The sequence below is a fragment of the Larus michahellis genome, chromosome 5 (assembly GCF_964199755.1).
Source record: "Larus michahellis chromosome 5, bLarMic1.1, whole genome shotgun sequence".
Taxonomy (NCBI): domain Eukaryota; kingdom Metazoa; phylum Chordata; class Aves; order Charadriiformes; family Laridae; genus Larus; species Larus michahellis.
This window is the reverse complement of record NC_133900.1, coordinates 44,637,795-44,772,828: the sequence shown is the minus strand read 5'-3', so window position 1 is coordinate 44,772,828 and position 135,034 is coordinate 44,637,795. Positions and strand designations below refer to the sequence as shown.

Genomic DNA, 135,034 nt, shown 5'->3' with positions numbered 1-135,034 from the left:
GGAGTTGCACAGAAGGGATGGCACAGACTATGCATAGGGTTGTTGGTGTCCATTGACTTTGAACCCTGATGAAGTAAATTAGTAAATATGATTTACCAAAACTTATAACAATAGTCAGCTTTCATCTTTCAAAGTTCCATTGACTTCAATTATAAAGTTATTTAACTAATATAGCTTATAAGAATACTTTTTTCTAGAGATATCCAGATGTAACATGTGGAGACAGAACATCTCTGTTTAATAAGCATATATAAACTGGAAGGTGACAGTCATGGCAGTTTGTTTTCGAAATGGAAATGATAATGACAACCTCACAGCTAAAAGCTGTAAAGATAAATTGCTATCTTTTGAAGATCCTGGAGAAAATGAAAGGGAGCTGGCGGAAGTCATTGCTGGGCCGCTCTCCATCATCTTTGAAAGATCCTGGAGAACAGGCGAGGTGCCTGAGGACTGGAGGAAAGCCAATGTCACTTCAGTCTTCAAAAAAGGCAAGAAGGAGGAGCCGGGGAACTACAGGATGGTCACCCTCACCTCCATCCCTGGGAAGATGATGGAACAGCTCGTTCTGGGCGTCCTCTCAAGGCATGTGGAGGAAAAGAAGGCTATCGGAAGTACTCAACATGGATTCACCAAGGGTAAATCATGTCTGATTAATCTCATAGCCTTCTATGATGGCATGACTGGATGGATAGATGAGGGGAGGGTGGTAGATGTGGTCTACCTTGACATAAGCAAGGCATTTGACATGGTCTCCCACAGCATCCTCATAGGGAAGCTTAGGAAGAGTGGGCTTGATGAATGGACAGTGGGGTGGATAGATAACTGGGTGAAAGATAGAGCTCAGAGGGTAGTGATTAGGGGCACAGAGTCTAGTTGGAGGTCAGTGATGAGTGGTGTTCGCCAGGGGTCAGTACTGGGTCCAGTCCTCTTCAATATATTCATCAATGACCTGGACGAGGGGATAGAGCGCACCTTCTGCAAGTTTGCTGATGACACAAAGCTGGGGGGGGTGGCTGACACACCAGAAGGCTGTGCCGCCATACGGAGAGACCTGGACAGGTTGGAGAGTTGGGCAGAGAGGAACCTTATGAAATTCAATAAGGGCAAGTGTAGGGTGCTGCACCTGGGGAGGAATAACCCCATGCACCAGTACAGGTTGGGGGCTGACCTGCTGGAGAGCAGCTCAGCTGAAAGAGACCTGGGAGTCCTAGTGGACAACAGGATGACCATGAGCCAGCAATGTGCCCTTGTGGCCAAAAAGGCCAATGGCATCCTGGACCAAGAAGAGTGTGGCCAGCGTGTCGAGGGAGGTCATCCTCCCCCTCTACTCTGCCTTGGTGAGGCCGCACCTGGAGTACTGTATCCAGTTCTGGGCTCCCCGGTTCAAGAAGGACAGGGAACTGCTAGAGAGGGTGCAGCAGAGAGCTACCAAGATGCTGAGGGGACTGGAACACCTCTCTTATGAAGAAAGGCTGAGGGATTTGGGTCTCTTCAGTCTGGAAAAAAGACGGCTGAGGGGGGATCTTATCAACACTTATAAATACTTAAAGGGTCAGGAGGGGGACCAGGATCTTTTCAGTGGTGCCCAGTGATAGGACAAGAGGTAATGGGCACAAACTGAGCATAGGAAGTTCCACCTAAACATGAGGAGGGGCTTCTTTACTTGGAGGGTGGCAGAGCACTGGCACAGGCTGCCCAGAGAGGTGGTGGAGTCTCCGTTTCTGGAGACATTCAAAACCTGCCTGGACGCGTTCCTGTGCAACCTGCTCTAGGTGACCCTGCTTTGGCAGGGGGGTTGGACTAGATGATCTCCAGAGGTCCCTTCCAACCCTATGATTCTATGGTTCTATGACTGCAGAGAATTTTCAAATACGTTTTCTCAGAGAGAGGAAATAGAGCAGTTATTGACAGTCAATGAGTTTAACAAAAAAGATTTCAGAAATACAGGTAAGAAGCTAATTCTCTTTTGTGTTCATCAAGCTTTCATATGTTTTGAGGAGCGTATTTTTATCAAAACTCTTTTTTTTAAAGTATTACAGAGCTTTTATTCTAAGTATTTCCTTATTATTAGAGCAGGCATAATTTTTCTTATACTTCACCATCATTCTACATGGATAGGTAACATTTTATGGCTTAGGAAATGTTTTTTTTAACAAAATACCTTAATTTTTCGTCAGTTATAAGTCAATTAAGAACTGATGCCTTTCATGTACAGAAGTGGGTCTTTGCACAAGGCTTTCAAGTTCCTAAATGTAACAGCTTTGAAAGCAGACTGCACATTTGTACAGGCTATTGCCTCACTGCTGAAGTGTCGTAGAGGATGCATATGGTTTGTATGATGTAGTATTTGTGAAAGAACAAGACAGAAGGAGCTTAACCTAGTTTATCCATTCCTGTCCTAAGTTCCTATGTGCTTTCGTTTTCTTTCTGCAGGCAAACTTCATTTTGTCATAATCCGATTTCTGAATGTTTGGCTTTGCAAGCTTAATGTTATTCTTGTATGTTGCATCATGGAGTAAAGGAGTACTTAAATATGCTTGCATAATCCTTGTGATTGTTTCCTAAGGCTTTCTAAACTTTCACTTTCAGAATTGCACAGATGTATGTTGAATGGACTAGTATTTCATCATATGATGTATGTGTATATGTTTACTTTAGTTCTTAGGTTTTACCTACTACACTGGCATCTGAGTTGCTGTTATTTAACACATTCAGACACACATTTCCTCAAAAATGTTGAACTGTAAGAAATTCAAGACTTCATGATATATCTTTTCAATCTGCTGTTTGTTTAGTGATGCGTAGTGATAATAAAGGATCAGTACTGGTCCTTTATTGAGCTTGCAGCCCTTATCTTTTTTGAGCATTTCTTACAGGGAGCAGAGGCCTAAAAGCAAGGTCACTCACACTAATGTGTGTACAACAATTATTTTGTTTCTCAGTTAATACACAGAAAATGGCACAGGGCAGAGGAATGGCAAAAGCTTATGAGGGAATCAATGTTCTAGGTATTATTATTATTAGACAGTTTAGTTAGCAAATGAGTGGTGAATATTATCCTTTTACAAAGGTTGTTTAATCTAAATATCATAATTTTGGATAGTAGCTGATATAGAGTGAAAATAAATAATTTTTTTCAAAAAATTTGAATAATACAATAGAAAAGACGATTTTATTTAGTCTAAGTATGTCAGGTAGTCAGCTGATTATCACTGCTGTTTTATGTGTTTGTTTATTAGCCAACTTGTACGTGTCATAACGTACATATGCATCCTTTACTCAGATCAAAGATTAAAGAGTTCTCAAAGCCTTAATATTGCTTTGTCCTTGGACATGTTTTCTTCACTGTATATGCGAATGTTTCATTACCACTGGGTTACTGCTGGTGGTATATGCACTGACTATGATCTTTTTTAGAAAATTATTTATATGAGAGAAAATGCAAAATGTAAATCAAATTTGTAAAGCAATGAACATGGAATTTATGGAAGACGTTTAGCATTTGTTAACTAAAATTTCACAAATACTTCATATGTAATTTGATTTATCAATAGAATTCAAAAGCAGAAAAAATTGTTGGAGAAAACCAGGAAAAGACGAGAGATGAAGAGGAAAAAAAAGATCAGAAACAACGGAAAAGCCTTTGCATTGACAACAAAATTAAACAGAATTTTAGGTCTGGAATAAATAAGTTAAAAGATTTCCTGGAAACATGTCAAAATAATTCTGCGAAATGTACTGCAGAAATGTCTGGTTTGAATGTCTGTTTTCAACTGTGGAAAGAACAATCCCTAGATAAAGGTAAGTGTACATATTTTTGTGGTTTCTTGGGAGGGGATAGCAGGAATTAACTGTATGAAGACTGGAGAAGAACATCCTAATAAACTTTGCCTATTATAATGGCACAGTGTTTTTATACTAACAGCAGAGTTTTGTGTGCAGCCCAGATCACTTCAAGGAAATTAGTTTGTGAGAGGCAGATTCTGTATTTGAGGAGTATTCTAGGCATTACACTAACTCATCAGTTTGGCATCATCTGAGTTTTGTAAGAAGTAGTTTTTCATAACAGGTATATTGCAGATTATGTTGGGCCAGCTGAGTAACAGAAGAGGAAAGAATGCTTTAAACCTGCTAAGGCACACAATAGACCTATATTGTGCTTTTTAAGGGAGTTTTTATTATGACAAGCTTGCATATCTTACTTCATTTCTGTTTCCACTAAATTCATAGCAGTGATGATGAACTTCTGTTCTTCACATGATGAACAATAAGGTGTACAAAGGTCCATGAGTGAGGTATTCCTCCACTGGGTGTAATGGCCTCTCTTCTGCCTAATATCTCCTTCCGCAGTGTCAGCCAGGGGCTCTGGTGCTGCATCAGGTGATGCATTGCTATTTTGTTGTTGTCCAGACCCACAACCCATTCAGTTTGGGACTGCTGACGCTGCTCAATTTGAGCTATTTTGGTGAGCCCACTGATACATTCTCCAGGAATGAAAGGAAATTATAAACAGCTTGCAGTAGCCTTTCTTGTACATACTAGCTTCTTATGGCAGCTTTTTGTTTGGTTTCCAAGCTGGATCACCTAACAAGTAAAGGTTAGCATATCATCAGTTAATGTAGAATAACTGGGAGAGTAACACCCAGCAATGAAGTGGTGACAAGAGTTAGGGGTGGGCTGACATCAGTAAGATGTAAGATTTCACCCAGATCAGCAGGTACCTCTAAGGTTTACAGAGCTGGAGGATACATTTTTGTTTCCAAGTATGTCTGTTGCATTTGCTGATTTCTGTATATGTTGGGACATCTGTGAGAATCACTGACTCCTGATTTTTGAAAGTTTCTTCCACTAAAGGAAAGATTCTTAAAAGCAAATGTATTGGATGTGACAATCATTACGGCTGGCTTTTTTTTCCCAAGACAGAAGTGTGTAAAGAGCTAAGAACGGCCATTGAAACAATGAAAAGAATCCATTTTCTACTGAATAAATAGCATGATTTACTGGAGACAAAAAATTATCAGAGGATTGCCAAATGCCTTAGATATTTTGGATTTGAGATTGTGGCAAACAGTCTGGATTGTCCACAGGTTATGTCTATAAAATAAGTAGAATTTTTCATTTTTCTATTTTTCCTATGTATGTCTGCTGCTGCATAGTTGGTACTGTTTTTTCTCAAAATATTAAGTTAAAGCAACAACAATATTAGCAGTGAAACCCCTGATAAAGATTTACTTACATTACAAAACCAAGAACTGTAAAGTTCAGAGAAGTATTATTTATAATTGCCCGTACTATCTGTTGTAAGCAAATAATGGAGTGGAAGTTAAGATTGTCTTTCCTGAATTTGAAAAGTGCAAAACCTCCACAGAAGGCCTCTATAATAGTATTTTAAATTTAACTCTATATTCTTTACAAGGAAAAAGGGAAGAACAAATTTTATTGTAGGGGACTGACTCCATAACATTTGAGTAACCCCTAGACCTGTGACATTCCTGCCATTTACAAATGATTGACTTCATATCAGATAGTGGTGCTTGAAACATTAAGAAGCACTTTCTCTGTGAAGCGTGTAGGCTTTTATAATCAATTTCTTTCTCAGTGTCCTCCAGCAGTTTTTTCTGATTTAAATGACTCTCCAGCAATCCCATTCACTTCCAATTTATGAGGTCAATAATGCATTCTCTAAATTACGCTTCTTTTTTTTTTCTGAAGAGCACATACCACCTTAGCAGATCAACTGTGATTTTCTTTACTCTTTTGCCTAATTAAAACTGCTCCAATCACTGAGGGGTAAAATTCTTTTTCTGCTAGTTGAAGTGATAAACAGGTATGATTTAAGGCAACCTCATCCGCTGTGCTTTTGTATCTTTTAAAACTTGTAATTGACAAACATTATTAATAAAGCTACATACATGGGATTATTATATGCTACGCAGTACTGTATCTTAATTGAGACGAGGTACCATGGTAATCAGCCACTTGGGGTCATAATAGGTTTGAGATGATCGATCATCTAATCTTATTATTAGGAGTTCCCATTCAGGGTGGAAGTTTGTCTTGTCTCTTTTCCCCTGTAAGGATGCAAATTTGAATGTAAATACATTTCAGATGTCCTAATGGTTTTTTGAATTGCTTTGAAAGTCAGTCTGAAGTTCCAAAAATTATACTACTTTTTAATTGATTTGCATTTTGTAGGCCTACCTACCTAAAGACTACAGGCCACTGTATCCATATTTGGGAAAAGTATGAAGCTTGTAAACTGAAACCCTTAACAGAATGTCAGATAATTACCAATATATTGGTATGTGCTTTATGTTGTTGCCACATCATGGTTTTTTATCCATTCAGTTTGTGCAACTGTTTTTTTAAACTTTGCTTAACTCTTTCTACACTGATGTCCACATCAGTGGACATTTCTCCAAATAAGTGGTTAGTTTTGTCAAACTGGGATGTATTTTGCATTTGGCACTTGTTTTTACCCACTTCGTCAAGATTTCATTTCTTTAAGAATTAAAGTCTGCCCAGAATATTTTCTGGGTCCTTTGATGCAACTGAAAAACGTACTAAGCTTCTACAGAATCCAGAGCGCAGTCAAACAGAGGTCTCCATGTTTTCTGTTGGTATGGGAGTAGCTCGATTTCAACTACAGCACATGGAAGAGAGGAAGATAGAGATCCCAGGGTTCAAAATTTTTATCCAGATACATGTCAGGGAATACCATACACTGAATTTTATTTAATATGCTTACATGTATGGGTGTGCACAGGAAGACATCGGTATTACAGGAAATAAATTCAATTCAAAGATGATCTTGAGATATTGTTACAAAATTACTCTGACATATATCTTTGAGCCAATAGTTATTTGAATAGGCTCAAGAAAGAAAAGAGTGAAGGTGACATCTACTTTCTCATTTCAGTATTGTTAATTTCAAACAAAGTGAATGAAGTCACAAGTATCATGAGATTGGATTAAAAATAATCAGATTGAAACAATCATTTTTTTTATTAACTCCATCATTTTCTTCTATTCAGAACTTTGGGATATATGTAGATTATGTTTTCAAGCATTTTCCACCAAAAATGAGAACCTAAAAACAAAATGGGGATTTCCAATCTCAAAAAAACCCTTCATTTTTTCTGGAACAAGAAAGCAAAAATATTCTAAAGCTTAGATACTGTGAGACATGATAAACTGATGAGGATTGATAGAAGGAACTAGGAGCTTTATTCACAGTATCATGCTTTAGTAATACTAAATATCAGAATGACATCAATTAAGGAAAGATTAATTTCCTTTAACAAGGAAAATTCTTTCCTTAAAGAAACAATTGGTGAAGAAAAGAAGAAAAATAAAGAGAAGAAAATATTGACCCTATATCAGTGAAATGTTATAATTGCGTGTGTGCACTTATGGATTTATCACAAAGTTTTCCTAACTTGCCAACCATTTGCTTCATTTTCAGCAAGAGATTATTGATATTGTAGATAGCAATAAGTCTGCAGGGATTGTTGCTGTTACTTAATCAGGGAAAACGTATGCAGCCTATTACTGCATGGGAAAAATCCTGAAGGAAAGTAATGAAGGGGTAGTTGTGTGTGTTGCTCCCAGGAATTTATGGCTTTACTACCTTGTGTAGATTAATACAAAGTAGTACAAGTTTTCTCCAAGCGATTTCATTCCTCTTGCACTAACATCCATACAGTTACACACCCAAACACACACATGTGGAAAAATACCTACACATATATGCATATACATGCAGGTGCACAGAAAAGCACAAAGTAAAATCATTCAGTGCATTATAAAAATGAATGAACACATATAATTGATTACAATATCATGTTAGGTTTGCTTGCATTCTAATTATCTTATTTGTAGTTTCCACTTACTTTTTCCAGAAGGATTTTTTTTGTCAGAATTTGCCTATCATGACAAATCCTGGGGGGGATATGTATAAAATAATAGAAATCTGTATTGGGATTGTATTAAAAAAGATGAGGGATTGAATCTGTGGGCTCTATCTAAAAAGCCGTTCAGCAACTTCTCAGACACTGCTGTGCTGCTAACTGTGCATGTTACAAGGAGCCAATGGATTTATCTAATCTCCAGCTGGTCAGGCACAAATTGGGTAAATGAGGAAACCTCTTAGGCCCATAGCAGGCCGTTTACATACTGTTCATCGTCTGCCACCCAATGGCCATTAAACAAATTGAAACGAAAAAAATGTGTTCCTTAGTGACATAAAATCATACCCTTTTACCAGTTCATTCTGTTCTTCTTGCTGTTTTGAAGAGTTTGCTAAGTTTGTATAGCTATATTACATCTGCTAGTAAATTAATACAAAGCATTGTAATTTTTTTTTTTTAGATGCTTACAGAAAGTAAAGAGATGCTGGCAACATGCTGAGAGAAAAGAAGAAATCTAGTTTTCTTTGACTTTGACTGACAAAACAGAAATCTTGACAGCTTTAAAAAAAAAAGAAAGCAGAAAGCAGAAAACTACCAAGACAGTACATAACATAGACAGCGTTAGACTGAGTAAGTAGGGGAAACTAAAATAGCTTTAATTCAAATACTAGTCTCTTTTAAAGTACATTCATATTTTTAAAATAGAGGCATCCAGGTTTAGGCACTTAATTCTTAGAATTGAATGGCATGTTTGTCTCAATCCTTAGTACCTACAATTACCTTTGATATAAATAGGTGGGAGGGAGACAGGGAGATCACTAAGCAATTAGTGTCATGGGCAGAACAGACCTGACTCGGGGAAATTAATTTACCGATAAAATCAGAGTGAAGTAAAGAGAAATAAACCCAAATCTTAAAACACCTTCCCCCCACCCCTCCCTTCTTCCCGGGCTCAACTTCGCTCCCAATTTTCTCTGCCTCCTCCCGCTGAGCAGTAGGGGGATGGGGAATGGGGGTTGCAGTTAGTTCATCATACATTGTTTCTGTGGCTCCTTCCTCCTCAAGGGAAAGACTCCTCACACTCTTCCCCTGCTCCAGCATGGGGTCCCTCACATGGGAGGCAGTCCTCCACAAACAACTTCAACATGAGAAGCAGTTCTTCACAAACTGCTCCTGCATGGGTCCCTTCCACAGGCTGCAGTCCTTCAGGAACAGAGTGCTCCAGTGTGTGTCCCCCATGGGGCCACAAGTCTTGCCAGCAAACCTGTTGCAGCGTGGGTTCCTCTCTCCTCACAGGTCCATGGGTCCACAGGTCCTGCCAGGAGCCTGCTCCAGCACAGGCTTCCCACAGGGTCACAGCTTCCCTTGGGCATCCACCTGCTCCGGCATGGGGTCCTCCATGAGCTGCTGGCGGACAGTGCCTCACCATGGTCTTCACTGGGCTGAAGGGGAATCTCTGCTCTGGTGCCTGGAGGACCTCCTCCCTGTCCTTCTTCACTGACCTTGGTGTCTGCAGGGTTGTTTGTCTCACATATTCTCACTCCAGCTGCAGGCTGTTGCACAGGTTTTTTTCCCCCTTCTTAAATATGTTCTCACTGAGGCACTACCATTGTTGCTGATGGGCTCAGTGGTGGGTCCATCTTGGAGCTGGCTGGTATTGGCTCTATCAGACATAGGGGAAGCTTCTAGCAGCTTCTCACAGAAGTCACCCCTGTAGCATCCCCCCACTACCAGTACTTCACTATGCAAACCCAGTACAATAGGAATGTAAGCATCTTTGCAAATATAGAGATTTCTGAAGAGTACCATCAGAGGCCCTGAGCCAAGTCAATCTAATGGTTTGCTGGGGCAAAAAAAGCCACCCTACTTTTGCTTCTCCTCTTTTCCACTCTTTTCTTTCTCCTGTCCCAGCTGTGTGAGCTACTCCATTTCTCACTGGCTCTGGTACTTATCTGGCTTCACAGAGAGTGAAATTATGAAGACAATGCAGGAGAGAAATAATCCAAAAAAGAAGTGAATAATTTTCTACCATCTTAGTGAGGTGAGTCAGCAGATAAGTGACTGAAACAAAGTCACAAAAGGGATCAGGTTGTGTGGTTGAGAATGAGCGATGGGTGGAAAAGGAGTGAAAGAGAAGAGCTGAAGGAGAGGTAGTATGAAAAGGAAATATTCCTGTCAGCTGCAATGAACTGTCAGCTCACGTCAAACTAACTTGTACTTCACTAAAAAATATTACTTCTTCCCACCACTCCTTACAGCATAAATAGACATTTCAACAACCAAATGAAAGCTGTCTGGAAACAAGGCATGCTTGAGGCCCATGTTTAAGGCAAGGCTAGGTAAAACATCTCACAGAGGACTGTGCTCCTTAAACCTCAGGACGTCTAATCCACTGCCTATGCTTTCTGTCTCCTTTCTCTCCCTGTGTGTCCTTCAGCCTGCTCTGACCTTTTCCAGCTACTGCTGCCTATGTAGTCTTTCAGTGGTGGTTTAGCCGGCATTAAGTGTAAGAAGCAGGGAAGCATCCTGGTGGAGACAGGCGAGTGGGAAAAAGTGCTGTTCTGTGTTATAATTCATGGAAGATTTTTTTCCCCCCATTCTTAAGGCCTATGTAGTTGAACGAAGATAGTTACTAAACCTCATAAATAGGAAAGAAAAAAAAAGAATACTTACAATGCAATGTTAAAACTTGCTGAAAAATCTCATCTTTTTGGTAACATTATGCCGCGTATGTAGAATGTTTGAGTGTGTTCATTGTCATTTGTAGCAGTTTGTGAAATTTACCTACAGTTTCATCACTAATGAATGATAATATAGCATAATTTAGACTTTGCTTAAATTTGTAGGATGAACAGAATCAGGGATAACCACAGACTACAGTGATATGGAGGGGGATAGTGGTTTTAATTGTGCCACAAATTGGGAAAGAAATGGGTTGGCAGTTGAGTTCATTAGTTTTGCCATATAGTGCTGAAACTGACATTTTTCCTATAGGTCACAGAGGCAGGATGAAATGTAGAAGTGGATGGCTAGAAAAAAATCAGGCATGGATAAATGGATCTGTAAATCACAAAACCCAAGATCATTTAAAGCCTTTATATTGAATGTTGTCACCTGATAAAAAGTGCATGAGAGGAGGAGGAGCTAAGGACTGTGTCCTGCTATAAACGCTAGAAGAATAAGTATCCCTTTGAAAAACCTTTTATACTTTACAATAACAGAAGGTAAAGTCCAGTCACTCCAGTAACAGCATTCAAACTCCATTTACACTTCACAACTCCAACCCTGATTCGTTATAAATTTTTAGCTAGTGGAACTGGCAAAACTTCATTATTTGAAACACTTTGAAATGAAAAAACTCAGCATACGTTTTTTACGCTTCCTTCCTTTAACAGCTGAGTATGCTTGTGTATGCCTATTCTGTGTAGTTTAAAACACAGTCTGAATAGGGGCACTGACTGGTTTACCTGTGCTTTTCTCTCGACCGACTGTTTTAAAAAGTTTATTTTAATTATGGTATGATGCATCTCACAGTAAAATACTCACATGGAGGGAAGTTGCATAACACAAGGTTCTCACATCTCTGACATCTTTTTACCAACTCGCATCACAAATGACCAGAGCTGAGGTAGCTGTCTGAGGGTCAGAAAAGCTGTGGAATGCACTGATTTAAAAATGTCTTCATGTGAGAGATATGATATCAGTACATCTAATAGAAGAAGTCTGACAAAGGAATAGTTTGATTCACTTAAACACTTCTTTATTTTCTTCTTCCACCTCACTCTCTTTCTTCTTTCTGTCTAGTCTATAATCCTGGGGTGCTGTCAAACAGTGCCACGATTTTCTCCACTTCATTGATCTTTCAGATTCTATCTACTATCCTGGAAGTACTAACATCCACAAGTTACACTAGGGTATCATTGATTCAATGTACCTTTACGTACCCGAGACCTTTCTGACAACACACTTCCCTTCAAGGCATAGTCCTGAATATTACTGAAATGACATTTTGCTAGGATAGGAAATGAAATAAAATTGTATTTTTGAACGCTTCTTTTCAGATGTCTGAATGTGCTCAACAGCATGGACTAGATGTGCTGGGAAATATGCTTTTCTGTAAGATTCCACAGACCAAAATAAGAAAACTTGTAAAGTCTGGTGTACTCCAGCTGAAAGGCCAGTTTCCGCTGAGTATCACATTAGTATTGAGGCTCATGCTGGTTTTTGACAAAGCTGATGACTAGGCAGATGCAAAAGCAAAGGTATATGATATTATTCCTCATTTTGAGAATGGATTCTGTATCTTGTAGCTAAATGTATTTTTAAAATCATAAATAAATGTGTTAAAACTATATGCTATTTTTGAAAAGCTGGAAAATATTCAGAAAACAGATAAAAAATAGCATTCCTAATACAATATATGATAAAAAATTGTTATATTTTTCTTTCTCTATTCTGTATTTTCTTTGTATTATTTACTTAAAGTGCTCACAGAGAGCTCTAATCAGGAGAAATATCTTCTGTTACTTGTTCAGAAGGATCGAGGGGAGAAGGCTAATGGTAAGAAAGAAAATATGAGTGGTCTCTACTGCATAAGAAATAGCTTAACCCTTCATCCATGGTTTGCGTCTCTTTTATGTTGGCAGACTAATGTTTCCTGCTGCAAATAGAAAATTAGAGGGAAAGAAGATACTCCTTCCCAATCTCTCACTTTATTTTTCTTTTCCCAGACACCACAAAATCATCACTGTATTACTAACAGCTAATTACTAGCAGATGATCTGTTTAGACATTTTAAAGATAGACTGTTTAAGTTATTTTTCTCTCAAAGGTTTTGTCACTGCTGAAGCATTCCTTTGTGTCCTTCAAACAACCAAAAGCCTTATAGATGTTGAAACTCTACTTTTTGTTTTCTGTGCATTTTTTTATGAAAGAGGTAAGTCTTTGTCATATTTCTTTTTTATAACCAAATGGATTATTTCTACATTTACACTCTTGTGGTCTCAAAATACTATCTGGGCACAAATTTCTATCCATGCAGGGTCAATTTCTTTTCAAATATGTTATGCCATTTAGCTTTTATCACTGCGTATCTAGCTCTACTGGTTGTTACTGCTTTTACTGTCCAAAAGTTTTCCAGTTGTGCTGTTCAGGCCCAAAATTTTCCATGTACTTCACTTTCCATGTACTTCAATCTCCATGTACTTCACTTGCATCAAAAATGCTGAATGGTGAATAGAGATTAAATATTTACTAATTAGCCCTTTGTTCCCTACTCACCCTTCTCTCTGCCCATGGGCTTTATTTGACATCTTTATCAAATAAGCTCAAGGTTAATATTGTATTTCCTTTTCAGGTCAGGAATTCCATATTATCAGCTAGACAGTAGAGTCTAATACCACCATCCTAACACCACCACTGTGTTTTAACAGTGTGTTAAAGATTATGATAAAAGAAAGCAAATAGAGGTGGACTACATGATAGTACATGATAGTTGGAAATCTGACAAAAAATATCCAAATTTACTTTATCACTGAGAGTGTCAGTGCGACAGCAGCCATATTCATAACTGTTGATTCAGAATATATTCTCAGATGTAAACCATATAAGTTGATCCCTTGAACGTATCTGAGTCCTTTGCAAGCATCTCTGAAAGAGTAAGTTTTTCTATAACAGCTAGAAGCCCTTGCAAAACTTTCACAAAATATAGACCACAACCTAAGACTTTTTCTTGTGTACTAAAAGGTTTTTCCTTTTAAAAATATTTATCTGGAAAGATAACTTATTTACACAGGAAAGTAATATTAGGAACACATTCATTGTGTTGTCTTTCTGCTTTCTTGAACACAACATCTAAAACCCAAGACAACTCCTAGCACTCAATCACCAGTGACAAAGGGACCGTAGTCCGAGATGTTCTCTTTCTAACATTGATTGGTAAGTTTCTGAAATGAGGAGTAAGGTCTTTCCTATGTAATCAATAAGAAACACAGAGCATAGTAGATGTACTCACATTTTTTAAAATACTCTTTTGCTAGATTTGCAAGCTGAGGAAGGTACCAAAATCACATCTTCAAGTGTAAACTCCAGAAATAGTATGAAGTAAAAAATAAATTGTCTGCAAAATCCTGAAGCTAAAGAGTGGATTTGCTTTAAATTCTCTGCTTCAAAACTACAATATACGTGGGTCTTAGCTTTATGTCAGCTTTGATTCTTGGAAGTTAATACACAGGTACTGGAACTTGCTTGAAAAGTAATTCAGCCTAAATTCAAATACTGTCAGGGACCTGAACATATTAGTTGGTGTTAATTGCCCTGACTAGCCTCACCTGGAGCCTTCCCCTATGCTCCCCCAGCCACGGGGCTCCATTTAAGATCTGTCCGGTGGCAGGTGGCTTGTCTTAGCTCTGGTCCTAAGTTGCTATGTGGAGTGCCTGTGTTGATCTTGGCTTATTACTTTGCGTGATAGTGACGGGACTGTTGGTGGGACTCTTTGCTGTCACTGCCCTGCCCACTCAGGTTCAGTGAGGCTCCATCCCTTAGCATAGTCCCTGTGCTGCTGGCTCGGCCATTGTCTGAGAGTGGTCCTGCTCCTTCTGCTCCCTAGTAGCTGCACTGGGGGAGGATTTGATTGTAGGATTTGATTGTCAGTTACAGGATTTGATTGTAGTGTTTCATGTTTTCTTCCAGCTGCTCAGAAATACAAATGTAAATTGTGTTTTTCTTTAGGTAATTCATAGCGATCTCCCAGAAGACATTGCTGCTGCATTAAATGAGTACAACAGGAAAACAGAGAAGAACTTTGGCCGGTTCCTATTGATTGCTTCTCGAACGGCTGATATGAAACAAGAATACTGGCTTCCCCTTTTATAAATTGGTAAGTATTCTATTTTTATAAGTAGACATACAGTATAACTTCAAAAAACCTGTTGTATGGATTGCAGGAAGATTTGGAGAACTGTTTGTATGTGGGAAAGCATAATCTTGTACAATATCAGGCTTGCAGTGCCCTTGTTCTCTTACCATGGTTGTTCTTTCTTAATTAAAACCTGTTTGCTTATTGTGTTCCCACCCAGTGCACCAATAAGCATTTCTCTGCTGTTCCTGTGTTTGCATAACTTCAACAATTTTCCTCTGTGATAATCATGAAACTGAAAGAAAGAGTAAGGCATGTTCAGTGTGGTTAGTCTGTGCACTTGATGCATGTGTAGTGTAGGAGTAATCAGAGATTTCAGTAGGCTGTTACAAATAATCTGTACTGAATTGGTACAATTATATTCTACCTATGGATAGAAATTAGCCCAAATCTTGGCGAACTTTCATTAGGACTTAAAGTGCCCATGTCTAACACTGAAACTAATTTAAAATTTTTTGCCCTGTATCTTGTGTTACCTAAGTTTTGCAGCTGGCCCATGCAGCCCAGGAGAGAGGCTAGGAAGCAAAACACAGAATTACAAAGCCCAATACTTAACATGTGTATGAGGCGTCCTAGCCAAATTGCACACACTCAATGTGGTTTTACACAGGGATCCTATACCCTTCAAGTATTTGGGTACAACACAATTTGACTAATAACTAGTTAATACATATACTACTTGATCGTAGTAAAACTTTGCAAAGAAGCTATATTTCTGTAGTGTCATCATTCATCAGTGTTCTTGCTGCTTGTCCATTGATCCAGATGTCCCTGGAATCAGTCTTGCTGTAGGACTTATCTGTGACATTAGATGCTGGGAGGGTTTCAAAGATGTGTTGGAAGGGCTAGCATGCTAGCATTACCTTGATTGTCCAGAATTATCTTTTATCCTTCATGGACAGCTCTAAAAAGCCAAGTCCCTATTTGCAGGGCTGGGCTTTCCTTGTGGAGCTTGCGATGAAGTGTCCTTTTGTTTGTTTTACTTAAAGGTGAAAAATATCAAAACCTCCAGTAAAATTCCACTACATCATTACATTGCAGTTTATAATGTAAACCAGTATGTATTAACAAAGCTAATATACTTTGATACTATAAAGACTGATTGATATAATAGTTAGGGAAGGAAATTTTCATAACAGTTGTGGGTACAGCCTTTTAAAATAGATGCTTCTAAAGAAGCAGAAAAATAATATTAGCTTAAAATAGTCCCTTTTCCCCCTAAAATTATTCTCAGTAATTGCTAAAAGGTGTGGATTCTTAAGAAACACCCATTTATCCTGAGACAAAGAGCATGTTTGTGAAATCTCACATCAGATTCATTTTAGCCAAAATTACAAGTGTGTAGAACCAAGACTCTGTATATAGAAAGTGAGGAAAGATTTACCAGAGTGTAAAAGGATCTCAATCATTAAAAAATTAGATGGAGAAGGTGGCTGAATGTTTGTTTACTAAAAAGTAAGTCTTCAAGACTTTCAGATGTTTTTCTGTAACCTCAAATTTATAGAGGCAGTGCTTAAATAACACTAGTATGAAGAAGATTTTTTTATGGTTTGGAGAATTGTGTAAATGTGGCTACACTTACATTTTATGTGATTTCTGTTTAGACTTCTCAGGTAATGAATTCACTAACTCAGAAGTGGCATCTTACTTAATGGGTTGTAATAATGTAAGAACAGCTATTTCACCTTTTGCATGCTTGTCTGGAAATTATGATAATTTCTTATGCAGCAATTATAAGCTCATGCAGAAACTGTCAATGCTGTAAGTGTGTAATTAAAAGGCTTACAAGGACACATTTTGTATCCATGATGGATATATTTCAGGAAATACACATGCAGTTCTCTAAATTGTGTTCTATTACTGGTCTTGAGGATATTAATGTGCTTGACAAACATGTAGGGAATCTAATTTCAAAACAGCCACATGAGAAAAGCATTCTTATTTTATGAAGAACAATTTTCTATTTAATGTCAAAGTCAACGTCTCTCCTTTTACAGCCACATGCAATTTAGTGATGATCAACAGACTTTTGTACCTGGAAAAGTTTGTTTTATGCCCTTAGATTTGATAGCAAATATCAGATTTACTTTCTAGGAAAATATTTGGTCTAACCAGTAGCAGGGCTGAGCATGTGTTCCCATCAGGTATACAAACAAACATATATACAACACATACATATAAACACAGCTGGCCACATAGATCAACCAAATCGGAGAAAAATTCATCACTCACTGGCTGATCTGGAAGAAGGCCCTTTAGCAGGAAATACATACCATGCAGATCCCACCAGTAGCTGGGCCTGTGAACTTGGTCTATCCTGTGGCTGGCTGTGGATCCTGGCTCTCCCCAGTTGTCTCCTGCTCTGGCACTCACATGCACATGGAAACAAGTCTCTCAGATGAGTCTGAGATGGTATGTTCTTGACATTATTTGGCCTGGACCCCCTGGTAGACAACTCCTCCAGGGGTCCCACCCTTGGAGACATGCATACCTGGCTCCCAGGCCACTTCACGTGCTTGCTGGCATGTCTGGCTTGATAGTCACTAGGGATTGCACATTGACTTACTCCTGTTTCTGGTTCCACGGATGCATGGACTCCCATGACCCATGGTTTGATGCCAGTTGCTGGCACTCGGACCTCCATACACACACATACGCACAGAACAGGTAGTCCCTCACCCAGGAAGGTGGTTAGAAATGGAGTTTAATGAACAGACAGGACAGCCTGTGCTGATTAGGTGCACATGCATTGCTAGGCAAACATTCTGCCCAGCAAGCTGTTTACATGCCACCTTATCCCCCTGTTTTCCCATGCTTGTTCACAACACAGCCCCCCCCCCCAAACTACCTTGATATCTCACTCCTCCAGAGCAAAACCAGTGTTGGGATCCTGTTCTAGTACATTGCTTACCACTGTGCTGGAAAACAGAGTAATTTGTCCATGCAGAATGGGCTGCAAAACCACTTCAGACATCTCATATGAAAGGGTAATTCATTATGAACAGATGCAGACCTCTACAGTCTGGGAGAGACTTGTTCCTTCTTCCTAGAAACTGAACAGAAATGTATCAAAATCTAGCTGGTGTTCAGAAGTAGAGGAGGAAATATTTGGATATGGGAGAGACCTCTATGATGATTGGTTTCAGGAAAAACTGACAAGATGAACATGACCAGAGTTTCACCATTTAGAAAGTTCAATGAGAAAATGCACAGTAAAAATACTAATAAAAACCATTAGGTAACTCTGAAGAGTTCCTAATTTAAAACTTTAGCTTGCTCAGAATAACTGTCTTAACACTAAGCAAAGAATTTTTCTTCTACATAAAAGTATGTGCACATTTAATCTATTCCTTTTATTTTCCAGTGTTTCTTTAAGTGACATCTGAGAAATGTGGTTAAAGTTCTGTGGCTGGTGTTAGACCAGACAAGCAGAGGGTTCCTTTATGCTTACTGCTGTTTGAAAAGTAATCAAAACATTACCAGATTTCTTATCACTACTTTTTGTACTTCATGTTGTTACAGTAAGGTTAATGAAATAAATTAAAATATCCATATACTTAGTTTAATATTTGGGTCAAAAACTTCTCCAATTTAGACATGTACTGGTCTTTCCATCCTCTCTATTGAATTTAGGGCTAGATTCCAAAACAAGTTGAGGCACAATTTATGCAAAATTTGAATTCATGCATTTATTTTAAAGGAGAGAGCTGAGCTTAGCTTAACTTAAGATAGGTGTCTCCTGACAGCTTCAAATAAGTGTTGGGGAATTTTTATTGTACCCCTTGAGGCGAATTAGATACACATTTGTTCTTAAGTATAGAGTGATTTAATGGTCAATGCATTGGATAGAGTCCTAGTGCTATAAGTGGTTCTACAGGGAGTCTGCAATGATATGGCATGAGCCGATTCCTTATGCACGCTTGCACACCAGTCATATTGTTACAAATCAATACTGTAGCACTTCTTGTTTTATCAACAAGGGAATTTGTTCTCCCTTATGTAGAGTCATTCCACCTTTGTTATTCCTGTTTCTATTGTTTAACCTGGTTCTGGAGAGAGGACCAGGTCATTCCTTGGTCTCCAATTACCGTTGCTGAGCAGTTACAATTTGAATTTCCCCTTCATAAGATGTCTCACGTTAAAATTTTTGCAGCTGTTTTTTCTATACTAGATGGTTACTGCCAACTGCTCGATGATTTTAAGCACTCTGGTTCATGCTTGAAAGAATGGATGTCTTGGATCCTGATCTCGAGCGTCTGTCTGTATCCCTTCCCTCTTCGCCTCATGCATTATGTAGAGAAATCTGAAAGAGTGTGGTGGGCTGACCTTGGCCAACTGCGAGATGCTCACCCAGCTCTTCTGTCACTCCCCTCCCTCAACAGGAAAGGGGAGAAAATAGTATGGAAAAGCTTGTGGGTCAACGCAAAGACAGGGAGACCAGACTCGACTTGGGGAAAAGTAATTTAACTTATTGCCAATTAAAATTGATTTTTGTAGTAAGAAAGAAAAAAAAACCCAAAACGTTTTAAACATCACCTTCTCCCCACCCTTCCCTTTCTCAGGTCAACTTCCTCCTTCATTCTTGACTCCTCTATCCCTCCCCATCCGCTGAGCAGTACAGGAGGGATGAGGGTTGTGGGGGTTAGTCAGGACATAACAGTTTTTCTTGACACTTTAACCCCTTCTCCAGTGTGAGTCCTCTACATGGGCTGCAGTCCTTCAGGATAAACCTGCTCCAATGTGGGCTTTTCACAGGCTGTGGTTCTTTCAGGGCATATCCACTTGCTCTAGCATAGGGCTGTCCGTGAGGGGACTTGGCCTTGGTGTTTAGACTAGTGTTTCTCACTTTTTTTTTTTTCCTTTTCTTTTCCCCCTTCCTCACTCCTTTGCATGAGTGCTGGTTTTGCTCTTTCTTAAATATGTTTTCATGTAGGTGGCACCAGCTTCTTCGGCAAAGTGTCATGTCTGATATGCCTTTTAGTCAGGTGAATAGCAAACCTAAAATATGCTTTTGTAATCCAAAATGCATCACCCAAAGGGATGGATAATTGAATCTAAAAGTCTGTCTTCAGGATCTAATTAAAACTTACATTAAAAGTCTGTTGAAGCATTGGGCTAAAGATCATCTCACATTTAACTCAAGGAAAGGAAATAAAGAATCATAGAACTATCTAGATTGGAAGGGACCTTTGAGATGATCTAGTCCAACCGTCAACCTAACTCTGACAAAAACCCATCACTAAACCATATCGCTAAACACTAATGTCTACCTGTCTTTTAAATACCTCTGAGGATGGTGACTCAACCACTTCCCTGGGCAGCCTGTTCCAATGCCTAATAACACTTTCAGTGTAAAATTTTTTCCTAATATCCAGTCTAAACCTCCCCTGGCACATCTCGAGGCTGTTTCCTCTTGTCCTATTGCCTGTTACGTGGGAGAAGAGACTGACTCCCACATGTCTACAATCTCCTTTCAGATAGTTGCAGAGAGCAATAAGGTCTCCCCTTTTCTCTAGGCTAAACAACCTCAGCTGCTCCTCATAAGACTTGTGCTCTAGACCCCTCACCAGCTTCATTGCCCTTCTTTGGACCCTTTCCAGCACCTCAGTGTCTTTTTTGTGGTGAGGGGCCCAAAACTGGGCACAGTACTTGAGGCGGGGCCTCACCAGTGCTGAGTACGGGGGACAATCACTTTCCTAGTGCTACTCACCATACTGTTCCTGATACAGGCCAGGGTGCTGTTGGCCTTCTTGGCTACCTGGGTGTACTGCTGGCACATATTCAGCTGGCTGTTGACCAACACCCCTGAGTCCTTTTCTGCCAGGCAGCTCTCCAGCCACTCTTCCCCAAGCCTGTAACACTGCATGGGGTTGTTGTGACCCAAGTGCAGGACCTGGCAGTTGGCCTTGTTGAACCTCATGCCATTGGCCTCGGCCCATCCATCCAGCCTGTCCATATCACTCTACAATGCCTTTCTACCCAAAGCAGGTCAACATTGACACTCCCACCCGAATTGGTGTCGCCTGCAAACTCACTGAGGGTGTACTCAATCCCCTTGTCCAGATCATTGATAAAGATATTAAAGAGAACTGGCCCCAACTCCGCTTGTGACCAGCCGCCAACTGGATTTAACTCCGTTCACCACCAAGAGTGGTGAGTTACAATTGGTTCCCACGTTGTTCCCTCCCAAAGAAAAAGAAAGCGTGCTGAGAGGAGGGAGCAGGGGCTTATCTTGGCTAGCTAAACAAAATGATTCTGATATGCTGGAGCACTGTGGGTGTGCTACTGTGCAGTAAAGGAGTTTCTGGAATCTTTGTATGGGTCTCAAAGGAAATGCAAGATGCGGAAGAGACCTCTGGTCTGTTTACCTGGAAAGTGTTATGTGTCAGCTGCCCACCAGGGAGGCTGTAGAAAAACTACCTGGATCCATGAGGAGACTACTTATGTGTGTAACCCCAGCGGTCTTCTGTCCTGCACAAGCATCTGATCTGAAGAGGAGCTGGGCTTTGCACTTCTCGCCAAGACAATCTGATATGTAAATTCTGGTTTCCTAAATATTGTTTGAACAGTACTTGGGTACATGGGTTCCCTTGTGAATCAAGGCTTTGCTATTTTAAATTAAGTGATAAGGGTCCAGTACTGTTCCTTCTAAAGGATTTGCTAGAAATGAAGTAGATCTCTTAGTTTATTTTTATATGGAATTTCCTACTTTAAGAAAGCAGGCTGGTATTCTTATAGATCATGGTGACTAAAGGACAGAAATAGGAATTATCGTTTTCTTCACTGGATATGCAACTTGTGTTAACAAGATTCTTAAGCAATGCAGGCTTAACGGCTCTTGGACCACTAGCTGAAGCCACCGTGACAGAAAAGCATAACTGAATGGAAGCAAGGAAATATTGATGGTGCCTTGCTGTGCCGCGTCCAGGGACGCAGTTTTGCCAGCACCTCGGAAACGAAAGCTGAACTAGCTGCGCCGGGGACGGAAACCGAAAGCTACTGGGATGGGCAGTGTCACCCGACCCCGCCGCCTCCCGTCGCCGGCGGCTTGAACACGGGATGGCGGCCAGGCCGGGCCGGGCGGTGAGGCGGGCAGCGGGGGCTGGTACTGTCCGGGCCGGGGCCTTGTTAAAAGTTGTGGTTAGGGTTGTCTTTAGGGTGGGGTCTGGGCCTGAGACTGGGATTGGAGTTAGGGCTGGGGTTGGATTTAGGTCTGGGGCGGGGGGCTGGGGTTGGATTTAGGCATGGTGCTTGGAGCTGGGATTGGGGTTTGCATTAGGGATGCAGTTGGTTTAGGGCTGGACAGCATGCAGGGGAGCATCTGTGACTGCAGGCATCAAGGTGTTGTCCTAGATCTGGGTTCTTCACCCGGTGTGCAAGGCAGTAACACACAGAGCAGAGGTATTTTCAAGTTTATTCCATTAATGCACAGAAATGGGGAGCTCTTTCCAAGGGAGCACACCTTAGTTTCAAAAATTTCCCTTTTTATACACTGATTATTACATAACAACTAATAATACATAGTCATTGTTACTCTCTTTAACGATTGGTCACGGTTTCTTCACTTCCTATGTAAATTAGTGCGCAGACTCTGTCTTTTTCCTCCATTGTTCTCTTTTAAGTATGTGGTATCATTTGGGTAGGTGGTCAATGAGTCGGTGGTCATGCTCTCCCCCTGTCGAAATGATACACAAAAGGTGACTTTATGTAGCTGTATCTATATAAATAGCTTACGTTTTATGAAAATAGGTATTAAAGTTCCACTGTAAAGTTATGTTAAGCACACCACTGCAATATAGCTCACTATGGGTACAGCATTTTACAAGTAGATAATAAAAATGTATTTTTTTTTCTGCAACTTCATTCTCTAGGAGTTTAACACCAGGTGAAAATCGAAAAGAAAATTGCAGCTGAGTTTTGAGTTTGTGAAATCTGAAGTGGAGGTTGCACTTCAGTTTCTTTTGTTGTTTTTTTAAGAGAGGTTTTAAGAAAACAGGTAAGTAATACTCCTCTTTAGTAAACTTTAAGAAAGACAAAAGCTGATCTTTTCCTTATAGTTCATAAAAATATTTATTGATTTTAAAATGGAAAAAAATGTCTCACAGGGATGTTTACAAAATGCTTTCTGTTTTTTCTTAAAGTTTTATTCTAGTGTGATGAAGTAGGTAATTTAATGGTTGAAGCCTGGCAGCATGCCATACTGAAAATAATCTCTTGATTACTTTTTTTGGATGCCAGAATCAAGATCTATGATGTATTCTGCGGATTATTTCAAGAAAGTAATTCGTAATGATGCAAATGAGAATGCTAGTTATGATGACAAGGACAGTGAGTGTAGCGACAGTGAGAAAATACGCTTCATTCCAACAAAGGAAGACGAAGAGAGTGAGAGTACAAGTGACAGTGATGAGGAGGATGAGACCAGTGACAGAGTGGAAGCAGCTGTTATGAAGATGCTTAAAGAAGAGGAAGGCAGAAGAAAAGAAGCTGAAGACCCAGATTACCGTAATGCTTATAGTATCTCAAGCACTGGAGAAGTGACACAGCAGGCATCACAAACTGAAGACAAGGATTTCAGAGTTCTCAAGCACGAATGTGATTCCCAAAGCCCTGGTGAGGAGCTGTTATTAGCTTATGCTCGTGTCTGTGGCTTTTATTGCAGTGTTTTACCTTTTGGCTGTTTGTAATTAATTGATAAGTTATGGTTATGTGGTTCCATCAATAACCATGTATGTGGTTATTTTAGAAATAAGAAAACATCTTGAATTTCTGAAGAAGTTGAGGCTACACAGTTGGGCATCCCTATCAAGAGCTCAGTAAGTACAGAGGGGTTCATGGAAAGAAATGTAATAAATGGTAATGAAAATAGTTTCTTTGAACTAAGTAGACATCACAGTGTAGTACCCCTTAGAGAAAGAAGCTATGTGCTTGTCACCTAGGTTTGTGGAAAACCAGGAGACCTAAGGCATGCTTAGGATTTCACGCTTCCTCCAACCACATGAAGGAAGATTCCTAATATAATAGAAGGTCTGCCCAAAGAGTAGGGATTGTCTGCATGTTTTAGGAACCGATCTACAGTTTTAACTATTGCTATTTATTTTTCTTTCAAGTTCTCTGTCATGCTTTTCTTTAGCATGTTTCCTCACATATTTTAACACTACTACTTTTACAGCATTTAAAACAGTTTTCCTGCAAAATTTACTTTTTCATATATACCTTCTGTGGTTTTGCACATCAGTTCTCATCAGTTCTGCAGCTCCAGATTCTGATTCCTTTCCCTGCTTGATACAGAAAAGGTTTAGCAATACTATCATTCACATTGACAGTGAAGTGTCTTCTCTGCATTCTGGACCTGACATGCTAAAGAGATTAGTATTAATAGAAGGCAGACAATTTAAGTCTGTAAGTCAGAAGTTTACATAGTTTTTGTTCATGGAAGGCTACTCATTGCAACAGATAACATACTGGACCTGTAAACCAGGGGCTGTTGATCCAAGCCGGAAAGGAAAGCTATGTCTTCCCAGGTGTGTATCTGAGGTGAGGTGTTATCAGGCGTTTTTGACAGCCTTGAAGAAAACAAGCATGTTCTTACCATTAGAGTATGGATGTTCTCATAATATGCATTAGTATTGTAATATGTAATAGTGTAGTATGTAACAGACAAACATGAAAGCAGAGAGACTTTCCTAGAAGGGCTTGCCTCTCTTTCATCTGGACCTGCAAACGTACTTCTGACTCCTTGGTCTCTCCTGGGTAAAACATCACGTCCCTGGACTTTCATGGATTCTTAAAGAGTTGGAGAACACAGTCAATTCCTAGGATGTATTAAAAACTACTGAGGGTGCTGTCTGTTTATACTTGCCATCTTCAGTGAAGACGATTTATTTCAAGTTTGACCTAAGACATTAATGCAAATTTCGTCAACTGTCATGGTTTTCTAAAATGGGAAGGGGATGATGAAGTCTTTTAATTCTTTGGTCTCATAAAGGAATGTATAGTGATTGGATTCCTCTTGCTGTTAGGGTATGTTTCTTGCCATAGACATTCCTTGGATGAGGGAGGTAGTTACTATTGTCGTGATAGTTGTTGATAACCCACTTTTTTTTAGCTGGAAACTCAGGCAGAAACACTCTCAAAATATATTTTGTGGTTATCTCCTGTAGGGTATTCCTTATAGAACAGATAATGTTTTCTGCATAAGCAGACGTGGACAAGAGATGCCACGTAAGTCACAGAAGCCTCAGATGCTACAAAAGTTCCTGGAGTTGTAAAGGAGACAATTGCTAATATATTCAATAACTGAAAGGATTGTAAGCTATTTGGGACTAACATTAGATCCAATAAAGATGGTTTGCTATTGGTTCAATTTATACATTTAATGTTTAGTTGATTTAATTAATGAAAGCATTTATTTTAAAATGTGTTAGTATGAAATTTCTTCTGTCCCATGTCCTCAGCTTTTCTTGGAGTAATGCTATGTGCATGCTATTTCCTTTTCTTTCAGGTACGTCAGTCTGTTAAAAGACTTCGTTGAGTCTGAATTCTTTGTGATAGATGGGGATTCCTTACTACTTATGTTTTTAGATTCGAAAACACAATATCTAAACTTCTTCTACCAAATTGAATGCTTCCTGCAGAATTTCACTGAAAAAGGAGCAAAATATGTCATTGTTTTCTTCAAGGTACTGAACAAGTAACATTTGTTTGCTGTTTAAACACTGCACTCCTTCAAAACCAACTGCCTGATTCTAATCAGGATTAGGAGGCTGTTCATTGTGTCAACAAATGTAACTGAATAATTTCATTGTTTTTATTTCCCATAGGATGCAGAACAGATGTATCTTCCATATCCTCATTTTCTTTTCTTGCGTACTGCCTTAATAGAACACCTGAGGCATAACACAGGCACAACTGTTCATACAGAATTTTCCAATTGTTTATCATCCAAATGGGAGAATTTCCTGAAGAAAAATTATCCTTACTTCATCATCATATCTGACATAGGACTGACCTCTCTCCAAACAGACTATTTATCTATTTTAATTGCTCATTCATTGGCAAAGAAAATCAACGTTGTGCTTGCTTCAGGACAGGAGTATGATATTCTTAGAGTTTACGGATATCATGTTCAGAGTGTGTATAAACACAGAGTATTTTTTCAAAAGGTAAGTTACACAACTTCGTTCTTGGTTTGCAATAACTGTGTTAGTTCTACTTTGCAGATTTAATTAAAATATCTCAATATGAGTATTATATATTACATGTTAAAATTATAAAGCACTGATACATGGCTCATTTTATGTTTCTTTGATCTACTGGTCTTGAAATCCTTAACAGGCAAACATTGTGCTTGGTGGCAAATTCCTGCCTTGTTCTTTATAGTCTCATTTCATGTCCTTGTTAAGGATCCCACTTAAGATATGGAAGTTTCAAATACAGCCTTTCCTATATCTTCACCATCACATGTCTTAGTTGACTTATAATAAGCCAGACAAGCTAGGATTTAGGCCAGGGATGTGATTTTTAAAGGAGTTTTATTTGGAATAGATGTTTCTTGGAGGCTGAGGATTGTAATGTATCTGAATGGTTTCTGTCTGTGGCTGGTAGTCCCTGATGCATTGTATCTGTTGACTTTTGTATGTAACTTTGACTTCTGCACTTCTTAGCATCAAGATGATCTGCAATATGCCTGTGAAAACCTAGTCAGGTACAAAGAACCGTTGATATGTCTATATGAACATCTCAAGCTGAGCCTGAAAAGCATACAAAAAGAGGTAATTGGACCTCTTAGATCATTTTTCTCTTTTTCTCCTCAGGTTGACTGACTTCTTCCATTCCTTTACCTGAAATTCTTTCCTAGCCAGAACTGAAGGACTCTCTTCCTTATCCTGAAGTGACACCCTGAGTCTGAGGTGGTCTCCTCTGTGCCCTTCTTCACAGCAGCTTGAAGCTGTTTCTTTCTTCAAAGTTCACTAAAGCAGGATGGTTCAGCTGAAACCTGATGAGTGGGATGCCACTTAAGGGATGTTCCCATCTTGGCGACTGCCTTTATCTTGTAGAAGATTGAAACCAGCCCATTCAGGACAAAACACTATCTATCTGTGGCATAAATCCGCCCTTAGCCACCTGGGGGGCTGTGGCTACTACGCTCTGGGTGCACTGTGGCCATTGCCTCACCCCCACGGCAGCAGCTGGCTCCTGAGGGGAGGGTGTGGAAGGGTACATTCACCAGTGGCAGGCAAGAGTCGGTGTTGCTGCCAGCAGCAGCCTCGTCTGTAGAGACATTTCAACATCTAAACTGCTCTGTGGCAGCTACCAAGGCTTGCACACTCTGTTAACTATGAAAGTATTCACAATCTGGGAATTTTTTTTTTAGGAGCTGGATTACTGTTACAAGGTCTGCACTTGCATGATTAAAGCGATGGATTCATTAATCTAGTTTTAAAATACTTTAACCTTAAAAATTTGGTATTTTTATGTATATATTATACCTTTAGTGCCTAATGTACCCCTGCCCTTTTCCTGAGCGTTATGTTACACTGCAGTTGTGTGACTACTGCTTCTGAAGAGAACAGCAGTGAGGCTTCCTTGGACTTCAGTGGGAATGATACTGGTCTAGCAAGCTGATTTTTTTCAGGGTTTTTTTTTTCAGTCCAGAAAAAAATAGTGTTACTTAGAAAGCATTTTAAAGTCACTAGAAACACAGCTGCCTGGCTACTGCTAATATTTTGGTTTATTATGATTATATTCTCTGAGGCAAGTTCAATAATTAGATACCCCAGGAGCAGAAAAACATCAGGACGCCATGAGGGTGGCGGCTGCTGCCTCAGGGCTCAGGCCGTGGGGGCTCCTCTGGAGGTGGCAGGGCAGGGTCTGGTAGCCAGGGCCTGTCCCACTGCCCCAGCCAGGAGCAGGGCAGCCAAGGGGGTCAGGACATCAGGCTCCTCCCTGGGAACAGGCGGAGGCCAGAGCAGGTTGCTAGCCAGCTGAGCTGCAGGGAGCTGGAGACTGGCCCTGCTGCAGCACCGCTGTTGGTACCCTCAGGAACATGACAAAAAAAAGCTATTTTTACTAACGATAATGCCCACTTTTCCTTCTGTCGTTTTCATATCCTTTTTTTCCCCTCTCTGAAGCTCTGTAAAGGATAAGACTTTTCCTTTTTTGTAATTTTTATTGTAATGGTCATTTGTGCTATTCATAATGTTATGACTACAGGTTCACCAGACTGTGTGTCTGTTGAGACAGCTGTGGCCTGAAGGATCTGACATTCAGCGTGTGGTCTGTGTTCTTGCTTGTGCTGTGGGATTAAAAATATACAGCAACATGTTGAAAAATTCAAATACTTCCATGGGAGCAAAGACAAAGCAATCAGCAAGAGTAAGGATTTTTTTAATATCTTTTTGGCATAGTAATCATAGAATCATAGAATCATAGAATTGTTGAGGTTGGAAGGGACCTTTAAGATCATCGAGTCCAACCTTTAGCCTACCCTGACAAGAGCCACTTCTAAACCATGTCCCTCGGTGCCCCATCTACCCTTTTTTTAAACACCTCCAGAGATGGTGAATCCACCACCTCCCTGGGCAGCCTATTCCAATGTTTAATAACCCTTTCAGTGAAAAAATGTCTCCTAATATCTAATCTAAACCTCCCCTGACGTAACTTGAACCCGTTTCCCCTCGTCCTATCACTTGTCACCAGGGAGAAGAGGTCAGCCCCCATCTCTCTACAACCTCCTTTCAGGTAGTTGTAGAGGGTGATAAGGTCTCCCCTCAGCCTCCTCTTCTCCAGGCTAAACAACCCCAGCTCCCTCAGTCGTTCCTCATAAGGTTTGTCCTCCAGGCCCCTCACCAGCTTTGTAGCCCTTCTCTGGACACGCTCCAACACCTCAATGTCCCTCCTGTAGCGAGGGGCCCAAAACTGAACGCAGTACTCGAGGTGGGGCCTCACCAGTGCCGAGTACAGGGGGATGATCACTTCCCTAGTCCACCTCAGCACACTATTCCTGATACAGGCTAGGATGCTGTTGGCCTTCTTGGCCACCTGGGCACACTGCTGGCTCATATTCAGCCGGCTGTCAACCAACACTCCCAAGTCCTTTTCTGTCGAGCCGCTTTCAAGCCATTCTGCCCCAGTCCTGTAGCACTGCATGGGGTTGTTGTGTCCCAAGTGCAGGACCCGGCATTTGGCCTTGTTGAACCTCATACCATTGGTCACAGCCCATCGGTCCAGCCTGTCCAGATCCCTCTGCAGAGCCAACCTACCCTCAAGCAGATCAACACGCCCGCCCAGTTTATTGTCATCTGCGAACTTACTGAGGGTGCATTCAATCCCTTCATCCAGATCATTGATAAAGATATTAAAGAGAACCGGCCCCAGCACCGAACCCTGGGGGACACCACTTGTGACTGCACACCAACTGGATTTAACTCCATTTACCACCACTCTCTGGGCACGGCCATCCAGCCAGTTTTTTACCCAGCGAAGAGTACACCTGTCCAGGCCATGAGCAGCCAGTTTCTCCAGGAGAATGCTGTGGGAAACAGTGTCAAAAGCTTTGCAAAAATCCAAGTAGATAACATCCACAGCTTTTCCCTCATCCACTAAGTGGGTCACCTTATCATAGAAGGATATTAGGTTTGATAGGCATGACCTGCCCTTCACAAACCCATGCTGACTGGGCCTGATCACCCTGTTCTCCTGCATGTGCCGTGTAATGGCACTGAGGAGGATCTGTTCCATGACCTTCCCAGGCACCGAGGTCAGACTGACTGGCCTGTAGTTCCCCGGATCCTCCTTCCGGCCCTTCTTGTGGATGGGTGTCACATTTGCTAACCTCCAGTCAGCTGGGACCTCCCCGGTTGTCCAGGACTGCTCATAAATGATACCAAGTGGCCTGGCGAGCACCTCCGCCAGCTCTTTCAATACCCTTGGGTGGATCCCATCCGGCCCCATAGATTTGTGCACCTCCAGGTGCTGAAGCAGGTCCCTCACCATTTCCCTTTGGATTAGAGGGGCTTCATTCTGCTCCCCATCCCTGTCTTCTAGTTCAGGGGTCTGGGTGCTCAGGGAACAACTGGTCCTACTGCTGAAGACTGAGGCAAAGACTTCATTAAGTACCTCAGCCTTTTCCTCATCCTTGGTCACTATGTTGCCGGCCCCATCTACTAGAGGACAGAGATAATCCTTAGTCCTCTTCCTATTGCTAATATATTTATAGAAGCTTTTTTTGTTGTCCTTGACAACAGAAGCCAGGTTTAGCTCCAGCTGGGCTTTAGCCCTCCTGATTTTTTCCCTACATAGCTTAACTACCTCTTTGTAGTCGTCTTGAGTGGCCTGCCCTTCCTTCCAGAGGCCATAGATCCTCTTTTTTTCCCTAAGTTGTAACACTAGCTCCCTGTTTAGCCAGGCCGGCCTTTTTCCCCGACGGCTTGTCTTCTGGCACATGGGGACAGCCTGCTCCTGCGCCTTTAAGACTTCCTTCTTGAAAATCATCCAGGCTTCCTGGGCTCCTTTGCCCTGGAGGACTGCCTCCCAGGGGACTTTGTCAACCAGGCTCCTGAAAAGCCCAAAGTCCGCCCTCTGGAAGTCCAAGGTAGCAGTTCTGCTGACCCCTCTCCTTGCTTCTCGCAGAATCGAAAACTCTATCATTTCATGGTCACTGTTCCCAAGACAGCCTCCAACCTTCACATCCCCCACAAGACCTTCCCTATTTACAAACAACAGATCCAGCAGGGCACCTTCCCTAGTTGGCTCTCTCACTAGCTGTGTCAGGAAGTTATCCCCAGCACATTCCAGGAACCTTCTAGACTGTTCCCTCCCTGCTGTATTGTATTCCCAGCAGATGTCCGGCAGATTGAAGTCCCCCACGAGGACAAGAGCTCGTGATCTTGAGACTTCTCCCAGCCGTTTATAGAATATTTCATCTGCCTCCTCATCCTGATTGGGCGGTCTATAACAGACTCCTACTACGATATCCGCCTTGTTAGCCCTGCCCCTGATTCTTACCCATAAACACTCAACCCCATTATCACCATCATTAAGTTCAAAGCATTCGTAACACTCCTTAACATACAGGGCCACACCCCCGCCTCTCCTTGCTTGCCTATCCTTCCTGAAGAGCCTATAGGCATCCATGGCAGCACTATAGCTATGTGAGTCATCCCACCACGTTTCTGTGATGGCGACTACATCATAGTTTCCCTGCTGCACGATGGCCTCCAGCTCGTCCTGCTTATTCCCCATGCTGTGTGCATTAGTGTAGATGCACTTCAGTTGGGTTAATTGTCCTGCCACTTTCTTGGGGGGACAGGCCCTGATTTGCACCTGGTCATTCTCGGACACTACTGTAGCTACCAAATTATCACTACTCCTTGTGTCTATGCTGCCACACAATTCACTATCCCCCACCATCGCTGAGGCAGGCTGCAAGACCCTGCTATCACTTATACCCATGAGCACTGCTATGTTGCTCCCAGGCACCACTTTTGTGATCCTGGTTTCGTCCCCATCCCCCATCAAACCTAGTTTAGAGCCTTATGGATAAGCCCTGCTAATTCTTGTCCCAGTCTCTTTCTTCCCCTTCGGGTTAGGCTTCCCCCGCCTGATGCCAGCATGCCTGGTTTCCTGTAGATCAGCCCATGTTCAAAAAAGCCAAGGTCCTGCCGGACGCACCAGTTGCGGAGCCAGGAGTTAATTTGCTGGCTCCTCCTATTTATCCCCTCGTTTACCCCTGCAAATGATGGGATAGAGGAGAACACTATTTGTGCTCCCGTGCTAACTGTGCTAACAGGAGAGATGGCTGTCCTTCTAGATCCCAAGCTGAAGAGAGGCCCAGGTGTTTCCTTTGTGACTGCACTCTGTAAGTGGACTGGTTCAGATAGTTGCTGTGGACGCAGCTTTTCCAAAGGAGTATGGTCTCATTGTGCTCTCTGTGGCAGTGGCTATTCCTGGGGAAAATTTTACCTTAGGAGCAATTACTTCTATAGGAAGTTTTACCTTAGAAGGTAGTTGCGCTCATGATTTTTCTTTTCTTAATGTTCAATAGCATACTAGCTTTTACAGAAGAATACGCTTTTCCTCAAGCAAGCAAGACATTTCAGAAAAAAAGGTCTCTCGGTAGGTGCAGTCATGACATCATTTTTGTGACCATATTACAAGCCTTATATTTTCATCAAGTTAACACAGGTGCAATATATCAATAATATTTTATGAGACACATATTCAGTGGACTACAGGTTAGCTATTAATGGTTAGCACGGCTGTATTTCCGTACAGACTTTTTGCTGTGCAGTTGAGAAAAGATCATAGGCCTATATCTAGATATTAATTTTTCTTCTTAAAATAATAACGTTTCTAGCCAGACAATCATTTTCAAGTTTTGTCTTGATTTTTATAGTCATACTCTTTTCAGAAAAGATTTCTTTTTTAAGTTATAACCGATCTGCACCTACCAGTGCTAAAAGGATGTTCATTTTGAAGTAAGCGTATTCACAAGTAATTACAATGCACAGATTGTTTAATAGATCAGAACTATTAGCTGCTTTAACAAAGCGCAAACCACGGAATTAAGTAGAAGTGAGCACAATTGTTTTGCTGAGGGATGTGGTCAACTTTTTACCTGTCATTTCTCAGCAGGGAAGAAGTAAACCCCTATCTCCAGAAGAAGCAGCTGACCTCTGTAGAATGCAGTGTCTTACAGTCGCTTTTCTTCTTCATATGCCTCTTTCACAGAGAGCTCAGATCAGGATCATGAAATCCTACTGGACTAAGCAAGTTTTACCATTAATAAAAATGGTATGTGTAGCACTGTCTTCCTGTGTCATGAGGTGCAATTTGCATTTCAGTTTCCATTTTCCTTTATATACTACTTTAGTCATCTGATGAGATCAAAGAATGTAATGTACCTGCTGGAGACAAACCTTACCTGGTTCAGGAATCTTGTGAGCCATGAATCAGTGGGGCTAGAAGATTTGGGGCAATATCTCTATACTTCACCTCTTGTTAGACATATCCAGTTAGCCAGCATTAGTGTTAGGGTACTGGGCTAGATGGATCTTTTGGTCTTATCCAGTATGGGAAGTTTGATGGCAGGCCTTTTTATTGTTTAAAGTTGGTTATTATAGTGAAGGAGAATAGTGAATGCAGTTTCCGGCTCACAGAGAAGTCAAGTAACAGTGTGTTGTTTTTCATGTCAATAAAACCTGTGGTAGTTGACCTGCTTTGGAGATGCTTTAATCCACGTGAAAAGGTGCTCTGTAAGAATTAATTGTTTCCTTTATTTTAACAGCAACAGCTGTGTACGCATTTTTCTCTGACACAGCTAAGTGATACAAATGGTTGGAAATTGGATTTAACTTACCTGCCTGACTTAAATGATGATTCACTGCTCAGAAATATTGCACATTACTATGAGGTCGAATATACTAGAGGTATTTATCTTTGAACAGTTTGCTTTCTTACATTTCTAACTTTATTAAGCCACAAAATGAGAATGAAACTGCTTGCACAAGCAGAAATGAGCACAGTTTTCTAATTACCCATATAATAATACATACATTTTATGGAATAATAGGAAAACTTTTTTTCTATAGCCAAAGATAGAAAATTGCATGCAAAAGTGTCTTTCACCAGTACTCATTCAGAATACGTTACCATGTCATGTCTTTGATGTGCCACCTGTACTTAGGCAAAGGAAGAGTGATATAGAGCTCTGTGTCACTGTTATTGGGTATCCTCAACCATTTGGGTTTTAGCCAGTTTTCTATCAATTTCATTTTGTTTTGATGCAATACAGTCAGAATGGGAACTAGATTTGATTCCTAATGTCACTGAGTCATTGGATAATATTTTTAATTTCAGATGAGATTGATTCAGACAAAATCATATGTTGTCTTATAAATACATGAATTTGGATCCGGAACTTTAAGAACACCATCAGATGTGTGAAGATTCACAAAAAAGTTACAAAAGCTGACAGAGCAAGAAAGTACAGAAAAAGATTTGTAGCAAATGTTTTTTCAGAGTAATTCTGTTTACCAGAAATCCTCTGCCATGAGTCTGTCTGACAGTAAACCAGAATGCTTTCTTTATGAATCTAGTCACAAGATGTCCTGTATGTACCTCAGTAAAGGAAGTATAGAGGAATTTTCAAAGGAAATATAAATTAGGAATATGAAACATATATTTTTTATAATTATACCTATTACTGGGCACTAAAAAGAAAATTCTCAATTCAAGATCCTACCCTGCAGGAGGTGAAGGTGAGAGCAACTTTTCTTCAGCTGTGGAGCTTGCAGGCTTCCACAAGCAGTCTAAATCTGGTGTTCTTTTGAAAATACATCTTTTTAGTACAATTAGTTATTTATACCCTAGACTATGAAAAACTATGAATGTACAACATTCTGTCCTAATTTGTTCTAATGACCAAAGACCTTGGATAGGACTGAAGTCTTTGTGCCTGATGCTGCGTAGGTGCATAGGTAGATTAGGTAGATTCTGTTTGAGGAAACTTTTAATTTTAATGTTCTTTTTTTTTTTTCTTTCTTTCTTCCCTCCCTGCGCAGGGTTAGAGTTCAAAAAGGAATTGGGGAAAGAAATAGAGAATGAATACCAGTGTTTATGGGACACTGTAACAAAATTGGCTGTGAAATACAGTTTTGGAGATGCCTTCCCAATACGAAAGACTTGCCAACTATTTCTTGAACAGGAACAGACATTATTTAGAGGTACTGACAACTCCACAAATTAGAGAGTTGGAAGCATGATCTTCGTTACTATCACTAAAAGTTCTAGGAGTGGTGATCTGATATGCTGATCACAAATCTAATCCATGCTTTATGGATTCTCCCCTCCTTCCCATCAACCCACTACGAAAACTTGAAGTTGATGCCAAATAAGTCTGACCAGGCCTCATGGGTGAAATTCTGACTCCACTGTAGACAGCACTAGTATTGTTATTGACTTGAGTAGGAATTGGGTTTGGTTCCATGATTGCTAGCCCAAATTGCTTGTCTGTGTTGTAAAAAACATTATGATTATTGTAATACAAATAATAGTAAAAAGCATAATAATTACTCATAATTAATGATTATGTCACAGGAGGACTGTCTCTGAAGAACGTCTTTGTATATGTTGACAACAGGGTTATACAGGTATTGGGCATGGGAGCAGCAAATTAAGTGAAATATAGGATTGTTGCCCAAATAGTAGAGTCCGGCCATCACTGTAGCTCGCGTTGCAGTCCTTGGAGGTAGTAGAACTATGGCTTGCCTATAAGTGTCTTAAATTACACCATCATCCTGTTTAGTAGCCCATAATTGGGGAATTGCATAGTTGGCTCAGAGATTATTGGTTTTCTTACCTCACTTACAAGACCTGTTCTAAATATCTGAAAGGAGTAGGTAGACATTTTTGCCTGATATCTGACATTTCTTAAGAACCAGTTTTGTTACAGCCTGCGAATGCTTGTTTTAAACCGAATAAATTGTATAAGTCTTTAGAAGAGACAGTTGGTAAAAAATTCAGTAAAGGCTGCAATATAATTCTGCTTAAGTTTGTGAGTGTTCTTCAGCTGGTTTCAAAGATGTTCAAGTGGGCAAAGTGGGCTCTAGTGGGCAAAAAAAGACAGTTCCTTTGTTATCTGTCTGATACTAAGGCATCTTCTGGCACAGTATTTGTGTTACCTATATCTGTATCTCCTTTGGAGACCTTGAAGACTGAAGTTGTGGCTAGACTTCAAACACAGGAAGGATACACAATGTTACATGTCATCTTTAGTCATCTAATGTAAGTGCAGTTGAAAGTGCATGTTTATGGAATCAGTGCAGGAAAGTAGATGCCTGTGAGATGGGATGGGTTGTAGCATTCAAAAAGTTAGCGTAGCGAAAATGGATTTTGAGAATATCTACGCAGAAGCAATAATGATGTCTGCTTTATTCTTCTCATGCTTGAGAAGAAACAGAGAAAGGGGAACTTGTGAACTGCTGCTTACTTTTAGCAAATTTTACTTTATAGAATTTCATTTATAATGTAACATGACAGAATTTTCAAGTATGATATACAATTATATATATTCTTAATTAAACAATATTAATTATTTTTTGCACTGTAAAGACTATGCAGCAGAAATTCCTAACATTGGACTTATCTCAGTGAAATCTGATCTTGTTGAAGATTATGCTGGAGATGTTTTGAAAGACCTACCTGTTTTAGAAAGGTACATTTATGAGTTTTATTCTAACATAATGAAATAACATTATATGGGCTTATTTTCTACTCCCTTGCACTTTACATCCATATTGTGCTCAATTTTTACATATGTAGAAGTCCTTTTGCTGTGACTGGGTAAAATTTCACATTTACATGTACTGGTGTAAATATTAACAGAAAGTTCAGAACAAGAATGGATAAGAGTCAACCTATCCATATTTTCTGATACTGTTATTTGTTTGCATTGTAGTACTTGATTATTATTCTACATTCTATAACTGTTTTTCTAAATGTAAAATTTTTATTTGAAAGGCCTTATCCTAAATTGCAAAGCTCAGGTTGATTTCAGGAAAAGAAAAACATTCAGTAAAAATATTGAAAAAAAAGTAAGAAGAGATTATCCTTTACATTTGCTCTGCTACTTTTTGAAGTGAGTTCTGTGCTGCTCAACGAGTAATTTTTAGCAAGTGTATAAGTTATGTAGTTACATTGCATTCTGTGATTAATCTGTAGGAAAACAAGTGAAAAAATGGGGTTTTACTTTGTTTGTTAGTAATTCTTTCTGAAAAATTGAGGCTATCTTAGCACACTATATTTGGAGTAGAATTAAACCCTACATTGGTTTTCTGCCACAGTAAAATTGTGATTTGATAAATACTAATTTTTTTGAATGTTTTGAATGTTTCATTAGAGATGCTGGAAAACAATTTCTGCTCTGTTTAATGTTTGTATATTTCAGCAATGATCCTGCAATTACTTCACTTACTAGATACAGGGAATTTGATGAGCTTCATCACTGGCATTCTGGCAGGCCTTTGGCTGAGGAGTATGTGCGAGTACGGTGTAATACTGATGGTAAGAAAAACTAACACAGAGCCCACATGTCTGTATTGGCTAGAACAGTATTGTAAACGTTATGGTTTTGGAGAAGGACTTCTCATTTCAGAAAATATTTGCAGCTCTGTAAAAACTTGTGAAACTAGAGCTACTGCAATAGCTAAATTATACGTAAATTGGTGTTCCTGTGCATAACGTATATGCATTGTGTGTAATCTTAAATAGTTCTACTGAGTATAACAGAATGAGCACTTGTGGTCAGATGTTCATGATACATTCCCTTTTGCTTGTGAAATGCTTCACATATTTATATAAGCAAACTGTATGTACATGTGCAGTTCAATGTTTAAATATATAGTTTGGATAATGCTTGGTAAGCACACCCATACATATGCAGATGTTTGCACAGTATACGCATAGCCAATCTTACCTTTTGAGAACAGAATTAAAATAAGAAGTAAAAGAGGTTGTTGTGGTTTAATGCCAGCTGGCAACTAAGGACCACACAGCTGCTTGCTCACTCTCCCCTACCCTGGTGGGATGGGGGAGGAAATCAGAGTGAAAGTAAGAAAACTCATCAGCTGAGATAAAGGCAGTTTAATAGGTAAAGCAAAAGCTGTGCACACAAAGCAAAATGAGGAATTCACTTGCGACCCATCACCAGGCAGGTGTTTAGAGCCCTCTCTAGGTAAGCAGGGCTCCATCATGTGTAACAGTTACTTGGGAAGACAAATGCCATCAATTGCCATCACAGTCTACTTGCTGGTGGGGCGATGTGAGAAGCAGAAAAGGCCTTGATGCTGTGTAAGCACTGCTCAGCAATAACTAAACACCCCTGTGCTATCAACACTGTTTTAATCACAAATCCAAAACATAGTACCATGCAAGCTACTATGAAGACATTTAACTCTATCCCACTAAAACCAGCACAGAAGTAAACAAAAGTTGTTTGTATCATAATTCTTGATGTTATGCATTATAGTTTCCTGTAATTTTTTTGAGTTTAAAAACAGACCATGGACTTAGTTTTGATCTTAGATTTGCATATTTACATGAAATTAAGTATACGAGGCTCTGTGTATCAGCAAGTACACAAAATTTTCTCACAAAGATGTTCCCATCATCTATTGCATCACACAGTGAATTGAACTGTGAAAAACCTACCAGGAGTTGAGAAATCATGGATTACTGTTGGTACTTCCAGTGTTGCTTATGGTTTTCGGTCAGTGACTTAGAAGTGTTGTTTCCTGAGTGGGTACTTTCACTACTTGACCTATGAAACCATGCTTCCATATGCTCATCTTTTTGACTGGATGATTTTTTGCATTCTTCTGTGCACTATGATTTCAACAGAAAGTTTGGACAGCATAACCTGCAGAACAGTAGCTAGAGCACCTTCCATAATTTTGGCGTTGGAAAGTTTATGTCCACTCCAGTTGAGGAGAGGGCCTTCTCTCTCCTGTGCCTTGCATGAATACTCTTAATGCCAACATGTGTCATCTCAGTCTTTCTTGTGAAATTCTGAAATGGGTCTTCACACACGGAAACTGACTCATCGTTTTGATTTTAGGGCAGAGAGAAATACTTAGGCTCGAGTGTGGAAGTAACTATGTGCTCAGTTCAATATCTTCCAATGGCTAGCATAAATGTTCTTCCAGCAGCTTTATTTATTTATGTTCTGGTGACAGACTCTTGTTTTCATGGGGAAGGGATCTCTTTCTGATCATCTGAATTGCCTTCAGAAGACACCTTCCTATTTTCACGGACTGTGTGAGAAGCCTAGGCATTTTGCTCAATTATAATTTCTTTCTAGGCATCCTGCTTGTTAAGTTTTCCACTATTGTTAATGTGTGCCTAAAGTAGTTTGAATTTGAGTCTATTGCCTATCTCTCAGATAATTCAAAGTACTTTTGGATTTCAGTGAATCTTAGTAGCCAGCTTATTTCAAAATGTGATTTTGCCCTTACGTCAATGAGGAATTTTAAGGAAATTTATCCATTACCCCTGTGTCCTTTCTTGGAAATAGATTAGCCTGGAATTCTATCAGAATGTTTTTTAATCAATTATATCTGTTTGCAGCAAAATACAAAGATCCAGAAGAAAGAAGACAAATACAAAATTTACAGAATTTTCAAAATTTTTACGGAAGCACTTTGGAAAAGTTCACTTCAAAAGTTGTTGTACATCAAGAGGATGTGTCAGGGAATGCTAGTACTGCTGTTAAAAAGACACAAAAAAAGCATGTGAGTATATTCGAATTGCTCTTTCCAAATCTTTTTCCTATTATCCAGGCAAGGATTTTTACTATATGAGTCCTACAGTTCTCAGTTGAAGAAATTTGAATTGCCTTTGTTCTTAAAATTTAATCAGCAAATTGGCAAAAGTATTTTTGTTCCTAGTTAGGAATACTAATGAGTGATAATATTTTAACAGGCACAAATAAATTTAAAAAAAAACCAAACAACTCTGTAAAGGCTGATAGGTTTTGGCTTATGGCCAGTATTATAATGTGAGGTGAAGGAAACTTTGAGTTCCTGGGAACTCAGAATTAAATTCAGGAGTTCCTGAATTTATTTTTCCTTTAAGAAACCATTGAGAAATACTGGAAAAAACATTATTCAGTTATTTATTTCCCTGCACTATTTGGAAACATTGTCTGTGAAAGATCCTGTAGATGTTGCAATTAATGCTAACTATGTGAACATTGTCAGACACCACAGGGTATGTAGCATGTACTTGCATACTCAAAAATACTGAGCAATAGTAATTTGAGTAATATTTTATAATAAACTGTACTATGGATTACAGATTATGGCCTGTTGAATTACTTGTAAAAGTCTGTATATAAAATAACTTTGTTAACTTCAAGTAAGGTTGAAATCTTAATTTTATTTAATCTATTGAAAAGCATCTCAATATGACCAGAATTACTATTACCCATGTATAAAATAAAAGCTTAAAATTTAACTTTCAGACATCTGCTATTTTACTTTTCCACCCTTGTGCTTTTTTATTCTACTTGTGAAGCTTTGTACTGATTTAAAATGAAGCTTAGGGAAGCTCTTTTGAGCAACATATATTGGGATTCAGAAATTATACCTCCTTCAAAATGATGTGCGATTTTAGACAGTTCCCAAACCACAATGTATCAAACAGATAAATTGAAAATTATAATGTACCTGCTGTGATTGAGTTTATGGATCAGCTTTTTTTAGATAATTCTTGCACACAGTGATGGTTAGTTCTAAATATCTTCATTTTATTGGATAGAAAAGTAAAGCGGAAACAATTGTAGAGGAAAACAACAAACGACTAAAAGCTAAAGAAGAAAAGAAAGAACAGGAGCAATGGAAAGCCTTGTATATACCAATTGAAAAGGAAATAAAAGCAAATCTGACTGTTGGAATAAATAAATTGGAGAAGTTTCTCAAGACCCTTAAAAGTAAATCTGTGAAGTTCAACGTAGAAATGGCAGGACTGTCTGTCTGTTTAGAAGTGTGGAAGAAACACTGCAGAGAGCAAGGTATGATAGCCAAATTCATGTTCAGTATTCAACTTCCACTCCTGTTAACCAAGAGAGTGAGTAACTTTTGACATTCTCAGCTGGAATAAAGATGTGAAAATATAGCCCTGTTTCAGGAGCATGCAATGTGATTTTAAGTCCCCTTTTGCAGGGGGACTTAACAGGCTCTGGTCCCCTTTTGCAATTTCAAGATCCTTTGAGTCAGCCATAAAGTGTCCAATGAAATTAGATTGTAGCTATTTTCCTGTTTTGCTTTGCCAAACTTGCATATGTAAATATTTTATTTTGTTGTATATATCTTTAATGATTATGTATCATACACAGTAAAATACATCTGTATTGCAGTGGATTGTTTAATTAGCTGAGGTGGTCAGCTCACAGTCTGAATGTTGACCATTTGCACAGAAATCTGTGCTACCATAGTTAGCGGCCTCCTGTTTCAGTAGAATTAACTTGTTCAGTCCATACTCTCAGTCAGGAGGGTCCAAACACACACTGCTCTAAACGTGTTGAGGAGAGTTGTCAACATTGGAGTGAAATATGTTGCCAATAAGATTAATAAATATGTGGGTCTGTGAAATAGGGGAGCTCTGTTATTGCATAGATGTTGGAAGTATGAATTCCTTTTATAGCTGAGCCTGCAGAAGCAGATAGAATTATTTGGGTGCTTGGTCTTCAGTGTCACTCCTTGTAGAGGTCACAGGAGTGTGGGTTGCCTTTGTCTAGTCGTCTTTAAATAAAATTAATTTTTAAATTGTCATAAATGTGGTTGGATGGATAAGGTCTGTTCTAAAAATACCTAATATCAGAAGACTCCCAGTGATACAAATGGCTCTCGGATAACTGTGGGCTTTTTTTTTTTGAAGGTAACAAATCTAAAGATTTAAGCAAAGCTGTTGAAGTCATGAGGAGAATTCATATCCTCCTTGAAAAATATCAAGATCTCTTGGAGAAACCACATCTACAAAAGCTGACCAGATATCTAAGCCTTCTTGGATTTGAGAATTTGGCATGCTGTCTGTCTGGCCAGGTAACTTCATAGACTGTAATGATTCTACAGTAACTGAATCTGCAGCTGAATACCAACAGTGTTTTCTTAAGCATTAAATAATGTGTAGAAGATCTATATTGGACTTATTTTATTTTGTATTGTACCATAAGATTTGGAACTACCTATTCTTGCTTCAGATATTAATCGTTAGTTACACAGATACATTTCTCTACTTGACGTGAGAGACAGCTGGCACAATAGGCCACTTCCCCTTCAGTAAACAGAGCTTTATATGGCTGCATACCCTTTGAAACATGCATCATGATCAATTTGCTCTAGTTATGTCTGCTTGAGGCCTTAGACACCTCTGAGAGGTATCTGCTGTTCAACTCATCACATTAGCTGAACCCTGCATGTTAAAAATAGCTGTTAAAAGCTATGTGATGAGCACCTGCTCTCTAACAGGCCTAAATGTGCTACTTTAGAAAACAAAATCTTTGAGACTGAAGAGGTGGATGAAAACTATTCTGTTTGCTGTTATGGTATTACTTATCACCTCTGAAGGAAACAGTTTCAGGTGCTGAGTTGCTTCTCCTTGGTACCACAGCTGAGACCACCAGTAGCTACACTAAATTTGGCTCTGACGTAATTTCTCTAAGGATTGACCTTATGCTTTTCTGCATGTTAGCAATCTGCCCACTGGCTGATTTAATGTTAAGAGCATTTTGATACCTTTGCGTGTAGATGGGATGATATTACGGAGAGAGAATGCTAAAATGGCTCTGGGGCAGAAGAGGGAGGATATATCTCACAGCCTGCTGAAGGTGGAGTCAATAGCAAAAGGAAGGAAGATTACAGCAAAATGTAAAACCAGTATCAGTCACTTCAGTGTCTCATTTTTCAGGCACAGCAGAGTTAGTATTTTTTTGAAGCTTATTTCTGGAAATTATTTATCATCCTTCCTTGAGGATCAAGACATAGAGGTGAGGGAGGAAGTGATGGTTTTGTACGAAATTTTCTTCCCTTGAAGAATGGGAATTATCTGTCTCTCCTTCCTATGTGAATCCAACTGGTTTATGATGATTGTTTGCTTCTGGCTACATAGTTATTGTAAGAGTGTTTGGTGACCCAAATAGAGTATGTTACATTTTAGGAAGCAGAATTGTAGGATCCGAGGATCTCAAAAGGTCTGTTGTAAAGGTTTGTGGTGATACAAGGGATATGTTCGCAAATTTAATGTCTTGCTTAGAAGGGCTCTAGATCAGTCAGTGCATTTTGGACCTGCTTTTCCAGCTGCTTGTTTCTGATTATTACTTTTGCAAAGTCAGGGGAATTTTAGGAATAACTACAATTTTCAGGAATAACTGAAGATACTTCTTTCAAGAAGTTGAAGTTGTGAAATCTCCATCCTTGGACATGGTAAAAACTCAGCTGAACACAGCCCTGAGTGACCTGATCTAATTGCACCTGCTTCTAGCAGCGAGTTGGATTAATTGACATCCAGACATCCCTGACAACCTAAATTATTATGTGATTTTCTGATCTTCTGATGTGGGTTGTCACATCTAATGCTTTTCTATACAGTGCTCAGGATCAGATGTTGTAACCAGATGTGTCCATGAACACAGAATTTGGTATATCTTAGGATATACAGGCATTGTTTAAAATTACAATGCTTTACTGAATTTGGGATCGCACTCGGTCTTTATATTGAATTTTCTTTTGCAACTGTGATTCATTGCACAAGCAGTAGGGCAGGCAGAAGAAAAGAGACATAAATATAGGATGAGAAGGCTCTGGCAGGCAGTAGCTTGAAGAGACTGAGCTTTGCCTGCTACCCAGTTTTGTTAGGTCTTCTGGTAGCAAAAGTACTACCACCACTGGCTATGGAAGACATATTATTTTTAGAACATAGTCTCCTTTGAAGAGATAAAAGCTTAACCCTAACATAAGGCTATATGGTATAGATATCTGCAAGAAATTATTTAAAAATCACCTGCGCTTTTATGTTTCTCAAAGTTTGCAGAGTTCCACAGAGCAAAACATGTCACTTTCTTAATCTCTTGCTAGCTTTCAAACCAAGCTGAATTTTCATTTGACCTTATAGACAGGAGAAAGTAGCGATCACAATGTAAGCACCTGTGCTGTCGAAGTGGGTCCAGCTCGCTTTCAGCTACAATATATGGATTATTACTTGCTCAGAGAAGAGAGGAATGATCCAGATCCCCGAGTGCAACATTTCATACCAGACACATGGCAGGTAATGAGACACAAGCCTTTTGCAAGTGAATGGAAATGGTCTTTGATTTTGTTTTTTTTTTTTTTTTTCATTTAAAAATACATATTATTATACTATTTGTCAAAAATAGTGCTGTTTAACAAATTTAATTATTTAACAAGTTTAACAAATTCAATTATTTAACAAGTTTAACAAATTCAGTAGATCATTTTGGACTGTAATCCATGTTCTTTCCACACGGAGAGCTTTTCTACAGAGAGCTTGTCCCAAGGAATTCAACGCAAGAAATGCCTAATCAGTGGGATTGCACTGCTTATTACCATATTTGATGGTGGTAATGCCCCATTTGGATAATCTCTGACTGTTCATCCTCTGCTCATTTGTCCCTAAAGAGTTACCCATAGTAGCAGCTGAGAAATAACTTTTCTGTCTAAACTCAGGTTAATTTTTTTTTATTATTGCACTGGGGAGGCCAGCTGAACTTGCTGCTTTGCGTGTCTGTATCTGCAAAACAGTCACTTGCTTGAAAAGCAACTTGGAACTTGGCACATGCGCTGATGGAGAAAGATAGTGCTAGTACTATTTCTGTTTCCTCTTCTGTACCCCTTCCCCCATCCTTTCACCGACCTATGTAAGGTGAGAGACCGTGGAGGCAAGATAATAATAGGGAAGAAAACAGATTAATAAACACCGTAAGCTAGGAGCAGAAGAGAGATTTGGACAGTATCGATGTAATTTGTTCAAGGCCGGGTTGGATGGGGCTTTGAGTAACCTAGTCTAGTGGGAGGTGTCCCTGCCCGTGGCAGGGGAGTTGGAGAACTAGATGATCTTTAAGGTCTCTTCCAACTGTAACCATTCTATGATTTTAACTATTATAATGCAAGAAAAAAATACTGCCTTGCATGAAGTAATTAAGTTTTTGGAACTAAATTATACACTGCTGAGTTAACTGGTTTTATTTTTTAATTTGAAAATGTCCAGGTTTGTACTCAGAATGTGCTGGTAGCAATGTCTTAGACCAACTAATTGAAATAGACAAGTTATAATTTGTAATTCCATTTTTTCCCACTAACAGTTTAAGAGAAAAGAGTATAGTCATAAAATGACTACATTAACTCTAATTTTCTGTAGTCTAAAATCTGTGTATAAATTTTACATGCAGAAATAGGAGATGTTGTTACAGGAAGAGCTGGTTTACTCAATAAAAACGTAACAAGACATTTTGAATAAGTAATTGTTTTTCTTTTAGCGAGAACTTTTTGATGCTGTAGATAATAATGAGTCTGCAGTGGTTGTTGCACCCAGTTCATCAGGAAAAACATATGCATCATACTATTGCATGGAAAAAGTTCTGAAAACAAGCAATGATGGAGTGGTTGTGTATGTTGCTCCTACAAAGGTAAGGCTGCATCCTACTACATATTCTGTATGTATGAATATGGTATTTCTCAGTGTGATTCTGAAACTGTTTGGAGTACTTGTTACACAAATTTAGTTGATATTTGTATTTTTTATTAGAAATGGAATCTTTTCATTCTGTTTTATGTTGACATTTATTAGAAACAGAATGTTTACAAAAAATCTTCAAAATATTTAGGCTTGTGTAGAGTTTGTCTAATATCTGTATACCTAATTTAAGGTCAGAAACACTAATATATACAAAAGTCCTGTAAGTAGCATGTTAAGTAAATGGTGAGAGTACCAAAAGCCTACCAACATGGTAAAAGTAATATTAGAACAGAAAAATAACCAAGCAAGCCATCTTTTTCTAATTGAATTTGCTGTTTGATGCTTCAAGAGAAAATTTAGGAAATTGTAGGCAGTGGGATATTTTTCTAATGAGAGTTCTGTCCTAATAGTTAAAAACTGACTGAAGTGCTGAGGGACAATGTTTTGACTTCTTCCAAAAATTATTTTAATGTTCAGTAATACAATTTTTTGATATTGAATTACATGTGCTGTTATTCAATAACAGTCTCTATGGATTGTTTTCTGTAAGTAAAATCAATATTTTTTTTTGTTATACTCAGGTTGGGCCTCAAAATAATCTTTTCATTTGAATGTCAGTCTGGATACAGAAATCTATTTTATACCTGCAGCCCCAGGACTTTGAGATCATTAAAGTGATTGTGGTTCCACTAGTATGTGACCTATTTTTAACTGCTTTGAAAATAATTAAAATACAAAACTTATAACATATAACTCACTTTACACAACACTAAATTTCTTTGAAAGCATTTGAATATTATTGAAAATCAAGTACCATATCTTTTTAAAGTTAACATTGTTGACAGTCTAGACTTAATAGTCCATAACATAGTTCATTATAGTCTAGTACATTAATATCAGTGACAAAATTGAATGCTTTTATATGTGCCTTTAGACATACAATATCTAGTTTTGTTAATGACCTGCTTTATTTAAGGCCCTTGTAAACCAAGTGGTGGGAACTATATGCAGTCGATTCACCAAGGAACTTCCGTATGGATTGGCAGTGTGTGGAGTCTTCACACGAGATTATCGCAGTGACATCATGAATTCTCAGGTATATTTTTATGGGTATTTTAACACATAATAATAAGGACTTCTGTATTCCATCTGGTTTCTGAAAATGTTAATTCTAATCATAACAATTGTGCTGTTATTAAATACAAAGTTCAGGAAAAACCTAAGCATACGTGTACTGCTTACCAGAAACTTTCAGTCTATGGCATACAACCTTACCTGTTCATCCTTAGGGGACATGCAGCTGATTACTTGCTCTCGTTAAAAGAAAAGACATTAAAATCCTTTGGTTGCCAGCATACAGCAGATGCCTCACAGAAGTCCAGATAGAATACATCAGTAGCTCTTCTCTTGTCTGCTGATGTAGTCACTCCATCGTAGAAGGCCACTAGTTGGTCTCTCTTGTAGTAGGGAGCCCAGAACTGGACAGAGGAGTCCAGGTGTGGCCTCATCAGTGCTGAGTGGAGGGCAAAGATCTCCTGCCTTGATTTGCTGGCAACACTCCTCCTAATGCAGCACAGGATACCAATAGCCTGCTTTGCCACAAGGGCACATTGCTGCCTTCTGTTCATCTTGTTATCCACTGGGACCCTCAGGTCCTTTTCTGCAGAGCTGCTTCCCAGCTGGATGGCCACCGGCGTACACTGGTTCATGGTGGTGTTCCTCCCCAGGTGTAGGACTTTGCACATCTCCCTGTTGAACTTCATGAGGTTCATACCAGCCCATTTCTCCACCCTGTCTAGGTCTCTCTGGATGGCAGTATGATCCTCTGGTATATCAGCCACACCTCCCAGTTTGGTGTCATCAGCAAACCTGTTCCGGGTATACTTTTCCCCATCATCCAGGTCATTAATGAAGATGTTAAACAGGATTAGACCCACTATTGACCCCTGGGGTACACTGCTAGTTACTGGCCTCCAGCTAGACTTTGTACCATTAATCACCAACCTCTGGGCCAAGTCTTCCAACCAGTTTTCAGTCCACCTCACTATCTGCTCATCTGGCCCATGCTTTAGCAGCTTGTCTGTAAGGATCTTATAGGAGACGTTGTTGAAAGCCTTACTGAAGACAATCTCCATTGCTACCAAGCCAGTCATTTCATCATAAAAGTTGGTTGAAGTTGGTCAAACTTTGGGGAATTTCAGGGAATTTATGCTGAATACTCCTGATGATTTTCTTGTTCTCCATGTGCTGGGAAATGATTTCCAGGAAGAGTTGCTCCATCACCTTCCCAGGGATCGAGGTGAGGCTGACCAGTCTGTAGTTTCCTGTGTCCTCTTTCTTGCCCTTCTTGAAGATAACAGTGACAAATCATTAATTCATTCATGCTTACCTTGAAATCAAATACATATATATTTATAATATATGTGGTTTTTATATATATATATATAACCGTCCACTGTAGGTAAAGATCAAGTATGAGACCATCTAAGGATCCTGAACGTATACAAGTCCATAGGACCTGCTGAGATCCATACACGAGTCCTGAGGGAACAGGTGGATGAAGTTACTAAGCCACTTTCCATTATATTTGAAAAGTGACAATCTGGTGAAGTTCCCACTGACTGAAAAAGGGGAAACGTAACCCCCATTTTCAAAAAGAGGACAAAGGAAGACCCAGGGAACTACAGGCCAGTCAGTCTCACCTCTGTGCCCAGCAAGATCATGGAGCAGATCCTCTTGGGAACTCAGCTAAGATACATGGAAAATAAGGAGGTGATCAGTGACAGTCAACTTCACCAAGGGAAAGTCATGACTGACAAATTTGGTGACCTTCTATGGCGGGGTTACAGTGTTGGTGGATAAGGGTAGAGCAACTACCTGGACTTATGCAAAGCATTTGACACTGTCCCACACGACATCCTGGTCTCTAAATTGGAGAGACATGGATTTTATGGATGGACCACTTGGTGGATAAGGAACTGGATGGATAGGTCGCACTCAAAGGGTTTGCGGTCAGTGGCTTGATGTCCAAGTGGAAACCAGTGGTGAGTGGTGTTCCTCAGGGGCTGGTACTGGGACCGGTGCTGTTTAACATCTTTGTTGAAGACACAGATGTTGGGATTGAGTGCACCCTCAGCAAGTTTGCTGGTGACACCAAGCTGTGTGGCACGATCAACACGCTGGAGGGAAGGCATGCCATCCAGAGGGACCTGGACAGGCTTCAGAGGTAGGCCTGTGTGAACCTCATGAAATTCAACCAGGCCAAGTGCAAGGTCCTGCACCTGGGTCAGGGCTATCCCAAGTACCAATACAGGCTGGGCGGAGAATGGCTTGAGAACAGCCCTGAGGAGAAGGACTTGGGAGTGTTGGTGGATGAGAAGCTCAACATGAGCCAGCAATGTGCACTTGCAGCCCAGAAGGCCAACCGTATCCTGGGCTGCATCAAAAGAAGTGTGGCTAGCAGGTTGAGGGAGGTGATTCTCCCCCTCTACTCTTCTCTGGTGAGATCCCACCTGGAATACTGTGTCTAGCTTTGGAGTCCTCAGCACAAGAAGGACATGGACCTGTTGGAGTGGGTCCAGCGGAGGGTCATGAAGAGAATCAGAGGGCCGGAGCACCTCTGCTATGAAGACAGGCTGAGAGAGTTGGGGTTGTTCAGCCCGGAGAAGAGAAAGCTCTGGGGAGACCTTATAGCCGCCTTTCATCTGAAGGGGGCCTACGAGGAAGCTGGAGAGGGAGTTTTTACAAGGGCATGTAGTGATAGGACAAGGGGTAATGGCTTCAAACTGGAAGAGGCTAGATTTATATTAGATATCAGGAAGGAATTTTTCACTCTGAGGGTGGTGAGGCACTGGAGCAGGTTGCCCGGGGAAGTTGTAGATGCCCCATCCCTGGAAGTGTTCAAGACCAGTATGGATGGGGCTTTGAGCAACCTGGTCTCGTGGTAGATCTCTCTGTTAGTAGCAGTGTGGTTGGAACTAGGTGACCTTTAAGGTCCCTTCTAACCTAAACCATTCTATGATATTTTTAAATGCTTTTTAAATATAGAATGTACTTGTAGTTGATTAGTCAGTTTACTTGAAAATAATGCCTTACAAACCTTTCTTCTTAGATACTAGTGACCGTGCCTCAGTGTTTAGAAATCTTGATGCTGTCTCCTCGTTGCCAGAAATGGACCAAACGGATACAATATGTTATATTTGATGAGGTAGGCATCTTTTAATAGTAACCAATTTAACAAATATACAGAAAATCTTGAGGAAAAATGCTGGTGACTCAATTTTTCATTACATACTATTGCTAGTAAAAAAACCAAACAACTTTCAGAAATATTATTTCATACTTAACTTGTTTTTCCCTGTGCATTTATAGTTTTTATGTACTCCAGTGAAAGAACTTAAAAACACTGTTAGTCCTCAAGAGGACATACAATTCAGTCAAAGCTACCAGGAGCTTCTCTATTTCTCTCAAGCCAGTTAATTGAAAAACTTAAAGTCACCACTGTAGTCTGAGTGGCACAAATAGAGCATTCCAGTCTGGGATCAGTCTGACGTTTCACATCGTATGGTATTTGTCAGTCTTTCTAGGGAAACAGTGATTAATCTTGCTAAATTTAAAATTCCTACTGTATTCTTTCTTGTATATAGTATTAATTACTGACGATGCCAGTGAGTATACCTATAGTACAGTGAATGTAGTATTGAAATTTAAACTAATTTTCTATCCAGTGAAGTCTGGAGAGGGATTTACTGGGCGTTTGATTTGAATCTCATCATCATTTGTTACAACATAAGAATTACTCAGTACTGATCTTACCAAACTTTTGATTTTTGCAAAACACAAAACAATTCCTGTGTGCTTTGATAAGGAACACTTATTTTCTTTTAATCCATTTTGAAAAATATAGGTCCATTGTCTTGGCGGTGAAATTGGAGCAGAGATTTGGGAGCATCTTCTGGTAACAATTCGGTGTCCGTTTTTGGCGCTCTCTGCTACTGTCAGCAACCCAGAACACCTAACTGAGTATGTGTGGAATTTTCTTGCTCACAAGAGCATATTTAAATTGAATACGAGCTGTTTTAGATAGAGTGGTCAATTACTATTGGGAAGCAACAGATTTGGAGTTATATTGATATATATGTTATGCTACCCTTACTCCCCCAGTTGACACAAAACAATACTGTAGCTCTTAACTCTGTAACAGGCACTACTGTTCTTTCAGACCCTGTAACTGAGCCGTGCAGAGGAATTTAAGAGGCTTTTACATCTGTTTGAATTGCCAAAGCCTGATAAGCACATTTGTCCATCATCATTCAGAGAAGACACCTGCACTATATTTATGTATATAATGGTGCTATTTCTCATTTTTTATTGACACCCTGGGATAAGCTGGAGAAAATTGGACTAAAGATGGTGAGAGGGGGACTGAAAATTCTATAGGAGAAAATGAGCAGATTGTAGTAATTCATCTATTACAGCTGTAGCAATTTTCTTAAAATACTTTTACAAATCTTATTTGTGTTCTTGCACTGTAGGTGGTTACAATCTGTGAAAAGGTATTGGCAACATGCTGAGAATAGAATAGAAAGAAGCTCTGCAAACTCTGAAAAGAACTTTACAAGAAAATGTAAAGTGAAATCTAAACTACAAGAACAAAAGAAATCATATCGTGTTAGACTAGGTGTGTATCAGAATATTTTGTAACTAAGAAATAAATTTCAGTGTTATTTCTGCAAAAACTTTAATGATGATATGTGAACTTAAGCGTATTTTGTTTTGGTTTTCTTTTAAATAAAAACAAATCTTGCAGGATTAAGCACTTGCTTTTTAAAACAACCAAGTGCATCGTGACAGCATTTTTTTTATCTTCACAGTCTTGTATGAAGAAAGATACAATGATTTGGAAAATTATGTGTGTTCTCTGAAGGGCAGTGATTTTATCATTGAACTTTGTCATCCATGTGCTGCATTAACAGTCAATCACGTAAGCATAATACTGGTGTCAACATTGTTTAGCAACTGTTATGTTTAGGCAAGATGGATTTAATCAAAATGATTCTTTTATTTTGCTTAAACTCCTTGCAGATTGAGAACTATGGTATTCCTTCATATCTTTCTCTGTCTCCATGAGAGAGCATTCAGCTTTATGACACAATGGTGAAAGTCTGGCAAGAGTGGCCAAGGGCACAGGTGTGTATACACAGCTATGGGTAAAATATATCAAAATAAATAGATAACAAAGTACTGCAATGTTTCATATTAATGTTATTTTCCAGGAGCTAGATCCTGAGGAGTTTGTCTCTTTCAAGAATAAAGTGGTAATAAAAAGGTCAGATGTGAGGAAATATGAACAGGAACTAAAGAAAGAACTAAGCAAATGGATTGTGCTTGGCCAAAGACAGAAGGTAACAGTTGTTACAGGGTGCTTTCTTAAGACTGTGTACAGCTTTAAAATAATAATAATTATATGTAATAATATAATTATGGGAGCTTCTCCTCCTGTAATTATTATTTATTAGGTTTAACTACTGCTGTACTTGAAAGATAAGCACTAATATTTATGGCATTTCCATAAGCATTTTTGAGGTGATGTTTTCACAAGCTTCTCTGGGAATCAGACTTCTGATACTGCTGCGAGATTTCAGTTCCCGATTCCTTTAGGTACCTCCTACAATTAGTGAGAATATTGTACCGTTGCTCTGCTTTTTTTTGTCTACCTCGTTTTTGCTGCTCTTTTGAAACCTCCTGTGTAACCACAGACAGTATGTATGTTTCCATGTAAAAGACAAATTAAAGCAATGAGCGGAAAATCAGGTCCTTGATTGGAGGCCACCTATTCCTATATCATAAAAAGGAATATGAGGAGGTGGTGAATCAATAACAAGGATAAAATAAAGAATATTTGGGAAAGAAGTATTTCTTGAAATATGACACTTAGATGTGAAAGTGTATCATAATCAGTATGTTAGTGATGCTTTATTATTTGAACGGTGATGGTAGCCTTGAATGCTACAAAAAATTGTGTTTTGAGCTCTTACCCAAGTCAGTTGATAACTTGCAGACCCTTTAGCCTATGTAGCTACTGCAGTTCTGAATGATTTAAAATAAATGAGCTGATAGAAGTTGACACAGGAAAATGGAGTCTTCATATTTATTAGCCTCTGGCCAGAAGTTTTTATCATTCACGTCTCCACAATACTACTACTTTGGTCAGGTGAATAAGCTATTGGAGCACCTTAAGCCACAACCTGTGGATTGCTCGGAAAAGAAAAAGTGGAAGCGTTTTGCAAGCTTTGTTGATAAATTACATGAGATGGATAAGTTGCCTGCCATATTTTTTATGTAAGTATTTACATTCCATGTATTATATATGTATTGCCTATATTCAGAAAAATGGCTTTTAGAAATAAGCATTGATATGGTTTGGCAAATGCCATTTATATGGTATTTGTTACCTTTGCTATAAAAGAAACAAAGTAAAGGCCTACGAGCTCTATCAACTCATGCATCTTTATGGCACTAAAGGTTTAGCTGAAATAAAACTGGGAGCATTTAATTACTCTGTGGGAAGGGTAGAATCCATGCATGATGTCTGAGAAAATGACAAGAAACTGAATCACATTGAAATGAGAGTCAGATTCTCAGTTGCTTTGCCACAGTGTAGTCAGTAAAACTTGTGGAAAGTATATGCACTTTATTTAGAGGTGCAAATGTAGAGGCAGATTTGCTAGGGAAAAGGTTGGAATGAGGTGTGTGCTATTAACGTGTGCATTTGTCACATCGTGACAGTTCCACTGCATAGCCTCTAACAGTCTCATCTTACATATAGTGACATGCATCAATCAACCTGTTTTGCATATATGTGACATGTAATTACATAACATCAAACATGCACAACTTTGAGCCTACTGACAATACTGTTCTTGTCAGTGATATTGCTAGTAAAGTAGGCATGTACCTCAATGCTGGATTTTATATTAAAAAGAAGCTCCTTATCAGTAAAGAGTTGTCTAGTGCATATTCTCACTGTAATAATTCATAGTAACAATCATGTAAAAATGAAAAGTTTTCTCATCTCAGTATGTAGCCTTGCCCTTCCTTACATTGGACGCTGGTATTTAGGGGTAGAATGCTCACTGCCGTTTCAGTTCTCACATGCTTGATGCTGATAAAAAGGCATTACTGAAAGAACTCTAGAAAGGAAGAAGCAAAAAGTGAATATACATACTGATGGCACATCTCAAATTACTCTAGTTGCTGGTAAATTATTTCTTTTTCTGTTTATTAGTGATGGTCTAGTTGTAAATTAATCTTATGGCTGATTTCAAGCTGAAACCAACAGTTTTCAAAAGGAGTCTTAGATATTTGTAATTCCCTCAAATACGGAATAATTTCAGGGCTGCTGTTTGAACTGCAGTATCATATTGGGGCACTCAATAGAAAGTTCCAAGGTGCTTCTCCTTAGGGGAGATGGATAAGTGCCTTCCTCTCATCTACCCTGGAATGGTGGGTCCTTAGAAATTCTGTGTGACTTACAGCTCTGACAAGAGACTGTGAGTAGAGTATGAATATCCTAGACAATTGACAAATGATCATGGTGAGACAAGAACACATTCCAGACCAGTGAACATGGAGGCAGAACTTAGTGGTATCAAGTTGGGGGACGAGGTACAAAAATCTGTTATCTAAGTGTCTTTTAAGGCACAGAAGTAGTGTAACAGTGCTTGATAGACCTCCCCAGTGTTCTTTGTAGTCAGATAAGGGACGAGAGTCAGAGAGAATTAAAAAAATAAAAATCTCTCTAGTTAAATGTCCCAGTCCTGAGAAATGGTGATGAAGGGGATGAGTAGTCTTTACAAGTAGTAGACAGCGACTTGGAGTAATGGATTGATATTTATGCTTCATTGGTGCTGGTGAGCTTTTTCTCCCTAAGCCATTGTTGATGAATGAGATTGCAAAGCAGTCATCCTGTATGGTGTTGGGTTAGCATGGAATTAATGGAGACTCCTGAGAGAGCAGGTATTAGAGCTGAGGAGCCAAATTGCTATCGCAGCCATTGGTGGTAGGGAAAAAGCAGTACTTAGCCTGCTTTGCTTTTTTTAGAGCCACCAAGGAGAACAACAGTCTGGCACCATCCTTTATGGCTGAATAAACTCAGTGATAGAGAGAAATTAGATCATTCATTCTGAGCTTCAAAGAGGGAAAAAACCCAGTAAATTGCAAATGACCGTTATTGAGCTCTGTCATCCGTGAAGATTTGAAAAGCTTAAGTTAAGGAGAGGTTACCTCCTAGCCTTAAAATCTGTATTTAGTCTTTCTGGATAAAAGGATAAAGTCCTTCAGTTTTTGCTCCTTTTCTTGCTGACTGGCAGATTTGAATGCCTTGTGACTATTCTAATGGACTAGGATGCAACCTTACCCATGTGTTGCCAACACCTTGTGTGGTATTAGTTAACAGGATCTGCCTGCTGCAAAAAGAATAAAAAAAATACTTTTTGAGAGTGAAGCTGGAGAAGTCTTCATCCCAGTTAAACTCCAAACAGCCCAATACTGAAAAAGCTATGAGGAAGAACAGCTATATAGAAGACCAAGAAAGACAGGCACTGTTTCTTAACTGGGTAGTTGAGAAGAATTAAAATGACTTAAGCTACAATTTGCTTTATCTGTATGTCCAAGTGTCCAGCTTAGGGAAAAGTAAAGTTGAGCATACTTTCTATAGATAACTTATTGGCAGAACCATTCTGCATTTTACCACTCAGTTTTGGAATAAGAGCAGTTTGAAAGTGACACATGGACTGTGAATTGGAGATGGAATAGGGATATGCTTCTAATGATTAGATTCTAACTATTAGCAGATGATAGGCCTCACTGAATATTATTGTAACAGCATTACATATAAATAAAAACTCTATTAGAGTTCACCAAACTGATGTATATTATATACTCTTTACTCTAAGATTTAACGTGGATTCAGTGGAATGTGCAGCCAAGAATGTATTTCTCAGTTTGCTGAAAAAACAAAAAAGTGAACAACACCCTAGCACTGAGAAGGAAGAAGAACATTTAAGGGATGAACTAAGAAAAGTGAATAAACAGCTAACAAAATTGAACCCTCAGTAAGTATTATAACTATATATTATTAAAACACTTACATATTATGACAGAGCATAATTTTGTGACAACTTATTTCTGGGGAATGTACCTTACAGCAGCACATTCATCCAGCTTGCAGTACAGCAGTTCCTGCTCCTTTTTGTGGCAGATATCAATCAGTAGTACCTAGTGCATAGTCGAGCAGCAGGAAGATACCAGTGTTGCTGATGCTGTGTAAGGTGCATGCACTACAACATAAGAATCAAAGAGAGAGAGCTGAGTATATGTGATTGGTCATTTTGGAATAATTTGCTACTGAGATACGAAGATGTCAGAACAGCTCTTTCTCCAGACAGTAATGCATCTGTTAAAAATGGTGTAGGATCTGATCCTTGTGCTGGGTCAGCCACTGTGGGAGAATATTTTCATAGTTTGTCCTCACCATGGCTGGTTACAGTGGTGGATCTCTGAAGTACGGGTTCACCTGGCTGGTGAGATGTGCTTTGAATATTTGTCAGCCTTTTGCTTGGATTTCCTCCTTAACCTTGAATTTTCTTGATTTTGTGATAGGGTATGGATTTTTATAAGGCATTTGGCAATGAAATATGGCTACAGTTATCAGGGTAGTCAGGAACATAAAGTATCATGGTTTTGTCCTCTTAATCATGGCAATTTAAAGTGCATTCTTTGGACACAATTTCATGAAAGAATGAACTTGGCTGACTTTAATAGTAGTAAGTGAGAACTTGAAAATCCAGTAGGAATTTAGACACATATTTAGACATTGAAGCAGCTTGAAAATCTGCCTCTAAATAGTTTTCCCTCTCCCCTATTCTTCAAATCCTGTCCTAAATCCTTATGGTCCATGTCATTATTGGCCGTAAATCCATCACATTTCATGTTTAATTCTTCTGCTGTGCAATCTTGTTAGCTTACTAATTTGCTCAGTGAGGTACTTACAGTTGCTGTCTTCATCTTCTTTTGATTTTGTATATCACCATAATTTCTCCTCTCTACTTCAGCCAAAATTACTTGCTGTTTTGCATACAAACTGTGATAAAAGAGAAGCTGTTAGGATTATCAGTAAGTCAACGTTAACAGATCTACCTACATGTTTGAGCCTACAATTTAAAAGGGAATGAGTCTGCATCTTTCAGTACCCAAAGAATATTTTAAAATCAAGAAATGAATGTTAATTACAGAAATAATATTTTTAATTACATATTGTACACAGGGATATCAAAAAGTTGAGCCCCAGTGAAATGGACAACATGATATTTCTTTTGACTACAAAACAACAGTTAGAAAACAGACTTAAAAAGCTAACTGCTATCCCTTCTGCATGTGCTTACACTGATCCTAAAGCAGTGGATGAAGATGTAAGTAATTCACTGATTATAACAGGGTTTTGGTTTTCTATGTCAAAAATGCATGAATTTGTGCATAAATATGCAGGAAGCATATAGTGTGTCATGCAGTTGTACTTAACAGTACACATCATTGACTTCATGAAACATTCTGAGTATTTCCATTTAAATTTGATTCCAGGTATCAGTCTTAGATAACTTTATGTCGTGGTTTAGCCTCAGATGGCAACAAAGAACCACGTGCCGCTCGCACGTGCCTTCCTAACACAGGAAGGATCGTAAGAAAAGGCAAGACTCTTGGGTTGGGACAAAAGCAGTTTAACAGAACAGCAAAGGGAACAGGCAAACAACAACAACACGGACAGGGGAATATACAAACGCGATTACGGGACCGCCGCTCCCCGCCGCTCGCCGACCGGCCGGACCCGGGACGCCCCAGCCCGCTTTTAAGCAGCAAGTTCCTGCCCCCTCCCCCGGCAGCTCAGGGTGGGCGTGGCTCACATGGCATGGAATACCAGGAAAAGTTAACCCTATCCCCACCGGAACCAGGACACTTTATTTTTAAGATGTATGGACAATTTTAATTCTGCTAAATAAAAAGGTGTTGACTTGTCCTTGTGATAGGAGTCCTGGGATTTATACTGCAGTTAATTCATTTCCATGAACTATCAGCAATACAATTCTGTTACTGGTCAATTCAGATCTTGGGCTACTATTTTTCTGACTGAATCATCAGTATAGGCTATATGGCTCTTCTGTGTACTTATAAAAACATTTTTAAGTAAGTGCTTCATATCTTGTAAAAATACTAAATAATAAAATATTTTAGGCTCTAAAAGTTCTATTCCTCACCAAGCAAAATTTTTCACACTCTTCGATGTGTTTATACCCCCTGAGGAAAGACAAGATGAGAAAAGCACTGAAAATCTGCAGGTGTTCATCAGCATACATATTCATGTATGTATTTGTATACAAATAATTAAGGAAGAATTTATGAAAGAGATTTATATAATTTGGTTTCCAGCAGTGAAACTGGGCCAGTCAAGATTCAGGAGATTCCCTCTGTTCTAAACTTCCTGAAACACGACTGTGGTTTATGTAGCTGTCTCCTCATGGCTGTTTTGTTTTTTTTTTAATTAAAAAAGTAATTGTGATACATGGCTCTTTATTCAGAGCAAAAGTGCTCAAAATTTTGATGAATTTTCTTGATAATCCTTTCTACTTATTGTGATATGTCTTGAAAGAGAGGAAAATTCTGTGTATTGGGACCAAACTTGAAAATTCTCATGATTCCTTATCCTGGGAACTTGGCATCCCAATGGCATTTTTGGACTGCCAGCATGGAAGGAATGTTTCTTCCAGAGTTGCACATAGGTAAAGGCAGTGAAGAAGTAGCTTGGACATTGAAACAGATGGCATTTGGCTGTAGTGTGAAGTTCAGAAAATACTGAAAAAGCTCATTTCAGTGCAATTTATGAGTTTGCGAAAGGGAAGCTTCTAACTATGTAGGGAGATGAAGTGGTGGTACCAAGCAAGGATGATAAACAAGAGCAAAAGATTATCAGCTTCACGTAGCTGCTTAGGAATTTGTTCTCCGATAGTGGAATGTAGTATATGGTCATGAGGCCATGCTTGAAGTAGGAAAGGCATGAATATGTAAGCTTGTCATGTCTGGTTCCATCGAGCTGTATGGTATGACAATTGGTATCTGTTGAAAAGGTGAAAAAACTTGATAGTATATAAAAGTGTACTGAAAAGCCTGATTTGTTGTCATACTCAAGCTACTGATGGTACACATCCAATTATATACTTCAGGCTTCAGGTTCACTGCAGATCATAAACAGCTATATTTGTCTGTAGTGCTTGGAATTTTATCAGATAAGACTTTTTTTTTCATTAACAACACCTGGTTGTGGTTAATCCTTGACATTTATTTTTATTTGTAGACTTTGAGGAAGATTTTTCATCAACTTAATTTTGAGAAAAGAGGCTATCTGCAGCAAATGATGGCATTGAAGGGCATTGGGTATCATCATGGGTCTATGGCTACCAAGGAAAGACAAGCAGTGGAAATGCTTTTCAGGCTGGGATATATCAAGGTTGGTAAATTGGGATCAGTTCTCTTTTTAAATTTTAATTTCTCCATATATTTAATTAAAAAATATAGTGTGCCTTTCACCAGTGGTAAAATACATTGCATTGACTTTGTCATGCTAATTTAAAAAATGTTGACATGAAGGTTTACAAACAAATAAAATTAACTTAGTGAACTGATAGCTGTAAAACTTTACTTCTAACTGAGAGTTTCTATCCTTCAGATTAGCTTATCACAGAATCATAGAATCATTTAGGCTGCAAAAGACTGTTAAGATAATCAAGTCCAACTGTAAACCTAACACTGTGAAGTCCACCACTAAACCATGTCACTAAGCACCACATCTAAATGTCTTTTAAATACCTCCAGGGATGGTGACTCAACCATTTCCCTGGGCAGCCTGTTCCAATGCTTGATAACCTTTTCAGTGAAGAAATTTTTCCTAATACCCAATCTAAATCTCCCCTGGCGAAACTTGAGGCCATTTCCTCTTCTCCTATTGCCTGTTACTTGGGAGAAGAGACTGACCTCCACATCTCTGCAACCTCTTTTCAGGTAGTTCTAGAGAGCGATAGGGTCTCCCCTCAGCCTCCTTTTCTCCAGGCTGAACAACCCCAGCTCCCTCAGCTGCTCCTTATCAGACTTATTCTCTAGATCCTTCACCAGCTTTTTTGCCCTTTTCTGAACACACTCCAGCACCCCAATGTCTTTCTTTTAGTGAGGGGTGCAAAACTGAACACAGTATTTGAGGTGCGGCCTCACCAGTGCTGAGTGCAGGGGCGATGATCACTTCCCTAGTCTTGCTGTCCACATGATTCTGATACAAGCCAGGATCCTATTAGCCTTCTTGGCAACCTGGGCACACTGCTGGCTCATATTCAGCCAGCTGTTGACCAACACCCCCAGGTTCTTTTCTGCTAGGCAGCTCTCCAGCCACTCTTCCCCAAGCTTGTAATGCTGCATGGAGTTGTTGTGACCCAAGTGCAGGACCTGGCACTTGGCCTTGTTGAACCTCATACCATTGGCCTCAGCCCACTGATCCAGCCTGTCCAGATCCCTCTGTAGAGCCTTCCTACCCTCAAGCAGATCAACGCTCCCACCCAACTTGGTGTTGTCTGCAAACTTACTGAGGGTGCACTCAATCCCCTCACCCACATTGTTCATAAAGATATTAAACAGAACTGGCCCCAATACTGAGCCCTGGGGAACATCACTTGTGACCAGCCATCAACTGGATTTAACTCCATTCACGAAAACTCTTTGGGCCCAGCCATCCACCCAGGATTTTTTACCCAGCGAAGCGTACGCCCATCCAAACCATGAGCAGCCAGTTTCTCCAGGAGAATGCTGTGGGAAACGGTCAAGGGCTTTACTGAAGTCTAGATAGACAACATTCACAGCCTTTCTCTCATCCACTAAGCGGTTCACCTTGTCATAGAAGGAGACATCAAGTTAGTTAAGCAGGACCCGTGTTTCATAAACCCATGCTGACTGGGCTTGATCATCTGGCTATCCTGTACATGCCATGTGATAGTGCTCAAGATGATCTGCTCCATAACCGGCCTGTACTTCCCCAGATCCTCCTTCCAGCCCTTCTTGTAGATGGGTGTCACGTTTGCTAACTTCCAGTCAACTGGGATGTCCCTGGTTAGCCAAGACTGCTGATAAATGATGGGAAGTGGTGTGGTGAGCACATCCTCCAGCTGCCTCAGTACCCTTGTGTGGATCCCATCCAGCCCCATTGACTTGTGTGTGTCTGAGCGGTGTAGTGGGTCACTAGCCATTTCCTCTTGGATTATGGGGGCTGCTCCCCCATCCCTATTGTACAGCTCAGGGGTCTGAGTACCCAGAGAACTACTGGCCTTACTGTTAAAGACTGAGGTAAAGAAGGCATAAAGTACCTCAGTGTTTTCCCCAGCCTTTGTCACTCTGTTTCCCCTTAGCCCTCCTTTTGTTGTTAATGTATTTACAGAAACATTTTTTATTGTCTTTTACTGCAGCAGCCAAATCAATGTTTTTTTGTTAAATGAACTCTATAGTATTATGATATTTTTTACTGTCTTCATGGAATATTTCAATTTGTGTTCAATTTCAATATTATTTCAATTTGTGTTCCACAAAAGATGTGGTATAAACTTTCAGGATACAAAAGTTTAATATGCATATGTAATAGCTATATGAACTACACTAAAGAGTGAAATTCATGTATGTTCATAGCTCTGTTAAATTCATCAGATTAAAGTTTAGCTGTATGAAAAATGATAGTAACATTCCTGTTGGTATAAGTTGGGTATTACAGGTGGTTTTTTTAAACTGGATATTGCCATTTCTAATAGATACATTCACGTTTGATATTTTATAGGTAGTCACAGCTACTTCAACATTTGGTCTGGGAATCAACATGCCATGTAAATCTGTTGTCTTTGCTGAAGATTCTGTCTTTTTAGACACCCTACATTACAAGCAGGTATGGAAATAGAACACCTACTTCTTACTACAAGAACAGTACACATGTAGCTGTCATCACACACAAAATCAGAAAAATGTCTTTTCTTTTACGTATACTTCTGGGTATGTTCTGAGTTCTAGTTGTTCGTTTTGGTGACAATAATAGTTTTAGCTAGGGTGATTTTTACCAGTGTTTCAGAACTGCCAGCCCACAAATAATGTATGTAGTCAAAAGACCTGTTTCAGCAATGAAAGTATTACAATTGCTCAGTAGATTAAAGGCCATATAGGCCAGATACAGCTTTTGGTATCACCTGGCAGGTAGCTTTGAAGTGTCAGAGTGCGAATGAATCTGTGCAGTAGCCGGACCTATGTGCATCTCCCATCTGCTGCACATAAATGATATGACTCCAGCTTTGTCACATCATCTGGTACAAGAGCTAAGTCCTTACAATGGACCTGACCAAGGACATGATCCAAGCAAGGGAATACACCCTTAGGCACCTTCCCTCTACTTCTTGTTCACATTCTCTGCTCTTCATTCATACTGAGACTACCTCTGCCCCAAATCTACCCAGAAATAATTCAGAGCTAAATGTGAATTGAAAATAAAGCTGATGTATGGGTATAAATTAAGTTAAAACTTACCTTGAAAAATATATAAATGTTTAAAAGACATGTGAGAGAATGTAAGTATCCTGGCCAGTGTTTAGGTCTTCTATCAACTTTGGAAGTTCATATTTTAAAAAGTAAATAAACCCACCACATTTGCAAACCAGATATATTTGAGGTACAACATATTTTGCACACATTATTTTAATAATTCTTCATAAATGCTTTATTAAGACTGTATACATGGTACCAGTGTATACAACTTAAGTATATTTTACTTAAAATTTAATAATTTTATTATTTTAATAATATAATTATTCAATCTTTTATTCTTAGTTGTCAGGACGAGCTGGAAGACGGGGACAAGATATGATTGGAAATGTGTTCTTCTATGATATCCCACTGCCCAAAATTGAAAGGCTTATCAAATCCAATGTACCTCAGTTGAAAGGCCAGTTTCCTCTGAATGTTACCTTAATATTGAGACTCATGCTGTTGGTTGCAAAGGCTGATGACAAAGCAGATGCCAGAGCAAAGGTTTAATATCTTTTTTATTAATAGCAATTTAATTAAATTATAATGTCTTTTTAACAGGAGCAGAAATTCATGCACTTCAGAAGTAAGCAGTCTGCCTCCAAATGAAATTGTGTACTGCTTCTAGTACCTGTGCCATCTTCTCCACAGTATTGTGCTGTCCATTTTCATGCATTTATTCTTTGCAATAAATATTATCATCAGAAATAATGCTACTATCAGGAAGGTATTTTTACTGAATCTTATTCCATGCAGTATTTCCATTAACTTGGAGAATCAGAAAGTCTTCCAATATTTAAAATTTCAGCTTTATTTGAGGAAAAGATGTGAACATATGTTTCCATAGGGAAGAGGGGAGCTATGAAATGCTATCTCAATTAAAACAATGAGAAAATTCTATTACTCACTTGTTTAAATACGTATACTAACTCTCTGGAATCAAATAATTCTTATTGTTGCCATTTAATGCAGTGATTTACATAAACAACCATGATTACAAATTGGTCAGAGATGTCCTCTTGTAATTATTAAGGAACGCTTACCTCCAGATGATCTGTTTTTTACATCCACTCCAGCATATAGACACTTATTTTCAAGGACTCACTGAACGAATTCAGACATATCTTCTTAAGATAACAAAATAAATCGGTAAAATTCCGTGTTGAGTACTAAAATATTAAAATGGTATTAAAGTGTAAGGAGTAATTTCAAAAAATTCCTGGTTTTAGTTTAATTATATTTAAATCCTTGTCATGTAGATCTCTATACGAATTTAATGTGATTAACTTTAAAAACCTCAGCATAAATTTAGAAAATGCACACACGTCTGACAGAGGATGGAGTTTTTCACAAGCATTTCCAGGAGTTAGGCATTCAATTTAAATAAAAATACAACATAATCCCCACCCAGTATTTTTACCCTGAGTTTCTTAGTTTGTGTTTATTTTTTTTTCTGTTTGTTTGACCAGGCATTGTCAGTGTTGAAGCACTCACTGATGTCATTCAGAAAAGAAAGATATGCTGAAATATTAAAAATTTATTTTATATTTTCCTTGCAATTTCTTATCAAAGAGGTAGGTTTTAACTTGCTCTCATAAAGGGTAGTCCTTAAATCCACAGTTTCTCATTTGTTTGTGTTAGTATGCTTTCATTTAAAGAACCATGTATTTTTACATTCCATAGCAACAGGCTATTTCTTCCTGTTAGAAAGAAATTTAATGAAACAAGATAAAATCAGAGTGCTATAAGTAATTTCAAAATTAACCTCAAACTTATGTTATGGAATAGATTCAATAGGGAAAATCTTATGTTATGGTTTATGTGATTACAAATTGATTAGCAAAGGAAGAGTTGTGCATCTATATTGTATATGAAGATGCATGCATGTGAAATGATAGCTGTTTAAAACATACTAAGGTTGACATGATTTACAAAATGCTGGGAGAAATTATATCTCTAACAAAAACTTAGGAAGTAGGTCTTGGGGAAGACTGAAAATTAGTGGTGTATATATCCATAGTAATAGTTTCAATTTGATGGGTACCATTTTGGAAAACTTTTCTTCATTACTCCATTTTGGTTTACAGCCCAGAACTACAGGCAGTAAGAGGCACCAGTAATCTGAGCCCAAATTTCCCTGTCCTGTTCCCAGAAGGAGCCCTAACCAACATTCCTGCCTCCTCAGCTGGGTGACCCTTGTATGTTAGACTAGGAGTCTGGTATTCCCATTGAAGGGAAGAATCTAGTCAGTGTACAAGAGAGATTAGTAACATTTCCAAAAAGTTACTGTTAGCATAAGAACTGGACAAAACCTGGTCCACGTACCCTGTCTCCAATAATTTTTCCAGGGAACTGTATTAAAAAAAAAAGAAAAAAAAAAGGCAAGCATATGATGATGATTCTCAGGATACTCCCTACTTTCTTCCAGGACGTGATCCAGAGTGATCTCTGACAGGAGAGGTGTCCTGGCATTTATAGCCTTTCATGGAGTTTTATTCCATGAGTTTGACTTGTTTTTTGGAAACCATGTAAGCTTCTAGCACCCAAATATCTTGCAGCAACATATTTGACAGATCACTGCTTGCTGTGCTTTTATCCCATCAAACATTTGAGTTAATGTGGTTTTTTTTTAATGGAAGTTGCATCAAATTTTACTTTGATCTAAATGATCTAAATTAGCACTAAAACTATGAGGTCAAGATCTATGCTTTGCACAGGGAGATGAAGATATCATGGAAATACTCAAATAGTTGGTGGCTTGTTTTTCAGTAAGGACAAATTTTTGCCTTTTATTGGAAACTGAATGGTCTCAATAAATACCTATGCATTAGGTTGAATGACTATTGTTCTGAATGCAACTGTTTTATATTTATGTCATATCCAGGTTCATCTTTCACAACTAAGCTTTTTTTGCTTTTAAATTAAACAGGGCTACTTGGATCAAGAAGGTAACCCCATAGGATTTGCTGGACTTGTGACACATTTGTACTATCACGAACCTTCAAATTTTGTTTTAGCGAGCTTTCTTGTGAAAGGTTTATTCCACAAATTGTGCCAGCCAATTAAAGGTAAATAATGCTCCATGCATCTTAATTACAGTCTATGGCAGGCTCTGTAGTCCCAATGGTTCTGAAATTTTCTGGGTGCCTCCTTGCTGCTGCCACCTTTTGCTTGCCTGACCTTCATTCTCATATGCTTGGCCTCTGCCTCTACATTGTGTGTATATGCTTATATTTCTGTCTGAGAAAGCCAAGGAACAGATATGGCAATGCTAGTGTCATGAACCTGAATTTGCTGTTTGCGAAACATTCTGACAAAGTAGAAGAGTGCTATACAAACTAAAAATAATAATTCTGACTCCAGAGCAAGATTTGAATGCCATGTAACAAATAAGATAGATGACCACTCTGAATATCAACAAATTAAAAAAACTAAGGTCTACTAATGTCTCATTACATGAGTAAAATCCATTCTGTGCACTGAGATATGCTGCAATATGTGAATGTGTAAGCATATGGTATTAATTTGTATGTATTAGTTGCTTAATTATCTACCAGAGGTTTTTTATGAGTTGATCTTTATCCAACATGGTTTTGCATAATCTCTGTCATGACAATGGCAGCTGGGAAGGAAACTCCTGACTAGCAGTTGTTTATTTTAAGCAAAAAAAAATCTATTTTTTTTTACACTTTCATATTTAACCCAAGTACTTTCTGTTTTGACATAGGCTCAACTGTTTTTTCAGAAGAAGTCCTGGAAAAGCTAGTCCTCATTCTAGCAAACCTATTTGGGAGAAAGCATCTTCCAGCTTGCTCAATGAAATATAAACAAACGTCTTGCCAGTCAAAGGTAGAGAAAGCATTGTTCTTTACGCTAACTTATGTTGTGTACCGCTTCAATGAATTTGTTTCCTTCTGTCAGTTAGACTAGCGTCTTTATGGATGTACAGTAGCCTGGTGGGCCAGCATGTAGCTGCGCACCCAGCCCACGGGTTGAAACAAAACCAGGGAGATTGCTTACTGGTTATGATCATTGGCAAAACAGCCTCAACTTGGGAAAAATTAAAGTAATTTTTTGCCAATTAAAATAGATTTTGGTAGTGAGAAACAAAAAATAAAAATTTCAACACCACCTCCCCCTGCCTCCCCTTCCCCAGCCTCAACTTTACTCCTTCATTCCCGACTCCTTTACCTGCCCCTCCATCCCAAGTGGTGCAGGGCTGCTGAGAAATTAGTTGTTGTGATCGATTCTTAACAGCTTGCTCTGCCGCTCCTTCCGCTTTACACATCACCCCGGCTCCAGTGTGAGGCCTCTCCATGGACTGCAGTCCTTCAGGATTAACCTGCTCCAGTGTGGGCTCTCCGTGGGCTGTAGGTCTTTCAGGAAACATGCAGCTGCTGTGGTGCGGGGTCCTTGACAGGCTGTAGTGTGGATATCAGCTCCAGCACGGTTGTCCCCACTGAGAGGGCTACAGAGAATTCTCTCCTCCACTGTGGTCTCTGCTACAGGCTGCTGGGGAATCTCTGGTTCATCACCCAGAGCACCTCCTTCCCTTCCTCTCTTATCCTGGTATGAGCACTGCTGCTTCTTACTCTGCCTGTGTGATGTTTTTGCCCTTTTTTAAATAAGTTTTCACAGAGGTGCTGGACCTGCGTCTGATGGGCTCAGCTCTGTCCTGTGGTGGGGACGTTGGAGCTGGCTGTGTCTGTCACAGGGCAGCCCTTGGCTGCTTCTCATAGCAGAGAGCACTGAACTGTGTACACCCGCAACTCCTCTCTGCCAACACCTTGCCTCCTACATGCAATACAAGTAGCTAGAATGAATGAAAAAAGTACTTACTGGATTAAAATAAAGAAGCCTTGATTTAACCAAAGAAGCAGCAGTTGACTGTCAGGTTAAATGAAAAGTACCAGACTATTCAAGTATGTTTTAGTGATGACAGATATTTATACAGTTACTGTCATGATATTACAAAATGTAAAAGTATAAATGACACAGCATTTCTTTATACAATACAACTCAAGTATCTCTTCCCCGAATGGCAATTCACTTTCTTCTCCTTTGACAGACTTTTGTCTCTGTCTGAGGAGCTGTAGCTTTTTGTGACACATACCTAGAAGGACACCAGCATGCTCTGTGGTACATTACATGGTAGGTGTAGGACTTTTTCCAAAAATAGGACAATATTTGTAGGATGAGCATTAACATTAGTTACGCACAAAGTTAACCCACCATGGGTACAGGCAGAAAGTGAAATATTTATAATGTGCTCCTGTTGGTTCTTCTATGCAAATCCTTAAAATTTTGGAGGACACAGCTATGGCTGGAACAACAAAGGAAACTTACTCCAGATGAAGATACTTATGTGGCCAGTTTCCAGCAAGCATTCCAAGAGGAATAATGTTATTTATGTCTGAAAAGTGGCTGGTCATGTAGGAGAGATTACAGGACTGCTGTGGCTAATGGCAGCAAAGGATCAGTCTGTCGTGTTGGTAAGGAACCTGTTGAACACTAAGTTATGCAAAACAACATCTGGGAAAGGCAGCCTTTCAAAAGTCCATTTTTAGCTAGCTGAAACATCTTTAATAGAGCTGTTTGCCATGTAATCTGTGACTAAAAATCTATGAATTTTATACTTACTGTTAATCTTCCATAACTTTTTTTTGCATGAAATTCATGCTCATCTTTAAGATCCGTTAATTCTAGATGGTCAGGCAGCCTGACAAGTTGGGTAAAGTTTGCGGCTGTACTCTTTCCTTCTTTCTACTAATATGCTGCGTGTGTACTAATACTTTATGTATATGCCAATGTAGAACTGATACTTTTGGAGAAATTACCTGAATTAAGCAATAAAGTGTATGTTATTTCAGGTCTTTCTAGAAGATCTGCCAAAAGACTTTGCGGATGCTGTAAATGAGTACAACACCAAAGTAGAGAAAAATTTTGCTCATTTTCTTCTGACAATTGCCAAGCTGGCAGATATGGAACAAGAATACAGACTTCCACTGTCAAAGACAGGTAGGAGGTGAAAAATAATGCATATTTATAATTTGTGAAATTGATTTTATTAGGAAAGTTAGTTTAATTCTTACTTTGTAAAGAAAAATGGTGACTTCAGACATGCTAATAAAAAAATACAATTTCATGCTAATAAAGAGATACAATTTTGTACAGGAAAAGGATAATTTTATTTGCTATTCTTTTGTTATTTTGTAGAGGAAATAAAAATCAAAGGGACTCTTTTATAAAAGAAAAAAATACATTAAGTGTAATTATTGAATTAAAGCCTTTTTATCTAATCATCAATGCATTTGTACATCCTCGAATACTTCAATTGCTTTCAGAATCTTACAAAAATTAGATTTTCAACATCTGAACAGCCTTAAGATTGAAGTGAAAGAAAAACATTGTACCATTTGTTAAATCAACTAAGTTACTTATGCCAATAAACGATGGCCAATAACCAAAGCAATATGAAAAGGCATGACTATAAAATTACCAAGCAACATGGACTGGGTGAAAAATATTTAACTACTCAACAATCTCATGTTACTTTGTGGAAGAGAGATATAAAAGCAATGTAATATACCACTATCCCATTGCCTAGCTCCTCTTAAAGTAACGTGCCCTCAAAAATACTATTTGTGCATTGAGGAAGCTCTTTAATTATAGCAGATAACTGTATTTATTTATCCTTTCTTCCAACACTGGTACGGTGATTATTTTTTTTTGTTTAGTTTCTGCTGTGTACAAATAAAAAAAAAAAAACAAAAACACAAATCACCTTAGAAGCTACCATATCTTATCATTTGCTTTGAGTTTCAAGTCATAAAGATCATAAAGTTTTGTATAAAATGGATGTGAACTTAATACAGTTGTGAGGGACTGGGGGAAATAAGCAGGTAAGGTGAATGCAAAACAAGATTGAATACTACGTGTGGCTTGAGATGGTAAATAGCAGTTTTCCATTTCAAGTACAGAGCACTGGAAAGTGCTACATAATGGTATAACATTATCAACACTACAGTGAAATCCTATTTTTTCATGTTCAATTTAAGATTGCTTATTTTAACAATGGAGGGACCCCACAGCTTGATATGTTACCTGACAAATGTAGGAAATTAAGAGCTGTAAATTACAAAATGGTGGAATTCCAAATTAGAAGAGCAAAGCATGGGCTGCCTTGCATTTTCAGGATACATATTCCTTTATATATATATTACTGTTACTAATGCTACTTTTACCCAGGATGTGAGCTGTGGAAATTTAATTTCCTATTTTACTTGAATGGTAAAGTTTCTTGATTAAATAAAAGGTGTAATATGGTTGCATTCTTCCCCTTTTGCTGAAGCTGTTTCACTTTGAAAGAAACACTTTCCCAGAGATTTACACAAAAAGAAATACAAGATCAAACCATGTCCAGTTCAAGAGTTGGTAGAGACTTTTCTAGTTACTTACCATAACTTGGGGCAAGGCTGCAAAAAAAATATGTCAAACTGCTCAGATTTTTTTTATGAAGGCCATAAACAGTGTTAACTACAGCATACTTACAATAACACAAAGCAGAAGAGGTTGCAACATAAGGGTTGAAAGTATCGTTGATAATGTCAAAGAAAGAATAAGCTTCTATTTAGAAAAGGAAAATTATAAGTACTAATATATTTAGAAATAACTAGACAGGTCTTCTACAGGCAGTGACTGAAGTTACAGGCAGACCATAAGCCAACTGAAATGCCATGCTGTTGTAAAAACAGAAATTCATACTGGGTTGCATAAAGCAGAGCGCTTGTATGTGATAACCTTCACATACTTAAACCCTAACAGGGCTCCAGTTACAATATTCATTCTTTAGAGCTCCACTCTTCAAGAAAAATGTTGGCTGGGAGTCCAGAGAAGAGCAATAAAGATTATTAGGTGTCTAGCTATTAAGACCTGTAAGTACAAGTTGAAAAAACCTGTTTTTCTTCAGTGTAGGACAGAATAAAAGATGGAGGTAAAATAAGTGTTCTAATAGTAACACTCCCTTTGGTTTTGGCACAACTTCATGCTGTTAGCAATTTTGGCCACAGCTGAGTCAAGGAGAAAGGCTTAAATTGCGAAGGGGGGATTGAGATGTAATTATTCTCATCACTAGAAAGCTCTTTCTTATATACTATAAATAATTGTATAGACGTTCTTAAGAACAAAAGAAACAAACGTGTATCAAGAAGGATTTAAATTTAGAAGACTAACTCCATTTCCTGTCACTATCTACTGAACTGAAAATTTCTTGCTTTTGAAATAGGTTGCTGAAAGGGAGCTTGTGCCTGCATACCTTATGTTGTATTTGAAACTTCTTTCCTAGATTTTACATCTAAGAATTGGCATGGCTCTGAACTAGCATCTTATTTGATGGACAACACCAAAAGCATATCTGCCATCTCACCTTTTGCATGCTTATCTGGAGTGGTTGATAACGATCTATTTCATGGGGAGATAATTAATAAAGTAAGTTTGGTTTTTTTTTATGGGGGGCAGAATTTTATTACATTTCAATAAAAATAATCTTTTATTACACTTTGCTTGCATCTCTGTAATGATGACACTGCGCTCAAGTGTCACTCTGTCGGAGAAACAATTTGAATGGTCTCAGAAAACAAAATTAAATCAGCACCAAGTAGCACCACATTATCACAGTGCAAGAAACACAGAATAGATGGATTTAGGAAAAAAAATCTGTAAATAGTTTGCTTTCTTGCAAGGCCTCTTTGCCTCCTGACTCTGAGACAAGTAAATGACTCTAAAATTTCAGATTCAGACCATATTCACGGTTTGTTTTCTCCATGTAAGGAGTTAATTTATTTTGAAAATCAATGACAGTAGTCTCAAGGATCCTAGAAAAAGGATGCATTATTGCATTGATCAGCTGCTTCTCAACTAGGATTTCAGTGATCATATTAGTTAGCATATGAATTAGCTTAATTGTAATATACATCACCATGTTGACTGTCGACTTGCCTTTTCCTGCAGTATTCTACATGGGCTTTGTAGGAATGTTAGGGAATTATCACACGCCTCATAGTTCTGTAGTAGGAAAAATGGAATTCCAGGAACTGGGGATTTGAAATTCACCCTCACCCTTAAAATGTTCCACACTTAAGGTTGATTAATACATTCAAAGCATCAGTGAGAGAGTCTGAATACATGATCTATGCATATGGAAAAATCCCCATCTAAAACTCAAAGAGAAATCCAGTGGCCAAAACCACGACACCTAGTCAAACTTAAACTACTCAGAACGTCCCAAAGCTGCACTGGCAGTGTAAGTCACTTTACTAACAAACTCTCTCTTGTGTTTACAGCCCGTATGTACTTGTGCAGATTTTTGGTTTGGTCCGGGATTAGAAGTGTGGAAATTTCCAGGTGTGGGTCTAGAGGTGTAGGTTTGAAAAAACAGGCATATACACAAAACTACAATAGCTATTCAGCAGATTGTTCTATTTTTTTTTAGGCTGTTTTACGTTCTCTTGGAATTAATGTCACAAACTGTCCCCTGTTTTATTTGAACAAGTATGATAATCAAGGAAGAAAGAGGCCACTCAATGCATATGCACTGGACTTTTATAAGAATGGTTCCTTGACTGATAACTGGTATGGACTACCATTTAAAATATGCGGCATTGCTTACAATATGGTACATAAGGATATATTTTTGTTTTTAAAGCCTTCTCCCTCCAGAACTTAGGGATGGAATAGCTGTTTAATATGATTAGATTAATTGAATGTTTTAATGAGAATAAAACAGATACTATAGTGAAGTCCAATGGCAACAGCTGTAAAGTATTTGCTGGGTATTCCAACCTGTACCATAAATGGGAAGTCTTGACTTCAGTGACACAGGTTATTTTGACCAAACAGTGGCATGATCTCAAACTACCTCTCATTGCTTGCAGCATCCAAAACATAAACTCTTTTCTGTTACAGGAAGGCTGTTGTCATAGAAAACTGACTTCTACAGTAGCAAAGCAAAATTTGCCAGTAATTCAGTATTTGTGTCAGTATTGCTTCAATGCTTCCTGTTCTCCTAATCTTTTCTAAGCATTTAGCTACTTGTCCTGATAATTCAATCATACTCTTCAAAGGAAAAAAACCCACCAGCTACCAAAAACTCTGTGCCCAAGCTGGTCGACCGCCATATCTCATCATATTTTCATGCTTAAACCTGTGGTACATGCGGTCTTCCTTTCTTCTTTCCTCCTGGGTCACTTAGGCTCTTGCTTTTCCAAAACTGGAGTTTTAATCTTTTCTTGCACACTCTTGTGCCTGTTTCTTCTAACACTGATCACAGATTCCTCCTTTAATCTGTTTCTGTTATTTGACCAAGCTTTTGTCATCTGTATGCTGCTATGTTACCATCTCCTAGAGGACCGCATAGGGCTTCCTCAATTCAGGGACATTCCTGATTTTGTTCATTGTGAAAAAATCTTGATTAAATAAAAAAACACCCACTTCTGAAGAGCCTGTCAAGCTCTTACACTTGATAGAGCTCCAAATCTGTCTTTGAGACGCTTTCACCTTCCAAATTAAGCAATTTATAAACTGCATCAATCTCCTGTTCCTTCTTCTCAGAAGCTAAGTATGAGATTTTCTTTCTTTTGCTCTTACCATTTACAGCCCTGTTGTCCTCTTCAGTCTTTTAGAGATGTGCCTGCTGAATGTGATGTCTTGTTATTTTCATCATTATCACTTTCACCTTTGAATCTCACTGGCCTTCTGTAACCTTGTTCATTAAATCAGTCCCTTTATAAAAACTTCTAGCTTGCAGTTATAAATGAAGGTATTCACATACTTGTTTTATTCCCAACGTCAGCTCAAAAAAGCTCAACCCCAAGATCCATCTCCCAACTACTCTATCAAGTATCTTTATTTTGCCTTCATGCTCATAGCCAGTAACTTACTTATGAGTAAGAAAATACCACCTCTGCTCCCTGAGGGTGCTGTTGGGAATATATAATCTTATCTGCTTTTTTGTAAGCTCTTCAAAGAAGATTCTAATAAGAACAGTTAGAATGCACATTCCGTGCACTGTTGTAGTTACAATAGCAGAGTTTGGCACTAATACCACATTATCAAGAGATGAGGAAATACACTGATTATAGAATCACATTCTTTGATTCTATCAAGCTGGTCTAGGGAAAGATGTCCCTGCTCCGGGCAAGGGGGTTGGACTAGGTAATTCTTAAAGGTCCCTTCCAGCCCAAACCATTCTATAATTCTATTATTTTCAACACAATACTGATTTTTTTTTTCCTAATGTAGTATTCTTAATTTCTAGGATCTCAGCTTATTAAGTTGTTTTTCAGTAATCAGTGGTCCTTTTTGCAAAATGTAGGGTCTTTATCATCTGTAGAAGGCTTACGTTATCTCCTAGTCAATTTAGCCAGCAGTTTCATCTGAAGCATAGCATTCCAGTTTAGCTTGTGACAAGTTAGTTATGCAAACAGTTGAAACCATGTTCCCAAGATAATAGTAATAAATTATCTTATCTTTCCAAACATTACTCATGAGTCTTTTCTATGTTTAGTGTAATTATAGAACCATGGGCCTCTATAGCATAATTAATTATTTAAAGTTTATAGATATTCTGTAGTAATCCTAATGAACTAGTACGTGAGTGTTTGTGGCCGTGCAAGATGCTCTCTGCATCCTTACCCAACTTAAATAGTAGGGTTTATTAAAGGTGAAACAGTATGTTATAGTGCATATCGACTTAAATGTTTTCTTTCTTTAGGTTAAATGAAAGAGATGCTTACTACGCACTCAAGGATTTTTCACTCCTCATTAAGTCTATTGGGTATGATATGCTTGTGCTTTTTAATATACAATACATATTTCACCTCGAAAGCAACTTAAAATGAAACAATTTTTTTGTTGTTGTTTCTTTTTTTTCAAAAAAACCCAGAACATCACTGAGTGAACTGTGTGATAATCCAAATGATAACGTTCTACTGGCATTTCGGCAACTGGGTGCAATCTATGAAGAGAAACTGAAGTCTGTTACCTGAAGGAAAAAAAAGAAAGCAGCAGTACATACTCCTTTTACCACAGAGATTAGCTGCCTTTTAAGTTAGGAAGTGACTAGGTCTGAGTTTCATAATAAAGCTTTAGTAATATCCAATATTAGTAATACAAAGCTTACTTTAGAAAATTAACCTTTACACACTGAAATTTTAGCAGATCCAATATCAGCAAAATGATTGTTTGTAATAGATTACAAAACTAGGTAATCACACTTATCTTGTAATTGCATGTTTTATTTTTTTTTAGGCAGTGGTATGTATGTTAAGACAGCTCTCAGAAATATACTGAACAAATGTCACAGTTCTGACACCTGGTGAGATTAGCGTCTCAGTGGGACAGCATTGGAAACTTTCAGCCCATTTGTGAAGGATGTTCAGCAATTATTTTGGCAATTATAATCAAATAAATAGGTCTAATTATTTTCCAAGGTTTCTATTAAGTTATGAAGTAGTACCTTCATGAACTGTTATAAAAGCTTTTAAACTGGTCTGCAATTTTAGTCAACAAACTTTTAAGTATAAAGAGGGGTTTGTATCAGTACAATGAAGTTTGATTAATAAAATGTTCCAACCCTATGGAGAATTGCTTCATTTTTCATTTCTTGAATCCTTAAGAGTCAGAAAGATCCAGGACACCTCTAGCATACTTGTCAAAAAGTCCCTCGCAAGACAAATTACTGAGTTTAGTAAAATAGGTTTCCCAAACTATTTTCTTGGTATTTTTGCTGGAAAAGAGTTTTCAGCAGTATTTTCATACTATTCCTGAAAACTCTTCAGTTTACCGCTACATTTTAGTCTATTTGTAGTCTGAAAAAATATACACACACATACTAAAGTTTAGATAGGAAAATCAGGCTTTGACGACAGTCCTCATTGCCACATACAATTTTATAACGATGACCAAGATAGTGATGGAAGTTATTCTCTATTGGTAATAACAAAATGTGCATTGAGGACCATTCAGAATCCCATTTCTCTGAATAAGCTCTGGTGTTCATCAAACCATCACTGATAAAGTCTTTGACTTGAAATCTCTTCAAGCAGCGTTAAACTGCATGCAATGTATTGCTGAGAGATATTGGAGGGGGGAAACCTTTATGTAGTCAGGTAGTGCTGCTGAGCTACCATCAACTGACTTAAACTCTTTTCTCCTTCCAGCTTTTTAACGTGTGAAACAAAATTATAACAGAAATGGAACATAGTGGTAGAAAAGACTGCTTTAACTCTGCTTGGACAATAAAATTTACTCAAATTATTCTTTACTGCCTGCAAGTTGTGCCATATGTAGATAAATCTTGCACAACTGTTCCTCAGCTAGGGTAGAAGTGACCTTATTTAGACCTTTCCATGTTCATGTTTTGTGATGCAAACGGAGTAATCTTTTTAGCTAAGACACAATTAATTGACCAAGGCATAAAATCAGAAATTGGTCTTGTTGTGTTCTCAGTTATTTGATGAGTAAGCATGAAATCCTGGGTGAAAACCAAACTGATTAGGTCTATCACAGGGTACTTCAGGTATGCTGAAGACTATAACGTCTCTTAAAGCGTTAGTAACAGCAGGCAACATTTCACTTTTAATACTGTATATAAAAAGCACCTCACTCCTGTTATAGCTTTTAGTAATGACTCTGTAGTGAAAGATCAACAAGTGATTAAGTCAAAACGACCAAGGAATCAACTTGAGAAAGTATCAGAAAAATCAATAATTCCACTGATTTAACATCTGTGTGGACTTAATTTTAGTGTGACCAGTTGTAAATAAAACATCTGGCTTTACATTTATCTTCTCTGTAAAACCTTAATGCTGAGCTGTAATGCACTTAGACAACAACTTGCCATGCTTGAAAAGCAGTCCTAGGACTGTACTGAACCCATATGCCAACTATTTCTGCTTTTAAAAATAGTGCATCATAGTCTATTTGCTTCATGATTTTATAATGGTGTCTTTTTGCTAAAAGACAAAAAGCATGTCATTTAAAGTTTAACTTTATCAAACTCTTCTGAAACACTGTAATAGAAATGAACAGAAGGTATGTTGAAAATAAGCATTTTTAAGAAACTCAGTAGGGTTTCTGAATAACCCTAGCTCATTAGGATTTTTTTTTTTCAGTCACTGTAGCAGAAAACAAGCATTTTCTACAACCTACTGGCAACAAATTTTATAGATTCCTTATCTGTCTCTCTAAAATTGTTCTATTTGTCTCGTTTTCATTATAGTGAGATCAACCTCCATCCATGACACTTTCTGCCATTTTCATGCTCAGCCTTTGTCTTCCAGTAACTTAACTTAATACCTTTTTAACACTTTCCCCCTACACAGGCAGAACATGAAAAGAGTATCTAGAGATAAAAGCAGAACAATTCTTAAATCTTACTGTATTTCAGTTTCCTCTGAAGATGAACATAAAGAAGTATAAAACTAACAATAAAGAGATTTTTCACCACCTTCTTTACAGTAATGCAGATGCAAAGGGAACATTACTAAGTTTTATAAGTTCTAGAAACTATTTTTCAGCACATTTAATAGAAGAATGCACTGCCACAGAAAAACTGAGGCCAAGAATTTAACGCAAACCAAATTAAAGTTACATCAATGTTTCCTAAACCAAGAATAGTATTTCTAAGTATTCTGTCACAGTAAGTATATTGGTAAGCCCTGCAGAGATTTAAATTTAAGTAATATTTCTCTTATGAAGTTACAAAGATAATTTGGATTTTTTTTAAGACTACTATGTAGTTGCCAGTGAAAAATTCTGAAGGGACATTAAACATTCTGATCTAATACTTGCCAGTTGACATGTCTAACTAATGCAGGATTAGTTTATTTAAAATCTGGCACCAGCTCTTGCTGGAAAGTGAATGCTAAAGGAAATAGTGCTTTAATCTGAAATAGTACTACCATCTGCCTATTCTAATAGCTAAAGCACAATTATCTCTTAGCTGCAAAAAAATGGTTAATACATTAGAAAAGATGGTATTTTTATCCTCACTTTGTATCATATTTCACAGACTAAGAATTCAGTGAGTTCTGGATCATTAATACTTGCAGTAGGAAGTGCTGTTTTCCTTTTTTCCTATTGTTACACGAATTCTAAAAGGAGACTTCTGTATTTTAAAAGCTAGATTCTCCTAATGCTTTCATCAAAACAGCAAGTTATTATCTGTCCGTGGTTTCCCAAACTGGTGCCAAAAGGAACTGAGAATAATTGCGATGGTTACTTTTCATAAAGGCAGCATTTCCTTTCTGCAGTGTATAACAAGAACATTGATGTGGTGTCTTAATTTCAAAAGCATAAGAGAAATTATTGAAATCACACTAGAAGTTGCACGTTCAATACAAATCAAATACATCACAGAAAAAGAAAACAACCAAAGGGAGATGCGCAAAACAGTTTTCAGTAATGCCGTCCAACATCCTTTATTTTCCCCATGGCTCTGCTCCCTCCCTGCCCTTCCCTAGGAGAAGGCTGTTGCCTGTGCTCTCCTTACTGATTTAACCCTGGTGCAAGTGCTGCTGTACCGAAACAGCAACATACTGCTTCCTCTTGCTGAGGCTTCACTGGACCTGCTTTCTGGGACACCTCAGTCCCCCACCACCCACACGTACCCCAGGGGCATTTCTGGGAAGGTCTGCATTCTTAAAGATACAGCATATATAGTCATACTTAAGTCTTTAACAGGACAAAACATTTTTTGGTTGTTTCTTCAATTTGGGTTTGTACTACAAAAATCACTTTAGGACATTGTACTTGCTGATAAGCAATTGTGTTTCTAACAGAGATAGCTAATTGGCAAGAATCAGGGAGAACAACAGCTATAAAATCACAAGTATCCCCACTTTTTAATGTGTTAAGTAGCATTTATTCAATTCCAGCTTATTTAAGTATAAGTTATCTTCCATTTCACTGTCTCTTCATGTCTCTGATTTTCTTCTAGTAGATACTTTGTCTTCAGCAACAGAAAAATATTCTGATGCGCTGCTGGTGTCAGTAGAGGTGGATGTTTGACTTAGCTCCTCAGTGTCAGAGTCGCTGTCACTTGGCATTCCTCCTGCCTCATTTAGCGTAAGCACAGAACCTCCTGAAGATGGATCATCGCATGTGCCAGGCACAGAACAAGTTGCATTCTGAAACAGTACAGACTCAGGTGCATCTTCCCTCTGAGGACAGTTGTTTTCAGACATAGTTTCACTTTCTTCATCTTTTACCTTTGTTTCTTCTTGTGTTGTTGCTGTAATAGTAAGTTGAGTGGAAGATGCATTCTCGCATTTAACAGGAACCACAAATGGACATAAAGGCTGACTGCAAGAAGAATTACTATCCACAAGTATTTCTGCACTTTCAGTTTTCTTAGGTGAGTTCATGGGAAGCAGAAAACCTTCACATTTTGGATGACTACGGCTAGAAGCAGGCTCTGCACACTCTGAAGATACAGGCTTCCCTACATTTAGAGGTGTTTTGTCAGGAGATTTCAGCATCTCTTTTTCCATTTTTTCAGTACCATTTCCAGACAAAAACGCAGAGGAAGTCTGTGAGTCAGAGGTATTTCTGACAATACTTCCAAATGAAAATACTGGTGAAGGCCACTGAAAACAGTTACTTCTGAAGGAAAATACACAATTACTGGGGAGAAGGGGGCACTCGGAGACATCACTCGCCCCAGCTGCAGCGTTGGTTTCTGAAGTACTGCAAGCTACAGTCGTGATGGATTCTGAGGCATTAGCTTTTTGTTCCCCTGAGACAGATGGCTTCTGTGTACCACATTCTGCAGCTTCCTTTGCACAAAGTGTTTTTTCTCTCATGTGAGATGATGTATTTTTGTCAGATGGCTTCTCAGATTGGCTAAAAAGTGAGGATAACGGTAAAACCTTAGACGAATTGCTGACTCCCAATCCTGTAAAACAATCTCTCTCTGAATTGCCAAAGGGAAACAAAAAATCTGGCTTCTCACTTTTTGCTGAGTCTAAATTAGGACTGGTTGAAGCATCAGAAACTGTGGTTTTGGTTACAGGACTGTGTTTTCTAAATTTGCTTTCATCCTCATTATCGGTTTTATCTGCACGATCACATTTTCCCAGATAAAATTGAGGGAAAACATATTTCCTGTCTTTCTTTTTTAAGGAAAATGTACCTGCTTCTTTAATAAATCTTGGTAACGAGTTGTTACATGCGCCAAAAGCAAAAGGTGAAGCAGAAAGCATCTCTGCAGAAGCATCTATAAATTCTGAATTTGAAACAGTAACAGCTACTGATGCTGCTGGTTTTAGGCCAGATGAAGTGCTAGAGTTTGTGTCCACTTTGTTGGAAACAGTAACTGCTGATGCCTGCATTGGCAATTTTTCTTTAACTGCTAAGTCTTTAGAGTTTTCTGATAAGGCTGGAGTGGTTATTTCCTGGGAACTTCTCTCATGAAAGAATTTTAAGTCACCATTTTTTTCAGAAAAGTTTGTATTTGTGGATGGGATGCTGTGATTACTGGTTCCAGAAAAGCTTCTCTCAAAGCCATCTGCTCTTTGCAGGGTTCCCGTTTTAACTTTATCTGTGCTATTTGCTTTGGTAGGTGAAGATACAAAAGGAGTTCCTGAAGACCTATCCTTCAAAGCCTCAGCAGTTACAAATTTATACTTTCTATTTGCAAGTAAAGTTTGTGTCTTGCACTCATTGGTGAGCTTCTGATGTTCCATATAGTATTTGTAACGCAACTCCTACAATTACAGCAAAAAATCCTGTTAAGTAAATTGGCATTTGTGGATTCAGAGGTTACAAAACTCACATACAGTCCTAACACTGAAGAAAAGTTTTTGTATATTCTATAGCATTTATGATGTGTTTTTCTATTGCTGCTAGAAGGCAACAGAGCACAAGTCATTATGGAAAGAGTTCTTTAAAAACAATTGAACAAGATACACAAGGAACCCTGACGACAAAATAGGTTTTCAAATAGGAGACTATAGAAAACTGTATTTAAGCAGAAATAGCTAAAAATACTAGCTTAGACATGAAGGGACAAATCCTCAAGTTGTCATGAAAAATAACCATCTGAAACCAATTTAAGTGTTGGGTTTGGGTTTTTTTTTTTAATTATTTTTTTTTTTTAAACTAGATACAATAACTATGTAACTTACATTCTCAGTGGGAATAGAAAACAGACGTTCTCCAAAATAATACAGGCAAAGAGAAATAATTCTATATCTAAAGGACATCGGCAACATTTTCATTTAATCATCTGCCATTGTTATTCTTAGAACATACATTATGTGATTCACTGCCAGCCAGGCTTCACTAACCATAACTAGAATCATTCTGTACAGAACAATACTCATCCACCCACACTGAACTACTATTAAGTGAAAAAATCTAGTTGTATAACTAGACTATTGGAAATGAAACAAAAAAGAGACTGGATTCAGTTTCGTGTCAAATTATCACGAGTTTAGGTAGTCTTAGAAGAGTGAATTCTATTATCTTCAGAAAACAGAATACAGGCAGATGACTTCCTCTTCAAACAGGCAACAGAAGCTCATTTGGATTAGAAAGCTACAGATTTGACTCAAAAAGTCACATCAAAACATAAAAATAAATATTAGAAGTTAGCAGTAAGATTAAGGTCCAGCTTTCTGAAGAAAAAAGAAAAGAGTAAAATCCTGACAGCTTTTAATAACCTAGTCAGATTTACGTTCTAGAATCAGAAGGGTACCTTTCCATTAAGAAAACTGAAAAAAAGATTATAAAAGCTATTTAGAAAGTTGTGTCATAACAAATAGTAACTTAGCCATACTTACAACAGATGTTCAATCATACCTCATGACTCATGTTTTGAAATGCTGACATTTCTGATATTGACATTAAGCGAGTACAGATCCTGCTACCGTCTGCTAGTGCTTCCTCCTGTCCTGCAACAGGCTGAAAAATGTTTTGCAGCAGATGTTATAGCTCATTTTGGTAAGCAAAATAAACAAAATAGTACAGTGCTCTTACCCCACAGTCAATAACTTACAAGAAATGTGTTGGGTATATTCTTCTGCTCCTGCCATTGCTTTATGTTATTTTTAAGTAGAGTATTTTTTGTCAAGTTCTCATTTCCTCCAGAAGGTAGATCTATTAGAAAGAACACAAAAATACCGATGGCGAGCATATGAAGTATGGGAAATACTGAACAGTTCCTGTGCATCTAAAGAGATTCCAATAAAGAACAAAAGTATATTGGCCTAAGTGAGACCTTAGTACTTGTCAAAACTTCAGGGCCTGCATAAGAAGTTTTCTAAATGCCTGGAGATGCTTGCCCTGACACAAAACATAGTATTTCCTCCGGTGGGGTAAAAGCGTTTAATCAGAGCGTAGTTAATGTTCGTATTGCACTACAACAAATGCCCGTCTAGGTCAGCAACACACTTCCAACAATGGTGATACTGGTTGCACAGAAAAATTATAATGACGCTTCCTCCAGCTTCCAAAAATACAGCCGAGGGACCTTCTAGAGAAAGCACATTGACAAAATGCATTTAAAAGCCCTCAATGAATTTATCATCCCTCAATTTGCTCAGTTGCCTTCTGAACACTTGCATACTTTTGCCATGCAGATTGTTTATTAGCAATTAGTTCCACAAGTTGCAAGTTCTTAGAGTGACTTCCCAAACCTTGTCCTATAATAAGTCCCTCTTCCCTACCTTTAACAATGCCTACACTAATGGGCATTAACTTCAAAGCCAAGATTTCATTAACCACAGGTTTGATGTCCATCTTCTTTTGAGTATATTCTGGCGGTTTTTCATAGCTGGATGCTATATTCATCAGGTCAAGCTGAGTTTTCATTCTGGAAAAGGAAAAAAAACCCAAACTTAAACACTTTTCTTAAGGTTCACATGCCAGTAACAAAATTACACCTGCCTAATACAAAAAAATTATTTTAAAAAGAAATCACTAAGAGGGAGAAGAAATCAGAAAAAGTAAGTCTTCAATAAAATGTCAAGTTTCCTAGATTTTTTTTTTTCTTAAAACTTACTACTTAACAATTCATTTGAATTAGGTTTCATACACAATGTATATTGCAAGAAGTAGTGCCTGTAGTTCAGCAAAAAGATTAAAAAAAATCCCACTTTTCTTAGTGTACTATACCTGCATCTAAATTATACCCTTTCTTCAGAGGGCATTGCTAATGTTGGTCTGAGCCACAACATTTTAGAGAACTCCATTTCCAATATTCTTTCTTAAACTGTGCTATAGAAGCGATAAGAAATGTAATTAACAATCTTTAGAAAGAATTATACAGGGTATGTGCACAGCAAACACAAAAATGAAGACACTGCAAAATGTCCATATACGCTTTTAGTCTTAAAGATTTCTGTAAAAGCTCCAGGCATGCTTCAGTGTTCCTGAGTTCACGTAAGATAGCTAAAAATAGCCAATCACCGTGTATTAATGAATTCTTATACTCCATTTTTGTCAGGGAGACAATTCAAAAGATTGATTATCTTTAATCCCAGATAGCAGATCACTAAAATTCTTGACCCATTTCCTAAAATTTGGAATACAGAGCATCCAAAAATCTGAAAGCATTATATCTTAACTACTAAATACTATTTTTATTTTAAGTTGCTGAATCTGACCATATCCAAAGTAACTATTTTCTTCGCTTTTAATCTTAGAATTACACTACAGAACTAAAAAAAAAAAAAGAAAAAAATTAAATATACCTTGTATTCAAGCCACAGGCCACCTATAAATAAAATAAAAATTCGTAAGATATGAATGAGTTTTCCTACAACTCTCAAAAGAAGGAGATTATTGCTTTACCAAAATACTTCAGACTGTCTTCCTGTTACAGAACTATAGGAAATAAACTTGTTAACACTCAAAAAAAAAGGAAAGAAAAAAATAAGAGCAGCCAAATGTAAAGAAAAAAAAAAGTATGTCTGGGACAATGACTTATCTTGTAATATTTTGTGTTAAAGACAAAAAGAACTCCTTTAGAGCCAAATGAAGGCATTCAAATCATGACCCATATGATTATTCATTTTAGATGCTCAGATATTTGTAAACATTCAAATGAAAGACTGTTTTGTATTTTTTGGTGAGAGAAGCCTCTGCTACCTGCTCTGAAGATGCTATTACACCGAGATTAAAAAAAGAAGAAAGCTATCTTTTAGTTTTAAAAATCTGTCAAATAACGTCAGTATGAAGTGCACTGCACTGTAGTAAAAGGATACTTCCCAAAGAACAAGTAGTGAAAAGTAAAAAAACCTGACTGGATTATAGACTTGCTGCTTCCCTGTAAAAACCTGGTGACCTCACCGTACTGAATCTCAAAACAACAACAAAACCCCACCTCACTGAAATGAGTTGTATACTGTTATGTGGGGGAGGCAGGAAGGTACTAAGTTTAAAGCATACTAATCACTGGAGTCAGAATGTTTCTTCCAGAAGTGAGAGTCACTTTTACTTTGGATAATGGGTTGCTACCAGAAACTTAGTCAAACTCCAAGAGAGCTTCTCATTTATCTGAAGGCAGCAAAAAGACCCACTGTAGAAAACAGCAATATGCTGTGGTTTCTTAGGAAAGCATTAGCCTTTCGGTTAAAGATGTCACAAAATTCAGTAGTTATTTAAGTACTTTGCCCTATATCTACCATCTGCCTAAATTCCATACAATTGCAGCCACAGCATTAAACATAAACGAGATGAAACACTAACCTAGGTAACAGTGAAGATTAAGCTGGGTTACTCTAGCATTTATCTCTGAATTGGAAACGCTGTTTTTCCTCTGCAGTTCCCTTAAACACTATGAGGAAGACTTCTATGTAGCACAGCATGTGTCACAAGTACCTAAGCTCTCTTTGAGTACACTGATTTATCTCCGTTGCACACCTCGGTGCAAAGCTTACAGCAGGTTTCAGAATCAGTATTATCACCTTAGCTCAGGTATCCCAATATGGTACTCCAGGGTGCAGCACAGAGAAGTTATCAGTTCGGGGTCCAGTCTTTCCTCAAAAAGCATTTTTAATGTCTTACAAGCTTAAAAATGCAATGGAAGTGCTTAATACACAAAACATATGAAAATAAACATGAAAAAACAAATAAATGTGAGACAATTTTGAAGGCAGTAAAAGACTCCCTACCCAGCACCAAGGCAGCTTACTTTCACAGCTGGTAGCATAATATAGCAAGTGTTACAGCAACAGCTGTACAGTCAATATTAATTTAATCAGTTTTCAGTGAAGAAAATAAGTGTCTACTGAATTCACTAAATACCAATAATAAGCTGCAAAGAAAGCTTTTCAAGCTTTTCTAAAATGAAAAACACTGTTATAAACAAAAGTATTAAGTGTTAAATAATTTTAGTCTCTATTTTTTGTTTGTTGACTGATACAGTCATTATCATAATCATAATCTACAATATAGCAGGCTCTACATGACATTTGAGGTTCATTATGCGATAACAGAAAGGCCATCACCTCCAGGAAACGCTGAGGATCACACTCATGGACAAGCTTTTCACAATCCTTCAAAAAATTCTCAATGGTCTTCTTGTGAGTTTCCTTCATTTTTTTCCAAATCTGAAATTCTTTCTCTTTTTTACTCCTTTGATTTTCAACATCTTCTAGCAATTGCCGTTTCTTCATTTCCAGAGTTTTGAAGATTTCTCCAAATTCCAGTGCAATTATCTCCGCATCATTGTTCAGTGCCATCTAGAAGCACAAGAACATAAAACCAGATGAAAATGCAGTAGCAACGTCTACATGGAGTCACATCCCTAACTAAGCTCAGAGCACATCTATGCCACAAGAAGCACCAGTATGCTCCATGTTGTGATTAACCTATCATAGGAAGAGAAACAGACATGTGTATACTTATGTACATATATAAAAATAATATCCAGCATCTGTAACTCACATCCGTATCATTAGGTTGACTTGAGATTTCATTCATCAGCTTCTCATTTATTATTCTAATTTTTTTCAGACTGCTGAAGAAAGTTACCTGCAAGGCAATTGAAACACTTATTATGACTTTATCCACTCCATAAAATAAATACGTTTCAGTAGTTCTCTAGAATCACATCATGGAATGTTCTGTACAACACATTAAACAAAGGTTGTGACTGAAAACATCACTTAGTAACATTTAATGCTTTCCTGGATCAGTACACAAACTTCCTTTTGTTATTTCTCTCTCTCAAAGTAATGTTTTTAGGCTCATCTACAATGCATGTTGCTAGAATGGCTACAGGGTTACTTTATAGTTAAAGCATTGTTTCCCTCGGCACTTTTTTTAACCTCTCCCCTCTCACACACATCTATCACAATACAAGATTTAATGCTGTTATTCCAGTTTGACAAGCAACTGTGTGATATTCACCCTTTCTTTTTTAATGCCTCAGACTGATCAAATAGAAAGCTGTCCATAACTGAGTCAATTCAGTTTGATTTTAAATTCAGATTATCACTGAGCGATAAACTCAGTGAGGAAAACACTGAGTGTTTTCCTCCTTTACCTCACCACAGTATCACTAAGTTTTACATAAAGCCGAGTACAAAGAATGTTTTCCCCTGGTTTCCTGAGTGACACGCAATAGGTGATGGGAGAGGCAGGAGGGAAATCAGTGCAAAACCAACTTTTGGCTGAAAGAACAGCCAGTGCTGTACTTAAACTTTTACACCTATAGTCTTCATCACTGCCCTGCAGTTTCTTCAATTACTACACAGCAGAACTGCTGTATGACATGCCACCCTGCACCCAATTTGCATAGGGCATGAAAAGCTCATTCTACCTAAACGGTAGCTATTTTGGCAAAAATTACAACTACTATGACTACAACCAGCCGACCAACCATCAGGCCAGGCCGTTGCTTTCTTCACGCAAATAGGAATGCATTTTGGTTTTACATTTATTAAATTATTACTTACCTAAACCATCTATTTCTCAATATGTAATTATCTATGACCTAAATTTTGTATGCCAGCTCAGAAAGCCTATAAACAAGGGATCTCTGGGGGGGTGGGGTTGTGTGTTAGTAGCACTAGTATCTTCCTGAACTTGGAAAAACTGGATTCAGATGCGTAATACACTCTTAGCATCAGTGTGTTTTTTCATCAGAGACTGCAAGTCTATATTGAAAAACAACCAAGTAACCAACCCCTCAAACTCTTCAGGTGCTTTGGTAAAGTGGGTAGAGATCTGTTGATGCTGTAACATCGCCTGGTGCCCTGTATGTGGTGTATGAAGCCTGACGGCAGGGGGGGAAAGGTGCACTCCGGGAGCCCACAAACTAACCCTGAGTCCTGCTTCAAAGCAGGGCACTCCCTCGCTCCCTCTCTGAGGAAGAGCACCACGGGCCCGGCGGGACGCCCTGCGGGCCAGCCCGACCTCCCAGCCGGAGCCCTGGGGCTGGAGGGGAAGGGCCGCGCTTACTTTTTCCTCCTGGTACACGGTGTCGATGAGGTTGACGGAGTGGAAGATGCCCTGGTGCTCCTCAGAGACGCACTGCCCGCAGCCCGCCTGGCGGCACATCCGGCAGTAGAGCTGCACCGGCCGGCTCGGATGCTTCTGGCAGGTTCCCCCGAGCGCCAGCGGGGAGAGCAGGCCGGGCCCCGGCCCCTGCTCTGCCTCCCCGGCCTTGGCGGCCCCTGCCGCGCCAGACCGGTAGAGCTTGACCACCTCCGCCAGGGTGGTGTTGACAGGCAGCGCGGCGGCGCCGCCGCGGGGCAGCGGGCACAACTTCCTGCACAGTGGGCACGACACCCGGGCGCCGGCCGCGCCGCCGCCAGCGCCCGGCCCCGGCCCCCCACGGGAGAGACGGGCCTGCCCCTGGCCTCGCTGCTGCTGCTGCAGGCGGGCGGCCGAGGCGGAGGCCAGGCACTCCAGCACGCAGGCCCGGCAGAAGTTGTGCGAGCAGAGGGGCAGCGTCACCGGCTCCTCGAAGAGGGACAGGCACACGGCGCACGTCAGGCTGGCCTCCATCTGCGACAGACAGGTGGGCGGCCGAGGACGCCCCTCCGGCTGCCCCGGGCCCGGCTCGCCGGCAGACCGGCTGGGCGCCGCCGGATCCTCTCGTTGCCCTGGGCCCGGCTGGCAGGCGGGCCGGCTGGGCGCCCCCGGCTCGTCCCGCTGCCCCGCTGCCTCCAGCTCGGCAGCACCGAGACCGGGCCGCGGCGACGAAGCCGAAGACCCCGGCGAGCCCCGAACTGTCTGGAAGGGGAACGGGGGAACGGGGCAGCGGGTGGTGGGCGGGGCAAGGAGAGACCGCCGTGGCGATTGGGGAAGGGGCGAGATTGACACCGCCGGCCTCCAGTCAGAGCAGAGGGGGACGTGCGGCGCGGCCACGGGGGCGGGGCGCGGAGCCGTGCGGGTGTGATGCCGTTGGCGTGGGGCGGGGCGGAGGGTGGTGGGACCCGCCCCCTGCCCGGCACGTTGTGGGGGGTTACGCCCCGGGACGCCTGCTGGGCCCTAGCGCCGCCGCCGCCATTTTGTGGCGGGCTCTCCACAGAATTCCCGCCCTGCGTGTGGTGAGGCGGCCTCGGGACCTCGTTCTGTGGGAAGCACCGGGTGAACAAGGCGTTTGCGGCTGAGAGAGGTGTCCTTATTCCTGGCTGCAACTATACGGAGTTTAAGCGAAGTAACTCCACGGTGCTGAGGTACGGCTGTTATTAGCTACCTCTAACTACAGTTACAAAATCATTATATGATTTAAGTTTAGGATTTTGCTCATGCCGACAGATTGGGATAGTGCTCATCTCATTCTCACTTTTGTTCTAAGCTTATTTTTCCTCCCAGAGCCATTCCTTCCAAAGTTCTGGCTTAATAATTACATCATCCACCTGAAATATTTTGAAATGTGTCAAACTGAAGAGGGAGTCACCTGAGATTTTAAGTTTATTGTAAATCAATAGATTTGTAACATAGCCAGTGTTTGCAAAAAAGCAAGGTACACTGAAAGTAACGTTCTCACAGGCTGAGGCAAGGGACAGGTGCAAACAGCATAAAAGCAACTATGTATTCGTATGTTTTTATAGTAGTGCTTTATTCAGTCATACTGAGCTATACTTGCAAAAAGTACCTATTTAAAAAAAAACCATCAAACGTCTGTGTCAAGTTGGAAACCTTGTAGCTGCAGGAGAAAAACGAAGGGCAGTTATTTTAGTGAACGTTACCACGTTTCCCCTTAGTTGCGCCCGTTTACGTGAGAGACCCAGAGGAGGCACAAAGGCAGGGGCTGGAGGCTCATCGGTAGGCTGCACTGCATAGGCTCGGGGTATTTAAAAGCACTGTCACATTTTCCCACGGGATGATGGCTCAGGGCCGGGCTCTGCCTCTTTTCTTCCTTGTGGTCTGAGTTGTTGTCACCAGGTGTTATCAGGCTGTGTTTGCTGGTACTCTGAGGAGCGCTGCATCCTTCGGCATCATTTGGAGGTGCAGTGTTGCCTACTGCTACCACCTGGGGCATCCTGGAAATACCTCGGTGCTCTGAAGGTCAATATTCAATTAGTGATTAAAATGAGAGAGGTGCAAATGGAATTTCAGAGTTTAATCCTCTGGAACTTCTCTGCTCAAAGCTATGTACTGCTTCGTCTTCCAGGAGTTTGCAGTGCATGGCATAAATTGAGAATGGTTTGGCATACTTGATTCTAATTTTTTCTTTCGTTTCAAACGGAAGAAGGGAAATGCCGTTAAGTATGTGGGGTAAGTGAAAGATAATACAAAAGCACTCCTTGGTGAGTGACTGTTAATAGACTGGGGCAGATGCTTACTTTGATAGTAACTGAACTAATAATGTTAAAGAGCATAAAATATGAGGTATGAGAAGTGGGAAAGAAAAGAAAAAGAATACTTAAAGGAAGAAATCGTGCTGCTAGAAGTAAAGAAAACAAAACATTTTTTCTCTCCAGGGTGGAAGTGAATAGGTTCTTCTAGAGCCTATTGTCTTAATGTTTGTGATGTTGTGAGACTAAATGATAAACTTATGCTTACATGGTGTTTCTTAACTACTTGCTTCATTAATTTGCATTAATCATAGAAACAGAAATATTAATTAGTACTAGGGATAAAACTATGTTCCTGCCAACATTTTTTCCTGTCTCAAGAAAGATTCAATATTAGCACTGATTTTTTCTGTTCTATTATACAGAATAGGAATCTCTTACAGTTAGTGTATTGTGTATAGCTTCAATTTCTATTTAAAATAGATTTATACAGCCTTCAAAGTTCATCTTCTTCTTCCTCAATAATCTTCAGCATCACCAGCACATATAGCAAGTAAAGCACTCTCATAATGCCCTGAAGCAAAATGCTGCAAGAAAAAAAATAAATCAGCATTTCTGTGACTATACATTCTCTTAATTTTTCTTCTTTTGCTGTGTGACAAGGCCTAGACTGATGTTGTAAGGTTTTGTAAAATATTATAGTGTTTTCATAAGGATTCTAGGCCAAGTTTTTTTTTTAATTTCACATACCTTGAGCTTTGATTGCTTGGGCAGCTAGAAACAATCTCCCTTTGAAAGGCTGGATCAAACTTGTTTAATACTTCTCAAGTTCAATACCAAAAAATTGAGCAATTTCTTACAGTTACTGCATAACTTACAGTCGGATTATAGCGACATAAAAAAGGTAAAGTGTCTTAGCAAGAGTAATTTTTATTAATTAATTAAACAGTGTTAGGGTTTTGTTTTAAGATACAGAGCAAGAGTACAAGAGGAATAGTTTTTCTGGAAGTTGAAACTACCTAAGTGCAAGGATAGGACCAGATTTTTATTTTGGTTTTGCACAAAAGTGGTAGCAGCCTAACCTTGCAGGACAGTGTTAAAGAAGATGGTATCAATTAGTCTAGAAACTATTCATGCAAACTATTCCTCAGCATACATTGTCCTGCCCGGTAAATCCTCCTCTTGCTATTGGGGAGGGACAAAGTCATATTGAATGAGGGTGAGTTGAGAATTTACTGCTCACTTACTGAAGTCAGCCCGAGGCACTGAAAAGATAAGCTATTATTTTTATACATTGCATTTTTTTAATTTAAAAAACCCAAGTAATTCAATGGAGATTAAACCTCTATTTTTCTGGTAGGGCTTGGCGCAGTCTGTGTGGCACCAGTGCTCAATATATGCAAAAGTGTGTAAAAACTTACTTTAATGTCATGAAAGAGTGATTTCCCATATCTCTCTTTGTATCGCCGTCGAATATTCATCAAGTCAATCTCACTCCTGGCAATGAGAATCCTTATAACTGTTTTGTTGTGGAAGCCAAAGTCCTAAAAAGAAAAGAAATTGAGAGGAAACTTGGCAGTTGGACAATAGGTGTTTGCCTATCTGTATATGCTCATATTAATGTTTGATAGATAAGCCAATTAATTAGGCTACCCATAAAGGTATAATAGATTTTAAAGAAGTCTGAGCTTTCAAAGGTTTTATCCTACTGAGTTTTAATAGAATTCATGTACTGAATAACTTGAGACTCCCCACATATCAGTGTTTTAAAGAAAAATCTGATGAACTTTTTTCAGTAGTCTTAGGTATGCCATTTGTAGGTAGCTGTTGTGACTGTCAATTGCCTAGGTTGGAAGGGACCTTTCAGATCATCGAGTCCAACCATCAAATTAACACTGACAAAAAAACATCACTAAACCACATCACTAAGCACCACGTCTACACATCTTTTAAATACCTCCACCACTTCCCTGGGCAGCCTCTTCCAATGCTTGACCACCCTTTCAGTGGAGAAATTTTTCCTAATATCCACCCTAAACCTCCCTTGGTGCAACTTGAGGCCATTTCCTGTTGTTCTATCGCTTGTTACTTGGGAAAAGAGACCGACCCCCACCTCGCTACAACCTCCTTTCAGGTAGTTGTAGAGAGCTATAATGTCTCTCCTCAGCCTCCTTTTCTCCAGGCTGAACAACTCCAGCTCCCTCAGCCGCTCCTCATCAGACTTGTGCTCTAGACCCCTATACGGAAGCCAATAATCTATTTCACAACAACTTCTGCCGAATGTGATTTCAGTGAGATTTTTAACTATTGATTTAAAATTTACATAGCTTGTATTCAGCTGTGTTTTATTGTAACTGCTTCTAAATAAATTTTCATATTGCAATTGTGTGGAGAACGGGGACATCTAGTGGCAATAAAAGTAATTAAAACAGATTTAGGGTTGGGATGACTGAAGACCAATATGGATTGTTGAAAGCTAAATCGTGATTTTATTGACTAGCTATTGATATTGAAATCTTATTCTCCAAAAACCAAGTAATGAGATATGTTACAAAGCTGCATATGGATAATTTGATACATGCTTGAAGGCTAGGTTAAAATCTTTCTTATAAACCTTTATGGACTATGATTTTAAGCATTAGAATCCTGGGTGGGTTTTATTATATTGTATTATAAATGGACATATAAAAAGCTTTTGGTATAATCTGGACATAACTTTGTTGCCAGAACAGAAGCTATTTTAAATTCTTGCATTTCTTTTGAGAATTATCTGTGTTCATTAAAACACTGAGAAAAGAGAGTAAAATATTAATTAAAAAAAAAGCAAATGTTTAGTCTTAATCATTAAAAACTTTCTCCTGCATCACATGTATCACCTGAATATAATATAGAAGAAAAGTATCTATGTGGTATTTCTTAAACTTCAAAATGGCGTTTTAACTTGAAGAGCAGTCTTAATACAGGACCTTTGAGCAACATTACTTTCCCTGGTAGCTGGTATTTGCTGGTACTTTTGGCAAACCTTTTGCATGTCATGTGCCAGAATCCTCTTCTGACCATTCAGACAGAATACTGCCTCTTCTTCTCAGCCTGTGGGTTTTTCCTTGGTTCTTTGCTGCCACTGCTGCTGGTTTAGCTGAAACAGGGGACAGCAGTAGTGGCAGCATCTGGAAGAGGATACTGGGGCCCTGTTGAAGTGTCGCTGAATAGTTTTGTTCAATGGTTCTGGCTTGAATCCTATCTTTGCCGTTCCTGCTTAAGATGATACTTCACATTTTAGCCATGGCTGGCTTTTATGACCATCTTCTAAAGATTACACTTAAAAGATTATACTTTATTTTTCCTATAACAATGCCTCATTATTTTCACTAGTGAATGAAAAACAAAAGAAAATGTCTTCAGTGATGTCTAGTAGGAAGAATTTGTAGGTGTTTCTTTGTATTTACCCACATTCCTTCTTGGCAGTCATTTGTTTTAGTATGTTAGCACTTACACACCAAGATAAAAGAACCTGCATACATACATTGAGCCCCACAAGAAAATAGGATGACTTGTTTTTTTGTAACATTAATTTATGATTCAATTTTTAGTGATAGTTATTAAATCTCTAGATACAAAAACTGCATGGTAAGAAAAGTGCACATTGAGTTGTACACAGCAGGGGGAGATACAATCCGTAGAAAAGAAATATCTTCTATTTATAAAAAAGCAAATTGACAGTTACCAGACAGATATTTTTTAAAGGAATTTAAGTATTTAACCTGTTACTAATAAATTCTAACTGTTGCTTAAGCACTACTGCTTTGAATTTTACGTAGGTACCAACAGTTTTAAAATACGCAACCACACCTGAAAGATTGAACAGACTGATTTGTAAGTACTTGTTTAAGAATAATCAAGCAAACAAAAAAATAGGGAAGCTACTTTTTATGGAGGAAGAAAGACTACTTACATGAATTGCATTATAAAGCCTGTAAGCAAAGTAGGAAGGCTTGTCACGAACACAGAGAACTAGGAGAGAGGAGTTGCAACAGGTAAACATAAGATTATTGTAAAATAATGTCTATTGGCTTTGGGCTCCTTGAAATATAAATCTGGGTAGTGCTGTTCATGACTCAGCTTAAAATTAAGCTATGGGTTTTCACAAACATAACTATATCTATAATTTTAAAAGTCTGGTACTTATTTTGGGTGGGCACACATTGCTGTTGCATGGAAGTGCTTATTAAATATCAGTGAATACGCTCACATGACATCTCTGTAGAAATATTATTATCCTTATTCTATAAAGGGGGAAAAAAGGCACATAGAGCTTGGAACTTGTTTATAGACCACTGAACTCCTGAAAACTTTGCCAGTTATTTAATTTGTGTAGAATCACTTGGTAATGCAGTTACCTTGATCACACAAAATGTGTTATCAAATAAAGAACAGATACTAGTTCTGCTCAGTCAGAATCTCGTGCTGTGTATATACATTTTTAGATTTACACAAACATGAAAAAGTAGTTTAAATATTCTTTTCTAATTGTCTCTGAGAATTTAATTACACAATATAGTGGAATAAAGTGGATAAAAATATCAGAAAAATTATATTCTTGATGCATTGGAGACATCATACTAGATATTTATTAAGAGATTACTGCTAGTTTAAAATAATATTTTTACATTACCTATTGCAACCAGTAGTTCTTGAAAGTATCCATCATAGCATTCGTTAATGGCATCTACTATGTCTTGCCCAGAGATATTTTGGAACTCCTGGAAAACTTGTGGGGAAAAAAAAATATCTTGCTTTATTCTAGTTCACTAATAATGATCAACTTGCCTTTTTTTCCCCTGCTTCCCCCTAGTACTATAGCTACTGAGTTTATTCTTTTGCCTGTTTATTCTCAGTGTTTCACTATGTTTATATGCCCCAGGTAAGGAAGTCTAAATGAGTAGCCTGAAATCTGGCTTCCAGGACGTTCTCTCTGGCTTCTCCAGTGTACGGTATAAAATGAATGCGTGCCGATGCTTCTGTTTCACTGGAAGCTTTAATAAATTCTCTGTCTAGCAGCCTCTGTTGACGAAACTTGTAAGAATGTCATGTCATGAAGACAACTTCCTTGCTCAGCTTGGCTAAAACTGGCCAGATTCACAGATTATGACAAGAAGCCCTGTGTCGTGGTTTGGGTCAAACCAGGGCACCATGGCACGACACGTGTAACGTGTTAGTATCCAGACATGGACACTCTCTGGATAATGCAAGTATCCAGACTTACACACACAGGGTGTGCTTACTTCTTTAGGGAAGGAGGAAAGTTTTTGACTCAGTGCTTACTACAAAACTTACGGAGGACTACATTACAGGCAGAACCCTCAAATCCCTTTTCCAGAAAGAGAGTAGAGCATAAGGTGTGTTACATTATGTTAATCCTATCATCACCAGCCTTACAGAAGTCATGATAGAAGAATTAGTTTGTTGATCCATGACAGTAAAGTAGTTCTAAGCTACTGTTAGAAGTTGGCATAAGAAATACAGCTGGCTGCACAGCGATAAACTTGTCACCAAACAGCCTGTTTTTCCACTGCAGAGCAAAAAACATCTCAAACTTGTCATGAAACAGATACAACAGGTTTCTTTTCTACAGTGGAAGATCTGGATGATGTCACATAAATTTCTTGCAATCTGTAATTATGTCTGATCATGTATTTTAAATAGAAATGTCCCATTATGTTTCTGTGTGTGTGTTCATTATGAGAGAGTGGATGTGGACCTCGAAGTGCTCCCATCAAAAACTTCTTTGAAACTTCCAGGGCAAAGCTTCAACACAGCAATATGTTTTCACATACAAACTTTGCTGAAAATACTCCAACTGCCTCTCCCAAGGTGTTTCCACTCATAGCAAAGAATTAAGAAAAATGAAGAAAGTAGTTAAAAGAGAATCTGCCTCATCCTGTGGTGTTGTGTGTAAACTCTGTGCAGCCGTAGCCTATGCCTTTCTTTGGTCATGCATTCTTCTGCCTGTTATTAGGCATCCTGCCGTCTGTCTGTTCTATCTACAGCTGTCTGTAGTCATCAGGCAAAGTTCAGTTTTGCATTACTTCCCAAATCCCATTAACATCAGTGGGAGTCTGAGAGCTCCAACAGTTCACGCTTAGATTTCAGGCTAATACCCGGCTGCACACTGAGCTTCTTGGTATGTAAGCCATGGCTTTATTAGCAAGGCAGATTTTTTCCTTTCTATGTTCAAAGGGGTAACCGCTGTATTACCCATCCACAACTGCTGGTAACTCTTGTTGCAGAGAATCATTTGCAGCATGTTTTTGTGTTCGCCTGTTTTCTGCTGACATGCTTCCCATAGAATCTAGTATACCAGAAAAAGGAAAAAAAATGCAAAAGATTTTAAGTAAGTCCTAAATCACTTTTCAACGTTTGTATTTGCTCTTTTTTCATGTTTGAGAAGCTCACATCTGACTATATTTACCATTGCATCCTGAGCAGCTGTAGAAGGATCTGCATATCCTTCCATCCTTGTTCCCTGGGGGGGAAAAAAAGATACATTGTCTTCAAATGTTAAATCCTAAAAGATTGTAGGAATATATAGTTGTCTCTATATGAAGCTATGTTTCATTTCTTGAGGTAACATATATAAGCTTTTAGATTGGATCAAAGCATTCAATTGTTGACTTTGCAACTGTAGAAAATATCTTCAAGTTGTCGTGTTATGTCTTCATTTCCTCTATGTAGAGGAACTCTGGAATGACAAATGGTCATGTAAGAGGAAAAAATGGGCAAAGTGGGTAAACCTATCCCATTTTTAGTCCCATTTTAAATAAGGTTTTACCTTACCACCACCATCCCACCACCATTTCCAGTATTATGTATGTTATATTGCTTACTATAATATATAACTATGAGGGGAAAACAAGGATAAGAGTAACATTTGCCATTCACTGATTATTTCTGATCAATTTCTCATTTTTTTTTCTCTGTGCACAAACCATACGAGCAAGCACATCAAATAATGTAGATTTTACTTGCTCATACTTATTGTCTAAAATCAAGATCCAAGACTAGGAAATCGTTTGACAACTTTGATACATAAACCACAGATGAATACTTCTAATTTTCCCATATATTTAATAGCTTTCCAGTTACACAAATCAAGTTGATATGCTTTAGTAAACACACTGTCATCTGAATTATATAATTCTTAGAAAAAGAGAAGAGCACACAACTTTTGGAATTGCTTTTTTAACCATAATTGTCTTGTAAGGGTACACATCAGCCTTGGTTGCAGAACTCTTAACAATCTCAAGCTGCATGTAATCACTGCCTTAATGATACATGTTTGAAGCAATTTAGTTTAAAATTTACAGTCATTTTACCCTATATGTGAAAGGGAGGATTAAAATTATGTATTGGCTGTCAACTTGTAGAATGACTGATTTGTAGCTCTTTTCCATTAAAAATGTTAATTTATATTTTAATTAAATTGTATGTATTTCACACAGTGGAATTCCTACTAACAAGATTAATTACTTGAAGGAAATTATGCTGGAATGACTGCATAAAGTTACATACACGAGAAAACACAGGAAAAAAAGACAGACAAGTGAACAATAAAATAAGTTAAATAATACTCTGCATAAGTCAGATGCCCACTTTTCTCAGTAACATTTAACAGTACTCGGCATAGTTTTGCTGGAGAATCCCACAATATGTATAATTATTTTTTTAAATTGTAGAAAATGATATTGTAATTAATATCCAAAAAAAGAGAATTAGAATAAAAAGCTTCTGTTTGTTTTCATACTACAATACTAGTTAGCCTGAATTTTTAACTCAGTTCATTTATTTAGGAAGGAATAACTATTCCAGAATTTATAACTTCTAATCTGCCTCAGTGTGGACATGAAATCTGTAAATACCACACTATTGCAATTGAATAGTTTGCTCTCCATACGTGAAACACATTTACTTGTATCCACACTCAGATGTGTACGTCCTAAGTCCCAAGATTTAATAGAAATCAAAGCAAAGGATTTCTGAAAAAAACATTAAGGGATGCGTTGGAAATGTTGGTATAGAATAATCTTCTCTAAATTGCATGGTATTAGAATGGGTATATTTTAATGAAATAGCACTGACTTTTAATATATGACCGTATCTGAACACGGATCAACTTAAAGTCTTCAGAAACATACAGTATAACTGAATAAAGTTGTATTTTCCTGCAACTATTCTTTATCTTGTGAAAAATAGCAGTTAGATCGTGGTAGCTTAGAAGCTGCTGATTTCACACCTCTTGATGAATGATGAACATCTGTGGTTTAAGAAAATAAGGGCTAATAATTCAGTCTCAGATAATTTATTCTAAATTAGTTCTTTTGACAAGTAAAACGTGTCTCGTGGTTTTAATAAAGGCGAGAAGTGACGTTGCTTTACCTATAGCTCTTCATTTTTATGCAAGGAAGAATTTTCCTTATTACAGGGAAAAAACATCTAACATTAGAAAAAATATTTCCTGCTTATAGCTTATACATTTGAAATATCTGCTGTTTACATCTGTATCTCAGTGAAGCCTACTTCCCTTTCAAATCTTAGTAAGAAATATTTTTCCCCAGACACACATATATAAAAGTACAGTATGCGTATGTATGCCGTTGTCTCCTGGCAGTGCTTTTGTCATTATTTATTACTCTGGTTTGCAAAAGATTTTTAAGATAATGAGCACAGTGACTGCAATGGGAATGAGAAGTCTTGATCTGACAAGTATGACCAACTTTGTTGCATAAAACTACGAACTGGTAAAACTGCAAAAGTCGGTGTGTGATAGTGATCATTTGTTTGCCTGTGTGCAAACATACTGTATCTTAGTACGTGCAGTAGCACAAAGAACATAATGTTTAAACCAGAGGACTATTTAATACTTTCTTTCATCATAAAATATGGATATATCTCCATTTTTACATAATGCCTAGACTGAATTATGAACCATATATTCTAACAACGGAGTAAATAGAGCTTTAAAAATGAAAATCTCATTTGTACTGCAAGTGGACTCCTTTTGAGATTTGAGATTTTTCCAGAGACTTAATGAAATAGTCTGTTGACCTTTGCCTCCATCTGAAAGCCAAAGTCAAAGTAGATGAAGGAATTAAATTCTGCTCTTTCCCCTCTCTCATTCAAAAGTGTAGCCCTATTGAACTAGCTTTAACTATAATCACCTTAAAATTTCAGACTTCTCAAACAGTATCAGAAGTTATGAATTTCTTAGAAATGTAAGTCATGCTACTTGTTTTTACAATACCTGAGCAAGGTTCATGAGCGTATCTCTGAAGTGACCTGAAGTCTCAGAATCAATATCTTGTTGAAGATCATTATTATATTCTAGGTTAAAACAAAAACGTATAATCTAAATCACAAATGAACATGTTCTGAATAGTGCTAGTGAAGATTAGCAAACAAAGGATAAAAAAATGGGGTGCTAATATAAGTCCATTTTCTATAGTGACTATTCCACAGTAAGCCACGCAGGTTCTACATGGACCCAGCCATGGGGCTGCCAGGTCTGTCTTAGGCCCTGCTGAGGGGCTTCAGCTGCTGCCCCATCTCACCTGTCCACCCACCCACGGGCACAGCCCTACCGCTGCTGCTGCTGTATGATGGTGGGATACTCGGAAATGACCCCTCAAGGCAGGTGACTGGAGAGTCCAGCCTGAGTAAGCACTTTTTGAAGGAAAACAGCTTATGTACTTTTTTTAAAAATGCGCAAGTTTCTGAAAATCCCCAAATGTGTCTGCCAAGTATTTCAAATGTCATAGTCAGTAATACATCTCAAAAATACTATGACATATTTTCAACCTGAAGCATTTTGCTTCAGCCTTTTGTATATAGTTGTGGGAGAGGAAGGGAAAGGGAACCATTTAGTATTGAGAAGTCATTTTTGCAGTTCAGTTCTTTCATGTGTGCTAATACATCCAGAGCGCACACAGTACAACTGCTACTATGCACTTGCAAAAACCATTACGCATTAAGTAGGCTTCTTTCATCTGGAAGATCTCCATGTTTGATCTTGAGGCTAATATGTCAATTAGACATTTTTCTTCTGTGTCCGCTCCCTGTGTGGAAAGAAGTAAATATTAAAAGGTGTTGTTAGTAGAAACCACATCTTTTAGAAGAAAGCAATGCTGTGCTTATCAGAAGTAACAAAAGAATAGCAGTCTCTGCTGGAGCAATGCAGAGTGTACTTTTGCACAGTCTACCTGTTTAAATAGAAAATGACTTTAATTGAATAGTAGAACCCTGTATTGCAAATATATTCCTACGTAATCTGAATTTCAGCACGTACATTAACAAGTGGGGAGTGAAGCAAGACTAATGTTGACAAAAACATAGTGGGAAGAATTTTAGAGCTTTAGTAAGAATTTAGGATTTGCTCAAAGAAATCAGATGCAAAGATTGAGCATACATCCCCAGCAAGTGTTCAGGCAATCTGAAGTATATATGAGTACAAGTATTATGTTGTGCTTCTATCTTCTTTTTTAAAACTTATTTATTTATTTAGGAATGTTACGGTCTGTAATGTCTACAGTAGAATTTGGTATTTAAGGGAAGCATCATGGCCAGGCATGCGGTGCTGCAAAACACTGTATTTTCCCACAGGGTTTGAATTAATTTTTCGAACTTGAATTGACGTAAGGTTTGCTGCATATGCTGGTTTTGATATGCACATATATAATGTTGGTGAGTATTCTGCATTTGGGATAATGGGAGAACATGACATTAAGCCCGAGCCTGGAGACACGTATGGCCTGTTTACTTTGGCCATATGAATCCAGATCAAGATAGAATGCTATAGGAAATGTTAACTTTGAGCCACATTTAGAAAAAAATAAAACTTTGGCAATCTTGTCAATAATTTTAATAAAAGCCATGCTTCCAGTGCTACCAATGATATTTCACAATCCTTTTAATGCCAACTATGATTAAAAATACATCAGTAGTTCTAAAAAGTGCATTGCTTTAAGTGTCTGAAGGACAACAAAAAAGAGTTGTAATGTTTTTTTTTTGAGGGGATTCTCAAAATATGTAAGATAGATCACCTTGCTCAGAGTTGTGTAATCTGTATTTTATTTGTGACAGTGGACAGTGGCAAAAAGAAAAGAACAACACTGTTGAGCTCTGATATATTCCCATCTTCCAGGAACTGGCAATTTAGGAATTTTCTGAGAAGGAATTTGCCAAGGGTTATCATTTTCAATAGCCAACAGCAGACCAGTTTTCTAAGAATTTGTTGAAGTCCTTTATGAACTGATTTGAGCTTCTGTCCCCCACAATGCCCTGCGGGAATGAATTTCACCATTTAATTACATAACCTTTGAAAAAGTGTTTTTGTTAGTTTCAAAACTTCAGTTATTTAAGGAGTACAGGCTCAGATCCTGGGCAGAATAGGAAATATTTTCTTCAAAATGTGCAATCAGTTCAATCTGAGTAGAGTAATCATTGCTTTGTCACGGAGTAATTTGTAAGTGTTTATGTAAAGACATGTTCTACTAAAGAAGTATTGGTCTCTTCAGAGGTGGAGGCTTAGTGCATGGCACTGGCTGTTCAAATAAATCTTGTTTGTAACATACATAAATGCTTGCAGGACCAGGGCCTTACATTTCCCTGTATAAATATTTCTTCACTTACCAAGTTTACCATGGATATTAAATCAGTTGTATTTTTTACATGACTAGGATATTATTTATGCTGGTTTTAGCATACCAATGAATAAACTTCATGTAGCACTGTATATCTGATGACCTGGTGTAGTAGACCTAGTGTAGTGTATATCTGATGACCTACGTAGTAGTACACTATTCCATGTACTAAATTCCAGTAGTTTATCAACCATTTAAATGTGAAAAATAATCAATTTAACATACGTTCAGTACTGTAATTAATGACTGTGATTCTAAACAATTCTGAATTAGACAAGTACCTTCAAGGCATGCCAGAGCTCATGGGCATCATAGGAGGCAGGTGGATACATCAAGCCAACCATGACTTCTTTGAAGTGATGAGAGAGATTTTCTTTTAGGTCTGTTATCAGATCCTTGAAAAGAAAAAGTAAAATGCATAGACAGGGTTATTTCAGTAGTTGCACTTTATGAAGACAGCTTAAAAAAAGTATTAGTGGTTTTCTCTGTAAATGAATGAAGATGAACTGTTGAAAATGAATTCTGGCTAAAACTAAGTAAGAAAAATATTCTTTTGAATAGTAGCTGCTTCTTTTAATAGTATGAGTGAGATGGCAATAGACACACAAGCAAATAGACCACATAGGATTGTTGATTTTTGGTTCATTAGAATACAGAAGAAAATTCAGGGGTTTAAGTGCAACTAATGCTTAAAGTCTTGGAAACTTGAGTACCATGGCAGAGCATCTGCCGTTTCCCTTAGCATATTCCCTGTGAGAATCTGTGGGAGCTAAGGACCTTTGGAAGTCAAATCCCATAGAATACAGGTGATTTCTTGTGCTTTTTTCAGTGTTACTCATTATGTGAATAATTTAAAATTTAAAAAATCATCCATATTGATCCTAGTACATAAAAATATCTGTTTGCTTATGTGCTTCAATTTATGTATATATTACATTCAAACTGAATTCACTACTTCTGACAGATGCTGGATTAATAAAAAGGAACCCCCCTTCTTCCCTGGCATGTGTCTCAGTACTCGCTTGCCAGGTAGCTGACTAATGGATGAGAGTTTCCTCCCCACTCTCCCCTTTCCCAGTAGCATTCTTCAAAACACTGCGAATGCCAAAAGCTTGCTAGTTATACTATTGCTGTTTCTGATTAAGAGGATACTTGTGCACTCATTTTTTATTTTTTATTTTATTTCTGTACAGGACTGGGCAGCCATCAGATATGTTCTGACCTAAGTCTGAATTTAAAAGAGTACCAGAAATTATTCCCATGACATAAACTGTTCTTTTTTCTGAGATGCATCTTTTTCAGGCCTGTACTTTGGTTTTGATACCTATCTGAATATAATTAAATTAGTAGCTGGAGTAGCGATGAAGGAGCAAGGAAGAAATGCACGCAGTCTTCAGTGAACGCACATTAGATGCATTTGACAACCACTCGATCACACATGGAATAGAAATTAATTCATTAAGACATTTCACTTCTGACAACATGCCTGTGGGAAAATGGATTAATAATACAAATGGATACTAATTAAAAATTACTCCTGCAATCAGAACTAAGAGAAGTGAAGTATTAAAAAATAAGAAAAGACAACTGTAAGTTGTCCTTATTAACATTTCCTTATTTGTCTCTTTTATAAGAAATCCTCAAAGGCTAATTGTAAGAAGGAATCTTAAATCTTGTCTGTATGTCTGAATCATGCAGCCAGTTCAGGGTTTTCTTTTCTTTTTTTATATATTTCTTGTTTAATGTGTCACACTTTACATTTGTCAAATGAATGGGCATAGGGGCTACCATATTGAACAGACTGAATTGAAATTGAGAGGGTGGAGGATTGGATTGACATAGATTTAACTGAGAAGGCTAAAACTGTTATTGCCTAGCTGTCTGTCTTCTCAGTTGCAGAGTTTACCACTCATAAGCTGGAACCACTGAATGGCACATTTCCCTATGTAGTATATCCATTAATACAGATTACAGCCAGTGAAATGCTGTGACTGATGTGTGCTAAAGTATTTTCTGAAGTGTGAACTGCAGCAATTCAGGGCAAGATACATCCCATCCCATTTGGCATTTCCTGCCCAGGATAGCAAACTTTTGAGGGATAAATCAAATAAATTACACGGAGCACTAACCATATCAGCTATTTCAGTATATCCACTATCACAGGTGAGACAAACCCCCCCAGCATTCTTATTTCATCTCTGAACTAGAATAGAACTAATTTGTACTGACCCCCTTTTCCACATAACAAAAGGTAGAACTAGTTGGGGTATTTTTGAAAGCTATCAAGAATATCTTGAGATATCAAGTATACCCAGTGCTTAACAGATTCATTTAAATTAAAATTATGGGTGTATGTGCAAGATTGGGTCCATGAGTTTCAGAATTTTATGTAGCTCATTACTGGAATATGAAAATAGTTTGCTTGCCTTTCCCTTCTATTATTATTCATGGTTTTAGACACTGAAATTCTTAAAAATGACATCTGAGGTTTACTTTGGCTTTTTCAGTTCTAGATCTTTAGGTCCGTGGCCACTGGCTTTATAGTGCTTCAGGTTGTTTGAATATGTCTGACAGGTATGAATTTAAAGGCACTGTTGTTTCATAGGCATTTTTTTATTTATTGTGTTGCTATTATTTTTGTCCTTATACAGCTGGGGTCACTGAGGAAACTGCAGGCATTGCAGCTTTCCCAAAGTTATTTGGTTAGCAATACTAGATCTGGAAATAGAACGAGTATATCTATCTCTGCTTATGTTTAAGAACTCATGTTAAAAAAATTACCTTGTTATATACAGTAAATGTGGATAAAATGCATTTGGAAAAAAAGCTAACTTTTTATGTCTTAAAATTTTTGAAACGCCTTTCAAAGATTCATAAATTTAACATTAAGCAGCTCAGATGAGTATTGTCCATAGTGTATGGATGGGATTACATGGTATGAGGTCTGAGAATGTTAGTGCTTTAGATGAGAACATTAAATCAGTGCATCAGTAAGATATAACTACCTATAATTGTCGGTATGGTGTTTTTCTTTGGTGTTTCAACCCAATTACAATACTTTTTTACTATGTAATCCAAAAACTTGAAAAAAGAATGCAAAAACCTCCCAAAGCACATAGAAGGAGAAATAAGTCTGTCCAGAATTTCTGGTTTGGTCAATAGAAGAGGAGAATAAACGAGAATAAACTATAGAAGAACTTCTATGCCTTTTTTATTTTTTTTAAATTTTGTGTGTGGCAGGCATACTTCTACTGCTATATAAATGACAATTTGAAACCATCAGAGGTATTGATAGTTAAATGAGCAAAATTGTGTGCCAATCTTTTGGTGCCAGCTAGCTGTCTGCCAGGTTTTTGGTTCCAGTGACTGACCTGAGAGTAGGGCTGACTGACTGCACTGGATACAGGAGAAACAGAAGTAATGAAAGTATAAAATGTTTGCGTCATACCCTGCCATACATGTCTCTGTACGCCTCGGCAATCATAAGCCGCTGTGAATTGCAACGCTGCGTTAGGATATCAATCAACACATCTTTTTCACAACCTGTAAAGGAAACATGACACAGACTCTAAATTAACAAAGCGTAGTTATTTACTAAAATTTGTGATTGTTCATGTTCGAGAACATTAACCTTATTTCTTGAAAAAAAAAGATCAACAGATAAATATCCCACTGGTATTTACCAACATCAGTTATATTTACCGTGCTTATGTACCTTTCACTTGCTGGTGTAATATCAGCAAAAAGTGAAGTAGTCTGTTATTATCAGATGCATCACCATCTCTCTCAAGCTCAATGGATTTGAAAGCATCAATAAAACAGACAGAGACTTTCATCTGCTTAGAACTCGGCACACTAGCAGAATTTGTGGCTGAGCCTGGGAAGTCATACTTGTATGTACTGTTGATATTGATTAAATTGTCATTTCAGGATTAGGGAACTTTTTATGGGAATGACAAATTATGGTCAGACCATTTGTTGAGAAACTGAAAGATATATCTTTTCAGAGGAGCTATATAAAATAAGTTATGAATTTTTTAAAAAATATAACATTTAACCTGTTTCCAAGGGCATTTTGTTGAAGGTTGCCTTTGATCTTTTGTTTGATGGCTAGAGCATGCTGCTAAACTTCTATAATGAATCAGTATTTTCTGCTTGTGAAAAAGAAGATAATGCTTAACATATTCTGAAATTTATTTTATCATTCTAGATTTTTTTTTCCATCCCCAAACTGGCTATTAGTAATTTCATATGGCTGAGCGTTTTAATGACATTCCAGTGTAAATGTATCTCAATTGACTTCATCACACTTGCAGCAGAGGTGAACTAGGCTGGGAAGCATGGGGATCAGCTAGCATCAGAATGGAGAAGTGTAGTCTCTCAAGTTTCTGTCAGTCATTGTTATATAGGCATATATGTATATGTTACAGATACTCATTCTGTACCTATTACAGCTTTGTTAGACAGATTTGATCATATAATCTATAACCTACAGGTTCCATTTTGACACAAATGTAGTTGGACATTGAATATTTTTTTTTTTTTAAATTGGGAGAGGAAGTCTGTATTTGTTCATTATATACCAGGTTTTGTTCTCTTTCTTCTGGATCACCTAGCCACAATGACACCAGCTTTTTAGCAAGACACTGATTTAAATCAGTCTGATTCATTTCCACAAAACTCACACAATGGAAGTATTACTGAAACTGTGCATAAGGATTTCTTTTTACTTTTCAGAAAATAATTATCAGGGAATCTGTTCAGCTTATATAGTCTCTACAGTAAAAATTAAGAAGGATTCGGGAAATATTTAAAAACCTAAATAACTTTATTCATTTGTGTAATACCACTGGTATCAGTGGGACAACATATGTGACTGAACCTCCTCACATAAACAAATGTCGTGTGCAAGAGTCGGGGTGAGTGTGTCAATGCCTTTAAAGCTACAGAGCCAAACTCCTCTGAAGCTGAACTTCTTATTTTGCCAATTGTCCTTGAAATTAAAACTTTGTTCCATGTACTTTGAGACGTAAATTAAAAGTAAGGTTAATGCACTTTATTTAAAGTATTAAATGAAGAGAATAATCTCTGCATTATCATGTTAGCAACATTGCATTAAAAGTACTGTTTGAAGTTTAGCAAAATGTTTAAAACTTTTCATCTGTAGCCAACTTAATCAAACAGATACTTCAGATTCTTCTTGATCAGTAACACTCATTGTGGTTCATTTGACATTAGGTCTGAGTCCTCACATTTCCATTAAAAAACCTGAAAACAAAATGCAGGATTTGGTGCTGTACAACCTTGCGAAAAGCCCAAGAGGTATAAAAATTGTGATAGAGAAAACAATATTAATGTTAGGAAAATGTTTCAAATAGGAAAAAAAAATAAAATCAATATTCTGACCCTCAGCAATACCAACAATGTTCAACAGGAAAACACAAAAATCTTAAGACAGAAAAATGCTTTGGTGAAAAAAATCTTTTTTGTACATAGACTGAAAGCAAAAATTTCTCCAGAGTAAAAGATAATAAATTCTGTAAACTGTCTACTCCATTTATTTTTAATTCTTGATGACTGAAAGACTTAACATCCCTGGTAACAGTTAATTGTTGAAGTTACAGTTAAAAACTTTTCTTTTGCTGGCCTTCACTGTAGTGACATAACACAGAATTCCGTTTTTCTTTTAATTATTTTCTCAAGGAAAGCATTCATTACTATAAGTGTTGGTATAGACTGTAGATAAATCTTAATCACCTCTTAGTTCCTGTAAATGCAAATACATGATTTATTTGGACATCACCACTGTGTCTTACTCTGATAACTTGAAGAATCAACAGATACATGGTGACACTTTAAATTTTATGAGTGTTTATTTTGCCTAACGCTTGTTATTTTATGAGAGCTTTCTGAAAGAAAAAAAAAAATAATGGTGTAATCGGTCAAGATACTCACTAATCCCCTGTAGGGCTCCTCCTAGCAACTGGGCATCCATAATAGGGTTAAAATTTGGAGCTGGAAAAATCGTTCCTTGTATCTGTTAAAGGAGAAAGCAGCCTTTAATTGAGGTGTTTTACATCTGTAATACTGCATATATAATGCTGTTGAAAACCAACAATCATAACATTAAATTGTCTTTGCTTCATGGGGAACGGGATGCAAAGTTTTTAATTTATGAAAGAGAACTTAAGCTTGCAGTAAGCTCTGGGAAGCAGACTACATTTGAGGAAGTTCAGGATATTTCAGGAGTTAGGCCTGAAAAAAATAATTTAATGACAATTAATTTTTTTTTTTGCATTAAAATGTAACCACATTTCTTGTGTCTGTCTCTTTCACAACCTTTTTCTGAAAATATTATTTTCTCTTTCAAAGTTAATCCATGATATCCCTGACAGTCTTCAATATATATTTCTCATGGTATTTGTAATTTGAAAGGTCTAGTGAGAAAATGATGAATGAGATTCATAGGTTGCTTACAAACCTAGCGATTGCTTAAAGAAATGATGTTACTGCTATGTATGGGATAGCTTTCTGATATGCCATGTAGAAACCAACACCATTTTTGTAGTTGCTTTGTAACTAATTAAATTACTGTCAGTTCACTCTCAGTGATTCTTTATTTCATGTATTTTTTCTTATTCTTTTTAAGAAATCTGTGAATAATAAACAGAACTGATGTACTCATTTTAATAGAATCACAGACCCATACATATACAGAAGCAAATAACAGGTTGAAAGCTACTCTAGCTCTGTCCCCTGGTTAAACTCTTTAGCTCCTCTGAGGATTCTACCTGCTTTTACAGACATACCGAGTAAAAAGGTTATCTTTTATGATGATTCCTGGTCACAGTCAATACATCTGATTAAAATGACACTGTTAGCTTGACATTTACATTTCAAGGAAAAATGGGTTATATTTTATAAATACAAATTGGGTATTTTTAGGAATACCTCCAAGAATCAGGAGTTACACTGATTACACTAATTAATTTGTTCGTTTGCTTGCTTTACGTACACTTGAAAGCCTTTTATATGTTGTGCCTTCTGTAGTAACGACATACACATACAAATTTTGTGTATGGCCGCTAATTAGATTTTGCTGGCTTGCAATTTTAGCAAAAGAATTAAAAAAGCACCAAGCAAGAAGCACGTATTTTAGATGAGAAGGAAGGCATAATTTCTTGATATGTTTGATCATTACTTTAGACTCACCAAACAAAGGTAGGGGAAACAAATTGTCAGTGGCTAAGTGAGGAAAAGAATGTCTAGTAAGAAATTTAAGACTTTTAAAAGAGTTACTTTAAAAAGTACTAATAGGGCAACATGCCTTTACACAAAAAAGAAAGTACTTGCCAGTAGACAAATATCCCTCTGCAGTTTGTTCATCATTTAAATACAAGGTCCTACTTTTACAACTGAACGTAAAATACGTAGTCCCTTTTTACTTATTAAAACAATCGGGAAAATAATGAGAAAAAATATCTTTTTGAGATATGGAGATAAATACTGTCCATAGAGAAGACAATGAGACCATGCCAGTTTTTGTAGGTTGATATATGATGTTGTATCTAAAATGAATTGCAGACTCATCCTTAAGGTATGCTCAATCCCATCTTCCTTTGTCAGTGTGGGAATTGCCTGTGTATCCTGGGCCTCAGTTGTCATTTAACGTATCTCTAGGGTAGGGCTCTGCAGATATTAGCCTCAGAAATTGAGAGTTTATATCCTCATGACATGCTACTTACTGATACTATCTGTACTTCTTCAAATGTCGTTCACCAGAAGTTTCCTAGGCATGTGCTATTTGCAGCAGTGTGGAGTTCAAGTGCTGTTTGGCCAGATGGTACATGAGGCTCCATTTCCCCCCTGCCTCTTGCTAGCATGTCAAATAATGCTGACCTTAGTTCAATCGTCATTCTCTGCAGCTCAGGAGACAGAAATGCTTGAGCTCTGTGGCTGGCCAGCTGGACAAACCACCCCAAAGCTTACTAATAAACAAAATCACTATGGAAAGAAGTGCTAGAAGTCACTGTTAGAATGCAGAATCAAAAAATATATACTGATGTATGCTTTGAGTTAGGAAAAAAATGAAATTTAGCTTTCTGGCTCTGTAATTCATGCTTCCCAAAATGTCTGAGACATAAAAAAGCTGATCGATCTTGAGAGGAAAAACAAAGCAAATCCAAAACCAACACATCATCAAATATTATATTAGGGTTGCCAAACAGAGAACATTTTGATGGGAATAATAATAAAGCATAGTAGGATGCAAATGGATGCAAGAAACGGATATGAGATTCAAAGATTTTGAGCCTGCATTTAAACCAAAGGTATAAAGCATAAGCATGTCTGGCATTCAGTTTAAGTGCTCTCTGAATCTGTCACAGCCCTCACTGGTCGGAAGGGTGGCAGTGGTCGGCGGGGGAAATGTAGGCCATGTGTGCATTTATTCAAATCTAATTTAAAATACTGGTGCTGGCTCTTCATCTCTGCATCAGCTTTGAACAGGTATAATTCCCGTAAAGATTAGTTATCTCAAAGTGTGTCCTTTCACACATTCAGATTTGTGGTGTCACAAAATGAACCACTAAATCACTGATCTTTTCAGCATTTATTATTTATGATAATTGCACTAAAATTAGTAATAAGTGACTCATATAGTGAATGCTTTAAGGGTGGTTTCCTGCAGAGTCCTTGGAACAAAAAATGAGTAAAAGTGGTTTTCGAAGTAGACATCACCTCTCAGACAGAATGGAGGTAAGCATTAATAATTTCCGAATGGATTTCTTTATTCATGAAACAGCCAAAACAAAAAAAAAAAAGGCCTTTGCATGAATGCATATTTGCAAAAATATAATGGAGGGACTGATCATATGAAAAAGAGATTTGAATATGCATATTTGCAGGCTTGTAAATTTTTGACCAAAAAATTTGATGCAGCCCTTGTAATATATCTTTCAGGAAAAATAAAGGATTTTTGAGTGTTCTTAATTCTCCCTTGGTTCAGCAGAGCTGCTGAACACTTCTTTTATACAGTAGTCACTGTCTCATTATTTGAGGCTCACCATCACTAGATTAAAACTGATCTAATAAACACCTCCTAGCCAGGATCTAATTTAAAACACAATGCTTTTAAGTAGAACCAAATTAAATATGTCAGGTAAAAACTTTTAGAAGATACAGTAAAATACAACTTTTTTTTTTTTATACAATTCCTTTGTGGGAAAGAACTCTCATCCTTTTGTTTGTTTTTAATGAAAATAAAATTTAATTAAAATTTTCTCGTATTGTACACATTGAACTTGGCTTCGTCTTCCATCCCACAGAAGACGTGTCCCAGAGTGTTATTTTTGATGAGGATTTTCAGGGTATCTCATATTTGGATTTTCAGAGTGGTTTCTAAGCAAATTCAGCATTCTGCCAATATGTAACAGTTCTCTGAACTGAGATCTAGGATTTACAGCGTACGTGCTATCAGGATCCTCGGAAGGAATTTCTACATAACTAATGATGTCTCACTGCTGGCATAGCTAGCAGAGTTGTTGATGCAATGTTGTGCATCTTGAAGAAAGTACTTTGCAGTGTTTACATAGTGTAACATTTAGGAAGAGTTATCCCATCACAACCTACGTCAGTTTTATCCTGTAACCACTTTACATAGTTTCAGTCTTTGCAAGGCTGCAGAAGCATTCACTTTATGCACTTAATTTCAAAATCTTCAGGTGTTTATTACTTATTAAACTTATTCCACCTGTTTACATTGAATTTTTGAAATATGGGTACAAGCAGGTCTGGGCCAAACCTTTAGAGATAACTTTGGTAAATTTGGGGTCTGAATTCAGTGTGATAACACAGCGATAGCCTACCACTCCCTGTGTGTTGTAGCCTTCTTTTTTTTTTTTTTTTTTTTTTGTCCAGCAGCAAATAATTTGAGAGTGCTGTGTTATATTTACCGCAGAAGGCAAAGCCAAGGAAATTTATTGGTAGATAATTGAGTGGAGACAGGGATTGATTCTTGGACGCTGCAGTGCTGTCTGTGCCTGTCTGAAGTCAGTCCCATGCGGACAATCCATACACCCGCCACAGAGGACGGGACCTTATTTCCGTGATGGCAGGTAGCACAACTGTCCTGTGGTGACAAGATACTGAACAGCAGGTGAGAAGGAAAAAACTTGCTTCGAAAGCAATGCAAAAATCCAAGAGGTTACTTTTGTGAGCAAGTGACTGCTCTACAGCCCTTTGGTGTAGTCTTACGGGGAGAGTGAAAGCATGAAAGAGACAGTGTAGTTTTAAGTTGTGGAGGAAGACTGAATGCTTACAATAATTTTGTGTACTCAGACATAAGCCTGGAAGCTGCGGCAGGCATTTTGTATTGCAAAGATTTATTGCAATCTTGTCATATTTTAGAAGCGTTTTTTGCTCAACATTCCTCATGAAAATGAGGAAGTATGTCAAAACAACACCCACCTTGGGAAAGCTGGGGCTCTGCTTTCAGAACCTAGGGTCCAGGGTGCAAAATCATGTTCCCCCCCAAATTATACAGGGTTTGCATGCCTAAATGTGCCTAGGAAACGCATATATAGGAAATGCAGCAGTGTTCGTCACTGCACAAACTGAGGGAGCGGAGCGGTAAAGGCATTTGGTAACTGAATGAAATTACAACAGATTGAATTTTGATCAGGGAGCTGGCAAATACATGGGAATAGCTTGTTCCTTTCCATTATCTTTGGTTAGAGAATTTCTACTACCCTGTTTTGAAGCGGGGCATTTTTAGGGTTGATTGAACACCTGAGTGTAGTTACATGTACTGCTACTTCACTTCATTCATTTCCACTGAAGTCAGCTGTGACTGACCAATAAACCCCTATAATGGAAGAAAGCTCAGAGGAGCTGGGCAAGGGCACTGTGCCCATGAAGCTCAAGGAATAATGCAGGACGTGACTGACCAAAGCTGTTGTGAAGAAAGCTGATTTTATCTCAACACAAAGGGGACCGAGGGTGGCCTTTGTTTTAGATAAACAGGTATCGACAGTTCAGCAGGTGAACTGGTGGTGTGTTTATACCTGAGTTCATTATAAGGGTGTGAATGTCTCCCTGAGTTAGCCAGACCAGCACGAGGGGTGTCTCAGCCTCATACAGAGTATAAATACTAAACAACTAGCAAAATAATCTGGAAGAGAGCAATGGGTTTGAGCTGGCTTCAACCCATGTATTCCTTCCTGGTCACTGGGGATGCCCAGCATTATAACAGCGTATCATAGAGAGCAATAATGGGGATCTCATCAGTATTACTTTTGTATTGTGTTTTCGGTACATTTTGTACTACTCTGCTAGATTGAAAATCCTGTGTAAAATCAATTATCTTCATATAAGGAAATTTGATATTATACATTACAACCTCTATGGGTGGAATTTCTAAAGGAACCTGGTGAGAGAATATTGGACTCTGACATTAGGATGGCCAGTTTTGACTCTATGGCTATTTCTGTTTTTCTTACACAACATCTTTTTCTCCCCTAAATTCTGAAAAGCATAGGGAAATTATTAGTATGATCTCATGACTTTTCTTCAACAGGCCTTTAGATGGTCACTGCAGGGATGCTAAATCATTCCCCTGTTGAGAGTTTTCTTACTTAATGTTTATTTTTAAAAATACATTTAATTCTTCCAAATATCTACCAGAAGATCATGAACATCAAGTGAAATTTATGTGAAAGAAAAAAAACTACCTATACAGAGAAGAAATAAACCTTTAAACACCCTCCAGTGAATGAAATGTCCAACAGAGTTCTGAGTAATTCAAGCAACAGCTCCCCATTGGTCAGGATGAATTATTAGGAAGGCCATCGCACTGGTACCATCATCAGATTCCAACAGCTTTGAGGCAGCAATCACATTACAATAACTCCTTCCGAAGATTAGTTGAAAATATTTTACAGGACCAGAAAGCACATCATAAATCAAAGCGAATAAAATCCTGCAGAATCACTACACCTTCCTCTGCAAAATAAAAAACATGAGGTAGCAACTGCTGTGAGATAGAGCATCAAGAATTACTGTGATGATCATCTTAAAAAAAAAAGGGAGGGGGGACGGGACCCAATCTATGCTTTTATCAGAAGCCACTCTAGATAGAAACAACATTTAAAAAAATTGCAGGTGTGCCCAACAAGAGCAGTAGTAAACTGTGACAAAAATCAGTACAAAGCATGTTGTGCACCTGGAGCACTGGACTGCTATAGAATAAAGACAAAATATTTCAGGAGAATAGGATCAGGAGAACAGTGGCTTAAGGGGCGGGCAGGAAAGGCTAGGATTGCACTGAGATCATCTTTCCTTTTCTTAATAAACAGTTTTACAATGAAAGTTGTTATTTTTAATTGTAGTTCAGCACTTCTAGGTTATAATTTATAATGTTAAAAATTAAATTCCAGCCTTTCATCTACAGACTGAATAAATCTCTTGGATTTGTAAAAAAGCAGGCTCTTTTAAACTTTTCTGTTCAGAACTCTTAATTCAGCTTTAGTCTGATGAAATTGTCTTTATCAGTGAAACTTTTTAAAAGAGGAAAATCTACTAAAATGCTCAAATTCTCCTGTGTATACTATTTGGAGACCCACACCAGCTTATATTAAACAACCAGAGACTATTTCTATTGTCTGGAAGGAAGGCAGACCAGGCCCTTATTGCTTTCTCTGAACCTGGGTTTAATATATCTGAGTTTCCCTCTGTAGGAAAGTCCCATTTTAATTATTTATCTGTAACCAGCTACTGTATATTTCATACTAAAATTCAAGACAGTATTCTTTCTCCAGACTAAAATCAGGTATACTCTGTGTCTGCCTTCTTCGAATAAAAGTGATTCAGAGGTTCACTGGAGTACAAAATAGCTAATTGACATAGGTGCAAAACTGTCAAAGTCAGGAAGATGGTGAGCCATGGAGGAGGGGGCACAGGGAATAAAATATCTAAGATTCATGCTCACATCAACTTTGTGATCCTGAATTTCGCACTTAAAATGAACATTATTTAGCTGTTTGCTGTGAGCAGAAATTACACTTCATGGCACAGCAGTGAAAGTTGCTTTGTGGTTGTCTTGGAAATGTTAGAGGAAGAGTTAGGGGTACATTCACTGAATATCATTTCTCCAAATACAATGCTCTCCAACCCACCTAGACAAGTAAAACAAAACTGTGATTCAGAAGTAACAGAAATCTTTTTGAAAGTTGAGAAGAGCAGGGACATTTTTGGATCACTTAACATTAGTAATACTAGGACTTTATCCAAATCTCATGGTTAGTGTCAATGGAAGTCTTTTTATTGATTTCAGGGAGCTTTGGGTCCTGTCGTTAGTGAGCAAAACTCTCTTACACTTTGCTGAGGAAAGCGAGGAGAGCTTGTTGATGGACAGTGGAGGGTCTCGAAGGCTGGAGAAGCTGAGGGAATTGGACTTAGTTTGGAGAAGTGACAGCTTTGGGGGGACCTAACAGCTGCTCTGCAGTACGTGTGGGAAGAGCATCAACACATGGAGCCAGGCTCTTTACTGAGGTGCATGAGTAATGAAAGGCAACAGTCATAAAACAAAGCAGGGAATGTTCTGGCTGGATATGAAGAAGACTTTTTTACTGTGAGGATAATCAAGCAGTAGAAGGTGTCTGAAGAGGTTGTGGAGTCTCCATCCTCAGAGGTTTTAGAAACTGGAGTGGGCAAATCTCTAACCACCTTGGTCTGAATCCAGTATTGAATCCGTTTTGAGAAAAAGGCTGGGCCAGATGACCTACCAATCTTCCATTCAATCTAATCATTCTATAATTTTTTTCAAAGCCAAACATTAATTTCTCCAATAACATTTTAAAAATAAGTAAACATTATCAAACACCCATTGATCTCAGTGTTGTGGGATTGAGTGATAAGGACGCTTGCATTATGCTCTGGGGGTCAATCCTGTAGGTTGTACACCAATTCCAGATATATACTTTGAAGAATTCTAAACTTTTTGCAGGATCAAGCCAAAAAACTTGACATTTGGTGATGATCATCAAATTGATGATAAGCTATCACTGGTGTCCACTATATGTAATGTGACTATTTGAGTTATCATGCTGGTAAGAATTGTGTACATTGACAATATAAAACCACTATGAACTTCCTGTACAATTTATTTATGCATTTTAATTTCCCCAAATGGGGAGCTACTGAAGGTATAATGAGTCTGCAGCCTAAGAGATTTGACTATTAGTAGTGACAGGCTGATACTTACACAGAAAATAAAGTTGTTGTTTATGGATATTAAGTGAGCCTAACTATAGTGCTTGCATGGAAGCTACAGCAAGCCAGTTTATCATTACCAGTCATAAATCATAGAATCATAGAATTATAGAATCATAGAATCTTCATGGTTGGAAAGGACCTTTGAGATCATCGAGTCCAACCAAACAACCCACAAACTCTGCCACTAGAGCATGCCCCGAAGTGCCAAATCTAGACGTTTCTTAAATACCTCTAGGAATGGTGGCTCAACCACCTCCCTGGGCAGGCTGTTCCAGTGCCTGACCACTCTTTCAGTAAAGTAATTCTTCCTAATATCTAACGTAAACCTCCCCTGCCGCAGCTTCAGACCATTTCCTCTGGTCCTGTCATTATTCACTTGGGAGAAGAGGCCAACACCCACCTCTCTCCAGCCTCCTTTCAGGTAGTTGTAGAGGGCAATGAGGTCCCCCCTCAGCCTCCTCTTCTCCAAGCTAAACATGCCCAGCTCCCTCAGCCTCTCCTCATATGACCTGGTCTCCAAACCCCTCACCAGCCTGGTAGCTCTCCTCTGGACACGCTCCAGCACTTCTATGTCCCTCTTGTACAGAGGGGCCCAGAACTGAACACAGTACTCGAGGTGAGGCCTCACCAGTGCCGAGTACAGAGGCACGATCACTTCACTACTCCTGCTGGCCATGCTATTCCTGATACAAGCCAGAATGCTGTTGGCCTTCTTGGCCACCTGGGCACACTGCTGGCTCCTGTTAAGCTGGCCGTCCACCAGCACCCCCAGGTCCTTTTCTGCTGGGCAGCTTTCCAGCCACTCTTCCCCAAGCCCGTAGCGTTGCTTGGGGTTGTTGTGACCAAAATGCAGGACCCAGCGTTTGGCCTTATTAAACCTCATACAGTTGGCCTTGGCCCATTGATCCAGCCTGTCCAGGTCCCTCTGTAGAGCCTTCCTACCCTCAAGCAGATCAACACTCCCACCTAGTTTGGTGTTATCTGCAAACTTACTGAGGGTGCACTCAATGCCTTCATCCAGATCTTTGATAAAGACATTAAACAAAACTGGCCCCAAAACTGAGCCCTGAGGGACACCACTGGTGACCATCCGCCAAGAAGATTTCACCCCATTAATCACAACTCTCTGGGCATGGCCATCCAGCCAGTTTTTTACCCAGTGACGAGTACACTTGTCTATGCCATGATTCGCCAGCTTCTGCAGGAGAATGCTATGGGGGACGGTTCAAAGGCCTTACCAAAGTCCAGATAGACAACGTCCACAGCCTTCCCCGCATCCAGAAGGCAGGTCACATGGTCATAGAAAGAGATCAGGTTGGTTAAGCAGGACCTCCCTTTCCTAAACCCATGCTGGCTGGCCCTGACCCCTTGGCTGCCCTGCACTTGCCGTGAGAGCTCACTCAAGATGATCTTCTCCATGATCTTTCCTGGTACCAAGGTCAGGCTGCCAGGCCTGTAGTTCCCCGCATCCTCCTTCTGACCCTTCTGGTAGATGGGCGTCACATTAGCCACCCTCCAGTCATCTGGTACCTCCCCTGTTGACCAAGACTGTTGATAAATGATGGAAAGAGGCTTGGTGAGCTCTCCTGCCAGCTCCCTGAGTACTCTTGGGTGAATCCCATCTGGTCCCATAGATTTATGTACGTCTAGGTGCAGAAGCAGATGATTGACTACTTCCTCCTGGATTATGGGTGGGTTGTTCTGCTCTCCATTCTTATCTTCCAGCTCAGGAGGCTGAACACCCTGGGGATAGCTGGTCTGACTATTGAAGACAGAGGCGAAGAAGGCATTAAGTATCTCAGCCTTCTCCTCATCCTTCGTTGCAACTTTCCCCCCCGCATCCAGTAAGGGATGGAGATTCTCCCTGGCTCTCTTTTTGTTGATGTATTTATAAAAGCTTTTTTTGTTGTCCTTAATATTAAAGGCCAAATCACATCACATTAAAAAGATTCCTTCCCTAAAAGGGTTTTATTTATAATAAGCTAGGGCAGGTCCTATAGCAGGTAAGGTGTTCACTATTTCACCACTATCTGAATGTAGTTACACCTTTCCAAAGGGACGTTAGCATATATTGAGAGACATACTGCCAAGCTGAACTCCTAAGCATCTGGAACCAGATTAGAGTCAGTGCAGACAGCTCATTATTCAGCTCTTTCATGGTAAATATAGTCATTCATTAAAAAAAAAGGGGGGGAGGGAGGGGATATCTAAATATTGCCTTAAGGAAATACTGATATAAAAAACATACAGAAGAAATATGGGCTCAGTTGGTGTAAATGTACATAACTTTGCCAAAGTCATTAAAGCTTTGTTTTACACAAGGTGATGGTTAAACTTAAATAATCTCATAACTCCTCTCTTACCCAGATATCCTTCAAGTATCGTCATTTCTAATACAGTGCATGTTCCCACAGTCTTCATAATGAACCTTGTGAAAACTCATGCATTCTGTGGCTCTCCCCAGATGTGCATATGTTTAGATATATTCAGTAGGTACAGTGCACAGGACACAGTAACACTAAAGTTTTCCTTCAAGTTGTCTGCACTCAAAAATAGCCATCCTCTTGTGAGGACATCCTCTATGTGCATGCATAGGTGTTTTGCTGACCAAACAATGTCACGTTTAATTACTCAGTTTGGGTGCAAGAATGTAAATTTTGTGGATATTAGGATGGCGTGTTGTTTTGAAATACATTGTTTCATTTGCAGCTAGTAACAACGGGTTTCTTCCAGATTCTTTTGTCTTTGTATTCCTACTTACTTCCTGCAGCAACATCAGTAGTTAATTTCCCCTTCTCATTCCTTGAATCTCCATCTACATTCAGAATCCATCAGGTCCTTCCCAAGTCAACCACTGGCTAAGTAAAAGATGGTTTGTCCTGTGACTGAGTCCAAAGTATGCATTGGCTAATTCTAGGCAAATAGAATGAATGACTGTTGAGTTTAAATTGCTGTATTTTTTTAACTGAAAAAAGAATTTGTTTCCGTCACCTCAACTGAGCCGTGTTTTCACAAAACTTCAGAAGAGATTGACATTCCTCTGCCAAACATGACAGAAGTTCACTATCAAGTTCAAAGTTATGGGTAGGGACAGATGGATGGACAAATACACAGAAATACAGCCAAATTTTCTGAAGAAACCAGGGGTGAAATGCTTGCTATGGTCACTGAAAGAACATGAAGAATTCCACAATTTAAAAGACTATTTTAGTTTTGATATCTGGATTCTAGCATCCCTCATCATATATGCATCATTTTGCTGGAGCACTCTTTGCAAGCATAGTATTCAGCATGGCAGGGCTTTCTGTATTACACAGAAACTGCCTTTGAAGAGCAGCTGAGGAAAGTTATTTCCGAGAGCAATTTGGCCTTTTATGGGTTAGTTTAGACCAGATGCTGTATGTGAGCACAGGGAAATGGTTTTCATACTGTCTCTCTTCTGCAGCATCCTAACGAAAAGGCCATCTATTGTTCATAAGGAAGAAAATCAACAGTATATTGCTTTTTTTCACACGAAGTATGCAAGCACCTAAAGGTAAGGCAAACAAATCTCCACTGATTCAGTGATTTTTGACTTTAACGATTTTAATCCTCTTTCTGATGTGAGGATACCTTCATCTACAAAAACATACATCTGTTTCCACAGAGGTGGTCCAGGTGGGCACTTTATACATATCTGTATGTGTTTGCACATGTGCATTTAACTCTTTTGAAAGGAACTCATTCCAAAACAGCTGTGCAGACAGAACAGATTTGTGTGGTGTTAGTGCAATGAATTGAAACAACAAAAGAGGTTGGAAAGGGACTGTAAAATTTGTAATAAGTCTGAAAAAGGATACCTGTATTCTACCATCCTTCTGTGTGAGAGTAGGAAGTTACAGCTTTTTCTGACCAAAGCCGTAAGCAGTTCAACAAAAGTATCAGTAAAAGCTGAGGCTGCTTTTATCAAATTATGACGTGTGAAGTTCAGGCAATTCAGTCTTGTGATGGAAAAAGCAATCTAAAGTATGAACAACCTTCTAATAATATTTGTTCAGTAAGTCATTCTGCTGATAACAAACAATCAAAGTCAGACTCCTTAGTCTGAATGTTTCCCACAGCGAATATCTACTGAAATAAAATCTTTTATTAGCTAACTACATGCTATGAGCCAGCTACACTTTAGCAAAGACATCCTTTGTGTGCAACTTTATTAAATAAAAATTTCATGAGTATTTTGCTTTACTGTGAGTTTATTGTACGTGTAACACTTCATTTGACTAATATATGATACAGTATTGGAAGAGGTACTTTTAAACATAGGATATTATTTTTCCAAAGCCTCCCATGTTTCCCTGTGTCTGTATCTTGGAGAGGTCACAGATGTCATCTTATCTAATTTCTGGTAGTTTTACCTCTGTGGTACTGTGGGGACCCATTTTCTGTATGTAATCCCTGGTAATGATGTCGCCCTGCATTGCTGAATCCGGCAGAACTGCTGCTGTTAACATTCTGTAAATCTCATTCTTGATCTTGGGGGACTCCATCCTATCCAGTTATTCACATATAACAAATGTAATTACTAATATGCGTAACATAAAATATAAAGGAGATAATCTTAAAGAACCAAGTAAATTTTGAAAGTAATACTTCCGATTTTTTCTTTCATATTTCTTATGCTTCTGAATTAATGATATATTAATGTTTTGGGATTCCTTGAAAAACATGATTGTCTAAAGTGTGCGTTTAGGACTTGTTTTCAACCTAAGGTTATGTTTAAGAAGACCAGACAAGAAATCAATGTGACAGCCTCACCACTCAGTACTGTGTAAGCCTTGATTTCTTGCTCATGATTTGCTAGAAAGAATGATTTTTCTGCTGTTTTTTTGCTGAGTCTCATCTGGGAAAACTGCCATTGCTCCATGACCAACTTTGTCTTGAGGAACCAGCAGACATCCATGGGCTGTGCCCTACGTGTCCCCATTCTGCCTGGATGCCTCAGCAGGGACTCTGTTCCACTGGTTAGGATCCAGTGAGCTAGTTCATATAAACTGCAGATTTCTCTCCCTTCCCATCCCACAACACATGGAAATGGGAATAAAGAATAAAAAATTGCCCAACCTGAGAATCCATCACAATACTTTTCAGAGAAAGCCTGTAATCAGGTTTTGATGTCTTCCCTGAGACTGGTATGTACCCTATTGTCTACAGTTGCTTCTCTGCTCTCCCCTGTGATTAAGAAAAAAAAGGACTAATCTGTATGTCTTCATATGTTTAGAAGCAGAGGGAACAAAGAGATGGTATTCACACCATTTATTTTTGAGTATTGTGGTGCAATTCAGAGGATCAAAATTAGAAACTTAATTTCCTTCTCTGCTCAAGCAGTCCTAAAGGTTGACAAATGAAGAACGATTACATTAAAATAAGCCTAAAATAGCTGGTGTAAACGTCTCCCACAGTAAGAATGAATGTATAATCTATTATATTTTTTGATACTACTATCAAACTATTGCAATATTATATAAATATCGTAATTACCAATTTTAATGACTTAAAAGCAAAAGAATTTCTTCTATAAGTTATTTTATAATGTAGTACTGTTAATATCAGGTAGCATATGCCGATGCAGTGTCAATTATTTAAATACTGTTGGTCTCAATAAATCAGTAGGGGAAAAGAAACTGAACTTCCTGATTTCAACTGAAATGGATCTACTAGCTTTGTCAGATGGAGTTATTCTTTCTGTCTTCCTTTAATTGTCAGGAATACATTAATAACATAGTAATTGAAAAAGAAAATAAGAAACAAGGAAGAAAATCCCTTTTCAGTTCTCAACTGGTCTAGTAAAGAATGCAAGATCCCAAATTGCAAAAAGCCAAACACATTAGTAAAACCCATTCAATACCTGTCACTTTAGAAAAGCAAATATATGCAATATAATTTTATAGAAAAAATAATTTATTGATGAGATTGGAATAATTAGTGCAATTATACCTTCAAATAAGTAAGGAAAAAAATATCCATCCTTTAGAAAAGTCTATGTTGATCTGTAAATTTATTGGGAATGCACATGCAAAAAGCATTTGAGAGGAGTGAATCATTACTCCTATTAATAATAATTAAAAGAATATGAAAGTCCTTAGTGAACATAATTATTAGTATGCCAAGTGCAGAAAGCAATTTCATATTTTGCTGTCATGAAATAACTATATTGGCTTTCGGAATGGAGATTTAAAATTGCAGTGTGAACTTTTATTTTCTTGAAGAGCACTAATGAAACCATTTAATATATTGCTACAATTTACTGATGGGGAACAATAATTCATAGCGTTTCCTGTGTTACGGTCCTTGTAGAGGTAGCATTTCTTTGCTTTAAAATATTTTTCTCATTGTGAGCAAACCCAAGTGTTTAGCAATCATAAAGCTATTCATTTACTTTATGCAGTTACGTGAAAATATATAGTGCCATGAATCAGTATCTTCTGAACAACTCACATTTTTATTTTTGATACAATTAGGTGACTTTTTGTCTTGTGTAACACCTAAGTGCAAGTATAGAAAACCCACAAACAGAGTCTCACAAAGTGATAAAAGACAAATTATTTTGTCTTGAAAGGCCTAAAATTATGAGACAGGAACTGATAATTCTTTATATTTTAATCTTCATTTCAGACACTTTTCATATACTCTAAGTAACCCCAGAATTAGACACAAATCACCAATAAATTAACTTAATGTGAGATTTATTTCTCCCAGTGGAAGGAAATGGGTCCCAACACGTGTGATGACAACTCGAGAGCAATGAAAAGTTTTGAAAGATTTCAGAGAACAGATCATTATACTCACGTAATCTCCACAATACATTTTGATAGAAGTCTTCAAGTTGTGTTGAGATGAAAATAATAGCTTTCCTACAATAAAGCTAACAAACAGTTCAGTAAACTGAATTGTTATAGTTCACTCTTATTCTGTTTTGGAGAATTAAGAGAAACCATCCAGTCAAGCCGATACCAGGTACATTAGGCTCTGAGGTAACAATGAAGCAGGAACACTGCTTGGTACTGTACGTCCTTGAGTTTTATAGATTCACTGTATACTTAGTCATTAATCATATGTGAATAAGTATGATTATAACGTAAGTAAACAGAGTCATTAGCTCGACACCCTCTGTTCTGCTGTGTTGATTTTAAGAATCAGAATTCAGCTAGTCACAGAATGAAATGCTCACCTACAGAAAGTGCTTGTGTTAATGATTTACTTTTCAGATTGGGTCTGGTCTAGTTCCTTTTTCCCTTGTGCTGAAATTGCTCAGCTCATCACTTGTTCTAATGACTATCTGTACCTGGCATGCATAGGAAGATGCTTTATAGCCCTTACATGTTACCCGGAATAATGAGGGAAGATCCTTGGGCCCCAGTGAAACTGTATAGATGAGGGTCTTTTCACTCAAGTTATAATTTGCAAAATCCTGCCAAGAGCTGATCAAAACTCCTGTAACATTGCTCTGTTTGAAGACTTATACAGAATCTGAACTATCCAACTGACAGCAAAACTCCATTTTTCGTAGCTAATACCATGTATTTTTTCTGTTAATGATAACTATTATTCTGACAAACCATTGAAAAAATAAGACATTTTCTCAAAAAAAAAAAAAAAAGAATATACAATAGACGTGCATAATCAGTCTGTATGTCCTCTAGTACAACTTGAATGGAAGGCATAGGCTACCATGATCCTGACTGGGTACCAGTATAGAGAGAATTTTTCTGCAATAGTTGGACAGGAATAGTAGCTCAAAATCTGAACTAAATGACTTCAGATTTTCTTGGTTTTCTTAATGTATCCATCACATGCTTTGTAGCACTTGTTAAAAGCTGGAATTGTTTTTTTCTTATAATTTAAGAAGACTTTTTAAAAAATAAAAAAAACAACTTTATTTTGAAGCCTTAACATCTTAGCAACTGTTCTAATCATTAGAAACTATCTCTGGGCTTGTATGAACTCAGCTGTATTGATTTGAGTATAAACATTTGCATGTCAGCACATCTTATGCATAGTGACTACATGTGCGTCCTTAGAAAGAGTTGGAGGAGTTTCACAAAGAAGCATCTGCGTGTGAAACATGGGCTTCAGCCTGGCATGTCTTTGCTTTCTCTTTTTTTTTTTTTCATTAGGGCTATGGTAGATATTTTTCTTTATTATAGGTGTATCAAGCACTTACTTTAACCTCTGTATCTCAAGTGGTCTTTGAGAATGGCTGGGGAATGTAATCCCATTGTACAGCTAAGCAAAATGATCCGTAAAGAATCTGGTCTGGCTGGTTGGAAGATGGCATATGTGAGGGGCTGAAGGTGGTATGATCCAGTCTCCTGGCAATACATATTTTAAAACAGTGATAAGAATATGAGAACATTTTAAGCCTCTCTTTTTCGACTCTAATTTTACATGCATTTCCTTTGCTGTGATTAAAATGTAATACAGTTAATCTTCATTACAACACAAAATGGATTAAGTTTACAGGATTACAATAACGTTTTAGTCTGCTTGTGTCAAAACCTTCAGTGATCAGGAACAACAGGGTGTAAATAAGTAGACAAAAATTGTTCTATGAAATACTAATATCTGGCATATAATGTGAGGAAAGCACTTAACTAATTGCTGAACTAAATTCTGGTTTTAATGAATCTCAGAGAAAAGCTGTGAGACAGTCTAGAGAAAATGAGAGAGAAAGTATGCAACAGAAGAGGAGGTTTCGACCTTCTTTTTGCTGCGAATGTCCTTTGGCTGTCCTTTCCTGTCGTTTACCCTCCAAGGCAAGAGGCAGGGCTTATGACAAGGAAATGAAAATATATTTGTCCATGTAATGCTCAGCAAAATGGATCCAGTGTTTGTGTACCAGGGTGAACATGTTGAACCTAATCTCACCTTTGCATTTTCTTCAAGGTTTAGTAGGTCAGAGGTGTGAATAATTTCTAGGGGTGGAGCTTATCCTGTCTTTTGGAGGAAAACCAAAGAGTTGTGTTGCATGTGGTTTTGGCAATCTCACATTTTAAAAAAATATGAACTACTTGGAGAGACTGCAGAAGAGAGCAGAAATAATTACTTATACAGAAAGACAGGAAACACTCGGGTTGTTTAAACTAAAGAAAAGGGAAGGAGACCTTAACAGTTGAAGAAAAAAGCTGTTGCAAGGGGAAGTGAAAAAAAATATTTTGTCTTCCTGTTCACAGTGGACCACACAGATGAAAGGCCCTTTTTCTGTTTCTCCCTTTATTTAATCTTTGCAATTCTCACCCTGTTGTAGGGTGAGTTTTTTATTACTGTTCTGGGCACCTGGTTGCTTTCCTTCCTCTTTCTTGCTAAAAAACTTTCCTGTTTCTGTTCATTCCTAATTTTCTCCTCTCTCACTTTGCTACCTGGTCTTCCTTTTTGGAGAGACAATTCTTTTCTGCAGGAGTGGGGAGGGGTCTGTTCCTCTTCAGGTCCTCCCAGACTGTGTAATTTCTCACCTGTGCTAAAGGTTCTTCCTCAAATTTCCCCTGTCCTGCTCATTGATGTGCTTGGGTTTAGACATTGCAACTGATCATTTCCCTGTTGTTCCAATAGAAATCTTGAGTAAACATAATGACATAATTAACTTCTAATTGGAGATCCATATACTTCTAAAGAAGAATGCTTTATTTAAAGTGAGAAGTAAAAAATATTTAATATGAAATTATTCTATTTGTTTTCCCTGAAATTTAGGTTCCAGTGTATCAGTTACATAAAAATAAAAATAAATTTCACATTATCGGTATAATAAGCCTCAGGTATTGCTCTGAAGTCTCTTCAGATAATCAAAAATGTGGACACTAAACAAACACATTTGTACTGCTGTTTTTGTCCAATATTACTGCTGTGGCAGGCAATAATGTGTTAAAAGTGTGGGACTATTTTTAGTCTGTGTTGCTGAGCATGTGGTTTATGCGGTGGAAAGAAAATCTGTATATAACCAGAGCTGGTGGAATTGCTATCCCTCATCAGAGTAGAGAATGTGTGAGCACAAGACAGAGGTCAAGAAGAGGGGGTGAAAAGGTAATCTCTAGCTCTAGTGTAACAGTCTTGGGTGTTTGAAAAATGTGGCAATGGGAATTACACTCATTGTAGGAGCTTACAATCATGTGTAGAAACTTACTCACCATGATTAAATGAAATATTTAGTGGTAAATACCTTAAGACAATGAATCACCGTAGGATCTATGAGTCAAATTTAACTTTCGCAACTACCAATACAGTATTTATGCTACAGAAGAAATTTGGGCACTTATCTAACTGTCAGTTCCCCTTAGGGTTGCCAGGGCCAAGTTCTGCCCACTTTCTAAGAAGAGCTCTGAGCACAATATGTGTGCACAGGAGGCAATACCAAATACTGTGAGGACTGTGGAGCTGGTAATCTATGCCTTGGAAGGGCAAATGCCAGCTGCCATTTGGGATATAGCCAGCGACAGAAGGCTGACCACAAGAAGTGATGGAGGCTTTTAAAGAAGAGAATAGGATTTGAATGAGACAGTGGGTAATGAAATGTGTAGTGGACGTAGCTTCCTAGAAACAGCAGAAGCATTATTACTTAGTCAGTGTAAAATTCCATTTTCACCATTGTGTCAATATAATTTCGAATTGCAGTTTCTGGTCATTCATCAGTAGAAGAAGGTGAAAAAAATCTTGGGCCTACAGAGTGCTTCTCAGTCCTGAGTGTCACTGATTTGGATATTAGGGAATTATGTTAGGCTTGTGCTGATGTTTCTGCCTTTCTGGAATTGCCCTAGCTCAGTATCCTATTCTGTAAAGTACTGATAAATAGTACAGTAATTGTAGTGAAGTAGTTGCCCAAGGTTCTAATTTGCCAACAACTAATACATTATTTGTTAAAATATTTGCATACTGGCCACTCAAAATGAAATAAAACACCAATGCATTTGTGGCAAAACTCTAATTCTCCGAATTACCAACTTCACCACTATCGGAGGTGCCTTTATTTTTAAGTATCAGTTGCTAGATTATTTAAAGCTAGAGGCGATGCAGAATGCCTTCCTTTAATTTCTCCAAGTACTTACTGTTTTACACAAAAAAATGCACACTTTTTCCACAGTACAAACCATAAAGCCCCACATCGCACTTTTCATGACATCCTTTTGTGCCACCACAAGCCATGAGGTGGTTGCAAGTCTCCCAAGCTGGGGTGTAGAGACAATGCAATCACAGACACCATTCATGATTTTGACACCCCAGAGGGAGCTGCTGAAAGCAGAGGTCCAGTGAAAACTGGGGTGTGATAAGGATGCTTGCCTCTGCCTGGGAGCTGTGCACGGCCACGAGAATTTGTGAGACATCAATGTCACACGAGCTTAGCTGCCTAAAGTGGTAACCACATAGCTAAGCCTTTTTGTAGATTGAGGCTCTGAAGTTTATTGAGTAATTCACAAGTTCGACTTTGGAAAGTTCAATGTTTTTTATTTTAAACAGATATTTTCATCTGCAAAAGATCTTGTGTGGTACTACAGGACTAGCCATGTGAGGCTGGGAAGGGAAAGGAACTGAAGGAAAGTTGAGGAACTGAAAAGAGGCTCCAGATATTTATGAGCTGTAAACTCAGAGAGGATCTAGGTGACTTCTCTTGGGACAAGCATAGCTTACCTAAAAAAGAACAATCTTTCAGCGTATCAAAAGCACAGATCCCTGATTTAAGAGAAAGTACTAAAATTAATGGAGAAGAATAATTTAAAGAAATTTCACACAAACACAAAATGATTTCTATGATAAACAATTAAAGACTTTTTGAGTGCGATGAAAGCATTGGCAGGACCTGGCAATCTGTGTGCAGTAGATTGTGGTTTTGGTGGAGGATATCCCCACCTAGCTCTACTGACTCACAAAAAACCCCCACATTTCATCCCTCTTTCTATCTGCTCCTCTCAAATGTGCAAGCTTCAATTAATCTACTGTTAGGCAAGGGAGGGCGAATGTGAATATATACAGTTGTCACTGTATTTGCGATTTTAGACTGTTTTCTGGATAGAGGTTTTTTTTTTAATGGATATAGAAATTTCTTTTGTGATTTTTATCTTACACTATAGACTTTTTCTGTCACCGTAATTGCAATCATTTACAGACTTTTTTTAGCTCTTCCATGTCTGACATATTTAGGTTATGTTTAAAACCATGGTAAATATGTGCCTCTGGTTTCCTAGGGTTCTGATCACTTGGTCTGGGGAACTGCTTGGAGCACGGTCTTCTCAACAAGAAGTCTCGGCTTCTTCCTGTGGAAGAATATATTGTTTGTATATATTATTTAGATGTATTACATAGATGTGTTTTCCTAATTTCATGCCGTGTTCTCCTATGAAGTTGTTCTTGGTTTATGGTACAGTGCTAGTGTTTGTGGGTAACTTGTGTGTTTTAGGGGTGTGAAAACTGTTTCTACGCATTTGCATTTAGGAATGCACTCTTTGGACCTCGCTTTTGCTGACAAGTTTACGTGTGTTTCTAAAATCCCTATAACTGTTTTCCTGAACTTTGAGAAAGTATTAAAGCAAACATCTGTATGCATGTGGTATTTTTAACACCTGTGTTAATGAAGGACTTAACATTTACATTCTCAAAGCTTGGTAGCTAAATGAAAAATAACTATGTTTCCAGCCAAGAAAAACTTTTCATTAAAAACCTATTAAAGCTGTATAAAACTATTTCAGCAGGACTTCTGACACTTTTGGAGTGGTTGTATTTGAATCACCAGGGATGAACTTTTTAAAATTTCACAGTTTAAATATAAAATTTGAATGAATGCAATAAAAAAAATAAAATTAACAATGACAGTGACTAACCAAATACTGCAAGAAAAAACACATTATTTCAAAATATTTTTCTCTAACTACTGTCTAAGGAATTTTTCACCATAAAACTTCCCAATTATTTGCTTAAAAAAAAAGGAAAAGGAGGCAGCCAACCATAATTAATAGTGTTAGCACTTTATGGCAATGCGTAAACGCCAATAAGATGAGTATCTGACCTTGGTATTGTCTTACTACAGACATTTAACTTTCTCTATTTGTGCCTTTCTGGGAAGAAGATTTTCTATGCCAAACAAGCAAAATACATATTTCTTGAGTCTGTTATTACCATGGTAACTGGTAATTGGTATTAAGAATTATTTCACTTATAAAGTGACCTGATTTTTATTCTTGTTCACAGAAGATGTTTTGTTTACAGAAGTTAGTTTAAAATGTTTAGTCATAGATAGATAGCACGGTAAACTGTGCAATGCAGATGGAGGGAAATGTCATTGTAATTGTTTTTATGACTTTAAATACAATACATATTTGTCAAACAAATGCCTAGCACTTATATTGCCTCAAATGTTGAGCATACAATAAAACCACTCTGCTTTGTCTAATTTATTATTTCTTTATTTAGAAATTGGCTTTTTTTCTTTTTTTTTTCTTTTGGTATTTTATGGCTAAACCTGTTTCCCTTGTTTACCTCTCAACTATTCTATTTCCCAAGATTACAGTAAAACTGAGCAAAAGATTAATGAGTGAAAAGGATAGACATTCAAATGAACAAATTAAAGGCAAGGTCTTTTCACAGCCATAGTTATTTACAGGTTTTATCTCATGCTGAGCTGTATTCTGCATATTTTACTACTGGTTAGTAAATTATCCTGAAATCTGGGAAAGTTTTTATCGACTTCAACCTTTGTTGAATATGAATCTTAAAGGATAATTTTCTTGAATAAAAACTGTGTGATTAACTTCATAATTCCCTTTTCCTGCCAATGTCTTTCTTCAGAGAATTAGCTGTTAGCCGTTCATGTCTGTAGCACCTTATAGTCAATGATTATGTTTAGCATTTTGATTTATTTTATGCCATCCCCGGAAAACTAATATTATTTTCTTGTTTTCCAAATGAAGTGGTTAAGTGATTTGTGTCATATCACCTAGGAAGCTGGTAGCAGAGTGGTAGCAGGTGTCAAGGCTTTCAGACCTTTTAGCAAAACCACTCTCCTACAGTTAGTGCAGACTCCCATTTACAGGAAAACTCTCAGAAGTGCTGGTCTAGTGAAAACAATCTTGTACGGTGATGGGTTGACTGAAGTATATCCCATTAAGGCTATCATGTCGGGGGAGTGAGACTAATGATCAGGCATAAATACCACATAGTCTAGTCAGTGTAAACTAGACTAGCTTTGATTTGCTTCTAAATGGAGGGGCTTATTAACTCAGGCTGAACACAGCACCAACAGGTCTGTACTGTGTTTGGGACATAGGTTATATATATCCGCTGTGGGGATGTGCTGCATTGGGGATCTCTGTGCCACACTCTGTTGTGCGATGTGCTCTGCTTTCTTGCTTTTTTTCTTGTCTAGCTGTGGTTCAAACTTCCATTTGAGTAGGTGTGCACATGTCTACACTTAAGTCCTATGGTGGCATCTCTCTGAATTACACTTCATATATGCCAATGTAAACAGTAGGATACATGTAAAGTTCTCAAAAATATGATTGCCATGGAAACTGACATGAACTCTATTGTGAAAAGCAGGTGAAAGAACTTGCATAGGAATTTAAAAAGAAGCTTAATAAACTGAGCTGTACTTTGAAGCATAACGAGCCCTTGCAAGGGTCCATATTAAAAAAGGCATCGTGTGTGCTTCCTTCACCCTTAAAATCTATGAAAACTCTCTCTTTTAGCTTTGCCCTGGAGTTCTTCTCTTAGCAATTTCCCTCTAGTCATTTCTCTTTGATAGCTCAGAAGGCTAAATTAATTAGCTTTTATAAGAAAAAAGCTAAGCTTTTGTAAATATTTGTATCAACTAAGGCAGATTTCTGCTGTCCTAGAAAAACTGGCTGTAGTCCAGCACTATATGAGCTATTTCTTTATTTTGCCTTTTTTAAATGAATGTTAGGCTGTTCAAAGGGTGGTTGGGCAGGAGAATTAGGATGTTTTGTGGAGAGAATTAATTTATGCCTGAGGCACATGTAAACTTACAGAATATAGTGGATCTATGATGTATTCAGGGAGTTAGGTGGTGACGTAGTGGAAATACGGGTGTGTGGAAATGAGTCCCCCTAGGAGCTGTTTTCTTACACTTAAGCAGAATTGTTCTGAATACTACTTAAAACATTCTCCTGGATGTTTTGCATAGTGTTCAAAACTGCCTTGTTTTATTAATTTCAACAAAATCCACTTTTGCTATTGAGCCATAACAGAGGAAAAAGGTTTTCCTTTGAGAAAATATACAGAGAAAGGAAAAAAAAAAAAGGAAGGTGCCAGAAACCAAATAGTTATACCAGCAGTAAGGTGCCTAAAACTGCTGCCTAAAATATTATTGCAAAATGAAAAGGAAACAGTCACCAAATTTCTTCCCTACTAATTTGTGTAGATGGCAACAGTGTTTCATAGCATTCTGGGTACAATGGTGTTCCAGTTTAAAATTAATATGGTTCTCTGGAAATAGAGCTATATAAAGACGAACTCTCCATTCTGATTAACACAATATTTTATTAGTAACTTTATTAATTTCATGGCAGATAAATCATAGAGACATGTAATTTATCCTCTAAATCAGGTAATCATACATATAGAATTTACTGCAAGCACTTCAAGGATTTGATACGTTTTATGAAGAACATTTAAGGGTTACTTTATTCATATAATGAAATGCTCACTATGCTCCCATAGACAGCACATTACTTTTTTAATGAAACGTATATAAATAAAATACAAAATATTGTGAATTTAGGCAATTTACTAAGCCCAGCTGTGTTTGGAAGATGTATCTGTAGCTTTCTACATTGAAGCCTGGTTTAAATGTTATAAGTCTTGTCATGTGTTGTAAGTTATACCAAAACCAGCATATACAATGAATCGGTGGTTATAGACCATTGATTTACACAGACGCTTGTAGAAAACATAACGAATGTATGATTTCTTGTGTGCTAAGCTGTCAAATTACAGCTCTGTTTCCATTATGCAAGCACTTGATCTTGCAGAGGATGGAACATTTCTTTACTGCATGCTTGTACTGATAATGGATGTTGTTCATCTCCCATGCAAGCTCTCAGAAAGAAGCAAAGTGGCTGTGGGTGTGTACGTGGGGCAACTGCAATTTATCTGGAGAGCATAGCTTATTTGTGAGCTTTGTTTCTTGCGAAGAACTTTTCTGTTGTAATGACATGCTTAAATCTGTTAGCACGTCTCCCACCATAAAGACTGAGAAATACAATTAGCAAGTTGTTTACAGCAGAGCTGCAACTGCTGTGACTAAAGTGTTATTGATAGAGTGAATCAACTTCTGTGAGAATTGTTTTCCAACGATGAGTTTAATAAAGGTTTGATATGATGCTATAACTTAGTCTTGATTAGGTACAATGTAAGGCTCAATATTATTGCTTCACTGTCAAATTACTTCACATAAAAGTGACATGATATTTTGCCTACATTATTCCAGACAGTTGAGCCTGTTCTTACCACTTTTAATCCTGAGTGGTTCCACTAACCTTAGAGCCTAGAAGCTCCTTCGTGCTAAGCACTGTTGAAATTTCATTTATTTGGATGCCTGAATCTGAAGGAAGGAATGATAATAATTTCCATGCTTAAGGTAGAACAATTTTCTGCTTGGGAGTGAAGTCAAAAGGACATAAGGGAAATGTGGTGCATGCAGCAGAAGAAAGAGTAAAATTAATGCTGCCTCTTTAATAGCCTAGTACCAGTTGTCTGTTTTTTAAAATCTTTGCCAATGCTGGTAGTCACAACTCATGCATAAACAGTTGATTTTATCTGGCTTGTGCATTTTGTGTGTGTGTGTGTGTGTTCTCCTTGTTGCCCTAGAAACTGAAGTAAGGTTGGCACTAACATATGCGCTTTCATCTGAAAAAATAATATTATTTATGTCTACTATGCCTAAAGAGGAAAGCTTAGAGACATAGCTAGTAACATAAGCCTAGCTTTCCAAAGTTGGCCATAAAAAGTAAGAATTGTCTTAAACCCCTCCCCAGTGTTGAGAACATGGCTCTTTTCTGTGGTAATTTAAGGTTATGATTTCTATATTTTGGTCATCATTTTCAGCATTGTGAGAAAAAATTGATAAAACCCCAAAATGGACTTTGGGATGCCTGGTGTATGTTCTTAGATATGCAATCAAGGGGCTGAGGTCCCACAGGAAAGCTAACTTACCTGTCTCTTTCTCTGTCTTCCTTCTATAAGTGGGTATAATCACAGAATCACAGAATGATAGGGGCTGGGAGGGACCTCTGGAGATCATCGAGTCCAACCCCCCTGCCAAAGCAGGGTCACCTAGAGCAGGTTGCACAGGAACACGTCCAGGCGGGTTTTGAATGTCTCCAGAGACGGAGACTCCACCACCTCTCTGGGCAGCCTGTTCCAGTGCTCTGCCACCCTCAGGGTAAAGAAGTTCCTCCTCATGTTTAGGTGGAACTTCCTATGCTCAAGTTTGTGCCCATTGCCTCTCGTCCTGTCGCTGGGCACCACTGAAAAGATCCTGGCCCCATCCTCCTGGCATACACCCTTTAAGTATTTGTAAGCACTGATAAGATCCGCCCTCAGTCTTCTCTTTTCCAGGCTAAAAAGACCCAGGTCCCTCAGCCTTACCTCATACAAGAGATATTCTAGTCCCCTAATTATCTTAGCCCTTTGCTGTACCCTCTGCAGCAGTTACTTTGATGCTGTTCATGAAAAACATTAAGTAAGAACTGATATGCACATATGGCTTTATCTTGTGTGCAATATATTATCCTGTGAGTATAAATAACTTATACAATCAGGAGGCAGGAAAGACTACATTAGGCTGAAAATAAACAGTATGAGCTCAATTTCCAATATCTCCATGGCAAGGAAGATGAGAGTCCTGTTTTTTTTAGTGTTGAGAGGCAAATGAAAACTCCATTTAAGATTGGTCTTATCTCCATATTGAAAGATCACCATTAATTTTTGCACATGTTCAAAGGCAGTGTAACCTTCAGTCTATAGAATTTATGTAAATCCAAACAAAATTTTCGTGGTATGTAGCATCTTATTTTAAGCCTGAGGATGTATACAAACATACAGATTTTTCATCATGTAGAAACTTGTGCAACTTGAACTATGCTTCCTTCTCATTCTTTCCAAGCTCGTTACCTTTACCAAAATGGCTTATATATTCCTGCAGTATTTAGGTGCTCAAATGAATATCTCTCCACAGAGAGTAGCCATTACTGCATGATGCTGGGAAACCCATTTGTCAGATCAATATTTTATAGTTATTCCTTTGCACTTACTCTCCTTTAAGGTTTTTTTTTAAAATACACAAATCCATTTGTTTACCAAAAAGAGACCTACCTAGTAACACTGTCTTTGCCTTTTGTTATTGTGCAAAACCTCAAATTAACGTTCCCATCAGTAACCTCAGTAGCACTCAATACAAGTTCTGCAAAATCTGTCAAGAAAACTGTATTCAGTGAATCATTTTTCTCTGCTTTGCTTTTTTTCTCTTTTCTATTGCATACTTCTTCAAAATGTTGTACAGATGACTCATGTAAACATTGCAGCCTTTTGCCTTGAATACTATAGTCTATGTTTTTGATTCAGTACCGTGCTCTGACATTTTCCTCATCACTTATTGGCTGAAGATTTCACAGCAGAGGCTATAATTTGAATACAGCCTTGTGTTTACACTCATCATAGCTGTTTATCTTTGAACCTTAACTACTCAAAATTTGATTACAGATGTTTTCAAGTTCTCCGGCCCTCACATATGTACAAGTCATGCATTAACTTTCCTTGGCAAGTACAAAAGGCAGGCAGGAGTGTCTTCGTATCCTTCAAGAATATTCCTGGTTTTCACTATACAGTAGGATTAGTCATTCCAGTTGATGATGAAGCAAGTGGTAAGAAAAATGTAAGCCCTCTGCACCCTTATGCCAGTGGCTAAGGCTGGAGGTGATAGTAGCAAGTGTGGACGCAGGAATGTAACTGGCTGAAAGAAACCGATGCAGTACTACCAAGCAGAAAGAGAAGCATTCACAAACATTCAACTGGTGTCAGTATTGTTAGATTTTAAAAAAAAACAAACCCAAAACCAAGCTAATACTCATTTTGGTTTTGGCTGTTCCTCTAACATATGAGGTCTAAGAACGAAATTTTGAGCTATGTGAGGGCTTTGAATAAGTAACACTTATATTGGGGTGCCTGTATTAGCCACGTTCCCAGGTGTCCTTGCATAATAGGTATGAGGCTCTGCAAGTGGAATTGAACAATGACGAGAATGATAGTTCATCCAGCTTGGAGGTGTTGCCGAGGTCAAGCTGGCCTGTGCCCTGCTTCAAAACTGCTTCCATAAAAAAAAAAGGATGGTTATTGTCATAGGAGACTCCCTTCTGAACAGAAAGCTCAATATGCAGACTGGACCCACTTGCTAGGAAAGTCTACTACCTCCCTGGAGCCTACGTTAAATATGTGAAGAGAAAGCTTCTTACCCTTCTTACCCTGGTATGGTCCTCAGATTATTATCCGTTATTGATTTTTCAGGTAGTCGGCATGAAGTTACAACAAGAAGTCCGAGGGCAATCAAGAGAGACTTCAGGGCCTTGGGACGACTGTTTAAGCAATCAGGAGCACAAGTATTGTTCTCCTCTATGCTTCCAGTTGCAGGGAATGATGAGAGAAGAAACAGGAAGAGCCAGCAGATCAATACCTGTCTCTGAGCCTGGTGCTACCAGCAGAATTTGGGGGTTTTTGATTGTGGGTCAGTTTACATGACACCAGACCTGCTCGCAACAAGTGGGTTCACCTGTCTCAAAGGGGGAAAAGGATCTTTGCACAGGAGTTAGCAGGACTCATTGAAAGAGCTTTAAAGCAGATTTGAAGGGGGAAAGGGATAAAACCAGGCTCACTAGAGATCAGCCTAGGGGTGGCATGCCAATGTTTGAGGGACCGTGTGATAGCAAGGTCCTTTGGTCTGCAGTCTCAGTGGAGGCAGTGGATGAAGATCCATGTGACAGCAAAAATGCAAGGGTTATTGATGTGTTAGAAACCACAGAAGTGCCTGACAATGGACATGTATGAATTAGGGCTTCTGCCCTCCAAAATGTGACGATGTACATCTACACTAACGCATGCAGCATGGGGAACAAACAGGAGGAGCTGGAAGCTGCTGTGCAGCAGGAAAGCTATGATATAGTTGCCATCACAGAAACATGGTGGGATGATATGCACAACTGGAGTGTTGAAATGGATGGCTATAAACTCTTCAGAAGGGATAGGCCAAAAAAGAGAGGCCGGGGGGGTAGCCCTGTATGTTAGGGAGTGTTTTAATTGTCTAGAACTTGATGACGGTGATGATAGGGTTGGGTGTTTACGGGTAAGAATCAGGGGGAAGGCCAACTAGGCAGAGATCATGGTGGGAGTCTGTTAAAGCCCACCCAATGAGGATGAAGAGGCAGACGAAATATTCCATAAGCAGCTGGGAGACATCTCGCAAGCACTACCACTTGTTCTCATGGGGGACTTCCACTTAACAGACGTCCACTGGAAATACTGCACAGCAGAGTGGAAAGAGTCTAGGAGGTTCCTGAAGTGTGTGGA

General features: G+C 38.4%; 3 protein-coding genes across 3 annotated transcripts; 1 reads left to right on the top strand and 2 right to left on the bottom strand.

The window, feature by feature from the left end:
* Positions 1-21,780: 21,780 nt before the first annotated feature.
* DDX60 (DExD/H-box helicase 60) lies at positions 21,781-73,884 on the top strand. Its single transcript, XM_074586944.1, is given in 39 exon segments — positions 21,781-21,909; positions 22,698-22,822; positions 23,065-23,439; positions 23,573-23,642; positions 25,331-25,508; positions 25,650-25,991; positions 26,493-26,600; positions 28,042-28,203; positions 32,461-32,622; positions 33,116-33,257; positions 34,392-34,553; positions 35,941-36,043; positions 36,776-36,891; positions 38,953-39,116; positions 40,144-40,396; positions 41,263-41,426; positions 43,495-43,647; positions 44,876-45,025; positions 46,052-46,171; positions 49,187-49,282; positions 49,982-50,097; positions 50,610-50,755; positions 50,949-51,058; positions 51,160-51,264; positions 51,351-51,479; positions 52,289-52,416; positions 55,032-55,190; positions 56,402-56,546; positions 58,481-58,633; positions 60,992-61,096; positions 62,026-62,226; positions 63,192-63,296; positions 64,652-64,790; positions 65,450-65,571; positions 67,593-67,740; positions 70,067-70,209; positions 71,213-71,352; positions 73,493-73,555; positions 73,664-73,884. Coding segments are annotated over 37 exon segments (5,469 nt in total). The 5' UTR covers positions 21,781-21,909; positions 22,698-22,822; positions 23,065-23,075; the 3' UTR covers positions 73,767-73,884.
* A 3,716-nt stretch (positions 73,885-77,600) lies between these two features.
* Positions 77,601-86,987, bottom strand: LOC141743254 (uncharacterized). Its single transcript, XM_074586945.1, has 8 exons — positions 86,191-86,987; positions 84,673-84,759; positions 84,234-84,467; positions 82,476-82,498; positions 81,450-81,595; positions 80,780-80,880; positions 80,584-80,685; positions 77,601-79,487 (listed from the first exon to the last, which is right to left on the bottom strand). Exons 1-8 carry the CDS (start codon positions 86,737-86,739, stop codon positions 77,697-77,699), a joined length of 3,033 nt encoding a protein of 1,010 aa, XP_074443046.1. The 5' UTR covers positions 86,740-86,987; the 3' UTR covers positions 77,601-77,696.
* Positions 86,988-88,996: 2,009 nt separating this feature from the next.
* ANXA10 (annexin A10) lies at positions 88,997-106,202 on the bottom strand. The gene is made up of 11 exons (XM_074588940.1): positions 106,127-106,202; positions 103,620-103,714; positions 100,453-100,566; positions 98,497-98,587; positions 97,777-97,856; positions 94,948-95,001; positions 94,734-94,827; positions 93,151-93,246; positions 92,431-92,489; positions 89,900-90,022; positions 88,997-89,065 (listed from the first exon to the last, which is right to left on the bottom strand). The coding sequence occupies exons 1-11, from the start codon at positions 106,164-106,166 to the stop codon at positions 88,997-88,999; spliced, it is 915 nt and encodes a 304-aa protein (XP_074445041.1). The 5' UTR covers positions 106,167-106,202.
* Between the last annotated feature and the right edge of the window lie 28,832 nt (positions 106,203-135,034).

What these genes read in the sequence shown, in the direction of transcription:
- LOC141743254 (XM_074586945.1), bottom strand. Translation starts at nt 86,739, where the DNA reads ATGGAGGCCAGCCTGACGTGCGCCGTGTGCCTGTCCCTCTTCGAGGAG. An exon ending in CCGTGTACCAGGAGGAAAAA is followed by an intron (nt 84,760 to 86,190) that starts GTAAGCGCGGCC and finishes ATTGCCTTGCAG; the next exon opens with GTAACTTTCTTCAGCAGTCT. An exon ending in TAGTGTAGGCATTGTTAAAG is followed by an intron (nt 80,881 to 81,449) that starts GTAGGGAAGAGG and finishes TCTTTCTAATAG; the next exon opens with ATCTACCTTCTGGAGGAAAT.
- ANXA10 (XM_074588940.1), bottom strand. Translation starts at nt 106,166, where the DNA reads ATGGATGCCCAGTTGCTAGGAGGAGCCCTACAGGGGATTA. An exon ending in CGCTCATGAACCTTGCTCAG is followed by an intron (nt 95,002 to 97,776) that starts GTATTGTAAAAA and finishes TTTCCCCCCCAG; the next exon opens with GGAACAAGGATGGAAGGATA. An exon ending in CACTCTTTCATGACATTAAA is followed by an intron (nt 89,066 to 89,899) that starts GTAAGTTTTTAC and finishes TTTTTCTTGCAG; the next exon opens with CATTTTGCTTCAGGGCATTA.